General features: G+C 36.7%; 13 protein-coding genes across 18 annotated transcripts; 5 read left to right on the top strand and 8 right to left on the bottom strand.

Moving 5' to 3' along the window:
• Positions 1-2,111: 2,111 nt before the first annotated feature.
• Positions 2,112-3,194, bottom strand: LOC126619359 (endochitinase EP3-like). The gene is made up of 2 exons (XM_050287715.1): positions 2,838-3,194; positions 2,112-2,680 (listed from the first exon to the last, which is right to left on the bottom strand). The coding sequence occupies exons 1-2, from the start codon at positions 3,139-3,141 to the stop codon at positions 2,280-2,282; spliced, it is 705 nt and encodes a 234-aa protein (XP_050143672.1). The 5' UTR covers positions 3,142-3,194; the 3' UTR covers positions 2,112-2,279.
• A 7,070-nt stretch (positions 3,195-10,264) lies between these two features.
• LOC126619350 (transcription factor bHLH143-like) lies at positions 10,265-13,789 on the bottom strand. 2 transcript variants are annotated; one of them, XM_050287703.1, is made up of 4 exons: positions 13,544-13,789; positions 12,624-13,214; positions 12,240-12,402; positions 10,265-12,156 (listed from the first exon to the last, which is right to left on the bottom strand). In XM_050287703.1, the coding sequence occupies exon 4, from the start codon at positions 12,137-12,139 to the stop codon at positions 11,039-11,041; it is 1,101 nt and encodes a 366-aa protein (XP_050143660.1). In that variant the 5' UTR covers positions 12,140-12,156; positions 12,240-12,402; positions 12,624-13,214; positions 13,544-13,789; the 3' UTR covers positions 10,265-11,038. The 2 variants fall into 2 exon arrangements, with proteins under 2 accessions (XP_050143660.1, XP_050143662.1); XM_050287705.1 differs by having other exon boundaries at positions 12,624-13,203.
• Positions 13,790-15,449: 1,660 nt separating this feature from the next.
• LOC126619365 (peptidyl-prolyl cis-trans isomerase FKBP12) lies at positions 15,450-17,784 on the bottom strand. Its single transcript, XM_050287722.1, has 5 exons — positions 17,618-17,784; positions 17,449-17,482; positions 17,207-17,268; positions 16,433-16,485; positions 15,450-15,783 (listed from the first exon to the last, which is right to left on the bottom strand). Exons 1-5 carry the CDS (start codon positions 17,703-17,705, stop codon positions 15,682-15,684), a joined length of 339 nt encoding a protein of 112 aa, XP_050143679.1. The 5' UTR covers positions 17,706-17,784; the 3' UTR covers positions 15,450-15,681.
• LOC126619344 (transcription initiation factor TFIID subunit 1) lies at positions 17,617-40,568 on the bottom strand. The gene is made up of 24 exons (XM_050287690.1): positions 40,328-40,568; positions 39,592-39,789; positions 39,244-39,362; positions 36,448-36,505; positions 35,748-35,854; positions 35,500-35,562; positions 35,314-35,359; positions 34,203-34,454; positions 33,959-34,050; positions 32,678-32,825; positions 31,298-32,402; positions 30,465-30,667; positions 30,091-30,328; positions 29,469-29,805; positions 27,499-27,708; positions 27,277-27,369; positions 23,907-24,107; positions 23,528-23,734; positions 22,846-23,335; positions 22,348-22,532; positions 22,073-22,189; positions 21,578-21,637; positions 20,359-21,495; positions 17,617-19,389 (listed from the first exon to the last, which is right to left on the bottom strand). The coding sequence occupies exons 4-24, from the start codon at positions 36,491-36,493 to the stop codon at positions 19,027-19,029; spliced, it is 5,700 nt and encodes a 1,899-aa protein (XP_050143647.1). The 5' UTR covers positions 36,494-36,505; positions 39,244-39,362; positions 39,592-39,789; positions 40,328-40,568; the 3' UTR covers positions 17,617-19,026.
• A 19,070-nt stretch (positions 40,569-59,638) lies between these two features.
• Positions 59,639-64,523, top strand: LOC126619353 (peptidyl-prolyl cis-trans isomerase FKBP16-3, chloroplastic). Of its 2 annotated transcripts, XM_050287709.1 has the most exons (9): positions 59,639-59,752; positions 59,853-60,013; positions 60,414-60,697; positions 61,420-61,503; positions 61,925-61,974; positions 62,931-62,979; positions 63,444-63,518; positions 63,708-63,823; positions 64,035-64,523. In XM_050287709.1, exons 1-9 carry the CDS (start codon positions 59,730-59,732, stop codon positions 64,036-64,038), a joined length of 846 nt encoding a protein of 281 aa, XP_050143666.1. In that variant the 5' UTR covers positions 59,639-59,729; the 3' UTR covers positions 64,039-64,523. The 2 variants fall into 2 exon arrangements, with proteins under 2 accessions (XP_050143666.1, XP_050143665.1); XM_050287708.1 differs by lacking the exon at positions 64,035-64,523 and having other exon boundaries at positions 59,640-59,752; positions 63,708-63,933.
• A 3,390-nt stretch (positions 64,524-67,913) lies between these two features.
• LOC126619355 (peptide methionine sulfoxide reductase A5) lies at positions 67,914-71,667 on the top strand. Its single transcript, XM_050287711.1, has 5 exons — positions 67,914-68,226; positions 69,825-70,148; positions 70,530-70,642; positions 70,738-70,882; positions 71,183-71,667. Exons 2-5 carry the CDS (start codon positions 69,846-69,848, stop codon positions 71,378-71,380), a joined length of 759 nt encoding a protein of 252 aa, XP_050143668.1. The 5' UTR covers positions 67,914-68,226; positions 69,825-69,845; the 3' UTR covers positions 71,381-71,667.
• Positions 71,668-75,713: 4,046 nt separating this feature from the next.
• On the top strand, positions 75,714-78,571 carry LOC126619362 (peptidyl-prolyl cis-trans isomerase Pin1). 2 transcript variants are annotated; one of them, XM_050287720.1, is made up of 3 exons: positions 75,714-75,911; positions 76,575-76,977; positions 78,206-78,571. In XM_050287720.1, exons 2-3 carry the CDS (start codon positions 76,737-76,739, stop codon positions 78,328-78,330), a joined length of 366 nt encoding a protein of 121 aa, XP_050143677.1. In that variant the 5' UTR covers positions 75,714-75,911; positions 76,575-76,736; the 3' UTR covers positions 78,331-78,571. The 2 variants fall into 2 exon arrangements, with proteins under 2 accessions (XP_050143677.1, XP_050143676.1); XM_050287719.1 differs by having other exon boundaries at positions 75,714-75,919.
• Positions 78,572-81,346: 2,775 nt separating this feature from the next.
• On the bottom strand, positions 81,347-81,980 carry LOC126619361 (uncharacterized). Its single transcript, XM_050287718.1, has one exon. It carries the CDS (start codon positions 81,912-81,914, stop codon positions 81,414-81,416), a length of 501 nt encoding a protein of 166 aa, XP_050143675.1. The 5' UTR covers positions 81,915-81,980; the 3' UTR covers positions 81,347-81,413.
• Positions 81,981-82,561: 581 nt separating this feature from the next.
• LOC126619354 (pentatricopeptide repeat-containing protein At1g62350-like) lies at positions 82,562-85,604 on the top strand. The gene is made up of 3 exons (XM_050287710.1): positions 82,562-83,012; positions 84,202-84,588; positions 85,260-85,604. The coding sequence occupies exons 1-3, from the start codon at positions 82,650-82,652 to the stop codon at positions 85,284-85,286; spliced, it is 777 nt and encodes a 258-aa protein (XP_050143667.1). The 5' UTR covers positions 82,562-82,649; the 3' UTR covers positions 85,287-85,604.
• A 260-nt stretch (positions 85,605-85,864) lies between these two features.
• On the bottom strand, positions 85,865-92,987 carry LOC126619349 (GTPase-activating protein GYP1-like). Its single transcript, XM_050287702.1, has 10 exons — positions 92,822-92,987; positions 91,808-91,964; positions 91,521-91,704; positions 91,131-91,201; positions 90,292-90,429; positions 90,107-90,198; positions 88,846-89,117; positions 87,329-87,414; positions 87,034-87,135; positions 85,865-86,247 (listed from the first exon to the last, which is right to left on the bottom strand). Exons 1-10 carry the CDS (start codon positions 92,935-92,937, stop codon positions 86,086-86,088), a joined length of 1,380 nt encoding a protein of 459 aa, XP_050143659.1. The 5' UTR covers positions 92,938-92,987; the 3' UTR covers positions 85,865-86,085.
• Positions 92,988-94,910: 1,923 nt separating this feature from the next.
• On the top strand, positions 94,911-99,663 carry LOC126619347 (uncharacterized). 2 transcript variants are annotated; one of them, XR_007622032.1, is made up of 6 exons: positions 94,911-95,148; positions 95,351-95,456; positions 96,783-98,418; positions 98,682-98,775; positions 98,978-99,338; positions 99,397-99,663. XR_007622032.1 is itself a non-coding variant. In XM_050287696.1 (5 exons), exons 1-5 carry the CDS (start codon positions 95,057-95,059, stop codon positions 99,015-99,017), a joined length of 1,968 nt encoding a protein of 655 aa, XP_050143653.1. In that variant the 5' UTR covers positions 94,911-95,056; the 3' UTR covers positions 99,018-99,663. The 2 variants fall into 2 exon arrangements, 1 of the variants encoding a protein (XP_050143653.1); XM_050287696.1 differs by having other exon boundaries at positions 98,978-99,663.
• A 472-nt stretch (positions 99,664-100,135) lies between these two features.
• Positions 100,136-103,294, bottom strand: LOC126619352 (peroxisomal membrane protein 13-like). Its single transcript, XM_050287707.1, has 5 exons — positions 103,135-103,294; positions 101,872-102,108; positions 101,449-101,777; positions 101,052-101,144; positions 100,136-100,723 (listed from the first exon to the last, which is right to left on the bottom strand). Exons 1-5 carry the CDS (start codon positions 103,157-103,159, stop codon positions 100,490-100,492), a joined length of 918 nt encoding a protein of 305 aa, XP_050143664.1. The 5' UTR covers positions 103,160-103,294; the 3' UTR covers positions 100,136-100,489.
• Positions 103,295-105,869: 2,575 nt separating this feature from the next.
• On the bottom strand, positions 105,870-109,594 carry LOC126619367 (ubiquitin-related modifier 1 homolog 2). 2 transcript variants are annotated; one of them, XM_050287724.1, is made up of 5 exons: positions 109,079-109,594; positions 108,003-108,097; positions 106,767-106,842; positions 106,562-106,644; positions 105,870-106,394 (listed from the first exon to the last, which is right to left on the bottom strand). In XM_050287724.1, the coding sequence occupies exons 2-5, from the start codon at positions 108,023-108,025 to the stop codon at positions 106,277-106,279; spliced, it is 300 nt and encodes a 99-aa protein (XP_050143681.1). In that variant the 5' UTR covers positions 108,026-108,097; positions 109,079-109,594; the 3' UTR covers positions 105,870-106,276. The 2 variants fall into 2 exon arrangements, with proteins under 2 accessions (XP_050143681.1, XP_050143680.1); XM_050287723.1 differs by having other exon boundaries at positions 108,003-108,052.
• Between the last annotated feature and the right edge of the window lie 9,645 nt (positions 109,595-119,239).

The following is a 119,239-nucleotide window of genomic DNA, read 5'->3' as shown; positions in this document are numbered from 1 at the left end:
AATTTTTTTTTTTATTTTACATTTTAGTTAAAAATAATAATAATAATAACATGTTATAGGAGCTCTTTATAAACCACTTGAAGATGTCCTTGTATATCAGTCATTATTGTTAGGAGCTTTTAAGAATATCCATAATGCAAAACTTATATTCTTAGTGTCACATACCGGCCCGGATCCACCACATTCCGGGCCCGTTCCACCATTGTAGTACGATATTGTCCGCTTTGGGCTTTACCTTTCCCTCACGGTTTTATTTTTGGGAACTCACGACTTCCTAGTGGGTCACCCATCCTGGGAGTGCTCTGGCCTCCTTCTTGCTTAACTTCGGAGTTCCTACGGAACCCGAAGCCAGTGAGCTCCCAAAAGACCTCGTGCTAGGTAGGGATGGGAATATACATTTAAAGATCACTCCCCTAGGCGATGTGGGATGTCACAATCCACCCCCTTTAGGGGCCTGACGTCCTCGTCAGCACACTTCCGGCCAGGGATTGGCTCTGTTACCATTTCTCACATCCCGCCCCGGGTCCACCACATCTTGGGCCCGTTCCACCACCGTAGCACGATATTGTCCGCTTTGGGCTTACCATTCCCTCACGGTTTTGTTTTTGGGAATTCACGAGCAACTTCCCAGTGGGTCACCCATTCTGGGAGTGCTTTGGCCTCCTTCTCGCTTAACTTCAGAGTTCCTACGGAACCCGAAGCCAATGAACTCCCCAAAGGCCTCGTGCTAGGTAGGGATGGGAATATACATTTAAAGATCACTCCCCTGGGCGATGTGGGATGTCGCACTTAGAATATCCATATTGTCCTTTTATATTAGTCATTATTGTTATAGCCTCTCTGGACCCAAAATGGTAAATAATCATGGCTTACAACTAGTTGTCTCTCTTTTAAAAAAAAAATAAAAATACCACCAACCTAAGTTCGCTCCACCACATAATCTTAATTTTGTCTTAATGTTTCATTGTGTGAAAAGACAACATAGAACATATTATTTCAACTTTTCAACTTATCATAATATTTTTATTGAAAACTAGATTATAATCCTTAAATAAGATGAAATTTAGAAAAATGTCTTAAACAAGATTAAAAATTGATTTTAGTCCCTAGACTTTATTTAATGCCAGTATATGTGTTCAATGTCTCTCTTTTTTATTTATAATTTTATGGTGTTCAAATTAAATTTTATGAAAATATTATAAATTTTAATTCTTATTATGGTAAGTAACTTATACAAGAAAATATTTTTGTAGAGATTTTTCGGTACACTTATGTTTTTGCATATTTTCTTATGTGCCACTAATTCATTACAATATATTTAGGTACAAACGTTTTGGTACACTAGGCTAGTATAATATGTTTAGATACAGACATTTCGGTACACTAGTTTAGTATAATATATTTATGTATCGGCATTTCGGTACACTAGTTTAATATCATATATTTAGGTATGGAATTTTTCGGAACACTTATGTTTTTGCATATTTTCTTATGTGCCACTAATTCACTACAAGATACTTAGGTACAGACATTTCGATACACTAATTCCTGTGTTTTTTAGAATTGCATTCAACATGGATGCATTGTTGGGAGCAATAACTTTCTAGAAAGAAAAAAAAATACACTTAGAAAACGCTTGCTTGTAGTGTTGAATCAAATTTAAAACAATTAGATTTCAAGTTAAAGTTTAGGGTTTGTGGGTGTGGCGTGTTGGTGTTTAAGGGCATTTGGGTAACAAATGTGTTGTTCTTAGAAAAGTTAAAATTCAAAGTTTTTAAGTAAGTGTAAATAAAATTTGGGGCGAACTTAAGTAAATTATGGTGTTTAAATAGAAAAATTCAAAGGCGTGGTGGCTTTGACCATTTTGGTGTGATTCTTTGTATTGGAGAAAAAGTCAAAACTCGAATGTTGAGTTTTGACAATTTGTCATGTGCATTGGCTTGTTGGAGTAAACTCTCAAATCTTATTGTTGAATAACAGTTTATATAAAACAAAGAAATGGGGATGTTTATGATATGAATTAATTGCAATGGAATGGTTGATTCTCAGGCATAAAAAGAATTAATTATAGGATTACATTTCAATCAGATCATATCTGAAAGAGGCCAAGCTTCTGAGCACGATGATCTTTATTTTTGTAATTTATTTGGTGGACTACACAACAGGAGGTAGCCCTCTCCTTAATTATTTCACGGGGCTTGGAATTTATTCGTATGCTTTTAGGCTGCATTATTTATTCGTTCGAAGCATACAAGTAAGCTAATAATTATAATTATAATTTAGCAAGAGAGATTAGTGCCAGGATCAACACCAAACTGGGAGCAATAATCAGTGTAATAGTTGACGCGGGCTTGAACTAGGGCAGGCTGTTTACCATCACATTCCACAGCACCATTAATGGCTCGAATTGTGGCTCCAAATCCTTGACTTATAACAGGACGGACATTGGTTATCCAAAACCACAATGCAGTCTTGAATGCAAGGACGGGATCGGAGGCCACGGATTCAGGTGAGTTTAAGCCGTCAAAACCAATGCTGTTTCCAGCAGCTCCATAGTTGTAGTTCCATGTTAGTTGGAGAGGTCCACGTCCGTAGTACTGTTTGTTAGGGTTGCATGGATAATCTGTTCGACTTGTATCGCAGTATGTGTCACGATTTATCTCTTCTATGTAGCAGAAGTCTGATAATATTTAAAGAAGAATACAAAACAAAGATTTAGTATAATTGCACGTTAATTAGGACGTTAACTACTTAATTAATTCAACTGTATCTTTTTTGTTTTGCTTTTATAAATATTATATAGTTGGAGGTAAAAAGAATAAATAGGAATATCTTACGGCCAGTCTCATGGGTGACATGAGCAAAGAAAGCTGCAATTTCACGTTTGGAGTCATCCGCCGAACCGGTGCTGCCAAAGTCGGAATACGAGTTCACAGCATCAAGAAAAGATTGCCGTGTGTAGAAGCTCTTGCCAGCACAATCTGCAGCAGCCTGGTTGATGATCCCATCGAAGAATGCCTGAGTGACAATATCACCCACAGAAGTTTGCGCTGTTACACTTGTGGGCAACAGGGCTCCTGCTGCTACAAATGCCACTGCAATGAGGCTTGGGAGGTAATTTTTTCTAGAATAGATAGCCATTTTTTCTGTAAGGAACTAAGGACCAATGAAGAAGCGAGCGATGATATGATAAATGAAAGTTGAGATAGTTGGACATATTTATAGGCAATGAAATTTGCAGCTAGGGTTTCTAGAAATTCATATTGCACTATAAATGATTCTCTTGAGGACACGTATGGTTTGAAATTTCAATGGACCGCCATGGTCATGATTTCCAAATTGGCTGTTCTGATGGTCAATAGTAAACCACTATTATCTGGTTAGGTATTTTAATCCTAAGTTTTTTACTTTGTTAAAATGAATTAAAGACTATATGATGACAAAAAGGCTTTTTTAACCTTAATCTACCTACAAAGGCTACGATTATCTGGTACTATAGAAAGAAGTATAGAAATCTGTAGTAGATAATCGTGTACAATACAATATAATTATATCAAGAGTACTGTATTCAATGGTGGAGCCAACATGTGATCATTGGTTGTCTATGATCCACCAACAACTTCAAAAATCTACTAACTACAACCTCCTCCTCTTATTGTGCACATTAATTAAATGCTTGATGAAATTCCTCAATTGACAAGGCTTGACAATCTTTAACATTACCTTACTGTTTCCTGTAGCCACCCTTGAGAAATCTCGACATATAGCAAGAATTGGTATGTTCCTATATAATGTTCAACGAAATGGTCCAAAGAAGTTTTTTTAGTTGGAATTACGTGAGACTGAGCCCTTCTAGAATATACTTGGCTAACACCTTGGCAAACTGGACAACCCTTTGTCGAAAGCTGAGTTTGGCTTCAATTTCAATACTCATTAATACGTACTATGAGAGCCTTTGGATAAATCAAGAAGTTGAAAGCAGAGATTCGCTCCATAAGTAACGTATCATTGAGCAAAGTGCTTTTGGAGACAATCACACATCCCTTGGAAGTATCACATGAGCCATCAACAAACTTCCCAAGATCATGATCCCGGGTTTAATCTGACAAAGCTGGAGAAGATAGTTGGATTCAATAAGTTCGATAATGTTCAAATATAAAATTTAGAAGCAATTATGCATTTATGGGTGTAAGTTGGATTGGAATTTTCAATTAAGCCGTTTAAATTTTAACTCCAAATTGGATCATTTTCTGAAAAAATTGGATGCAATTTAGAATGCATTTTGAGATTTTGAATTTCGATCTGATTTTTTCTGAAATGTTCTAATTTTTTATAGTTATTTACTAAACTTATGTACCTTTGTATTTTTATCATGTTCATTTTTAGTTAATTTATAGGTTTTAGTCATTGTTTTTATATTGATTATACATTTGTATATTAAAAATGGTAAACATATTATTATACTAAAAATGAATTGGATTTACAAGTATATACCAAATGTTACGAAAGAACAGTAAATTACATATTTATCCCTATAATAGACAGTGAGTGAATAGGACTCACGCTTTGAATGTGTTAGAATGAAGATGTATAATAGTTCACTTTTTTTTATAAGCATATACAAAGTTCTTAATGCTCCACGTCTTGTTGTAGAGGAGTATAGGATTTTTTCTTTTTCAAATTCTCCTTCACTCTAACCTCTTCTTATTTGAACGATCATTATTAAGTCGCGTCAATATCTTATATTGATATATTTATAGAAAAAGAGGAAAGTAAAGAGTCCAAATGCCTTTTTTTGTTGCGTCCTAATGCCTTTTTTTTATAACCGTTAATCACGGAATACAGCTCCTTAAGCTATGTTTTTTTTTTTTTGACAAACTTCTTTAGCTATTAAACTAAACGAAACGGTGAAAAGTAGTTCCACATAATATTCTAGTAGTTAAAGGTATTGAACCGGCATATAATTATGAAAAGAGTGAGGATCCTCGCCGGATCCTTTTGTGAGGATCTTGGGGATCCTCAAATCACATTCATTTATCGTACATCGTGCGATCAGAAATCATTGTAAATTTTTTTATTTAAAATTGAATATAAACAATACCTAACAAAAACTGACCACAAGATACACAATAAACGGATGTAATTGGAGGATCCCCAAGATCCTCACAAAGAGGATTCGGCGAGGATCCTCTCTCTTATGAAAATGTCAAACAGGTGTAGTTTTATAATATTTAAAGGGTGGTGCTAACCACACCTTCCTTTTTATTAGTTCGGTCGGAAATTAAAAAATTGTGCGGGAAGTAAATAGAGTATTTAAATAGCACCGTCCAATTTAAATTATCTTTCTCTTATTAGATTTCAGAAAGTAACAAAAAAGTTTTTAAAAAATTCACGTAGTAAGAATGTTATACGCGATTATTTTTCAAAATATCTAAAATTAAAAAAATAATAAAACAAAGTAAATCGTCACACGGCTACGTGTATAGCAAGAGGCTAATTATTTTATAACATAACATGTTAAGTTAAGATTTGTTGTGTATCTATTAAGGTTCACGACCTAATAAATTTGGACATTTGTATTAAGCTTGGCGGCACCACTAATTAAGGAGCAAACAAGTTGTCCATATCAAGTGTATTCCATTGAGTGCCTAACTTTTAAAGTTATCAATGCATGCATTTTTCCCTTTCCTTCATGATGAAATCGGTCCATGTATCAAATACGTCGTGCCGTCGAGGAGAAGAAAGACAGCTTAGTGAAATGGTCAATCATCATAACCAGCACGGCATCACAGAATGTACCAAATTTTATAACTTAGGAAAGTAGAATTTATTAATGTTTGATTTATTTTCAGCTACGCTTTATTAGGTCTCACTTTATTTTATGTGTTTCTTTTTTGTATTTCTTTTTTTTCATTCCGTTAACTCAGTTACTGATGTGATGTGATATGTGGTCTGGATTTTTCAACAGTGAACATATATAGAAATAGGTGTTAGAGGATAAAACACCGCATCAGAAATAAAGCATAATCAGTGTATCAACTTATATGTGAGAGGTTCATTTCTCAATACATAGTCACTTACTTCTCATAACTGTCTCAAGTTCGTAATTTCCCTACTTTTTTTTAATTAAGCATCAGAGTCCTTTTGAGGACACCCTCCTCTTTTTTCAGTGTTCATGAATAGGTTAGCGGATGTTTCTGCTTAATGTAGGTAGAATTTTGTCAATTCAACTATGTACTTAATTTTCATCCACACTTATGTTTTAATATAACGAACAAAATTATTGTTTATTATTCTTTATTACTAACATGTGATAATAGATTTGGGAATGCAACTTAAGTAAGTTAGGTTGATTTTGTCAATTCAACTGCACACAAAACATTTAGTACTATAGTCTAATGGTATTCTTCTTAACTTTTACAGGAAAGATCTTAGGCTCGATTCTCACCAAAGACGAATTTGAACCACATTATTGTTAGCCCATAATGAGACTAAGTCTATCATCTCTTCCTTAGTGTAAATAATATTGTTTGTTCGAGAAAAAAAAATTGTGTACACTATTTGTATCGACACTTTTGTTTTAAGGGTTTTAATCACAAATGGTTCTTGAAATTGATTCCTTATTAAGACGTTCTCTGAAATTGAAAATCGATCAATGTGGTGCCAGTGTTGCAAATCAACGTGGTTTTTCTGATACAATTCTGTCAAAAATTCTGTTATGTCCTAATGTGATACAAAACTGAGTCTCACAAGTCCAATTAAATATTGCCCTATAAGTTAAAAAGATTTAATAATAAAAATAAATTTTAGCTTTGTATAATTAATAACTTTAAAAAAAAGAAAAAAAAAGAATATGAACAGTTCATCTTCTTCCTCCCGCTCCCATCCGAGCAACCGTTACAGCCCCAACTCCACCCCTCCCAGTCGCACATGTAACCGCAGCCAATAAGAAGGCATTTGGGCTTTCGAGAAAAGCACTTGTGGCAGAAGCTTAAGCTAAAAGCCGTCGTCTTTAAGTATCAGAAATCTCAGATTTCTACAGATAGTGGAAGGGGAAGCAGCTGCGTCTTTTTTTTGGTCGCTTTGATCTGAATTTCCTTGGAATCAAAATTCAAATATGTTGAATTTTTCTTATGGTCAATGACTCGAAAAAAAAAACAACTAATACTTGGAAATAATAATAATAATCCTGCGAATTGAAAACAAAATCGGCTGATTAGGAGATGACCAAATGGGAGACTTTTGAGGTTATCGTCGGTGGTGTTGGAGATGTTTTTAGGAAGGAGGACCAAGAAAGTTAAAAGATGTCGACAGAAGTTAGGATACGCCGTGTGCGTAGGACTTGAGTTGAGTTTGAGGGGCTGCGGAGAGGAGGAGGACTTTGTCAATGGATTTGACAAGGCTAGGATACGCAGTTGTTAGGTCGCATGGGAGGAGAAGAAGAAGATGAACAGATTATATATATATATATATATATATATATATATATATATATATATATATACATATATATTAAGTTTTTAATTAAACTTGTAGAACTCAGTTATGTGCCACATCAGTATATACAAAAATTTTGACAGATTGTGATGGAATGATCATATTGATTTTGCGACACTCATTTTTCGGAACCACATTGATCGATTTTCAATTTCAATTATCATCTCGATACGGTGAGTCAAATTCAAACCTTGTGTTAGTATAATGAACAAAATTATTGTTTATTATTCTTTAATACTAACATGTGATAAAAATTTGGGAATGCAACCTAAATAAGATAGGTTGATGAGATCATTTCCGAATAATACGTTATAAACGTTCTTAATTATAGAATCGTCGTCAATTGGGCATCAATTCTGCAAAAACTAGTATTTAATGTATTGTGTTTATAACGCCACGTCTCTAATCATTGTGTTAATAATTATTAGTTCATAGCTGCTAGAAGATAATTTATAGTCAGGCATTTTTGCTTTTTTAAATCGCAACTGCATTGCTGAGTCTTTCCTGACCGTTCCATGCCAAAATTGTGTCATTAGTGTAGAGTCATTGGTTGATGTTTGATTAAATTAAAGGGAACTTTAACGAAAAGCACCTGGTACTGTTCATTTTAACGAAAAATCACATTTTTACACTAAAAAGTCAATCCTAGTACTATTCACTTTACCCTTTATTTTGTCTTTATCATTAAAACTCAAAGTTTTCAAGCCCTTTTCATTAGTTTTCCTTAAATTAAATCAAAGTGTAAAGTCATTGGTTGATGTTTGATTAAATCAAACGTTTGTAACATCAAATAAATGGTATGCGTCGAAAATGATCCACTCCAATACACAGAAGCACTCAAACGACATAAACAACGATACTTGTACCTAATATCGACGTCATATTAACAACATTATATTGACATATTGGTACCAAATATCAAAGACATATCAACAATATCTATCAAATAACAACGACATGAAAACATCCATTGATTTGAAAAAAGTACACCAAACTTTAATCAGTTAACATAGGCATCTTTGATTGCTCAACGATAACCATCTAATATGGATGGTGAAGAAAATTGATGTTCCATCATAAATCAATTGATAATTTGAGGAGCAACCCACCTTATTTATAGGCCCATATAAGATCCCTTCTCCAATCAATGAGGGGTTCATTCTCAATACACTCCCTCATGTGTGGCAAGTTTTCAAGTCTAACATGTGGACCACACAAAGGGAGTAACGTGGAGAACATGCAACAGTTGGACTTCACACATGGGACAACTTACTTAAGGTCATGAAGAAAATTAGGGTTTCACCATAAAACCAATTGACAATGGAGCGGCTTACTTATTTAGAAGCCTATGCAAAGCTCCTCCTCCCATCAATGTGGGATTCATTCTCAACAGATGGTGAGAGAACCAACCCAATGTGTATCTGAAGAAAGTGAGGTTCTATAATAAAGCCAGTTGTTAAGATGAAGAGTAGTCTAACTACTTACAAACGCATGCAAGGCCTTCTTTCCCCAATGTAAGTTTTATAATTTGAACAATTTCTAGATTTGATTTAAGATAGCTCAAATTTTGAAAACATGAACAAATCAATTTCAAATGCAAAGTTGGTGTGATAGCTTGTTTTTTTTTTTTTTTTTTTTTTTTTTTGAGTTTTAATGAAACACCACATTTTTACTTTTACCTGGTACTATTTACTACACATCTATTTGTCATTTTTCATTCAAACTAAAGTTTTTTAGACTTTTTGTTAGTTTTCCTTTTCTTTTTTTTCTTTTTTTCTTTTTTTTTTTTTTTGCCAATGTTGTGAGAGCTTTACAACAATGGAAATTGTGTCTGACCAAGTAGAAACACATAAGAACAAATGTGCTCTGACAACGTCATGCACAACTCATTTACCCGGCACAAAATAACATGAGAAACATAAGATTTCAGATTTAGACTTACGAGCCGGGTTGTTATTGGGTCAACCTGTTAAACACCCGTTAAGATAACGAGTTGATTAAGATTTACTCACAGATAACCCATTTCGACCCGCGTTAAAAGAGAGGTTACTTTGGTAATTTGGAATACAAAAAAGGCCTCTAAATGAGCCGTCACCTTTCTTAGTCTCCACATCGTTCACAAGTCACAACTTTACACCACCACCAGGTGGATTCCCTCCCCACCGTTACCACACCATCTCTGTCCCCCAACCTTTTTATCCGCCTCTAAGCATCACCCATCTCCCACTCCACCGGTGTCACATCTGGAGGTCGTCGAGGTCCAAATCCACCTTTTTCTTGCCTCTCTAAGTAACATTTACGTGGCATGTAGATGTAGCGCTTAATGAATTGATGGTAATTGTATTGTTGAATCAAAAGAAACTTCAGCATTCAAATGTTCATGTTTAGAAATTTAATATGAATTATGAAGTTTTTTTCATTTGATTATTTATTGAGGTAATATGTTGTTCTTAATGGGCGCATCGGGTAACAAGTTAATTTTAATGGTCGGATTTGGATTTAATTTTTAAACCCATTAAGATAGTAAGTTTGTCACGATACGATCTCTTAAAATAACAGATTTAAACACAAACACGTTCCGTTTTCTAGGTCTACTCAAAAGGGAAAACTGAACTAGGCGTTGGGTTTGTACTATCAAGACAGTTATAGTATGCTTCTCTCTCTCGGCACACCTTCGTTAGTTAGACTTTTGAATTAAACAAATAAATAAGAATTATGAGAAAAATAAACAAAACAGGTGTAAAATGAAAAGAAAAAAAAATGAGCGTACATAAATCAGTTCCCTACGGAACCCATATCCATTCAACTCTTCCACACCATAGTTATTTACAGACACTTTGTCTACAAACTCAGAAAAGCATCACACACTCACTCCTTGCAGACTTGGACTCCTAGAACTCCTAGAAGAGTCTTCTTGTTAACCACACCCATCCCATAAATCCCACCGTACAAGTGCATTTACTTTGGGACTAAGATTCTCTCACCTCCTCTTTCCAGCATATGTAAAACAAACAAACCCAAACTTTTGCTGCATCATTCCAATTTCCATCACCGGAAAAAAAGTTTAAAGACAGGTGAAGATGGGACCCGATATCACCTAACCCTAGCGCGCATGCACTAAATCAACACTTTGATGAAAACAGGAGGGAACAGCAGTCCCCACCACTATCATCCCTCCTTCCCCACATGCCTTCAAATCAAATCTCTGGTGACTTATTTTATCTTTAATCGCACCCCATAAATAAAGCTTAAACATAATCATTCTTACTTTTTATTAGGCCCCACATTATCTTACTAAATACTAAGAGAAGGACCCCACCTCTAGTGATTTCAAATTCACCGAGTAATGCTACACTCATCGCATTGTATCAACTCTCTAACAGAAGTAGGATCCACCGACCCGTAGATCACATCTCTATTAGAGAAGTGGTGCAAACATAGTATGAAAAATGCGGTGAAAATAGCATTTTAGAATTCTGAGGCTTACCACGTTTACCACTCTGCTACAGCTACACATTAGTTATCCAAGGACCATAGTGGCTTAGTGGAAACTCACTCCCAGAGTTTCGGCTTTAAGCTTCATAGACTTCAAGTAGTCTATAGCTTCGTCGATGATCAAAACCGGGTCCTTGCCCTTAGCACCAGGAATTAAGCTCTCAAGAACTCGAACTGTCTCGCAAATCTTGTCTGTTTTCGACTTCATCTTACCCTTACTCCAACTTGCTTCCTCTCCTTGGCTCTGGCCAAGAGTGTTGCTTGACTCCGTATTGTTCCCGTACTCATGAGACTTATCGAGTTGTAACGAATTAATGACAGTCTTCACTGGTGATAATTGCACGTAGCCACCGTCAAGCAATTTGTGTCTTTTGTTTGGAGGATCAGATTCAGAACTAAACATCTTCTCTGCTACTTCCTCAACATCTTCGTTCTTTCCATAATTCTCTTGACGGCAGAATGGAGAGTGACCCGTGCTTTTTACTTCATCATCCTCCCCGCAATCATCATCATCATCATCATCATCAGAGTAGAGCAATGCATTGATTTCTTCTGTGTCTTCATGCATCTCACTCTCTTCAATTATATGATTCTCACCGGTCTCTTCAAATAAGAAGCACTTGGTTGGACCAATTTGGTCCATGCTGGTTGTTTGTCCCAGTTTATGTGAATCATAACCACACCCAAGCTTCGCGCTGGCCATAGGTGGATACTGGCTAGGAGGGCAAACAGAATTGTATATTAGCCTTGTTTCATTCCCAGACTGGTCGAAAATAAAGAACCCCTTCTGAGAAGAACCTGGATTTGCATTTGGTACAGCCATCCCACCACCAAATTCAAAAGAAAATGGTGACTGCTTTTCATGAAGATACGAGTTTGGAGGAGGAAGTAAGGTCTGCAAATGTGGCGGTAAGTATTGAAGCAACCCACGGTCTTTATTTGCTTCTTTAGCATTCAGACTCCGAATACCAGAAACTGTAGACGCTGGCAATGCCATATGTCCAGATACTGGCCAAGTCCCCTCGTTGGTAGATGATGGAAAACATTCATGTTGCACGTGCTCCAGCAACATGCTCGTACGATTCAGATAAGGCAGTTTCCGAGCAGAATGCTGTGTAAAAGGGAAAGAGTTGTTCGCCTTGACCATCCAACTAAAGGGATCACCTATACAAGACAGAACAAAGATGATCAGTTATGCATGACCCATGAATATCATAGCTACAATGACAAACAAGACATTACAATACCTGACAGGAGATAGATGGTTCTTTGATCAGCAACGTTCAATTACTTTCTGGGTCCTTCACAAACAAAAAGGAAAAAAATACTACAAATTCTGGCTTGGTAAACGACAGGAAATCTCGAACCAATTTACGTAATAGGCTTAAGCAGCTGTCGAAAGTACTCAGCCTGCGGAAAACCATCGAAAAACACAGTTTAACTACACAGTCTACACTTATAACAGAACTCTTACGGATATGAGAGTAAATAATTCCGAGCAAACCAGTAAGCATAATTCATTCTCAGAAAACGCATAGTTTAAAGGAAAATAGGCCAGCAACTGACCATGCCAACAGTTAACAAAAATTCGGGAACTGAGAGAAACTGAAAGTTGGTTACGCAATACTAACCTGGCAATCCTGCAAAGGTTGAAAGCAAGCAATAACTCTAACTATAATTGTTGGTCTTCCAGCCATCCCATTTTCATGTTTCAAAGCCCGAAATTTCGTCTGGCTTGCACCTTGACACACCATAACTACACTTGAACCTTGATGAAACCACTCAATCCAGAGGATTCCAGAGGGAAGAATAATAGAGGCCAAGCTAGATGAGAACCGAAGAGACCGATACAGTGAGGATTATATCAAACAAAACTAGAAGAGAAACTTAAAGGGGGTTTGAGATTGAAGACAAACACAGGTTTGGCTTTCTACCTTCAACTAATTCTATAGATATCGGGACACACAACGAAAAACTGATTCGACCCCATGAAAGCTTGAAGAAAAATCAACAAAAGGATGAACAACTTGAGGGTTGAGTTCAGTGAAATCAGAACGAGCAATTTACAGAATAACCCTCCAATACAAGTTCAAGTGCACAACTTTACGAAAGACGTCAACTGACAAACCCAACCAAGGCATATTGTTCTATCTGATTCTTCACTGGATGTCCAACGATTGTTTGCCTACGGATATTTCACCAATTAATTACCTGCACATAAACTACATATATATAATTGTATATGTAAGATCGGAGAATTATCAGAAAATCCTTTCTGTTCGGAAAGTAGAATAAAAGAAATCGATAACTTTCGGATGTTTATTTTCTTGAACAATTTCCTCATTTTTTGTACGGAAAGAAATCCAATTTTCATGGCTCCCAGAGAATCAAAATTTTAAGAAGCAATTATCCAAATTCCAAGTCCATGTCTTCAATTTTCTCAGCAACCAAACACAGGATATCGAAAACGAATACAAGAAAGAAAAAAAAAAGAAACCAAACACCACGATTAACAAGAAGAAAAACGAAACGGAAAGGATGGCAGACTTACAGTGCAAAGTGAAAGGACTTGGATGGATCTGAAATCTGATCTGAACTGAAGAATCTTACAGGCTCCCTCTGGTCACAGTAAGCACAGAAAAGTAGAGGAAAGTGAACTGTTTCGGAGTTGAAAAGAGTGAGATAGTGAGACTAAAAGGAGCGCATGCGTTGGACAGTTGGTAACATTATATCGACCTCTATATGACCCTTTTGCCCTTACCACTGAAATACAAAACCTAAAAGATCCAATTAAATTTGGGAGGACGATAATTTTTAATACGTAGGGTTACAATGTCACGTGACTTCCAGTCATTATTCATATAGACATCAAGTCAAGTTTTAATGGTAATTTTGACAAAAAGACTAACAATGGTAGGAAATTTTCATTTGGGAACCTCTTGTGATACTATCAGAAAGGAGATGCGTTGGATCCCTCCTCTCGAAGGTAAATACAAGCTCAATGCAGATGTGGTGCAATTTTACCTGTTGCTTTGCAGTCGTTAGAAATGATGAAGGGGAAGCGATGGCCGGAATGGCTCGCCTGGTTGTCTTATACAGGTCGCAAATGTCAGTTGAAGCTGAGTTCTCTCAAAATTTGAAGTTCATGAAAGCGCAATTTAGAAGGAAGGTTTCATTGGAGTGCTTATGGTCCAATATCACATGAGTCCCAGATTCAAAACTCCCCATTCCCCTAATTTACTGTAATAATTTCGAATTCTTCCCTTTGCCCTTAACAATAATAAATTTCAAAAAAAAAAAAAAAATTAACGATGAACATTGGCTCGAGGCATTTTCTGTGTCCTTTGAACGGATAAGCATCTTTTAGCTAACCTAGCCTACTCCTCCATCCCTCACCCCATCTTATTAACCTTTTGGATCTTATTAACCAAAGAGATACGACTTTGCACTCAATTAGCATTTACCATGCTTCACCACATAACATGCACCAAAGTAATGGAGGGCTGTATGTCCGGGCGAGAACCCATTGACAAGCAATCTGAGGAGAGAAGACCGAGGATCCAAGTGTATACCAAAAACAACGCTCCCAATCCAGACATGTCCTACTCTCATTACTAAACAAAAAGAGGTAAGTGCATCTCACGTTGAAATTAGCCATGTCATACCCAATATAAAACCTAATTTGGTACTAAGGTGATTCTGAAAAAAAAAATGAATATAAAAAAAAGTTGGGAGCTTTTTTGTGTTTGGTAAACATTCAATTTCAGCTTTTTTTCACAGTTTTAGATGAAAAAAAAGCCAAAAACACAAAGCTGCAAAACCTAGCTTTGAAAAACCGACTTTTTTTCACATATGTTTTACATAAAAGTTTACCAAACACTATAATACTGTTTTTTTTTTTTTTCAAAAGGACTCTTGCAAAAAAATTTACCAAACACTCTGCTGCTTTATTTCACAGCACAGCAGAAGCAGCTTTTTTTTCAAAACACATCAATACCAAACTAGCCCTAACTCCAATACCTAAGGTATCGTTTAGTATGCATACGAGACGGGACGGAACAGAACGGAATAGGACGGGACAGGATAGAACGGAGAATGAGCAAAGATGCTCTCGGATGGAAACAAGGAGGAAGAGGGAGAAGATGTTATAATTTTGTGTTCCACGGATGTGCAACGAGATGTTCCAAAGAGGTAATACGGAACGAAAATTTACCCAAAACTCGTCTCGTGAAACAACGCGTTCCATCCGTTTTAGGCGCACCAAACGTGGGACGAAACGCCTTGCTCACTCCGTTCCATCCCATCCCACGTACCAAACGGTACCTAAACGACAAGGTATAATTTTCGTAAAAGAAGCAGTAAGTAAACATGCCTAAACAGGAATGAGAATCACTGAAGCAACTAATCTAAGAACTAAAGAAATGACTCAGGGTTGAGCTTCCAAGCAACTACCATAATGATCATACCATGCTCCAAACAAAGGGCATTTCGTAACATTGCAATAGAACTAACCCTTAAAACATGTCTGATATAACAGGGCACAACGAGAATTTATTCGTAGGGTAACCATATGGATATATCCGCCAAATTTTAACAACGAAAGAGGTCACGAAGGTTATACGGATGTTCGTAATTATATCTGAGTATAACCATAAGGATATGCGGGATGGTCAACTCCATACCCGGATGTTACTGCGCACTCAGGACTTCAATCTCAAAAACCAGAACCGAGTGAGGTTGTATCCCCCATGCAGCAAATCCATCTTTGCCATATGCATAATCTGGAGAGCACTGCAAAGCCATCAACAAGGAGTGTGAGATGTGTTAATGTTTAGATCTCCTTCCAGATCCAGATTTTTTAAACGAATGCATACCAAATGAAAATAAGGGCACAACACATTCCTAGCTTCTTACATCTTAGATCACTAATTTAGAAATGCCATATTGCCCATGGAAACCAACAGATTTATGACACGGGGGTCTGAGACCATACGGTTACAAGAGGAATTCATATCAATCAGGGAATATAAAGAACTTTATGAAGCCACAAATTCAGTGTCTTAAAAGGTAAATCGGTCAAGAGGGAAATCAACTCTTTTACTTTAAAAACATCGGTCATAGAGTATTTTACTACTTAACATTGTATTAAAAGGTATATACAAAACAATGCAGGCCTATTAGTATTAGACGAGCGAAATAAATGAAACAAGAATTATGATAGCATGACATGTTTATAGAATTTTATTGCTAAAAAATGCAAAAGATCATTATGACACACATATGGGGCACTTCAAAGTTTTCCAAATGAGTCATTAACATCATGCCAAATGGTTCCTTCTCCGATTCAACTATAACAATTTACAAGAAACTTCAACGTAAATCAAAACTATTTGATAAGTCATAGAGCACAAATTTTTGGTAGCACAGAAGATGAACATACCCGCAGACGAGCAACTTCTCCCACTTGCATTTGAAGAACACCTTCATCCCATCCTACAAAGGAAGTGAAAAAGAAATAAACAACTTGAAAAGAATAAACACGCATACACGGATACACCCACATATATATATATATATAAACACACTTCTTATGGACTCTGTTGAGAATGATTCTCATCTAGTTCGCACCAACCATGAGCAATCCACCAATCCACGTGTGTGTGAACAATGAAAATTGTGTACCATAATCAGTAGCTAGATACGGATAAGGATGAGCCAGCCGATCCTAACATCATCTATGAGGAGCCCGACAACAAAGCCTCCTCTTCCTCATATATATATATATATATATATATATGCCCTTTATGTAAAGGGATTCCCATTTTTTTTCAAAAAATGAGAATTAGGTGCGGGGCCATTCCACATCGAACTTCAACAATCTGAACCGTCTATTTTGTAAGTCTCGATTTATAGATTATCTTTGTCAAAATTCAATTCAATCTGAAATTATTGTTTCTTATATAATAAATTATACCTTGATTTTTTTTAAACCCGAATATATATCTTAAATATTTCTGATTTGGCTAAAATTTTGCAAGGATGATTTATGAGGTGCAATTTGAAATATAGACGGTTCAGATCATTAAAGTTCGATGTGGTGTGAACCTCACAACTAATCCACAGTTTTATAGAAAAATGAAGATCCCTTCCCTTAAAGAATTCCTATATATATATATATAGACACACACACATATACACAAACGTAGTTAGTTACCTTTTATAACAGATCCCAGGCCTATTTTGAAGCTGAAAGGCTGCTGCCCAGGGTCCTTGGTGCTACAAAACGCAAACAAAAAATATAAATAACTAATTTTTTAGAAGAAAAAAATATATACAAGCCTCAAAAAAGAAGATTACCCATTTGTTCTTTCCACCAACAATAAATAAAATAAAATAAATAATAAAAAATAGGGAAAAAATTAAAAAAATAAGTAAAAACAAAAATAAAAGGCTTACCTCCAGAACTTCTGACTCAGATCGCCATTTTTTCCTGCGATGAGGACAGTAAAATTAATCATTCAATCATTAAGCAAATAAAAAAAATTATAAAATTAGAATTTTGATTTTATGGTTTTTAGTTGGATTAGTGGGGAAATTAGGAGAGAAAAAGAATGAAGGGACAAACCAAAGCCAGTGCAGTGAACGGTGACGTTCTGTCCGACGGACGGTTTGGCACCGCTTCCAGCCCTCACAACTTCCTTCTCCACTCCCATTTTCTTCTTTTCTCGCTGCTTCTCGATGCTTCTCTTTGCTTAGGGTTTTGTACGTCCAATCAATCTTACAATCAATCTAATCGGTGACCATTTGGGCCTGCTATCTGTTTTAGTGGGCCTTGTAACTATGTAAATCAACTTGTCCCTCCACAGCTTCTTGTATTACGGTTTTAAAATACTTCTGTCTTTTCGGCTTTTTGAAAAGAATGATAATCGCAGTTTGCTACCAGTTGTTTTCTTTTTTTAAGAAAAAATGGCAAGTTCAAATCTAATTATAATTGACTTAATGTGTGGCTAATAAAATATATGTTTTGTAGATATAATTAGAATAATTTCTCTAATAAAGGTGGTGCCCACCAATACAAGTAGATCTCATCTCAAATTTTTAAGAGGTGAGTTAAACCTCACAACGGATTAGCAATAATGTGATTCATATTCGCTTTTGATTAGAATCGAACTTAAAACCTCAAATTATAATCAATCTAAAAATTCTCGCTTATAAGTGAACCTAAAATCTGAAACCTAAAACCTCAAACCTCTCGATTCAAATACTCTTAAAGAAGGCTCTCTCTTCTTTTCCATTGGTCCACGTAGAGTGTCGAAGGCAAGGATTTGGAGATTCGGACTGTTGAAGAGAGAGAAAGAGAGATCAGACTCTTGATTTGTGTAAAGTAGGCTAGTGGAATGACAACACTTTTAAAGATCATGTTTTAAAGTTTCAAAAGCACTTCAAATGCATTTCCATGATTCATTTTTATTTTACTTAAGATAGATTCCGAAAACATTTTCATCAAAAGCGCTTTCAGCCATTTTAAAAACACTTCAATACAGCCATAACAATCTAAGGCAGAAATTTACTGCAGCCTGTTTGATGAAAATGCTCCTACCCAGTTTGCTGTACTTTTAGATTGTGATCCCATTACATTTCGACGATAATGCGATTGAAGTCGTCAAGTCAACAAGTGCAAAGAACGCCTCCGTGCAAATGTGCACAAGCCGGAATCCGGCACTCCGAAAACCGACATTTCAAAGGAAGTAGTGATACGTCATTGTAAATTTTAAGCATTGCACTGTACAACTAATACAATTTCGCAACCAAATGCTACTGAACAACATAAACACAGATTTCAAACGGCAATCACAATTTTACCGTGCACTCGGAGGGCGACTGTTTCTTTCTTCGATCCCTCCTGACGTGAGACGAACTCAAAGCCGTCACTTGATCCCCATTCCCCAACACCTAAAAAAAATGCTCCAGCAAAACTGGGGCATTTTTTCTCAGAAAATAAAGAAATGACCGATAAAATTAGAATCAATTTATCTAGATATCTACATATTCAATGCCCGCTTCGGCTTCAGTCAAGCTTTCGTCGTTCTCAACCAACATATAGTCACAAAGCTCTAAGAGCTGATCTGCAAGGGGAGGTATGCCTGGGTTGCGTCCATCGTTATATCTGTGGGCATTATAAGTAATCTGCCACACGTCGTGCCTGAATTGCTCCCTGCTCTTGTACTCCATTTTCCTCACCTTCTCCTTGATTGTAGACAGATCCATGGGGCGCTCTATGATGTCCAAGTAATCAGGAGCTTCCTTTTTGGATACAGGTTTTAGAAAAAGATATGATACTTCAATTCGATCTTTGAGGGTTTCTACAATACGCTCTAAGATGTTTGCCAGACCAACCTGTATAAAAAGTTAAGAACAAAATTACAACGGTTTGTACCAAAACAATTTCTAAATGTCACTGGTATGTAGACCGGCTAAGATAAAATAAAATTATAAAAAAAGGTGGTTTTATTGACACTCAGCACTCCACAATTTGTTAAATACACCCCTTGAAATTTTAATGTTGAATGACTTGTATGCCCCAACATGAAATGACTCTTTTGTCAAGGATTGGCTTGGCTTAGGTAACCACTAGATTCAATGAATGTTGAATAAAAAAATTGACGTCACTTGCATACTTTGTCCAAGTGAAGGTAGACGATGGAGAAGTCGTAAAGAAAACTTGTCCCTCTCAATCCAAACATTTTTGTGGGAATTATGAGGGGTCCATCTTCCACCTTCACTTGGACAAAATATGCAAGTTGGCATTCATATTTTTATTTAACTTTATCCGAATCTAGTGAATTGTCCAAATGAAGCCAATCCCAAACAACAAACGAGGCCTAAAAATGTTATACAAAACAATTTTGTTTTCTGAATACTCCCCCTTTTAGAAAAATTATTATGTTTTCTGAATACACCCCCCTTTACAAAATTATTTTGTTTCTAAATACACCCCATGTCCAATGTGAGATAACCTTGCACCCCAAAATCCTTTTTCTTCAAGGTCTCAAACCTACCTCCATTGCAGAACAAAGAGAATCCTAACCAGCAAAGGCACAAATAATCACGCGATCTAAAAATACTACACCAACTCAATTTAAAAGTTGGTGTAAAAGCTGAACCTACTGGAAAAGGATTCTAATTCTAAAAGAAAAAACAGTTGCAATTTATAGCTGGTGGACTGAGATTACTTATCTATTACTAAATTTCATCCAAGTGCAGGCAGAGTAGAATGAGTGCACAACCAGTGGTAATATGGGTGCTGTGTGCGAGGGAAAAATTTAATGAATTATAAGTACTTGAATGTAAGCATGAACATATTACCTCGCCCCCTCTACGGCGCTTTGTTGCTGGGGTAGATTCTCCACCATGCCTTCCCAATTCAACGACTGGCCTCCTTTTTGCACCCCGATCTCTTTCTGGCATCCTTTTGTCTAATCTTCGTGCACGTGAGTCCTCTAAATAATCATCTCTTATCTCAGACCTTTTCTTCTTCATTTTGTTCTTTGCTTTCTGGCGTTCTTCTTCCTCCCTCTCTTGTCTGATTAATGCTTCATATCTTCTAAGCTCTGCTATTCTTTCTCGCTCCTCTATCATCCTCATTTCCTCTTCATAAAGCCTCCTGGCCCTCTCTTCTCTCAATCTGTCTTCATTTATCCGTTTCTCTTGCTCCTCTCGTAATCTCCTTTCATCTCTAGCTTTCTTGTTTGCTGCTTCCTTAGCCAAATACACGTTCTCCTGCTTCCTGTGCTTTTCAGAACTTGTCAATTCAACAATTCTTTTAGTTTTCCTGTGTTCAACAGGAGTTCCCCCATCCTGACTGATCTGATCTATATCAATAATTTCTTTTGGACGTTTAATTATAATTTTCTTGTGATGTTGCTCTCTCTTTGCCTCCATTGACGACCGTTTAGCAACTGAGAGCTTTTGAGATTCCCCCTGGTCTCTATCAGTATTTGCTGGTGGCCGTATAACAATAGTTTGCTTTTGTGATTCGACATAACCCCTATCTGTATCTGTCAGAGGTCGCATCACAATAGGGGGCTTCTGAGGTTCAACAGGTACATTTTCAGGTTTCATCTTGTTCGAAATTATTATTTTGTGCACCTTCATAGTGGGCTTCCCATTTTCGGGATCAGATGTGACCCGCTCAGAACTCTCTGTCTCTCCAAGAGGCTGTTTATCAGGAAGCTTTTCAGTTGACCCACATTTGAATTTCAATGGAAGAACCTTTGTGCTCAGCCCAAGGTTTTCAACCTCCGAAGCTTCAACCACGGCAATTTTAGTTGCACTTTTAGGTACCAGCTTCTTTGTAGTAGTTTTCTGTTGAGACTGACTAGATGAATTCAGAGCCGTTGTCTTTCCAGATGATTTATCAGGGTCCGGAGTATCATTCTGTGTTTCCTGATCTTCTCCATATCCGTACTTGGGGCAGTGCTTGTTTGTCCTCATGTGTCCAAGCTGGCCATCGAAAAGGTGAGCAATCAGTATTTGATTTGGAGTCGCATTATTTAGCAGAATATTACCCAAACTCTACACTAACCTGACCACATGCTCCACAGATAAATTTCTCTCGTGCTGATTTCTTCTCCTTAAAAGTACTCTGAATCCAAAGAGGAAGTCAAAATTATTAGCACATACTCATGTTAAAGGCTAAAGTAGGACACATAAGAACAACAGTATAACACATTATCGCCTCCCAAAGTCACAGCCAGATTGAGTCTTGTATTGGTATAGAATAGAAGAAAATCTACAACTGCATATCAAAGTATGGGTTACAAACAAAAGCGAACAAGGTTTTTTAAACGTCTGACAATCAGACCTTCATAGTGCAGGAAGTTTACTTGTAAACGTAAATTAAAACATAAATCAGGGAAATGTATGTGTAAAAAGAAAGTTATGGCCAAATAAGTTAAAAAAAAAAAAAAACTAAATACAGAAGTCGGTAACAGCTTAAGTAATATAGAAGATTAGAAATACAAAGAAAAAGGAATAAGCTCAAAACACGAAGCAAGAAAAAAAATGTTAGAACACTTGCCTTGACACCGTCTCCTGATATTTTCAGTTTCTTGTTCATCAGACCCGTATGTGTAGTATCATTCTTTTTCATTCCTTTTAGTTTTCCAGTCTTGTTTCTTTTAAGAAAATTTTCCACCTGCAACGAAAACATAGAACATCACACACAGTTCAAGCAACATACATTGAGAATGAATATCTTCATGATCGGACATGACCTACATGTTGAAACAAGAGTGGAATTAAAAGAGAAAATAAATAAAGAATAAATATGACGAAAAGGTGAATCATTCTTACCACTTTCGCATCTCCGACTGAATTATCTTTTGGAGTATAGAATCCATCAGGTTGTACAGCAGCAATTATTTTTTTCCCCCTATCTGCATTTTCTACGATATAACTTGTTCGCAAGCCAGGAGCCAGCCCAACTTCCTCCCCCAAAACTCTTGTTTTCTTCTTCTTTTTCCTCTCAGTTTCATCATCTGTGTACAAGCTGTCATGGTCAACCATATATCACAAGTAGCAGCACCACAATGACATCCAGCAGATAGAACTCAATATCATACGACCATTAGAAATTCCAAGAACCCCATTTACCAGAAAAAAAGTGGTTGCCCAAATATTTAGAAGCACAAAAATTCCCACTTATGTACTGTGGTTTTGTTGCAAATTGCAACTACTTTTTTTTTTCCATTGTCCATTCTACACAACCTATACTGGGATAAGGAAATCTTCTAATTTAGTATTTTCTTCATATCACAAATGTAACTAGTTAATAAATAAAAATATCCTTACCATCCATGAGCAACCTGCATAACTCAGCTGCTTCAGCTGCTTCATCTTCAATTTCCTCTTCTGCCTGAGCCAAGGAAGGGCGCCTTCTCATTTTAAGCCCTTTAACACCATCTGATTTATCATGATTGGATTCATGAACACCACCTAGCCCTTCTTCACATTCTTCTGCATCAAGCAGATTTTCTAAATCCCCAGCAAAGGAATCTAGATCACTATTATTTCCTTCAGAGTCACTCTCATTTTCTTCCCCATCTATAGCTGAAAGACTCTGCACTTGCCGATCCCAAATTTCTTGGCACTTCTCCCGGTTCTGCTGCTGCAGCTGAAGGAAGGACATACGCTGGCCACGTGCATATTTACTGATAGTGTTTGCATCAACTTTAACCCCAGATGCAGCTTGCTCACTTGAAAGCTTGCGTATCATCGCAATACGATGCCATCTAGTCTGCCTTGCAATCAGCTCATCAGAAACGCCAAATTTAAGAAGAACCTGGGAATTAGAACACAATCCAAGATGCAAGACAACAAAAACAAATAAAGTTAGATTACACACAAAATTTTCAGAAGGGAACGGTGATGCATAAATATCCTATTCTACAAAAGAAGATAAATTTATGTTGAGAGGCCATAGACAAACACTCTAACAAAAGAACAATAAAAAATTAGAACAGATTTAATGCACCTCTCGTGCAGCCTCCATGCTTAATCTGCGTAGATCAGCATCTGTTCCAGTAACAGTGGAACCTCCTCGACCAGCAGCAGATTTTTTCTTCACGACTGCACTTGACATTGATGGTTTTGGAGCAGCACGAACATAACTGAAACCTAGGCCCCGGCCAGATGGATCACCAACACCAGATATTTCCAAACGCTCAATATTTTCTTTTCCCTTTGAAAGGAACAAAGAAACTCATGTAAATAAATATATAAATAGAAAGAAAGGTACTGATGGTTTCAGTAATTCCCAATTGAATACTAGAACAGAAAGAGCATATGATATAAAACAAATAAAAGAGAAAATGATGAAAATCAACTATCATAAAATCAAAGAGATAGGTTACCTGTGTACAGGTTACAAAGTTGCTACTCAAGTTCCATGGAGTGATCTGCAGTTCTCTTTCAATGTGAGATGCAGCAGCCAGAGTAATTGCTTCATCAGGGAGACGACTCATTGCAGAAGATATGGCAGACGGATGTGTTTCAGTAATTCCCAAATGTTTGAGCCGGTAAAGACCAGCTTGCATGCTTTCATAGGCACACACCTAAACTCAAAAGTAAAAACAACAAAGTGACATGAGCTACATATCTATTTGGTAATAAAACCATTTAACACACTGAGTTCATACATCAAACCAATAGCTTATTGCAAACTTGAAATACAAAGGACAGATATATGAGTTGTTTCCCTTATCTATCTTTGACAACAGCCATCAGGATAGAAATTATGGTGCATCCATTTATCTAATATTCAGAGGATTCAAACAAAAGATTTACGAGATAAAAGAAAAAACATTGTTACATATCAATCACAACACTGAACACTATTATGCGCATATGTAGCTACACAAAAAACTTTTAGTGACTCTAAACATTGATATTATCATCATCATCAACAAAATCTTTTGTGGGGAAAAAGTAGAGGAAAATGGAGCATGCAGTCCAAGACTCTATAACAAACTTCAGGCAAAAAATACGAGCTTATGGGGGGAGAGAGAGAGAAGGAGGGGAGAGAGAGAGAGAGAGAGAGAGTAAAGAAGAAATGTAAAAACATTGTAAATACACTCTCCAAATAGAGCAGAAAGAAGCCTATTTAAACAGAATAACAAAATATGGCTGCGACCCTTCCAACAGAAAAAGGAGAAGAGTTTCCAAACATGAATGCATCTTGAAGAATATGCAATCGTGGAATTATGGGGATCTATCAAGTCAAGTGCCAGAATCATTTTAATTTTTTTAATGTGGCCTATTAAAATAAAAAAAACCTTGGTTGACGAGGTAGAAATGGCACTGGCCCTTATACACTAATAAATTTGAGTCATAATTTTGGGTAACAATATTTCTTTAACAGATATGAAATCAGAACAACTACAGTTTTAGGGAGCTGATTTTCACACCCATTTTTTTTTTCTGGCCATGGGATTGAATAAATCAAACAGAAGCAATGGACGGGTTAAATAGGGGTATGTAGGAGGAGAAAAAGGGTGTGTTTTATTGTCCTTTAAAAAAAACGAGAGTTCTTTCTATTTTATTTAAGAGTAACAAAAACTTTCATTAAAGACAAAAGTACAATCATGTGAACAAGAAGTCCACCGGTACAAACAAGATATTACCGTACCAGCGTTGGGCTAAGGTCAGCTAAACTCCAAACAAATAAAATGAGAAAGGAAGACTTAAACTCTGATGCATTAGATGCATACAAGGAAGCCAAAGCATATCTACATGTAGGTGGTTTTATTGCCACCCCCAATCTACTGATGGCAATCGCTAAATTTTTCATATGAAAAATACATGTTCTCAACATGAAATGACTACTGAGGCCATTATAAGGCACCGTATTCAGTAGCAACAAACCCAAAAGTATGTAAAGGTTCAGTGGCCAGCAACCAAAAACCCAAAAATATGTGTTTGCTGTCCACTAAATACTAGAAGTTCATCATAACAATCAACCGAAAACTATGAAACTGTTCAGTAGCAAGAAACCGAAAATCCTCTTCAATTTATTTCTGCTGAATACTGGAAGTCCATCATGAGTCCCAGTATTTGGTCACAAATAACCAAAAACTCTGCAAATTTTCAGTAGTTCCCGACAAAATTCCTCCCCATATTTGGTACTTTTCTAATGAACACAAGCTCAATAGTAAGTATCACTGTTGCCGTAGACATTGCAATTTCCAGCAACAATGAGATCTTCAGTGTTTTCGTCATTCAAGATGAGAATTTAAGGGTTCTGGGAGGAGTTCACAAGTTAAGGCAATTGATGTGTTGGGTGGTGTAATCTATTTTTCAACAATTGGTGGATAACTACTAAGGGCATTTTGGTTAAGTTGGGTGGGTGATTTTAGTTAATACGTTAATTTAAAAGTATGTGGCGGGTATTTTCAGCACGGGATGTGACTTCAACAGATTGGGGGTGGCAATAAAACCACCCTATTTACATTTAGATAAGATTTTGGTGAAGAATGATCAGAAGTTCAAAACCAACAGCTTAAGGATTAAACAAATATTGTTGAGAATATCGCAGTTAAGAATGGGAAAAACAAAATGACTTCAGAAATCAAAAAACAAATAACCAAGATAAATAACACCAAGAATTTACATGGTTCGGCAATACGTGCCTACGTCCATGGGACAGCAACAACAATATTTCACTATATCAATAATGAGTACAACCAAAAATCTTGCCAAATCTCTAGAACTATGACTTGACGAAAAACCTGAAAGAACAAGAACAAGAAATACACTCTCTTTTCTTCTCTCTCACACACACTTTACAATATTCTCTCACTCTAATCCCTTGAGTGGTATACAATTTATTGTTTTGCTCCCTTAAATTCAAAACTAGTACAACAGCCCCTTTATATAGACATAATAAAGGTCTTCTTCAATAAGGATTATTAATCCTAATTGGAATCTAGTTATGAATCCTACTCCAATTGAGAAACTAACTCCAATTGGGAAAATAACTCCAATTGGGAAAACAATTTAATCCTCTAACACCAATTTTAAGGCACTTGGAAAAGGGAAAAAATCCAAAGCTTTGTGGGGTTGCCTGGTATCGGCAATTTTTTGGAATATATGGCTGGAACGCAACAGAAGGATTTTTGAAGACTATACTGGAGTGGGGGCAGAAGTACTTTGGGGGAGAGTAAAATATTGGGCATCTTTTTGGGCTTCGGTTACTAAAGAGTTTAATAATTGCTCTCTATCTCAAATACTGTGGGATTTGTTAGCAGCAGTTAAGTGAGCTAGGTCTAGAATTGGCTACTGTAGCCAAATCCTATTGGGATTTTCCTTTCTAATTTGTTGGTGGACTTCTTATCCACTTCTATGTTTTTCACTTTTCTTTAATAAAATTGTTTCTTCTCAAAAAAAATTTAATCCTCTAAGACTATAATTCCTTATAGACTTATGACAACTTATCACGGGCTGGAAAAACCTAACAAATATTAGGGGTCAACAAGAACATATTTAGGATTACCATTCAAGCGTAGAAGAAAACTTGATAGAAGGCTACTAGCAGGGCAATTAACAGGTCAAGAAACTGATAATTTGACCCCAGGACAAGGTCAGATAATGGAATACTCTTATCACATAACTTTGAAATAATTGAAATCAGTTTTTATATGTATTTTCCCCATCAAAAATCAACATTTAGCAAGTATAACTCACTTAGTAAAAACATAAAAGAAAACGATCTAAAGTGTAACTCACCTCTTCTGGTTTCACCAAATTCCTTAATTCATCCTCCGACAAAATCCGGAAGTTGCGTTTCTTAACCCACATACATTGTCCATTTGATGCTCTCTGGAAATGTGTTGTATATCCATTTATAATGTTCAGTTGAGTGAGGAAAATGGTAAAAACGAATAAAATAAAAATAATGAATCAAAAGAGAACATGTGGCATGAAAGAACTGAGCAAAATGAAAATCACCTGGAAATTTGCATGTTCCTTCAGCTTCTTCCGAAGAAAGGGTTCAGATAGATAAGGAAATTGTGAAGGTAACTCATCTGCGCGGATACAAGGAAGTAAATGGCGCTTTTCGGCAGCACGGAACTCTCGGCAGATGTAGACAAGAAGCCTATTGATCATATAATTTTGAAGATTCTTAGTTCCAGGAGACATTACATCCATGAGTGGTTCCTGCAAACAATGAATGCAGAGAGTTCAATTTTAAAGATATTTTGCTCTCGAAAGATTGTCTTGTATCACATATAGATATACTGATATTGTTATTGGCTGGCAGTGCACAATTAGACACAAATAAAATAATACTCGGACCATGCAATTATGATGAGGAAATTTTATTTTTTATATTTTGAAACAAAACCAATTTTACTAATCTCCTGGAGAAATTAGAAAACTGAGGACAAGGAGTCCATGTCAAATAAAAAACACAGCTCTACATTATAAAGACTTATGAACCAAATGAATACTAGAATAGAAAGCAACTGACGTAAAAGTAGCCTTCCTAGATAAAATAATAGAAGAAAACAATAAATCCATAAGTTTAACTAATAAGTAAGTTCAACTATTAAGGACCTATTGCCATTCACAGTTTCTCCGCCCGACCCTTCTGTAGTTTTATCACTATCACTATATAGTATATATGTATATTTTATCGCAAGGAAACAAGATATTGAATTTTAAAGAAAATATGTACAAAAAGTGGATAAGGAATACAGAGCGAAATGCAAAAGATTAAACTTCAATTTGATTGTCGATCAGAGATGAGCGTTCTCATTGGCAGAGAGTCGAGTCCGTTGTATTGTGGTGGTACTCGTCTGAACCCGTCGTATTGGGGAAGGTCGAGAAAGTTGGCGGAGTTAAAGAGAGGGAGTTCCAGAGTGTGCACTTTGGTCGGAAATTAACCACCCCTTCCCAAAGACAACCTATTGTGAGCCCACTCCCCACAATATTTATTTCAGTTTTTTTATTTTAATTTTAATGTTCCATTCAGCTTTAAGATTGTAGGATGAATTTCAAAATTTAACAGAAAACTGGACAGGGTTAACGGAAAAGAGTCTGTTTGACACCACAATCACACCCCATTACAAAAATTCCGGAGCAAAAATGAAACATGAGGAATAGTTCAGGGACCATTTATGCAACTAACATAGAAAAAATATTAGAAAACATGAGTGGAATTAAATATAAAAATGGCACCACACCAATCATAACATAAAGCCTGAAAATAAATATCCCTGCACTCTGCATATAGCAGCATCCAAAGGGAAGGACAAAAGCAAACTTTATCCCTCACTCCCTTAAATTATCTTTAATTCCGCTCCATCAACACCACCCAAAAAATTGACATCACAGTACATCTCCCCAACACTACCTAAAAAAACTTCACCAATTCACCTGGCCTCCCTGGAAAAACTTCACCATAAGGACATGTAATGGGAGCAACAAAACATTTCAGTAGCATTTTGCACATCCGGTACTAATGGGAAAAAAGGCTCCAATATCGCCATCTACTATGAAAAAAATCAAACCAAGCTAACTTTATAATTCGTCTACAACAATACCCCTCCCTGAAAAACTTCACCACAACGACATGTAATGAGGGCAACAAAGCATTTAGGTCATCCAAAGTTTCAGTACCATTTCTCACATCCAATGCCAATGAGAAAGAGGCTCCAATATAGCTGTCTACTCTAAACAAAATCAGATCAAGCTAACATTATAATTCGTTTACCACAACACCTCAGATTCACATGTCATCCAATTGGTTTGCATAACATCATACCCCATCGAAAAGCAAGATCAAGCAAGGGATTAAAATCCATCACCAATAAATCACCAACAGGAGAGTGAAGGGAAAAAACAATTCGGAAAACCCAAGAGGAAAAACAAAAATATTCAAGGGTTAAGCAATGAAGAGTTTCGCTAGAACAAACCTGTTGCCCAACAACATTTAGGCGGTCAATACGTCTAATTGAAAGCTTCCCCTTTGCAGAACGAACTAACAAATAATCAGTTGAGGGCACCTTATGAGAAAATACAGGTGCTCTATACATATTTGTTTCAAGAGATGACTGACTACAACCAGCTTTTGTATCTCCAAGAAAAGGTGATTTATCAGCTGGATTTAGTGAAATGACATGTCCCAAACTGTTGTTATCATTGCGTAACAAAGAAGCAGTTTGATCATCTGGGGCTGATTTTTGGTAATAAGTACATAATCTTGCACCCATACCAGCATTGCTCAAAAGTAAAGGTCTTTCTTCACAGTACCTGAAAAGATAATAAAAACAAGGGTTTAGGCACACCTTCATATTTGTACAGTTGAAAAAAGTTCATGCAAGGCAAAAGAACAACTTGCATGTTCACGAAATTTATATTGTATTTATGGTAGTAATGAAGTTTTGTTACCAAAGAAATGAAAAATGAAAACTAACATGACACTCTTCTATATGCAAGATGTAATTTTGAACAAATTAAGATGCAAGCAAACCATCTCGTACTGGAAATGAAGCAACCACATAAAAGATTGAAAACAGGTATTTCAAGGCTGCTTACTCCATTAGGAAGACATGACCATCTTTCACAGAAAGATCAGATTTCTTCTTAAATGCTCCAGGAGGCCGCAAAGATTTATTTTCACCAGGAATCTTTTGTGCTCTTGGCAACAAATATATTTTTGTGCGAACAAGATGAAGCAAAGAATTTGGTTGAACATTCTGGACAGTAAGAGATTTATCATCTTCAAGTTCCTTCCCTAAATAGAACATCTTCACTGTTTCGGATGGCTTAAAATCTACAAAATAAATAGGACTGAGTAAACTATATGACTTGTATACAAATTTCAATGCAGTAGATTCTTCATAAGATCTTCATCAATTATTAAACTTCAATATACATAGAACAAACACAGACAAAAAAGAAGTGACAACCTAACTTCTTTGAAGCTTTTGCTTTAACAGAAGATATTGTTTCCTCAGCATCCACATGAAGCTTACTTCCTTTGCCACCCAAGCTTTTAACTATAATTTTCATTGGTCCTTGCGTGGGGAGCTTTCCTCGTTCTTTTACAGCCACTTCATTGTCATGAGGATACCATAAAGATTTTGGTCGGTGAAAATTTGCCACATCCTTACTGAAAAATATATGTATATATAATTAAATTAAGAAAGGCAGCATAGCATGTAAGAGCAGGAGTCGGATGGAATACAATATTTAAGTACAAATTTAACAAATAAAAATCAACATGAAACCCATAGGATATCTATCAGGTACAAGTACAAGAAAGCTTATTCATTATTATAACCAGTTCCATTTGTGTGCTTCCCCAAATAAAAATGATTAGAATCCAGCATGCCCATTGTAAGATAACCTTTAGATGGACATATTTTCTGAAAGCGATAACCAGAACTACCTAAAGTCAATCATCAATTCAAAATCTCAAAGAACTTGCAAGACCTACTCTGTTTTTATACAACTAAAAGTAATTACAGATTAGCTGTAATTTATATTTCTTTGTGAAGGAACATGGCTTATACAGGACTACCAATATATCTACCCATATGGATATTTTCATGCTTGCTTATGAGCGACCTGGTATAGCTAACAGCAACTTGTGCAGAGAAGCCCCATTTACAAACAGAGTTGGGCCAAATGACTGTAAACCATGCCTACTGAAAATCAAGAATACAACAATTTAACAAGACAAAAAAGCATGGAGCGATACTAAACAAAAAGAATAAGTATTATAAAGAATACATCTTACTTGCTTAACCTCAGTTTCATTGTCTGTAACATCAGTGCAGGTTGTGAATGATAAATCTTTATGCCCTGCGCTGTGCGTTTTTTAGAATTTGATTTCAGTTGCTGAGAAGTTTTCCTATTTGAATAGTGTTTATCATTAGAAACATATCGCCACCCAGATTGACCTCCATGACCTGGAAACTCAAAAGAATCCCCATTACTTGACTTTATTGGGCGAGTCACAATCATGGCCCCGGAATGAAGCCTGAGATGTTCACTTTCCTTGTTATCCAAAATCTCAAAAAGCATTTGCTCATCTTGAAGATCAAGGATAAGCTTTGACTTCCCAGTAGGCATATCTGGGTCCCATATTATCTGGTCTAACCAAGATCCTTCCAGCATGTCTCTGTTCTGTGAAGTGAGTTTGCTAAATTGCCTCACAGCGTCACTCTGATGAAGCTTCTTACTGACACTCTCCATTGCACCATCAGCATGGTCATCCACTTCAAATCTAGATTCTAGCCTTAAAAGTTGGGGATGGCGTCTGCTTTCCGAGAAAGGAAGAGATGAAAATTCTGATGAATTTCTTGAGCCAAAAGGCTCCAATAGACATGAGCTACGCAGCATAACAGCGTGATCCTTCTCATCAGGTTCTTTTTGGGGCTTTAACTGAATATTTTGTGTCCCACTATAAGGTTCTGTTTCACTATTAAATGAAGCTTCATCAGGTCCCGAAATTTCACAACTCTCAACAGAATTGTCACTTGCTATAGGAGAATTTCCCCAAACAATTCCCTCTTCCCAGTCTTGTTGATCAAGAGGATAAAATTTTGAACACAAAGGTGATTGCCTTTCCACAGAAATGTCAACTATTTGATTCTCTTTCATTCGTTCCGCAATGTGACAAGAGTCCTTTATTGCCCTGTCATCCAGCAGATCCACTGAATTTGCCCCTTTTAGAACACGAAACTTTGCGAAGTCCGAGTCTTCATCATAGAGTGCTGAAAAAATGTCATGTTTGAGTGCATCTGCCTGTTTCAAAGATTGAAATCCTTGACCAGATCCTTTTAAGAATGACTCTTCATCCTCTTCAACAATCTCAGAAACATCCATGGATTTGTACCTATCTGAAAGGATTGCAGTTGTGAAAAAAAAATACTAAAGATATCTTGATAAAGCAAAATATAAAATAACTAAAACGTTTTTTTTCAAAACAAAACTACAAGGCCTACATGATAGGAAGATAACCTTAATTGCTACCAAAATTTTAACCAAAAAAGAAAAGAAGTACACATATTTCCTAGAATATGCTTTGAGATAGTAGTTTGCCGCCATAAAGATAAGTAACTTCTGCCTAGCAAAATTACGTTATTAAGGATGATTACATATATAAGCCCCATACCTTTAGGAACAGAGTACCTATGATCTCTTTTCTCCGCCTTCTTCAAGGGCACATGAATACCAAAGATTTCCGAGAACCGTAATATCACCTTTCCATCTTCTATGCATAGAACTGGCAGCGGTGTGGCACTTTTATCTGTAAGCACTTCCTGTAATATCCGAGAGAGATGTAAACATCAATGAGGACTAATAGAAACATGATAAGCACTGTTAATATACAATTAAGTTGAAGAGTGGGAAAAAAAAAAAGACACGTTCCCATGACAAAGAAAACACCTGCATTCACAAATTAGCTCCCCCCCCCCCCAACAACATTTGTTATAGCGTCTCAAACAAATTAGAGAAAATATAGCCATATCGCCCATATCACATAATGTAGTAGTATAATGTAGTTCGTATTGCCTGGCATCCTACCAATGAACGAAAACTATGTCGTAATATCCCCGATCATGCCCCAACTTGCCAGAACAGATGATTTTCTCAATACAAAACAGAATTAAAATATACCGGGACAGAACATTCAAGCTCCAACGCAACATCAGTGACATAAAAAGGCACTGGCACTAGGGGTGGCCATTTTCGTGGGTCTACCAACCAACCCACCCTTGGCAAAAACTCTCTCACAGGATCCCAAGAGCGTGTTTCCACCTAGAGAAAACCCCGAAAATTCATTGGCCAATATCCCACCACACATGCAAACCTACTACCAAGAGACTGCAGCTTGGCTCTTTTGGAAATTAATTTCTGCCATGATGCTTTCTAGTATTCACTTAGCCCAGAATGAGCACAAAAGATCTATCCTACATAATGTTAAGAAGACTCTACATCTACACAACATACGCCAGGAGTTCAGGACCAAGTGGGAAAACCTATTTTCTAAGATAATAATATAACTTCAACACCATGGGGAGCTGCAACAAGTGAAAGGAACCAATGCTATAAATCAGAGTGGCTAGGATGTGCTGTTAGATTTAAGATTTGCAAAGTGAAACTCCTGTGATCACCTTCAATTTTTTTTATTTCACTGCTTGAACCATTTAAGGTTTATACTGTAGTCCACCACTCTTTTTCATGCCTTACTAGAATTTAAATCATGTTTTGGTTTTATAATTACTGTCAAATATAATCTATCCATTTGATCAGCTTTAAACAAGCACCTAATACAAGAAAAGAAGCCTTACATGAATGAAGATAATCCTTTCTGTATATCTTAACATGTCAATTTAAATATTATCCAAAAGCCAGAAACAATATGGATTTTTTTCTACTCTCAAAATCTGACCTGAAACTCTTCTGCACGAGCAGCCAAATTTCCAGAGTCCAGACCCCCAATTTGACAATCATCCTCAGAATATTTTTCTCCAGTAGAAACCCCTGCAAGACAATCTATTGAATTATACAACTGCATCAACTTGTATCTTATCCATCACTAATATCTAGGTACACACTGACGAATGCACCATGAAAAAGTTGGCAAAAAACAAAAACCTTATTCAAATGAAAAAAAAAAAAAAAAAAAAAAAAACCTGGTAAAGAGATAGTTTGAACATCTATGTTGCTTTCAACCACCTCATGTTCCTGTCCAATTTCTTCATCATAATCTTCATCATCAAACATAGAATTTGTGGGCTCCAAAGTAGCAAATGAACCTTGAGCAGAAAAATATTCCTTTCTTGGCAACAAATGGTCCTCCTCAGTAGCAGCTTGAATCTCTGGTCCCTCAAAATCCTCATCAATATCAAAATAATTAACTGCATTTTCAGCCTTCTCTTCATAATCTGACACAAGAGAGCAAAATGAGAGCTTACTCAGAACATCAGAATGACAACATTGAATTTCTTTCCTATTCCCACATTGTTATGATACAACTATTCCCGCGTTGTTATGAGACAAACAGACTAGCTACGGTCGAATAAAAAGCAGAGAATATAAGAACCACCCTAACTTCATCCAGTGCAGAAGTTCAAATTGTACAATGTACAACCCTAAGGCACAGACAACACAAAAGTTATCTGAGGTTAAACATATCAGCAACACAGTAGAAACAAACTTATCTAATTTGCAGCAACAATTTTTACTTTTATGACCATTGTCGCAAAATCCATCTGCTAGGAGACACAAGCGGCCTCTCAAAGTGGATATTAGGAGATGAAGGATATAAATTAGACAGCCGGAAATAAAATATTTCATTAGCATAAAAATAGGGAGTGGAAAGGGAGAGAGAAAGGAGTGAACTAATGGTTGTGATCATAAAGTGGCATCCAAACTCATCTGGGTGTTGCAAGATTGGAAGGAGAAAAAGTCAGATTTATCACATCCGAATTAAATTAAATTTATCACAAAACTACCCCAGTGTATTCACAAATGAATTGAGAGTGAGAAATCATAGTGCACTCACAAGTAAACTGTGAGAGAGTAATCATATTGCATCACAAATAAAATTAGGGGGAGTAGTCATAGTGCATTCACTAGATACCTATTGTTCTCAAAATGATCTTACTTGATAGCCAATAGAAGAAAATGTCATGCACAAATATAACTTAAAAATATGAACCGGGGGAGGGGGGTGGATGGTGAGTTAATAGCAAAACATCACAAAATTGCATAAGATCATTTTTCCAGGCTCACAACACTCACCTTCTTCAACAGCATCAGTTGATGTTTGTGGTGATTTTACTGACAGCTAAAAATAAAATAAAAAATTTTGTATCAGGGACTAGAAGTAAAAAAGAAGAGATTACAAGTCATGACAACCGGACCCAAAATAATATGGAAGACTACAATTAAGAGAAAGTTCAAAATGGATGGATAAGGAATCCATACATTTATGCCTGTTAATGATGGACCCAGCTTGTCAGCAAGTGCAGCAAGATGTTCCTTTGCATCCTGTGGGTTAGCAACAAAGATTACATTACTAAATTAGAACCCAAAACACTCAATAAGAAAGATGGAAACACCAATGAATATCCACATGATTGATTATGTTATAGCTAACAAATTTCATTGCTTGCTCAAAACCACAAAAGTATAAAATATAAAGGAGAGAGAGAAATTAAGGGGGGTAAACTTACCTCATCAAGGTAATCAGCATCAAGCCCACCAGAGTCATTGACATTGCCAAACATAAATCCAAGAAATCGACTACCCCTACCAACGTCCTCATATTCTTCCTCATCATCTATCATATCAACAATTTCAGAACACACTCAATCAGTATGCAAGACGATAAATAACAGTAAATGAGTACTGAAATACAAAGGTCAAAACAATTAAAGTTGAGTTTCTGGCTGAAGATGGTTAACGAGATGGGTATCACTTGGGTAATCCTAAAGGATTGTTCCTCTTTGGTAAACCTCGTGCTTTGACTTGGTAGGGTAAGAAGGCCAAGGTCATGTGGGGTTGAATGTTTCATGCGGTCATTTGCGTAAAGAGAAACAGAAGGATCTTTCAAGATTTTGCTGGAGTTGGTTTAGCAGAGCTCTGGGTAGGATTCTGTTTCTGGCTGCTCCTCTTTGGGCTTCATTTTACTAAGAATTCAGGGGAATCTTCTTAGGCTACACTTGAAGGCGGATATCCTCTACTGTCTTTTAGGCCTTCTCAGCTGTTCATACTGGCTGTTTTCTTTGCTTTTTGTGCGGGGGAATTTCACTCTTTTGGCCAACCTCTTTGTTAATTTTCTCCTCTCTTAATACAATTGTCTCTTTAACAAAGAGCAAACAACTCATTGAACTGCAAAACACATTTATGAATGAGATAAACATCCAACTGTACCTTCATCCCTTCCATCTTGGGAACCATCATATGAATCACCACCCATGTTGTAACAGCACTGCAATAACCATTAAGAAATTTCAGAAGACTGAAATGAGAATATAAATATAGCTGCTCAGCACATAACAAAGATCCAAATGAAGAATCTAATAATTAGATCCAGGGCAAGCCCTGATGTTCTTGGGCCATAGGCAAGGTAATTAATTGGGGACCTTAATACAAACAAAAAAGACAAAATAAACCTCTAATTATAAAAAATCTCATAAAATATATAACTCTCAGCACAACAACATAGAAGTAGAAGTCATCAATGGAATAAGAACTAAGAATCAAAATTCCAAAACCAACAACACCAAGAAATAGAAGAAATCTCTCTAACAAATACTGGACAAATCTCATATACGGAATATAAGGAGAATCCATCAAAAAAATTAGAAACAACATAAATGTGCTAGGGCAAACAAAATAAGATCAAATCACAATAATAACCAGATAGAATTACAATCAATCAATCAGAAAGGAAAGAGGAAAGGAAAACTCAGAAGAATATTTGAATACCCAGTTGGGAAGAACTTGCCGCTTGTTTTACAAATAGATGCAGACAGGATAAACCTAAGTAGACAGCGTACTTTTGGCTTTCCCTATACCAGTACGAACAGTAGAGGATTCAAATGCAAATTTGGAGAAAGGGAGATTTTGCCTTTCATATGGGGGAGAAATATCCATATGGTGGTTCTCAAATTTTCATGAAGAAGCCAACAAAGGGGGAGTATGGGGAGAGAATCAGAGAGGCAGTGGAATAAGGAGAGGGAGATGGGAAGAAAGAGAGAGGAGAAGGAAACCCTAAGGGCCTGATTGGTATCCTACTCAAAAAACTTGAATTGTTCTTAAAACTAATTTTCAGGATCATCTCTTAGAAACAGTTTTTTTTAGGTTTCAAAAACTTGTTTGGCATTGAACTTAAAAACTACTTTTGAATCTAAAAATTTGAAAACTTGTTTGGTTTAACTCTTGAAAACAGTTTTTTTTCCCCAATTATGTATTTGTTTTAAGATATACAAAACATATCAAATTAAACCTTAAACATACTATTTTGATATCTATGTGCTAATACAACACATACATGCTCGATAATCAAATTAAACTTCAAGTCTTAGACAATAAATATTACATTAAAACATTCTAGAACCAATAAACTTTGAGACTAATTGTTATTGACGTAATCAAGCCACATTGATCCGGTTATATGGTCTCTAACATCATTCGTAACATTGTCGTCATTCAAATGCATAAGCTTATTCATAATCAAGCCATATTGAACTGGTTATATGGTCTCTACCACATCAACATCATTGTCTTCAAATTGTTGAAACAAAGTATCATTCCTTGATTGCATTCTAATGAAATTGTGCACGGCATAACATGCAACGGGAATGCATCTTTACTTCCTATTTGGATAATTTGCATCAACTTATGAATGTTAATGCTGAAGTATAATATTAAAATTTATGCTAAAGTATAATGTTAATGTTAATGCCATTAGATAAAATAAGAGAATGGTAAAAAGAAAGCAGCAGCAAAGAAAGGGATTTGAGAAGGAAAAAGACCACACACAAAAGAAAAAAAGAGGACATGGAGGAGATGTTCATAATGATGAGCACCAGTAGTACTACTACCACTCCTAGCCCTGAAAATACCAGAAATATTGAAATCACCACCTCCACTTTCCCAAACTGGAAACTTTACGAAAACCCTTTTTATAATTATCGAAAACTCCATCAAACTCCACCCCTCCAACAACAAACGGATCTATAGTTTTCTGATTATAATAAATAGTTACATACTATTTGTAGGTAAGTAGATGCTATTTGTACCAGAGAATCCAATGTATCTAATGAAAAAAACAAGATATTCACAAAGGCTCCTATTGAAATTTGTCAAGTTCGGTTAGATGGGAAGTGCTTCTACCACTGCACTCATCCTGTCTTTCCAGCCTTTGAACATGATGAATCAAATGGAGAATCAAAGCAAATCAAGGGTTCCAAAAAACAGAAGGGTACATGAGAACACAAGTGAAAATCACTACCCTTGTTGAATTCCAAGGGTTAAAATCCAAATTGCACAATTTTTGACACCAAAATGAAAATGAGACTTCTCTTATTAAATCCAAACTGGAACCATCGCTAAAAAACACAACGTAATTCAAACACCAAGTCTATCATTAAAGCATTCACAGAGAAAATATGAAAATTTCATTTTTGAACTCAAACATTTGACGTTTTGGCTACTCCAAAGACCCATCCAATGAAACAAGTATATCACATAATATTACTTGCTACATACATGTAGCAAATGTCAGAAATCCATTATATGAAACAAGCAACCATATGAATTTTGTAACCAACCACATATTTACCGTGTCAACATAAAAAAAGGATATGAACCCATCAGCTAATTCGTGCCATCTATCGATTCAAGATAGCAAAAATCCAGCTTAAACAGATGATTTTCAAGCTCTTAGCCATCGAATAAACAAACCCCACTTCCAAAAACTCCTCAAAAGTTGAGTTTGATTGGAAAAAGGGATAGCAAATAATGACCATCAGACTAACAAAGAATGGATTTTTAATACACTTTTCATGTAAATTAATCACAACCAGATGGTGGTTCCCAATCCTTTTCTGCAACTAACTAGGTAAAACGCGAGTGATGAACAATCAAAGCATTAAAGCATGGTTTTTTTTTCTTTTAATATATATATATATATCAAAGAACAGAGAAGATGAGGAGGAGGACCTTGTTCGATAATCGGATTCTTGAGATCGTAAGGCTTGTCCAGAATGCTCTTCACCGAGAATGAAAATGACCGAGTCCGATTCAATGTCCTTATGAACAAAAGCTTGTATTTGTTCTTCCTGGAACCGAAATTGATCAGTTTGGATTGCGATTTGCAATGCCACATTGTCGGTTAGGTTAATATATATATATATATATATACACACACAGTACATAAATGAATCACACCAATTAGACAGATAAACTCAATTTCTCACAACCCAACACATAAAACACATAAATCCAACTTTCTGATCATTTTCTCCATTCCGAGGGACCAAACAAAACAGTGAGAGAAAGACCCATTACCTTGATCGTTCCTGACAATGAAGAGAATGGCCCAGTCTCGTCCCCAATCAAGCACTCAGAGATTCGAAGCTTAAAGCTATTCGCGGGAACCTTCACCCTACTGGCCAGAATCTCTTGGTCGTTCGTGGTTGGTGAGGCAGAAGGCCTGTTCGTGGTCTGTGCGGCGCAGGTCACTCAGACGTCCATTGCAATCTGAATCTGTGAAGAAAAAAAAATACTAAAACCTGACTTTTGTTGTTTTCAAATTATAATAGGCTGTTCTTAAATTAAAATTTGTTTTTGAGTTAAAACTTTGTACTCAAATTCAATACCAAACAGGCCCTAATTTTCTGCGAAGACAATAAGAACTACCATACAAGAACATTGGGCAGCTTGGGCAGCTCGGCTTTGATTCAGTGAGAATAACGGCGCAAATTAGACGAATTTCCATCAATCTACGGCTGAAATTTTACAACTATTTATTGACTCCAGTAAAAGAACCATGGAAACACCAAGTTTTAAGGGCAATTGAGAATTCGACAACACATTCCAAAACATCTAAAATCGTTTCTTGGTCCGAGAGCAGGTTTGGGATAGCATTTCCATATACAAATCTCCAGAAACAGTAATAGCAGGGAGAGGAAATTGCCAGAAAACACGAAAACACCGCCTTCAAATTGCTGAATTTCTACAACAAAATGGTATTTCTCTGGATATTTCAAATAAATAAACTAGGGCTTGATGAACAGATACAGACCTTAATTTGAAACCTGGTCTTCTTCCGAGCATTCGATTTCTTGAATTCCAGATACGGCAGCAAGCCCTAAATTCTTTTCCTCAAAACCGGAGAGCAGCTTCGAAAATTCTCATTTCGGACACCATAAAAAGCAACGGGAGATGGAGATTGGATGTGGAGGCACGCGAATCAGAAGAACTGGGCAGAGGAAGCCTTTCGAGCTTCGACAGAGGGGACACAATTTTTCCTGTATTTTGCATTGCATTTGTTTTTATAAGAAAAATGTATTTGAATTGTACGAAACAATACCCCATTAATTAAAGTCCACGTCATGCACAAGGCTAGTTAAGTCATTCCACCTTTATTAACTCACTTGACGAAAATCATTTTACGTAAACGTGGCATAACCCTGAATTGTAGTTTACGATAAATTTTTAATTGTGACGGGTAGGGCTGGCATTTTGAACCCTATTCGTTAACTCGATCCAACCCGATCCGTTAAAACTAGTATTTGGGTAAGTGCTTAACGGGTTGGGTTGTTAACGGGTTAACCTGTTAGTCATCCGTTAAGTAACGGGTCATTTTGAGTCAATCCGCGAAACCAGTTAGCACCCGTTAAGAAGGACTTTTGTGTAATTTTATAGTTGGACTTTTGTGTACTTCAATCCCCACAAATATATATATATATATATATATATATATATATATATAATGTTTGTAATATTGGGTAAAAGATGTGTAATTTGTATTGGAATGCAAAATGTTAATAAAAAAAACAAAAAACAAAAAACAAAAAAAATTGTTAACGGGTGAAAACGGGTGACTTATTAGGCTTAACGGGTTGGGTTCGGATGACCCGTTAGCTTAACGGGTTAGGTTCGGATGACCCATTAAATTATCGGGTCGGGTTGAACCCGACCCAAACCCAATAAACCCGACCTGTTTACAGGTCTAGTGACAAGAACACAAGTGGTACATCACGTGTTTTGATAGAAATGGTGGGAAATTTTATTTTTTTAAGTTATTAACTTTTTAGCACACATATCTCATCATTTATATAGTAACATGTGGTGTACCATCCCATGTACCGGTCACACTGAAAAATCTCTCATAGTTTACCTATCGGTATCTGTCTCTGATATTTTGGGATCTTGTACAAATTTTAAAAATAAATAAATAAAATCTTCATATTTAAAAACATATTTATTGTTTGTTTTGGGGAACAACATATTTATTGTTTGGACAATATATTTATACAAAACTCAACAATTAATATTCGAACTTAAATATAATCAGTATCTCACTTTTACGAATTGAATATTGTCCAATTGTCATGAATCATGATTTAGGGTTCATCCATGAAAAGATAGATACGAAAATATGCTTGTATTTGTGAAATAAAGTAATACACAAGTTAATTTTATTACTAAAATAGAGTGAAGAAAGTCTAGAATGTTATCAGTATACTAAAGTCTCTATGAAGTCCTAAGGCGGATGTGGAAGTTGTGGCGATAAGTGGAGAGACAAATACACGCTTGGCTTTCTTGTTGTTGTCAAAATGTACGCATGACTTTATGGCAAGTAATACACAAGTTTTTTATATTGCTAGATAAAAGTGGAAAGTTAATATATTAAGTAGACCTGTAAACGGGTTAAGTTTATTGGGTTTGGGTCGAGTTCAACCTGACCCGTTAAGTTAACGGGTTAAATTTATAAGGCCCTGTTTGGCACACCGTATAAGGTACTAGATAGTACTAATAATACGGAGTACGGTGTTTGGTGCCCGTTTGGATTAAATAGGCACCGGATTATATAATCCGGCCCAACCTAATTAGTACTGCTGATACCCGCTTGGTTATACTTTCCAAAATGACGGTATTATTTAGTCGGGTAGAAGACACAGCCTCTCTCGCTCTCTCCGCCTCTCTTGCATTGCTTGCTCTCTCATCTGAACCCAGGTTCTCATCCTCCCTTCTGTTCCGCCCTCTTCCTTCTATTTTTCTTCTTCTTCTCTCTCCGTTCTGCCCTCATCCTATTTTTGTGCAATTTTCAGATCTCAAAAAAAAATTTGGTCTGTATATATATATTTTTTTTGCTTGTGCGCCCATCTCCCCTGCCAGAAGAACACTAACCACCTGGTTTGTTTGCCTGGTATGGGTCGAATCATTTGAAAATAAATCAATTTGGTTGGGTTTTTGCAAGAATTGCAAAGATCTTGAGTTAGGTATGTTGAAAATTTGAACCCAGTTGAACAAATTAGTTGGGCGATTTTTCCCAACTTCTTGAACTTTTTGAACTTTTTGGTGAATTGGGTTATTATCTCTGTTAATTTGCTAAATTGGTTTACTTTTTGGTTGGCATAGATTATTACCTCATGAATTTCTCTCCTGTTTTTTTTTATCCTCGAGCATTTTGGTGAATTGGGTTATTATCTCAGTTGAATCTTTTGAGTATGAGTACGGGAAACAAGTTCACGCTCAAGTCTGGAAGGCGTTGAATACTGTCCACTCTTCTTTGCGTTTATCCGATTATGGCTTGAAATGCTACACTCCTAGGTTGGATACTGTCTCATGGACATCTATGGTTGCAGGTTGTATTCAGGATCTGGATATGCTATAATAATATTTTTGTGTTTCTTATCCAATAGAGTACCAAACCAAACACAGTATAAATAATACAGTCATTAGTCCGATACTGCACCAAACGCCCGACTAATTTAGTCAACTCTGTCTGGTGGCTATTTATCCTATCCGACAGAAATAGTCAGTACAGTCCGAGCTGCCAAACGAGGCCTAAGAAAGTCTAGAATGTTATCAATATACTAAAGTTTCTTGTTGTTGTCAAAATGTACGCATGACTTTATGGCAAATAATACACAAGGTTTTTATATTGCTAGATAAAAGTGGAAAGTTAATATATTAAGTGGACCTGTAAACGGGTTAGGTTTATTAGGTTTGGGTCGGGTTCAACCCAACCCGTTAAAGCTAATAAATCACCAATTTCATCTGTTAACAAATTTTTTTGTTTTTGTTTTTTTTTACATTTTGCATTCCAATACAAATTACACATCTTTTACCCAAAATTACAAACATTAACTAACAATCTACATCTATTTATATATACATATATATATATATATATATAATACTACAATCTTCCAAATCACCATCGAACCCATGGTAGAACTAGAAACGGATAAATAGAAGAATAACGTATGTATGTGTGTGTGTATGAATCGAGTGTGTGCGGGATGGAGAAGTGGGAAGTTCTCTCTCTATCTAACTTGCGAATGAAGAGAACAAAAACACAATCACACACATAAAGCACCATTTGCACAACAAAAGCACAATTGCAATTGAAATCATCAAACACAAATCAACTAATTCCAAATTAATTCGAAGCTCAAGCAAAAACTGAGAAAAATAGACGAAAAATATAATCTGGAGAAACAAAAAGTAATCACCATGGAAGAAGAGCCGAAGAGGTGAAAGGGAATTGGAACTTACTAGAGAGAGGGTGGCAGAACTTAGTGAAACCTTGATTTTTGAGGAAGAAGATAAGGGAGAGAATGGCACCCCGGGAGAGGAACGTGCAATCCGAGTTCGAACGTGAGAGAACATTCAGAGAGCTAGGTTTTTTATTCCAACTATGAAATTACACAAAAGTCCTCCATAATGGGTGCTAATGGGTTTCGCGAGTTGACCCAAAATGATCCCTTATTTAACGGGTGACTAACGGGTTGATCTGTTAACAACCTAACCCATTAAACACCCACCCAAATACTAGTTTTAACGGGTCGGGTTCAAAATGTCAGCCCTAATATTAAGTATAAGCTCTACTAGATCAATTGTGATAAGATTTTTTTATCACAAATGGTCCTTAAATTTGACCATCACCATCAAGATGGTATCTAAAATTAAAACTCAATCAATATAGTCGGTGAAAATAGGTGTTAACAAATCAAGATGGTACCTAATTAAGTCATTCCACCTTTATTAACTCACTTGACGAAAATCATTTTACGTAAACGTGGCATAACCCTAAATTGTAGTTTACGAGAAATTTTTAGTTGTGACGGGAACATAAATGGTACATCACGTGTTTTAATTGTAATAATGGGAAATTTTATTTTTTAAGTTATTAATTTTTTAGCACATATATCTTATCGTTTATATAGTAACATATGATGTATCACCCCATGTACCGGTCACACTGAAAAATCTCTCAAAGTTTACCTATCGGTATCGGTCTTTGATATTTTGGGATCTTGTACAAATTTTAAAAATAAATAAATAAAGGGAGGGATCAAGGGACAAAGATTTTGACAAACATTTTTACATTCCTTTTAAGCCGTTAGATTACATAACATCTAAGGGTCTTCGATGAATCATTCAATGACTTGGATGCTTACGTGGATTATAATTAACATTGAAAAAGAATAAAAACTGATAAAGAATAAAAACTAGAAAATTAATTAAAATTTGAAAAGAGGAAGACAACCTTGCACACAAAGGCCTCCATTGATTTGTGCAAAATACCTTCAAGTCTTTTGAGTCTTCGTTCTCATCTTTGGGTAAAAACCCCATAAACCTCTTTGATTCTATTTCAAATCCACACTCAGATTTAATTGTATAAAAAAATTTTGAGGGGGGCAGTTAGAGTTGTTGATTTAGGGTTTAGTTTTGTCAATTTATTGAAAAAGCGAAGAACGAATACTTGAAGCAGATTGATACTTGATCTGCTTTTATATCATAATTTTGTATCGATCAATTGAAGGAACGATACTAAGTTTGACAGCGTGAGTGATAGGAATTTGAGGTGTTGGGGTTGGATGAAGCAATTCGATGGTCGTGCTTCTGCATTTTCATCCAAGACGGACATTTTTGCTTCTTCCTTACGTTTGCAAGATTATTCCCTCAGTTTTTATTCTTTTCTTAGTTTTAACTTTTATTAATTTCTTAATTATAAATTTATACCTCATTTAATGTTTAAAATCCTCTACATAACTCTTAATCAAGACCGTTGAATGTTACAAGATCTAAAGGTTGTAAAGGAGTGTAAAAATGTTTGTCAAAATCTTTGTCCCTTGAGCCTATCCCATAAATAAAATATTCATATTTAAAAACATATTTATTGTTTGTTTTGGGGAACAACATATTTATTGTTCGGACAATATATTTATACAAAACTCAACAATTAATATTCGAACTTAAATATATTCAGTATCTCACTTTTACGAATTGAATATTGTCCAATTGTCATGAATCATGATTTAGGGTTCATCCATGAAAAGATAGATACGAAAATATGCTTGTATTTGTGAAAGAAAGTAATACACAAGTTAAATTTTTATTACTAAAATAGAGTGAAGAAAGTCTAGAATGTTATCAGTATACTAAAGTCTCTATGAAGTCCTAAGGCGGATGTGGAAGTTGTGACGATAAGTGGAGAGACAAATACACGCTTGGCTTTCTTGTTGTTGTCAAAATGTACGCGTGACTTTATGGCAAGTAATACACAAGTTTTTTATATTGCTAGATAAAAGTGGAAAGTTAATATATTAAGTAGACCTGTAAACGGGTCAGGTTTATTGGGTTTGGATCGGGTTCAACTTGACCCGTTAAGCTAACGGGTCACCCGAACCCAACCCGTTAAGCCTAATAAATCACGCATTTCACCTATTAACAATTTTTTTTTTTTTTATTTACATTTTGCATTCCAATACAAATTACACATCTTTTACCCAAAATTACAAACATTAACAATCTACATATATATATATATATATAACTACAATCTTCCAAATCACCATCGAACCCATGGTAGAACTAGAAACGGATAAATAGAAAAATAACGTATGTATGTGTGTGTGTATGAATTGAGTGTGTGCGGGATGGAGAAGTGGGAAGATCTCTCTCTATCTAACTTGCGAAGGAAGAGAACAAAAACACAATCACACACATAAAGCACCATTTGCACAACAAAAGCACAATTGCAATTGAAATCATCAAACACAATCAACTAATTCCAAATTAATTCGAAGTTCAAGTAAAAACTGAGAAAAATAGACGAAAAATATAATCTGCAGAAACAAAAAGTAATCACCATTGAAGAAGAGCCGAAGAGGTGAAAGGGAATCGGAACTTACCGGAGAGAGGGTGGCAGAACTCAGTGAAACCTTGATTTTTTAGGAAGAAGATAAGGGAGAGAGCGGCAACCCGGGAGAAGAACGTGCAGTCCGGGTTCGAACGTGAGAGAACATTCAGAGAGCTAGGTTTTCTATTCCAACTATGAAATTACACAAAAGTCCTCCATAATGGGTGCTAACGGGTTTTGCGGGTTGACCCAAAATGACCTGTTATTTAACGGGTGACTAACGGGTTGATCCGTTAACAACCCAACCCGTTAAGCACCCACCTAAATACTAGTTTTAACGGGTCAGGTTCAAAATGCCAACCCTAATATTAAGTATAAGCTCCACTAGATCAATTGTGATAAGATTATTTTATCATAAATGGTCCTTAAATTTGACCATCACCATCAAGATGGTACCTAAAATTAAAAATCAATCAATATAGTCGGTGAAAATAGGTGTTACAAATCAATGTGGTCATTTCGTCACAATTATGTTTAAGTGCTGATGTGGCACATAAATGTGTCTCATAATATTTATGAGTTTTTATCACAAATGGTCCCTGAAATTAACTCACACCATCAAAATGATCCTTGAAATGACCCATATCATCAACATGGTCCCTGAAATTGAAAATTAATCAATGTAGTACTTGAAAATATGTGTCACAAATCAATATAATCATTCCGCCACAATTCTGTAAAAAAATTTGTTATATGCTGATGTGGGTTTAATAATTTTAAAAGTTGTCTAAATACATTTTTGCACAATGGAATTTTTTTTTCTTATAGTAGGACCTACTCCAAAGAAAGATCTCTTCCATAAATTCTCAAAGGCACAAGGTTTAACCAAGGCCTAAGAGGGGGTGTGGAAATAGTTTTCAACCAACAATAGACGCACCTCAGTCTCGTCGTTCATTGCATCACCAGACCACCAGGGAAGCGCCGAACAAGCTATCCAAGATTAAGGTTGTGCGGATGTTGATTGCCCAAATATTAACGGTTATACCCTAGAAGTTGTTGTCAATGAGCCAAGTCGTCATCAAAGGTGATCTCGATCCAGGTTCAATTTGGTGAGGGATGTCGAAGTGTGTAAAGATTGGTGTATTGAGATTTGTTTTAGAGAATAGAGAGCGAATGAGGTAGATAAATGTGGATTGCGATCGGAGGTGATTGCAGGACTGGATTGTTGGGTTGACAACTTTTTTATTAACTATTAAATTATTAAGCCTATTTGTAATTTTTTATAATTTAATTAGACTTGTGTGACCCATTAATGTGTCACATTAGCACATAACAAAATTTCTAACAGAATTGTAAAGAAATGACTACATTGATTTGAGACACTTATTTGCAGGATTACATTGATCAATTTTCAACTGTATGGACCATTTTGATATAGCGGGTCAATTTAAAAGACCATCTTGATGTCTCGGGTCAGTCTCAATGACCATTTTGATGTCGTGGGTCAATTTCAATGACCATTTGTGAGAAAAAAAATGACTTATGAGTAAACCAAAAAGAATCTAGAATATTTTGTTTAAAAAAAATCAATAATCTGATGTGGTAGGGAATACAAATGATACACCACGTGTTTTAATAGGAGTGGTGACAAATTTTATTTTTTAAGTTATTAACTTTTTAGCACACATATCTCACCATTTCTATAGTGACACGTGGTGTACTATCCTCTGTACCGGTCACACTGAAAAATCTCTTCGCAAAAAAATGAGTCGCTGAGAGTTCAGATCTGGTGTCGCAATATATCATCTGCCTACATTTTGACATTGACAACTGTCCCTTCATTTAACACAAAGTTAACAGGGTTAACTTATTCAACTAAATTTTTCGAAAACAAATTAGGGTTTGGGTTCCTCGAAATGATGAGATCTAGGGTTTGGGTTGCAACAAACATCGGTGACCAAGGTTTTTTATGATTTTGAGTGTGATCTCAATGATTTGTCAAGTATTTTGTAGCGCTGCTGTGATCTAACATAGGCTTCGGCTTAGTTGTGCGAGTGAGTGTTTGTTACGCAGTGTTAAGGAGTTGTGTTTGTACTAGGGGAAGATTAAGGTTTTGGTGGAGTGTGGTTAGCTTAGGAAGGGTAAGACTTTGAGAAGGGTGCATCATGAAGGAGTGTTCAGAGGGGGAAGATTTCGCTGACTTGGGAATGAGGTTTGGTGCTAACTTCTCCCTGTCAGAGAATGAGAGGGAAAGGGTTACTGTTGGCCGAAGGGAAGTCGATGAGGCTTTGTTGGGGTTCCACCACTGTTTGTTGGTGGAAGTCTTAACATACAAGGAGGTGAATAGAGATGCTTTCATTGATTGTTTTACTTTGTTATAGAGAGGAATGAAGGGTGTCTCTATTAGAGAACTCAGTGATCGAAAGTTTTTGGCGAGATTTGTGGGGAAGCAGGATTTGCATCTAGTGTTAGAGATTGATATTCCATGGACGTTTAAGGGTGATCTGGTCATGATTGTGGACTTCACGACAAAGGGAAATCATCGTTGGGATTCCATATCGTTAGGGATGTTTTGGGTGCAATTCCACAACGTTCCCCCGTTGTGCATGACGGAAGGGGTGACGTTAGTGATTGGTAGATGTATGGGAACTGTAATGAGAGTGGATAAATCTTCTAGTAGGGACTTGGGAGGTTCCTGATAGTTAAGATGCATTTCAATGTGAGGGAGCCATTGATGTGTAGGACGTTCGTGAATTTCCCGGATGATGGGAGAGTATGGGTGGAGTTTAAGTATGAACGTCTTTCGAGGTATTGCCTAATATGTGGATTATTAGGCCATGCAATGTGGGTGTGTGGGGACAAACATATAGGTGTGAATGAAGGAGGGAACCATGGTCGTAGGGACGAATTTTATGCTTTTAAAAATTTGGATGCTGTAATTGATCTTAAAGGCAAGCCTTTGGATGTGGCTACTCGTAGATACGGTTCATCAGGATCTAATGGGGTGCGTGGAAATACAGAAAGAGGCAGATTTGGCGGAGAGATGGAAAATAGTGTTATGGAGGGGAGGATGAGATGGACTCTGGAAATGCACGAGAATTTACTGATACTCGGAAAGAATGGCTATGTAAGGATGTGGATGGGCAAGTTTTAGTGGGGGTAGGAAAGCTCGAGGATACGGTGGTTTCGCCGAGCAAACCATGAGGCAAGTGGGTGAGGGAGCTGATTGTTGTGGTTCTTTCATTGAGAGACTCCGACTGTAGAAGGAGAGGGAAGAGAATGAACATCGAGCTCGAGATGTGGCTTTTGATGCGGGTTTGATCGGCCCAGGGGGTGTAGTTGCAAAAGGTGGGGAAAATAGAGTCTTAAAGGTGCATGTTGATGAGGAAGATGGAGGTAAACAGTCTGTGTATCACAAGAAAGTGGTGAGGCGATTGACTTAAACATTGCAGTGCCAGGAATGGATGAGACAATGTTACGGAATTGGGGGTTTGGGCAAGATAATGAACAAGATTCAGATCCATTTGATTTGGCTCCGATTATTAAAGCCATTTTGAAGGAAATGAAAAGGAAAAAACAGATGAACACGGAGATAGAATGCGAGATATGGGTGGTGGGAATAGCAGAAGTGGAGAAAGGACAAGTGCGCTCACGAAATCTGACTTTGCCTAATGAGGCAGAGGAGACCAGCCTAGAGGGGTCTCCCAGAGCATCATGAGAATTATATGCTGGAACTGTTAGGGGATTGAGGGTGACCTAACAGTTGACGATCTTCTGGAGCAAAATAGGATTCATACCCTTGACATAGTGGTACTCTTGGAGACGAAAAATAGGAGTCATCGCTATGCCTACTTGAAACGGGGAATTTGTATGGATTATATGCACGCGGTAGAGCCAAAGGGTATTGGAGGAGGATAGTACATATTTTGGAAACACTATAATCAGGTGTTATTAGTGAAATATTCAGATTTCTTTATTGAGGTGGGCATCCATGATGATAAGTTGAAGAAAAATTTGAGATTCTTTGCTGTTTATGCTAGTACAGACGATAAAAAATGAAAAGACCAGTGGCGTATATTACATCAACGTATTGAGGCGGCGGGGGATGATTGCTTGGTGATGGGGGATTTCAACAATATTTTGGATGACTCAGAGAAAAGTGGAGGGAACTATAGATCAGTTAATAATATGCAGGATTTTCAAGAGTTTGTGGCGATAAGTGGATTAATGGATTTGGGTTTTATGGGATACCCATTTACTTGGAGGAATAAACGTGACGAATGATCTATCCAACAACAGTTAGATAAAGGCTTGGCTTTCAATGGGTGGCTTGGGGTGTACCCTGAAGCTAAAATTCAACATGAGATTTTGGAAGGATTGGACCATGCGATGCTTGTTTTGTACACCGAAGACCGGATGCCATTTCAGAGAAATAAATTTATGTATGATCTTCAGTGGAGTAAGCAGGATGTAAGCAGGAGGTAAGCAGGTGGGCTACAGGGATATTATTAAAAAATCATGGGAAAGAAATTTCATTGGGTCCCGAGCGTTCCAAGTTGTGGAGAAACTGAAGCAAGTGAGACATGGCCTTCGCAAGTGGTACAGACAGTGTGGAAGGAATTCAAAGGGAATGATTGAAACTTTGAAAAAGGAACTCCGTGGTGCGTATAAGTCCGAGTGTTTTGCCTGTGCTGAGGTTACAGAAAAAGAAACGGAGTTGAAAAAATTAGTTAGGAGGAGGAACTCTATTGGAAGGCGAAATCACGAATTCAATGGTTGAAGGAAGGGGATAAAAATACCAAATTCTTTCATGCTCAAATGGTAAAGCAAATAAGAAGTAATCGTATTAGAGGTTTGGAGGATGATAATGAGGTATGGTGGGATGACTTGGCTAAGGTTGAGGATATGGCAAGGGAATGTTTTGTTAACTTATTCACTACAAGTAACCCACGACGGGTTCAGGAGGTGATGGAGTGGGTTGATCCAAGAGTTAGTATGGGGGATAATGAGGAGCTGATAATGCCTATATTAGATGAAGAAGTCCGAAGTGCAGCTTTTCAAATTCCGGCTTTTAAGTCGCCAGGTTCCGATAAGTTCTCGAGTGGTTTTTTTCAGGATCATTGGGAGGTGGTGGGGGTGAGATTATTTTGATGGTGCAGGCTTTCTGGCATTCAGGTATATTGTTGGAAAAAATCAATCATACGCATATAGTGCTAATCCCAAAGGTTGCGTGCCCAAGGAAGATGACACAATTACGACCGATCTCTTTATGTAATGTGTTATATAAAATCATTGCGAAGATTATCATGAATCGAATGAAGGTGGTTTTGCCAAGAATTATTAGTATGAATTAATCCGCATTTGTGGCGGGGAGGCAAATCCAAGACAATATCCTGGTTGTTCATGAGATTTTGCATTCTTTAAAGATGCAACCAGCTGGTGAAGATTAACATTTGGTTATGAAATTAGACATGGTGAAGGCGTATGATAAGGTGGAGTGGAATTTTTTGTTGGCAATGATGCGTAAACTGGGTTTCTGTGAAGAATTTTCCAAGAGAATTGAGGCATGCATTTCCACTGTTACTTATAGCATTTTGATTAATGGTTCGCCAAGCGGATACATTCAACCACAGAGGGGTCTTAGGCAATGAGTTCCAATGTCTCCGTTATTGTTTTTTATTTGTGCAGAAGGTTTATAGGCACTTTTACGTCGAAATGAAGAAATTGGGGTGCTTCACGGTATGCAGGTTGCCCCGGGGGTTGTGTCTATCTCACATCTATCTTTTGCGAATAATTCGGTGATTTTTTATCAAGCTTCGGTACAAGAGGTCCAGGGAGTAATAGAGGTGCTTGATTGTTATGCGGACGGTTCCAGGCAATTTATTAATCGGGAGAAAAGCTGCTTATTTTTTGGAGCTAATTTTTCTAAACGGCAAAGGAAGACAATTGGGCAATGGACTAATATTCAAGATAGGGATTGTTTTGGGAAGTACTTGGGTTTGCTAGTAGATTTTGGGCATTCCAAGCGTGTGGTGTTCGAAGAAGTCCGAAAGGGTATGGATGCACGATTTAATGGATGGGCGGAGCAATATTTGTCTCAAGCGGTAAAGAGGTGTTAATTAAGGCGGTTGCAATGGCTATGCCAAACTACGTGATGTCTTGTTTTAAGCTTTCGGTGAGTACGTGCAAAGAGATGGAGCGGGAAATAGCGAGATTCTGGTGGATGGGAAACAAAAAAAATTCTGGAATGCCTTGGATTGCATGGGAAAAATTGAAAAAGAGAAAGGCAGGGGGCGGATTGGGGTTTAAGGACTTACAATGCTTCAACCTTGTGTTCTTGGCTAGCGTTTAATGATGGCTCCGAACTCGCTATTGGCTTAGGTACTTAAAGATAAATACTTTCTGAACACAACTTTTTTGGATGCAAAGTTGAGGTGTAAATCATCATGGGGTTAGAAAGGTATTTTTCAGGGAAAAAAATTTCTTGAAAGGGGGTTGCGCTAGAGGGTGGGGGATGGAACGAATATCAAAGTCATTGGAGATCCTTGAATTCCTATACCTAACACTTTCAAACTTCAAACTCGAAATGCCTTAAGGCCGGAATGGGTGAGCGATTTGATTGATTTTGAGTTGGGTGGGTGGAATATGGAGATAGTACATGAGTTTTTTGATGAGGAAGGGTCAAAGTTAATCTTAGGAATATCATTGAGTTTGTTGGGCTGTAAGGACAGGTTTATTTGGCATCATACGAAACACGATTCGAACGGGGTATAAGGTGGCGATGGAGTTGCAAGCGAATGGGGAGTTTGGGAGAAGAGATACGAGCATGGCAAGTGGGAAGGATGAATGGGACTGGTTGTGGAAAGGAATTTGGGGGCTTCATGTTCCTAATAAACTTTATGTGGAGATGCTGCAACGGTTCACTGGCGATAAGAAGGAACTTGCTTCAGAGACGTATGAATGTGGATGGTAGGTGTGCGATGTGTGGCGCTGTGGAGGAAACGGAGGAACATCTTTTTTTTTGTGTATTTAGTAAAGTGTTCTGGTTTTGCTGCCCATTACAATTGATTCGTTGTCTCTGGTGGGACAAGACTTTAAGGAATGTTGGGAGGCTTTGCTGTCACGTATTAAAGGAATGGTAAGGCAGGAAGATGTGGTGTTTCAAGGGAAAACATGAAATCCAATTGAGGCAATTGAGGTATGGAGGAGACATGTGGGTGAGCATTGGGTATTTGAGAAGGAGGTGAGGGATTCTTTGGTTAACTAAAAGGAAATTGGGGCACGAGAGGACGGTGGAGCAACTGAAGGGTGGAGGAAACCAAAGTTTGGTACTTTGAAAGTAAATTATGATGGATCATGGAATTCGAAGATGCAGCTGGGGAGTTATGGGTGGGTGATTCAAGATTTTGCAGGGTGTTTGCGAAGAGCAGAAGGGGGAAAAAGGCCTTTTAATTCGGCAATCTTGGCGGAAGCGGATGCCATTCGTGCAACACTTGTGTTTTATAAAAACGAAAGATTTACGAAGGTGGAGATTGAATCGGATGCCCAGGTGCTATTGCGAATGATTAATAAGGAGATTGAAGTGGATGCTGATTTGGAATATCTTCTGTTTGATATTGACTCTTTTTGGTGAATCATATTGGAGATGTCAAAATAAGGTTTGTGCTGCGGGGAAGCAACCTGGCTGCTCACACGACTGCCTCGTTTATTGCCAAACATGGTGGTCCATTTGTTTGGGACGAGATAGGCCCTAAAATTTTATTTAATATTCTTACTATGGATGTAAACATTTCAATTAGATTAAAATTAAAGTCCCATGTTTTGACAAAAAAAAAAAAAAAAAAAAACTAAATTTTTCTTTTTTAACAGCAAAAAATTAGAAGAAAATGAAAAGCCCAAATCAGAGAACGGGCCTCCCATTTTTCGATCAAGTTCCCTAAAGATTCTGAAAGAGGGAGAGAGAGCACAAGATGAGGTTTAACTGGCGGCATAGATGAGCGGGTTTCGCGAGTTGACCCAAAATGACCTGTTATTTAACGGGTGACTAACGGGTTGATCTGTTAACAACCTAACCCGTTAAGCACCCACCCAAATACTAGTTTTAATGGGTCGGGTTCAAAATGTCAGCCCTAATATTAAGTATAAGCTCTACTAGATCAATTGTGATAAGATTTTTTTATCACAAATGGTCCTTAAATTTGACCATCACCATCAAGATGGTATCTAAAATTAAAACTCAATCAATATAGTCGGTGAAAATAGGTGTTAACAAGTCAAGATGGTACCTAATTAAGTCATTCCACCTTTATTAACTCACTTGATGAAAATCATTTTACGTAAACGTGGCATAACCCTAAATTGTAGTTTACGAGAAATTTTTAGTTGTGACAAGAACATAAATGGTACATCACGTGTTTTAATTGTAATGATGGGAAATTTTATTTTTTAAGTTATTAACTTTTTAGCACATATATCTTATCGTTTATATAGTAACATATGATGTATCACCCCATGTACCCGTCACACTGAAAAATCTCTTAAAGTTTACCTATCGGTATCGGTCTTTGATATTTTGGGATCTTGTACAAATTTTAAAAATAAATAAATAAAGGGAGGGATCAAGGGACAAAGATTTTGACAAACATTTTTACATTCCTTTTAAGCCGTTAGATTACATAACATCTAAGGGTCTTCGATGAATTCATTCAATGACTTGGATGCGTACGTGGATTATAATTAACATTGAAAAAGAATAAAAATTGATAAAGAATAAAAACTAGAAAATTAATTAAAATTTGAAAAGAGGAAGACAACCTTGCGCACAAAGGCCTCCATTGATTTGTGCAAAATACCTTCAAGTCTTTTGAGTCTTCGTTCTCATCTTTGGGTAAAAACCCCATATACCTCTTTGATTCTATTTCAAATCCACACTCAGATTTAATTGTATAAAAAAATTTGAGGGAGGCAGTTAGAGTTGTTGATTTAGGGTTTAGTTTTGTCAATTTATTGAAAAAGCGAAGACCGAATACTTGAAGCAGATTGATACTTGATCTGCTTTTATATCAGAATTTTGTATCGATCAATTGAAGGAACGATACTAAGTTTGACAGCGTGAGTGATAGGAATTTGAGGTGTTGGGGTTGGATGAAGCAATTCGATGGTCGTGCTTCTGCGTTTTCATCCAAGACGGCCATTTTTGCTTCTTCCTTACGTTTGCAGGATTATTCCCTCAGTTTTTATTCTTTTCTTAGTTTTAACTTTTATTAATTTCTTAATTATAAATTTATACCTCATTTAATGTTTAAAATCCTCTACATAACTCTTAATCAAGACCGTTGAATGTTACAAGATCTAAAGGTTGTAAAGGAGTGTAAAAATGTTTGTCAAAATCTTTGTCCCTTGAGCCTATCCCATAAATAAAATCTTCATATTTAAAAACATATTTATTGTTTGTTTTGGGGAACAACATATTTATTGTTCGGACAATATATTTATACAAAACTCAACAATTAATATTCGAACTTAAATATAATCAGTATCTCACTTTTACGAATTGAATATTGTCCAATTGTCATGAATCATGATTTAGGGTTCATCCATGAAAAGATAGATACGAAAATATGCTTGTATTTGTGAAATAAAGTAATACACAAGTTAATTTTTTATTACTAAAATAGAGTGAAGAAAGTCTAGAATGTTATCAGTATACTAAAGTCTCTATGAAGTCCTAAGGCGGATGTGGAAGTTGTGATGATAAGTGGAGAGACAAATACACGCTTGGCTTTCTTGTTGTTGTCAAAATGTACGCGTGACTTTATGGCAAGTAATACACAAGTTTTTTATATTGCTAGATAAAAGTGGAAAGTTAATATATTAAGTAGACCTGTAAACGGGTCAGGTTTATTGGGTTTGGATCGGGTTCAACTTGACCCGTTAAGCTAACGGGTCACCCGAACCCAACCCGTTAAGCCTAATAAATCACACATTTCACCTATTAACAATTTTTTTTGTTTTTTTATTTACATTTTGCATTCCAATACAAATTACACATCTTTTACCCAAAATTACAAACATTAACAGTCTACATATATATATATATATATATATATATATATATATATATATAACTACAATCTTCCAAATCACCATCGAACCCATGGTAGAACTAGAAACGGATAAATAGAAGAATAACGTATGTATGTGTGTGTGTATGAATTGAGTGTGTGCGGGATGGAGAAGTGGGAAGATCTCTCTCTATCTAACTTGCGAAGGAAGAGAACAAAAACACAATCACACACATAAAGCACCATTTGCACAACAAAAGCACAATTGCAATTGAAATCATCAAACACAATCAACTAATTCCAAATTAATTCGAAGCTCAAGCAAAAACTGAGAAAAATAGACGAAAAATATAATCTGCAGAAATAAAAAGTAATCACCATTGAAGAAGAGCCGAAGAGGTGAAAGGGAATCGGAACTTACCGGAGAGAGGGTGGCAGAACTCAGTGAAACCTTGATTTTTTAGGAAGAAGATAAGGGAGAGAGCGGCAACCCGGGAGAGGAATGTGCAGTCCGGGTTCGAAAGTGAGAGAACAGTCAGAGAGCTAGGTTTTCTATTCCAACTATGAAATTACACAAAAGTCCTCCATAATGGGTGCTAACGGGTTTTGCGGGTTGACCCAAAATGACCTGTTATTTAACGGGTGACTAACGGGTCGATCCGTTAACAACCCAACCCGTTAAGCACCCACCTAAATACTAGTTTTAACGGGTCAGGTTCAAAATGCCAACCCTAATATTAAGTATAAGCTCCACTAGATCAATTGTGATAAGATTTTTTTATCATAAATGGTCCTTAAATTTGACCATCACCATCAAGATGGTACCTAAAATTTTCCAAGAGAATTGAGGCATGCATTTCCACTATTACTTATAGCATTTTGATTAATGGTTCGCCAAGCGGATACATTCAACCACAGAGGGGTCTTAGGCAATGAGTTTCAATGTCTCCGTTATTGTTTTTTATTTGTGCAAAAGGTTTATAGGCACTTTTACGTCGAAATGAAGAAATTTGGGTGCTTCACAGTATGCAGGTTGCCCCGGGGGTTGTGTCTATCTCACATCTATTTTTTGCGAATGATTCGGTGATTTTTTATCAAGCTTCGGTACAAGAGGTCCCGGGAGTAATAGAGGTGCTTGATTGTTATGCGGACGGTTCCAGGCAATTTATTAATCAGGAGAAAAGCTGCTTATTTTTTGGAGCTAATTTTTCTAAACGGCAAAGGAAGACAATTGGGCAATGGACTAATATTCAAGATAGGGATTGTTTTGGGAAGTACTTGGGTTTGCTAGTAGATTTTGGGCATTCCAAGCGTGTGGTGTTCGAAGAAGTCCGAAAGGGTATGGATGCACGATTTAATGGATGGGCGGAGCAATATTTGTCTCAAGCAGTAAAGAGGTGTTAATTAAGGCGGTTGCAATGGCTATGCCAAACTACGTGATGTCTTGTTTTAAGCTTCCGGTGAGTACGTACAAAGAGATGGAGCGGGAAATAGCGAGATTCTAGTGGATGGGAAACAAAAAAAATTCTGGAATGCCTTGGATTGCATGGGAAAAATTGAAAAAGAGAGAGGCAGGGGGCGGATTGGGGTTTAAGGACTTACAATGCTTCAACCTTGTGTTCTTGGCTAGCGTTTAATGATGGCTCCGAACTCACTATTGGCTCAGGTACTTAAAGATAAATACTTTCCGAACACAACTTTTTTGGATGCAAAGTTGAGGTGTAAATCATCATGGGGTTAGAAAGGTATTTTTCAGGGAAAAAAATTTCTTGAAAGGGGGTTGCGCTAGAGGGTGGGGGATGGAACGAATATCAAAGTCACTGGAGATCCTTGAATTCCTATACCTAACACTTTCAAACTTCAAACTCGAAATGCCTTAAGGCCGGAATGGGTGAGCGATTTGATTGATTTTGAGTTGGGTGGGTGGAATATGGAGATGGTACATGAGTTTTTTGATAAGGAAGAGTCAAAGTTAATTTTAGGAATACCATTGAGTTTGTTGGGCTGTAAGGACAGGTTTATTTGGCATCATACGAAACATGAAAGGTATACGATTCGAACAGGGTATAAGGTGGCGATGGAGTTGCAAGCGAATGGGGAGTTTGGGAGAAGAGATACGAGCATGGCAAGTGGGAAGGATGAATAGGACTGGTTGTGGAAAGGAATTTGGGGGCTTCATGTTCCTAATAAACTTTATGTGGAGATGCTGCAACGGTTCGCTGGTGATAAGAAGGAACTTGCTTCAAAGACGTATGAATGTGGATGGTAGGTGTGCGATGTGTGGCGCTGTGGAGGAAACGGAGGAACATCTTTTTTTTTTTGTGTATTTAGTAAAGTGTTCTGGTTTTGCTGCCCATTACAATTGATTCGTTGTCTCTGGTGGGACAAGACTTTTAAGGAATGTTGGGAGGCTTTGCTGTCACGTATTAAAGGAATGGTAAGGCAGGAAGATGTGGTGTTTCAAGGGAAAACATGGAATCCAATGGAGGCAATTGAGGTATGGAGGAGACATGTGGGTGAGCATTGGGTATTTGAGAAGGAGGTGAGGGATTCTTTGGTTAACTAAAAGGAAATTGGGGCACGAGAGGACGGTGGAGCAACTGAAGGGTGGAGGAAACCAAAGTTTGGTACTTTGAAAGTAAATTGTGATGGATCATGGAATTCGAAGATGCAGCTAGGGAGTTATGGGTGGGTGATTCAAGATTTTCAGGGTGTTTGCGGAGAGCAGAAGGGGGGAAATAGGCCTTTTAATTCGGCAATCTTGGCGGAAGCGAATGCCATTCGTGCAACACTTGTGTTTTGTAAAAACGAAGGATTTACGAAGGTGGAGATTGAATCGGATGCCCAGGTGCTATTGCGAATGATTAATAAGGAGATTGAAGTGGATGCGGATTTGGAATATCTTCTGTTTGATATTGATTCTTTTTGGTGAATCATATTGGAGATGTCAAAATAAGGTTTGTGCTGCGGGGAAGCAACCTGGCTGCTCACACGGCTGCCTCGTTTATTGCCAAACATGGTGGTCCATTTGTTTGGGACGAGATAGGCCCTAAAATTTTATTTAATATTCTTACTATGAATGTAAACATTTCAATTAGATTAAAATTAAAGTCCCATGTTTTGACAAAAAAAAAAAAAAAACTAAATTTTTCTTTTTTAAAAGCAAAAAATTAGAAGAAAATGAAAAGCCCAAAACAGAGAACGGGCCTCCCATTTTTCGATCAAGTTCCCTGAAGATTCTGAAAGAGGGAGAGAGAGCATAGATGAGCGGTTGTCGGCGGCGGAGGTAGGCTGGGGGGGCTTTGGTGTTGTCCGGTTGTAGTGTCTTTTTCTAAGTTTTTTATTTTTTTATAGAGTTAACGGAGTTAAGTTGGTGTGAAATGCAGGCAGAGGGTGGGCAGAGGAAACCTTGGCACACCAGATCTGCGCCCAGGCTGGACCGACCATATTTATACAAACAACAAGATTTCGTTATCCGTTTGTGGACGTTACAAACTCTTCACTTCCAGCATGGCTTCGTCTTCCTCCACTCTGCTCTTTCCATTTGGTAATCACTTTTGTTCTTCATTTTTCTTATTAATTTATTTATTTACAATCCATGCATTACTTTACCATCTTCGTAGTTCTTATCAATCTCAGTGTGATTCATTACAAACCCTAAATTCGCAACTGTAACATTTGCCCCTCTGTTTGGAGGGAGAGACGAAAATGTTGAGACCAATCGAGAATGTAGTGAATTATCCATTCCAATTCAATCCTCGAGAGCAAACGAGGCCTAAAAATTTATACATCAAAAGGTGTTTTAAACGGCGTGTGGTCCAATCCAAGAAGCTTTGTGCTTGCTCGTGTGTGTGTGTGTCGCGGCTTTAGATATGCTGTTTCTCTTTTTAAGTTCTACCGAAATGCAATATCACAGTTTTAGTTCTGTTGCTTTTCCTACAAGTTAGGTTCATCTTCTGGAAAAAGGATGTCCGCAGATTACCAAGGCGTTTCCTGCGACAGGGTTCAAGGGATGCTTATCCGATGTTCTAATTCACAAGTTACTGTAAATGCTACAAGGTCAAGAGTATGTAAGGATGCGTTTAATGTGATCAAAAGAAGAGATATGATAGGGTTGCTTTTCGGAGTTTCAAGCGCTGTGACAGGCGCATTTGAAGCTGAGGGAGCTGGTCTGCCCCCAGAAGAGAAGCCTCGACTGTGTGATAATTCTTGCGAGAAGGAGCTTGAAAATGTATGGTGAGGTTGAATTGATCCCTTGGCTGCATTCTATATGTTATGGGAGTTCAGCTGTTAATTATTCACCTCAAAACTCTAGCAGGCTGTAAAACTTGGATTTTACTGATGTCTCGATTTATTCTCTTAAGTCCTTGAAATTAATATAAAGTTTAGGAAATAATATCTTGATTAAACTCTTAAGTCTTTAAAAATTAGCTCAAACTGGAATGAACGAAGTTACGTTTTAGGGGAAAGTTTTTTTCTGTAGCTCGCCCAAAGAAAAAGTTCTACTTAGGTCTTTTAGAATCAGCTATAAATGATATTTTCCAGGCATTAACGTTTAGGTTCAAAATAGATAGGGATTATCTCAAAGTTATTAACCAATCCAAGGTTATAAATCTAAGTTCTAAATTATGATTCTGCACCCTAAAACAATCAACCATGTCAATAAAATAGATACCAAGTTAAAGAAAATTGAGTAGAAGTGAGGTCTTCACAACGCTTCCCGCAGGAGCCATCTTAAGCTTGAGAAATACTTGCACAACTTTATAACAGCTCATATGAATGCACACTGTGGCCTTCATTTGGTAAGGACTGGATTGTTTTTTATTAAAGTGGTCATACCGATTCTTTTCTTTTGCAAGTTCAGTGGGTGTCTGTCAGTGGCAAATGCCTTTTGTTGATATGATCTATCAATTGTACTGGTAAATGATGTTTGAAATTGTCACTTTGTTGAAGGTGCCTATGGTAACTACAGAGTCTGGTTTGCAGTACAAGGATATTAAAGTTGGTCAAGGCCCCAGTCCACCAGTTGGTTTTCAGGTGTGTAAGATTTAAATCATCCTGGCTTGTGAGAACTAGATTTCACTACAATCTAGAAAAAAAATGGGATTTTCTGAAAGCGTTTGATGTTTGTGGGTTTCTTGATTATGTTGATTGATTGATTGATTCTCATACTTGGTTTGTGTTATGAGCATGCGCTTGATTATTAAAAAAATTGAATGAAATTTTCTTATCTGATATTGTCTCTGGCCCCCTCATCTCGGCTCTTTTGTGATTCCCTCTTTCTTACCAATAGACTTCTTACAGTCCTTTATAGAGTCACTGGTGGTTATTTCTTCTGAAGCCATAGCAGAGAGGATTGTGCATACTTAAATCTACCCTGTCGATTTATGGACATTTGTATTTTGTGTTTCTGACTCTTATTACATTGGCGCTGTTTGCATAATTTCTGTATTAACAGGTAGCAGCGAATTATGTAGCCATGGTTCCATCTGGACAAATATTTGACAGGTAAGCATATTATTATATCTTGATAGAAGTGGAAAATAGAAATGAAATGGCTTAATGTAGATCAGATGATCTTTTGGTAAGAAGCATAAGTTTATGAAAAATAAAGTATAGCTGCGGACAAGTTGTCCCTCTAAAGATCTGAAATTCTGAATCAACAAAGAGAACGTTCGAACCCTCGTTTCTATTTGTCATTATCGTCCTCTCTTTCAGCTTTGAGAGTGGCAGTTTGTGCCTTTGACCGGTAATGAGGAGCTACTCTCACCTAATCCTCTATTTATTTTTTTGTTTGAAAATTTTGGACACCAAATTCTGAGTTTGTCCCATGAAACCTCCAGCCCATTTCCCCCACATCCGAGTTTATACAGACTACTACTCCATAATACCTTTTGCCTTCTTACCATCACTAAACTTATTGTGCTTCTCACGAAAAAGGGTTATGCATGTAGTTGGGTTTACCCAACTCAATCAACTTCCCTGAACAGACTCAACCACCAGTATAATGCTATTGGACAGTGAAGAAACAAATGATCCGCATTTTCAATCTCTACATATGCACCATTGGGGAGAAAGACAAAACTGTGGGTCTTCTCCTTCTGATCAAATCACAGAGGACTTACGGTTCAGGGTTTCAGGGTGCTGATTACTGGTTGTATCGTGCGTAGACTAACTAGTGTAAAACCACAGTGCATAACTTTTGCTTGCTGCTTAATGATATTTATAAAAGGCTACTATTATCCAACAATAAGGTATCTGAGAGAGATAAAATTCATATTGGTAATGTATAACTGTATAGTCTTGTTATTTTCTAAAGGTTTGCTGCGCCGGGCTTAATTTGTGGAGCCGTCCTACATTTTTATCTTTTTTTCTGTGTAACGTGTCTTGTACTTGACAAGTTTTGATGGTGGGTAGGACTAGACTCAGTTTCTTACTCTTTTACTCTTTCTTCATTTGTACAGTTCATTGGAGAAGGGTCAAGTTTATATATTTCGTGTTGGCTCTGGTCAGGTAAGCTCTACAAATGTCTTCAAGCATTTATTTTTTATTCATTCTATTTTGTTTCCATCACCCCACCTCGTCACTTGAGAAGAGTAATTCGGGTTATGATATTGTGGTCTGTTTGTAGGTAGATTTCAAATTCAGTCTACTTAACATTGAGTCTTCTTGAAACAATTAACGCACCCCCAAACACGACACATTTGGTTTCCCAGTAATCAATGGAATAAGGGGTATTGATGTTGTTCTGGGATAGCATGTTATCATACAATAACGCAAGCAAAAAAATTAATAAAAAGAAGAAACCCTAAAGAATCAAATCATAGATGACTAAAGCGATGTCTCAAGGGTTCTTACTGCATCATTTGAAGTGCTTTATCACATTTTCAGTTTGTTATAGGAAATTCCAAAGCGGAACAACTTTCGTAGGGGAAATGAATGTTTGCTAATATTTGTAATTCAAATGAGTGGAACAGGTGATCAAGGGACTTGATGAAGGGATCTTGTCCATGAAAGTAGGTGGGAAGCGACGACTCTACATCCCAGGATCGGTAAGGCTTTTACTTGGCTTTCTTTGAAAACTAAAAAGGAAAAAGAAAGGTCTCGAAAAAAACCTAGGACCTTATTCCAAGCATTGTGCATTTGGAGTGCTTTATAGTTGAACTGTTGAAGTGCTTATTCTAAGAAATCACAGCAGGAGGGTTCTAACCTTTGTGCCTTTTTCCTCTGTTTTTTATTAGCTGGCGTTTCCCAAGGGTCTCAATTCAGCTCCAGGGAGACCAAGGGTGGCTCCAAGCAGTCCGGTTGTTTTCGACGTGAGCTTGGAATACGTACCAGGCCTTGACATTGAGGAAGAGTAAGAGAACAGATGCCTCTCTTCTTTTATATATTTTTTTCTTTGTAGTTTTTTATCTTTTCTGAACACAGGAGCAACAAAAAAGATCCATTAATTCAATTTTTTCTTCATATTTTTTTGCAAAAAAATATTAAATTGTCTTTCCTTAGATTGTTTCGTGAGATTTTAGAACATTATGCTGATCAAATCCATGTCAATTTGATTGTTTAAGATGAGGTAAGTCCAAATTCTCCACACTTTGGTGTTGCTGGTTTTCTTTTCAACCCTTAATAGAAGGACAAATCCGCACATGGATGTCTCATTACACAAACTAACAGAAATCAAAGAAGCACCATTAGACTAAGCGATAGTTGGTACTCAGAAGCCTCTGAAAGACAAAGATTCGTATCACTCTCAAGCAACTAGCTGTGGTTGCTGGTGGGAGGAGGGGTTCATTGTTGAGGCACAAACTGTTTGATTTTCCTAAATTAAGAGTTGAGTTTGCTGAATGATATATAGGAGGTTGCAGGAGCAGCATCTCTGTTGGGAGTAACATTTTAAGTACAAGCCCTTGTGTTTTGGAGATATGTAAATGTGGTTTGACCCACCTCTTCCATTTTATTGCTTTCCTTTTCTCTTCTGAGATGAAAAAGAAGATGCAAATTCATATAAATATTTACATTTTTCACCCAAAATTATTATTTTACATCATTTTACCCGACTTGAGATGGATTTAAATCATAAATAGCCTTATTTTTTTTAGCAAGGCGAATCAAACCTAAGATGCAAATTCACAAAAAAAAAAAAAAAAAAAAAAAAAAAAAAAACCATTTGCATTAAGAAACTTGGTACCATATACAACGATTTCGAACCAAGTAGTTATGGTTGACCCATTTTAGATTAGGAGTGGGCTTTCGGGTGGATTGGTCGAGTTAGGCTTTGGCTAACCCAATAGCCTTGGGTTGGCAATGTTAGAACACATTGCCATCCCAAGAAAATGGGCAAACCAACTCATCCAAACCATTCTTACGCAGGTTTGGGTGGGTGGGTGGGTTCTATGAGTTGGGATTAATTATTTTACTTTTTATTCCTAATGTGAGTATGGACATCACTACATGTTAGTTAATATTTAAACTTTATTATTAAAATAAAGTATAAATAGAAAAGTGCGTTTATTAACAATTGAATTTTATGTATTTGTCCATTTGATATGTATATACAAACCCTTTAAGGAAAGAGATTTCTATTTATTTATTTTTAAAATGGGGATTTCCACATCGAAATTTAACGATCTGAACCGTCTACTTTGTAAGTCTCAATTCATAGATCATTCTTGCAAAAATTAAATTCAATCCAAAATCGTTTGCCTACTTAATTATCACGAAGAAATTTTAATGTTTTTTAAATAACAAAGTGATCTTCAATTTGTTTAAACTCAATTAGATTTACTATGCCACATAGAAACAATGCAACTCAAACGAAAGTAGCAACCCAGTTAGCAAATTGATCACGGACATAGCCACCCACAAGGCTAAGGTGGGTTGTAGCCCAGGAAGGTTTATTGTAAGTGCAGTCCTCTCTACTCACCCATTTCTATTTCTCACACATCCCTCTCTAGTTTTCGACCTTCACATGGAATGAATTGATGAAGATCAATGACAAAAAATTAATAAGGATATGTGAATAGCACTACCCTTTCTTTTCAACACATGCTTTAATGACTTATGTTAAGGATGTAGCCTATATAGCTCACTCAATTCCAATACATATTATTATTTTATGTATATTTAGTAGAGGAGGTAATAAATAATATTTTTTTATGCTAAAAATAATAAATTAGTTCTATCGCCCCTCCCCCTTCTATCCTGTTCATTGAAGAAAAATACCATTTACTCTATGCGATTTAGCCTCTGTACTTCTTACTCAAGAATTTAGTTTACAATTAAATCCCTATCTCCGCAATTCCTTACGTTTCGTTACGATTTTCCAATGAATATAACCTTCGGTACATTCTTTTTTTAGTACATCAATATTTTTACATTAAGTGGAGGGGAAGTTTGGCAAAGCCACACAATGGGCCTAATTTGATATCGAATTCACCATCCACGAGATTCGAATATAAGACGTCTCACTTCCAAATAAAGAGGAATACTACCAGACCGTAGTACTGAGTGGCCCTTCGGTACATTCTTAATTGCTTTATTTACTTATTCTTGATTTATTTAGTAGGTTAATTCTTTATAGAGAGTTTTAACGAAAAGCTTGCGATATTGTTCACTTAAACGAAAAACCACATTTTTACATTAAAAAGTCAATCATGGTACTATTCACTTTACCCTTTATTTTGTCCTCATCGTTAAAACTCAAAGTTTTCAAGCCATTTTCATTAGTTTTCCTTTCTTTATATGGTCCTTGAAGTTGGATTTGGATCCCATTCGGATCTAAATTGTGAGGATCATAGGGATCCTCACATTATAATCATTTATCGTGCATCGTGCGGTCAGAAATCATTTGATTTTTTTTATTTAAAATTAAACACAAATAGTACCTGATGAAAACTAGTCGCACAATGTACGATGAACGGCTAGGATGTGAGGATTCCTAGGATCCCCACAAAGTGGATCCGGAAAGGATCCTCTTCCCTTGAGTTATTGGTTAGGACTATGATTTCAAGAATTGTTTATGTTGTATTGTTATTCTTTTATATTGATTACAAGCACATGCACGCATAAAATGGTTACGAGAGAGAGAGAGAGAGAGAGAGAGAGAGAGAGAGAGAGAGAGAGAGAGAGAGAGAGAGAGAGAGAGAGAGAGAGAGAGAGAGAGAGAGAGAGAGAGAGAGAGAGAGAGAGAGTATTTTTAATCAGAAATATGTTAAAACTATATGTAGGTGAGAGAGAGAGAGAGAGAGTATTTTTAATCAGAAATATGTTAAAACTATATGTAGGTGAGGCTTTCAAACAAACAACAAAATTTCAGTTGTATGCAATCACATTACTGCCCATATTTCTTATTTATGTTTAGTTTTAATTAGAACGATAATTTAATAGAATTTTGGTTGACAATGAAAGTTCTATTAATATTTAGTTTAGATTATATAATTTTATATAAGAAAAAAAATATATGATTTTAGGACACTAATTTCAACTAGCCCGCTCAAGAAAAAAATATTGGCTCCGCCCTTGAAATTGAAAAGTAGTTGTATACAAGATTAATTGCCACTTCAAGTTAGTAAATTAGGTCTTGCAATATTTAAAAAAAAATTATTTAGTAAAGAGTTTAAAAATAAAATTTAGGCTTCACAAGCTAAGATAAACTTATAATATTAATATTTTAAGGTGAAGAGTGAAACTTGAAGAGTTGGTCGAAGAGTGAGTTGGAATAACAAATTTTGAAGTTGCATAAAAATGCTAAATGAGTTAGCAAATGACATTATTAATGAAATTTTTTGCAATCGAGATGCTCTAAAACAAATGAGGATCCTATTTGAATCCTCAAATCGTGTCCGTTCATCGTATATTGTGCAGTCAGTTTTTGTTAGATACTATTCATATTTAATTTTAAATAAAAATATTTAAAATGATTTATGGCCGCACAATGTACAATGAACATACACGATTTAAGGATACTAGAGATAGTCACAAAGAGGATCTGAAGAGGATTCTCATTCCTCTAAAAACTTTAGCTGAGTTTGATATGACTAAGTTTTATAATATATATAGATTTAGAAAACGATAGATTAAGTCTCACAATAGGCTAGCAATAATATGGTTCAAATTTACTTTTTACGAGAATTAAACCTAAGACCTCTCACTTCAGGCCCGAAATGGTGGATAGTCGTAACTTGCCACTAATTGTCCCTTTTATAAAGAAAAAAATATCATTAAATCATAATACTAAGTCACGATTAAGTTTTATATTAAATACAAGACTTATCTACTTTTTTTTTTCTTTCTGTTTTATGAATTTCAGTGGTGATCTCTTTTATCTCTCCTTATTATTTACTGAACTCAAAAATAAAAAGCTAAAGTCAGATTTTCCGGCCGATTGACTCAGATTTTCAACCATTACCATTCCCGTCATTTTATTTACAAAATTTAGTTAACCTTCGACGCCAAACGTTACTAACAATATTTGATGAGGAAGCCCCACAATTTTCCCACTTCCCATCCGCCTCTAATTTTTTTTTTCCCCCAAAAATCCAGATTTTTTTTATGTGTAATTGCATTCGCTCCCTATCACGGCGCCGGTAGTGCTCTTTTCCTTCCCTTTCTCAGTCTTTCATACCATCCCTTTTCACCCATTAAACACATGTTTTGAAGCTCAATCATCCTTTCCCAGGTTCACCCGCTTCCCTCTCTCGTCCGACAGATCGGTCTTTCACTTTTCAATCGCCGTTGGATTCCTTCCTTGCCGGTTTGCAGGTAAGCCTCGGATTTCTTGAAAATTTAATGATTGCTGAAACTTTTGGGATCGATCAAGCTCGGAATTATTGAATCACGCATCTAAATCTCCTAAAATTGGTGCAATGCAATGCTTAATTTCAATTTGTAATGGGATTTGTTTAGATCTGATGATCATTGGTATGAATTGTGGTGGCACTCATACCGTTAACATAGCAATGGGCCACATTGGATTCATACCCATGAGATCGAGTGATTTCATATGAAATACATGTGTAATTATACAAATAGTTACATCAACTTGAATTTGGATTTCTGTTGGGAATTAGGGTTGGAACTAATAACCATTTTGAAGTGACGCGTCTGCTAGTTTTGAGTTCATGGTTTTCATTGAAAAGTAAATTTGAATAGGCAAGGTTGGATTATTGTTTTTGTTATAATCTTATTAGTTAGAAATTACAATGGGTTTGGATATGGTTGCATTTTCTATTCTTATGCGTGTTGGGGGTAGGCAATGTCTGATTACGGTTTAAATGATCAATGACACCGGTATAAAAACACGCCTCGGAAAAATTACACTAGAATAAGTCACAAGGTGTTAGATTCGAGGGTTGAAGATGCTTACTCGTCATTTGTTTAGATTGCCTCAATATACGGTGTGCTCATGGATTGAATTGAGGAAGATGCAGCAAGTTCGGCAATTGTCATGCTTGGATGAGTGGACTCAGAATAAAAGAGATGATGCCTAGAAGATCATAAGTATGTTTCGGTTATAGCCTTATAGGACTATGTGTGCTATCAGGAGTTTGCTTCTCCAGGCCAAGTATTTTAGATCAAAGACAGGCCCAGATTGTTACTTGGTCAGGTCGTGTTTGGCACATGCAATTCTCGTCACACGCCTAAATGTCCCATGCATGCTGATATAGGCACAAGCTAAAAAGCTGCTACATTGGAGTGCTGTGCATTGAGCGTTCTGCACACAAGCCTACTTCATAGCCCAAGCTCCTATTCAAGTGCATATTCTAGTTTCACATGACCGAGCTATAATTAGGAATACCATGCATGGGCTACATGTAGAAGATACATGTAGGACATGTTTAAGAACAAGGCCATTGTAAAATGGATGATGTATTAGCAAACTTTTTGGCATATAGTCCAACACTTGTCATGGTGACAACCATCCATAGACAATACGTATTCAATTTCTTTACTTTTAGGTTTTTCAAAGAACTATATGCGGTCATCTTGTCTAGTTTTGATAAAAGATTGGAGGCATCTGGTCAATGTCACGTTGGCATGCAGTCGTCATTTTCTTTTGATTCAGGTCATGTGAGTTTCAAAAGATGGTTGATCAAAAGTCTGGCATAATACCGTATTGTTTTCCAGATACAATCAGCTGAAATGAGAAGAGGATTGTTCTGGGTTGGGCCCTTGAACTTGATCAATTTTAGGAGCTAATTCAGTTATCCAATAAAAACATTGTAACTTGGAAAAATAGGGCATTATTGATATGACATCAATTCGCTATATTATGTTGTAATTCTCTTTATTTGCTTTCGTTTCATAACATCTCGGAAATTTTAACCAAACCGAGGAAGTCTAATGCCCTTTTCTTTCAGACCTTGTCTAAGACAAAGCCAATGGCTTTTCTTCACAGCAGCATTTCCCTTAGCCGTCTATTAACAACATTCGTGCTCCTGACAATTCTTACGGCCGAGAGACGCGTGTCCATCAGGATCCCAGATCGGATCACTGAACCCACAAGAGACCTACCTGACAACCAGTCCCTGAAAACAGCAGTTTTCGCTCTGGGAAGCTTTTGGAGATCTGAAGCTGTCTTTGGGTGCTTGAATGGAGTTGTACAGACGACTGTTGGTTATGCTGGCGGATCCAAAACCAACCCTGAGTACAGAAGCTTGGGTGATCATGCCGAGTCTATCCAGGTCGGTCTTCCATTTGTCTATTGGTTTTAGATTTACATGAATGATTTTTTTTTTCCTTTTTTTTTTTTTTGGCTCGATTCAAAGGTGGGTTTAATTAAGCTCAAATTGGAAAAAATTATCTATATGTGGTGTCTTGTTTCTTGTCAAGATTTGGACCAAATAGGATAATTATCGTTATTTGGCTTACTGGCGAAAAATTAGAGAAGGTGAATCCCTACAATTTGCTTTTCTTTTTTAGTATAGGAGTAGGCGAAAGTTTAGTTTGATTACAAATATGCAATTTTTACTAAGTCGGTTTCATATACTTCGTCATCTTTAACTCAAGCTGATTTGTTCTGTTTGAATGATTGTGACTTGTGTAATCCTTTAAATGCTATGTAGGTTGTATATGATCACAGGCGGATTAACTTCAAGCAACTTTTGGAGGTTTTCTGGTCCAGTCATGATTATAGGCAAGTATTTGGGCAAGGTCCTGATGTGGGTAACCAATACAGGTAAAACTTGGGACAGCAAACAACTCTTTCTTGCATAACATCTACTCATCACTTGCAGTCACTACTCATAGTGAGATTTCATCATATATAAACAGATCTATCATTTTTACGAATGGAACTGAAGAGTCCAGATTGGCCGCTACGAGCAAAGAGAGAGAGCAAACTAAGTCAAAAAGTAGCAGTGTAACTACTCAAATCCTACCTCTGGGATCGTTTTATCCTGCCGAGCCTGAACATCAGGTACAACTCAATATCCTTTTCTTCTTCTCCTCAATCTTTAACAGGACATTTTGGGGTTAGATCTTTGTATTGTAAAACTTTCTTGGTCCTCACTCCCATAATTCTGGAGTTTTAGAGCGTCTTTTGAACTGGAGCTCTTTCGAGCTGTGAAAAAAGAGATAATAGCATAGTAAGCCATAAATTAGAATTTGATATGGTATAAATGAACTCTGTGCTTGACTTGGATAAAACAGGGGTTGCTTAATCGCTTTTATACAAACAACTCAGATTCACCGTGGCTGACTTGATTTTAAAATGCAGAAGTTTGAGCTGAAACGTAGGCCATTTCTTCTCCAGTTAATTGGAAACTTGCGGGAAGAGGAACTCGAGAGGTCAAATTTGGCTGCAAAACTGAATGGATATGCTGCAGAGCTTTGCCCTCCGAAAATCCAGAGACAGATTGATGCAAAAATCAATGAAATTATTAAAAAGGGATGGCCCATTTTGAGAGACCTGTAGCTGGCCGTTGGATTAGAACTTTAGACAAACATGCCCTCCATTGATCTCTGCCCGTTCATGTTCAACCTTAGTTGCTGAGAATCCCAAGCTTTAGAATAGACAATCCAATTGAGTTCATTGATGTAATATGCTTCTGTCAATGTCATTATGTTAGGGTTGGTTATATCTAGTTTTTCAGGCTTGTTGGTCGCCAAGGGCAATGCATTTGAATTTTGAAGGGTAATATGCCAATATTCTTTGATGGCCTTGGGTTGTGAGACAACCAAATAAAAAAGACTTGTGAGATACATACTTATGTTATTCATTGTTCTAAAAATCCCCGCCTAGCGCCGCCTAGCCCCTAGGCCCCAACCCACCGTCCCGATTAATGCCTAAGCCCCAGCCCACAACCATAGATTTAAAAATCGATAATATCGCCGAAATATCGTCGATATGAACCTAAAAATATTTGAAAAATTCTGAAAAGTCTCAAACATGCACATAAAGGGGTTCGAACCCCTCCCATCTAACTCCAGCGACTTGACCACCATACCACTTACGTTTTTATGAAAACATGCTAAACTATTTATATATATGGTTTTGTTTTGAATTCTTTTTGCAAGAAACAAATTTGCACATATTCCAAATTTTTTGTGGTATTATATTTTAAATTGTGTCAATTAATTACTTAGTCAATGGCATGTGGTTTTTAATTTTTCTATTTTTTATTTGGTCACTTACATGTATGGTTGGAAAAAATTCCCGAAAATCCCAAACCAAACCGAAAAAGTCCCAAACCAAAACCATCCCGAACAATACCGAAATTTTCGATATGGGATTGGTTTCCAAATCCCATTTGTTTGGTAATCCTGAAATCCCGAAAAATACCGAAGTATTCGGTTTCCTATTGACTTTTGGGTTTCGGTTCTTGAAAGCCATTGCTATGGTTGCTGACTACTCTTCACAATACACTTACTCTACACATAGTGATGATGAAGATAGTGAAAATTTTGAACCTCATAGGAACTCTATGTGGTACTTAGTCACTCATGTATCTTACCATGCAATGTATAAAGTGTAAAATATTGTACTAATTCATTATATATAAACGATTATGGTGTGTTTAAACTTCTTTCATTAATTATTATATATTTTCTACACTCACAATGTTTGCCAGCTCGCTATATAATCAACTTAAATCAGTTAAATCCATCATGCAATGCATTTCCTTCCAATTTTTTATGATAAATTAATAGATAATTGACTAAATAAACATCCTGTAAAGTTTCAATAAAAATTTCCAAGTTTTTCTTACAATTTCCGTGGTTTCCATGTAATTTTTATCGATATCGATATTATCCCGATATTTCCATCGATATTTCCGTGTTTTCGGACTACAGATATTTCCGATATTACCGATATTTTCTTCCTTGCCCACAGCCTAGCCCGCCTAGGCACCCACCTAGCCCGCCTAGGCACCCGCCTAGACCCGCCTAGGTCGCAACTCACTTGGACAGAAAATACATAACTTTCATTTTGCATTTCGTTTTTTTCCAATAAATTGTAAGAGATTTGTTACATACTTGAATGAACAAACATTATATCCTTATTTCACATGTTTTCATTATGTTCCAATACTTCATGATATATATGCATTATATTTTGTAGTTTATGATGAAATTATATATATTTCAAGTAGAAGCAGACACTTATTTACCTGAAATATGATAGATTTACTTAAATCCGCCTAGTCCGCCTAGGCCCCACCTAGCCGCCTAGTTCGCCTAGGCCCCAGGCCCCAGCCCGCTGCCCGACTAGCACCTAGCGACTTTTAGAACCTTGATGTTATTAGGTTTTTCACATTGTCCACACATTTTGGCAGAATTAAGAGCATCTCCAATGCAAAGATTCAAATCCCAGACCTTTATATTTGGGTCCAAAAAATAATGGTGGGAGAATTTGGAGTTTTAAATTTCGAAGAGACCACCTCTTTGAGTGAGGGGCTTTCTCATTGGTGTGTGAGTGCTCCCAATTTCGTCAACTCTTTCAGTTCCCGGCCCTAGTAGTTGGCCAGGGTTGGTGACATCCATTTTTCTTCTCTTTTGCCTTTTTTCTCCCCTCTGTACACTTGGTTTTCTCCATGTTTTCCGACCCCGTAAGCCTTTCATCGGCCTCAATTGGAAAGCCTCAATGCCAACTTCATTTTTCTTCTCCTCCCTCCACGTTTTCCACCTCCATGACTCTAATCCATCCATTTTCTAACCATTCCGTTCACTTCTGTCCTCCATTGTTCTCACAAATCTTCGGATTTGCAACCATGTCTTCCACCCGCGTTTCATTGCTTTCTAGGAAGGTGTATAGAGCTACGATTCGAGTGTACACACCACCACCTTCCAAATGTACCGTTTTCGGCTTTGTTGCTAGGGGAAAGTATTTTCCCACTGGCTTCTTTTCTTTGGTGGTTATTCAATTTTTATGGTGTTTGGAGGAAGATGTAGTCTTCTTCTTTTTTGATTATGGGCCTGTGTTTGGTGAGTTCTCCAGCATGGGGTGCTGGTTTGTGGGCGGCAATAGGTGCTTCGGCAGCGGCAGAGGAAGCTAGTTTTTAAGGTGGTTTATTTTTTTTATTTTTTGGGCTCTTCGTTTGGGTTGGACTCTCGTGTTGTGCTGCCTTGAGGGTTTATTTTTTGTTTTGTGCTTTGAAATGTATTTGGGCCTCCATTTATGTACTCTTAAAATGAAATTTACCTTCCAACAAAAAAAAAAAAAAAAAAAACCCAAATTTAAGTTTTGAGAATTTAGGTAAGTGTTAGTTGGACTCAAAGCTCTAATCTTATTTCTTTGGTTGAATAACATTTTTCCTTGTTGGCATAGGCTTCACCTTGAACTAAATCTCATTTTGAAACTTAAACTTAGTCTCACTTCGGCTCAAAACCCAAATACCAGTCTCGTATGCTTAATGATGTTGTGTATTATATTTAAACTCAAATGTAAGATCCGAGTATTTGCATTAAAGATGCTCTAACTTGATGATTGTTTATACGATCTGAGTCTTTACAAAATGTGCCACTTTTATTTTTAAATTATGTATACTACTCCCACAAGAACAAATTTATGAATTTGCCAAAACCTAAAACAAAAGCAATAGAGCGGGGTCGGATTTGGATCTCATTCAATCTTCACATCTTATCTGTTCATCGTATATCGTACATTCAGAAATTATTTTAAACTTTTTATTTAAAATTAAACACAGATAATACTTAACAAAAATTAACAACTTACAATGAACACATAAAATATGAGGATCGAAGAAAAAATCTGAAGAGAGGATGTGAGGATCGGAAAGAGAATCCGGAAAAAAATCTAGGCCTAATTGGATAAATGGTCCCCGTGGTCATAAGGTATTCGGATGATAGCCCCTGTGGTAAAAAAATTCGGATTTAAACCCCTATGGTCTAAGTCTGTTAGGATTTATGCCTTTCTGTTAAATAATGTTGACGCGGCTGCCACATATATGCCACGTGGCTGCCAAATGTCTGCCACGTGGCAAAAATAATCATTTTTAATTTTTTTTTAAAAACCTGAATTTTTACCACAAAAAAAAAAAAAACCCAGAAGCTCCCTCCGCCCTCCGCCCGTTCCCCCCCCCCCGCCAGACTTCTTCTTCTTCTTCTTCCCGCCGGAGCCCTCTCCCCGCGCGACCCTCCTCCCTCTCCTTCTTCCTTCTTCTCGCCGGTCTCCCCGCGCGACTCCTCCCTCTCCCTCTTCCTTCTTCTTCTTCTTCTTCTTCTTCTTCTTCTTCTTCTTCTTCTTCTTCTTCTTCTTCTTCTTCTTCTTCTTCTTCTTCTTCTTCTTCTTCTTCTTCTTCTTCCTCCCGCTGGAGCCCAGCTCCCCCCTCACCGGAGCCCTCTCCCCGCGCTACCCTCCTCCCTCTCCCTTTTCCTTCTTCTTCTTCTTCTTCTTGCAGATCTGGGTTTTTTTTTATGTAAAAATTCATGTTTTTTAAAAAAAAAATTAAAAATTATTATTTTTGTCACGTGGCAGACATTTGGCAGCCACGTGACATATATGTGGCAGCCACGTGACATATATGTGGCAGCCACGTCAGCATTATTTAACAGAAGGGCATAAATCCTAACAGATTTAGACCATAGGGGTTTAAATCCGAATTTTTTTACCACAAGGGCTATCATCCGAATACCTTATGACCACGGGGACCATTTATCCGATTAGGCCAAAAATCTAATCCGAGCGGAGTGGGCTAAAAAGTCTCCACGAGCCCTGTAGATGGAGAAGTAAAAGAATTATACATATATATATATATTTTTTATATTTATTTATTTATTTATATATTGAGTTGCCCTCTCGCAGTCGCTCTCCCACACACCCACCCACCGATTCCATCTCTCCTTCTTCCGTCGCCGCCCTCTCTGTCTCTCAGTTTCTCACCTCGCATCTTTATCTCTTCTTCATCTGCCATCCCCTTCCCCACAGCCCGATCCCCCGCTCTCAGGCCTTTCACTACATCCGCCGTTGGATTGCTTCGTTGCAGGTCTGTCGGTAAGCTTTGGATTTCATGATGATTTTTTCCTTCTACTTTCTGTGACTGCTGAAATCTTTTAACAACTATGAACGTTTCCTGGTGTAATTTGGTTTCTGGGTTTATAGATTAATAGCTTTAATTTTTGCGGATAATTGTTGTTACTTTTGTGATTGTTTATTGTTAACTTTGGATTATGCATGTAAAAATCGAAAATTTACTGAATTTCTTGTTTGAACATGTATTTTTTTTATTGCTAGTATGATAGCAAGCAACAATGAAACTCGTATTTGAATTTTGAATGGTGGGCAAGGACTGATTGCAACAATGTTTTTTGTTCTGTGTATCCTTTAATTTTAGGGTTGATGTCCATGAGGTAATGTAGGTTTAAAGGGGAAGGATAGGGATGAATTCAAACATTGGTTTTTCGGTTTGCTGATATCTTTCGATTTAGAATTTTATGGGTGAAGTGCCTTTGCGCACTAGAAAGAATCAAAACTTTATTAGAGCTCTGGTATCGATAACTATTAACAACTGATTTGAATAGCTGCGGGGAAAATTGACATTATTAAACGCGGGACCTGTCAAACCCGTCAAACGTTGTTCGAGCTCTGCTTTCAATGTTGTTTCATACCAGTGAGAAAATATAATTCTCGGTAAAATGTCCTTGTGCAGACTACAGGCAAGAAAACATTATCAAAACTCGGTGTTTGAGCTGCAAAGATAGATTCGTCCGGGCATAAGCGTAAGAAAGCAGCTCCTTTGATCTGTGCATCAGATCACACGGACAAGGACAAAGAAAAAAGGCAGGCTGCTCGAAAGACCAAAAGGACAAAAATGTCCTCGTCAGCGGGGAATCAGGTGAGGGCGTCCCATATACTCATCAAGCATCAGGGGTCGAGAAGAAAGGCATCGTGGAAGGATCCTGAAGGGCAGATCATCAGGAACACCACCCGAGACTCTGCCGTCTCTCAACTCAAGGCTCTCCGCGATGACATCCTTTCTGGAAAGGCCAAGTTTGATGATCTTGCCGCTCGCTACTCTGATTGCAGCTCTGCCAAACGTGGTGGTGATCTCGGTTAGCACTTAACTTCACAAAGTTCATATTTAGGGTTTTATGTCCGCATTTGTGTTTTGACCTTAGAAACTACCCCAGATAAGGGTATCAACATATTGAAAGTCCAAAACAGAAAAATTGTAGCGTTTGGTATCTGAAATATGAGCTGCGTTTGTTTATTCGATTTTCTTATTTGGAAAGAAGCATAATTTGATTTGCCAAAGTAGTTACAATTGTTATTTAACAAGCATAATTTGATTGGCCACAAATAATTGCAATAAAAAGCTTTAGCTATCCAACAACTTATCTAGGTCCGAACAGCTTTCTAGCTTAAAATTGATCCGATACTCCGAAGAAACAAAGCCCTAAGTAACCGTCCAAAAACTTGTGTTACCCCATGAAACTTCTATGTCTCCACTTTAAAGTCATCACAAGTCCAAGTACTCTTTCCAACTGGAACACCCAAAAAAATTCCCATCCCTCTGGGTCCCATTGAATTTTTTCCTCCCCCAAAAGCCTTCTGCCTTCGCACCGATTTGTGCAAGCTTGTTAGAATTACCCAACATTTTAGTATATGTTTTTGTTAAATTATTTTTTTTTGAGAAGAATGTTTTTGTTAAATTATTTATTGTTTTAACTTCAACTTCAGCAAATATATGTCATTCACTTAATTAGAAATCGATTAAAAAAAAAAAAAAAAAGGTCGTACCCAGTGCACAAGGCTTCCGCTTTAAGCAGGGTCTGGGAGAGGTGAATGTCGGCTAGCCTTACCCCCATTTATAGAGAGGCTGCTCCCAAGTAAAATGTCGTACCCAGTGCACAAGGCTCCCGCTTTACGCAGGGTCTGGGAGAGGTGAATGTCGGCTAGCCTTACCCCCATTTATGGAGAGGCTGCTCCCAAGTCTCGAACCCGAGACCTACCGCTCATGGGCGAAGGCACTTGCCATCGTGCCTAATTAGAAATCGATTAAAAGTGAATTTTTTTTTTTCAAGTAACATATAAATGTGGGTTTGTACTAGTGATATTTCCTTTCTCTCCTAGGTAACTTGCTTAGAATGGAAGGAGATTAATTCCGAAAAATGTCTATATTTGCATGAGAAGTATGACTTTGATTCCTCAAATAAGCCTTGTTTTGTGAGTTTTTGTTAGTGAATATAACTTGACAATAACGCCTCATCATAAATAAGATTCCGTTAATAATTACATGGTACAGGCATTGTTGAAATGTATGTCAAATTGTGGTTGCAGGTCCCTTTGGTCGGAACCAGATGCAGAAGCCTTTTGAAGAAGCAACATTTGCTCTCAAGGTTGGTGAGATGAGTGACATTGTGGATACGGATAGTGGTGTCCATATCATCAAGAGAACTGGATGAGCACCGAAAGTGAAACTTGTTGATCTTTGGGTGAATCCAAGTATCTTTTGAAACACAATTTGTTCCTTGATATTATTAATGCCTATGGCTGGCACTCTTATTGTATGAAGTGATGTTGTCTCGTTGGCGTGTGAGTACCTAAAGACGGATTTAAGCACCGTTTCTGATACGGTTTATTCTGAGAATGTTATGGTTGTGCTTTGGATTTTCTGTTTAAGGTTTTATTTGCCTCTTCCTCTCACTTTGTGTGCTTTCGGAATTTTGATGTTATGCTTATGGACGAGTTGATAAGTTTGCCGTGATGTTATTGTTAGGTGTTATATGCACTCCTGAGTCCTGTCCTGCACCTGCACATGAATGCGGAAGTGCAAGATAGGAAAACAAATGATGCCCCTTTTATTAATACAAGTACTTCAACCTTTAGGTGGCTAAAGGAAGTGATTAGCAAGTTGGATTGTTTTGGTGATTAGGGTCAATCTGCTCAACCCAATGCGTTTTGGGTTAAAACCCTCCCATTTCCATAAGTTTAAAATAGAAATATCGCTTGTATTGAAATAAAAAATTAATCGAATAATTTCATAAGTGAATAATGCTCTTTTTAATTTTTAAGCTTAAAAACATCTAGGTTGGACTAAATGCTAGTTTGTGTGAGGTTTGGTGGTTAGGGCAGAGTGCTTGTCACTTTACACTTATAACACGTTTCTTAATTCGTAACTGAGAGGAATTGAATTGAGGAAGAGTTGGATTGAGAAGGAATTAGAATCAAAATTTTATGGAGGTTGTTTACTAAACTATTTAGAATCGGAGTAGGAATGATGCTGATTCCATTAAAGTTGTTCACCAAATATGTCTGAATTGGAATTAAAACTAGTATAATTACTAAACCGCCTATGCTCTAAATAAAGAAAAAACTAAAATTGTCCAGATGAGACAACTCGGGATGCATATTATGACACGTGATATACGATGCATTCGGGATGCACATAAAAATTTCTCTATTGGAATTTGGGGGCAAATGGAAACCAAGGTAGATACAGTATATGGAATATGGATGATGCATAAATAAGAAGGGTGCAATGCGATAAAGTCTCCCTCCCTCCCCCTAAATTGGATATTTTTCATGGACTGATCTTTAAGAACTTCAACTGGGAATGGGAAATCCAAGAGCTCAAACTAATTACAAATTTGCATAAAGTGGTAGCTAGACAGCAGTACTGCATCCGCAAACACACAAGTAATCACTGCCAGTGCACGAAACAAGAATGTATACCGGAAGAACTCTTAAGTGCGTAGTTAATGGATCGTGAGGAGGAGGCTAATGTGAAGAAGGAAGGAGTTACCGGTACAAGCTTCATCGGTTTGGTCTTCTCTTGGTCTCTTCGGGATGTTCTCAACAGTGAAGGGTTACATGAAATCGTTCATTCCTGCACTTATCGAAGAAACACATGCTGATTTACGTTCAAGCATGTCTCTGTCCCGGGCGCCTGCTTGTGAGATTTCGACTGCTGAAACGACTTAGGACCACAAGCCACCCAAAGACTTTTTTTATGAAATTACATTTAGGAAAATGAGAGAAGCTGAAACTAGTTACGTAGGATAATATGAGCCGGAGGCAGGAGATATCATTGCCTTGACCGATGCTAGACCAAATTGCGTTGATGATTTGAACAGGCCTAGAAATTTTTATCTGATTGCTTATGTTGTCGGGTCAAAAGATGACATTCCAAGGGGGCGCCTTATCCTGTCATCAAAACCAATCGGCGGAGAAGGATACAAGCAAATGAAGGGCAAGACGGAAACAATGTTTGCTGTCTATTTGATGAACATGGCAACAGATGTTCGTGTATGGAAAGCCCTTGAATTCAGATGACGCAAACAGAAATCTAATTAAGAATGTGTTGCAACTGCAACCCAGTCTTCTATCATTCCTTCGACACAATGCATTAAACCTTCTTATGCTAATGCATCTTACAGGGTTAGAGTTGAGATATTATGTGTACGTAATGGATCGATCAGTCTATACGTAACGTAATGGATCGTCAGGAGGAGACTAGCAAGTTGAACAATTATGAAGTTACAGCAGGTCGAGGCTTAATGAATGTCGTCTTCTCTTGGTCACTTGAGGATGTTCTCAATCCACATCTTCACCAAAATCAGGTTAATTTGTACTGTGTGTCCACCTGTTGAGGAACTCGGATGCTCTTTCAACTGTGACGAGTTACAAGTCTTTCATTCCTCCACCCGTTGAGGAACTCGGATGCACTTTCACCTTATCCGGAAACTATGGTAGGAACATATGCGGCACAGGTCGGAGATCGCATTGCCTTGACTGATACTAAACCAAAATGCGTTGATCGTTTCAACAGGCCCAGAAATTCGTATCTCTTGTTGCGTATGTTCATCGGAGTAGAGGCAATAATCTCTCAATACTCTCGTCAAAGCTTATCGATAGAGTTGGATACATGCAAATTACGAGCAAGAGAGATACGCCCTGTGCGGTCTATCTTGTGAACATGACAGCAACTGTTCGCGTGTGGAAGTCGTCTTCATGCTTTAACTTACTAATCCAGTTTGTCTTTGTTTCTTACAGGGTAGGAATTCTTGTTCCATTTACCTTGACGACGAAAAATGCTACCTGTCTGGTACATTTCCGGCAATGTGCTCCGATCTAAATGATTCCAATAAGCTGCCGTTTCAAACTGTATCAGTTTAAGTAAATGCAATCACCGTAACACCATAAAACAAAGACAGTGATCGGTATGTCACTCGTTGCCCCAGTTAAATTCAAGCGCAGAACATTAACATGCGCTCCAACCAATATTGCCGGGTTAGAAGTAACAACACGCGTGCTGAGATTATGGCAAGCAATATCGTGGGTGGAATCATCGGTTAGATTAACGATACATGCGCATTTTCGAGCTACACAGAAGGAATGAAACCGCTCGAGATATTGATGGTTGAAGAAGGTGCTCGGATTATACACAAATCATGCTAATAATTGCTCAAGAAACGAGAATTAGAAAGAATAATACTTAGCATCGACAATTCCATTGCATTCCATTATTTCAGTTTTACAAAGTACCCTATCCAGACAAACTCAGGAAGATCGAAGTCGCAACCCCGAGTGAGTAGACGCCAATCACGGCCCCAACTAAGTCTTTACCGGACCGAGTCGCAGCCCCAATCCCAGCAATCCCGGCGACGCCGATCGGAACTCGAAACATCACGGCCTTCCCAGCATTCTCGACGACAGCGCCGGCGAAGAGCTCTACTGCCCACTGCTTGAACTGGGCCGGCCCAAGAGTTTGGGCGTGGGCGGGACGAGTGACGGCCTTGAGGGCGGAGTCGACAAGGGAGCGAGTCGGGGGAGATGGGACCCAGTTGAGGATGAGAGGGTGCGGGTGGAGGGTGTGGAGGGTTTTGTGGAGGTGATCGGAGGCTGTGGGGAGCTGGTAGGGGAAGACGCCGTCGAAAGCGTGCTCGGTTAGGGAGAGGCAGTGAGTGAAGGCCGAGTCGCAGGCCGAGTCGAAGGCGGGCGAGTTGGATAGCGAGGATTTGACTCGCTTTGAGGCTGAGATTCCCATCCTCTTACACTCTCTTGTGTTCTGCGCGACTGTCTGTGCCTTTGATCCAACAAAACTTTGGATCGAATTTTTCGAAAAAGAAAGAGGTTTTTTTGTTTTTATTTTTAAATTTTTTTTTTTTTTTAAGAAATGATAAAGATTATCGCTTACCTTTAATTCAATTAAAATAATACTTTTTAATATTAATCTAATTGAAGTAATGATTCATCAATTGAAAATATGTGACTATTGATCATTTGACTCATCAAAACGTGTTCTTTTCATCAATTCTAACTTCCGTCAAAATGAGTCACGTGCGGAAAATATGAAAAGCCAAATGAGAAAAATTGTAGCAATGGTCCTAAACTTTAAACTAATTGAAGAAATGATTCCTTAACTTTAAACTAATTAGAGCAATAGTCTCTCAACTTTAACCTAATTAGAACCATGGTCCCTCAAATTTAATCTAATTAAAACAATGATCCCTCAATTTTAACTTAATTATGGCAATAGTTCTTCCAACATGATTTTTTTTTTACAGAATTCTAATTGAATTGACAAAAATGACCGTAGTACCTTTTTGATTAGTTAAACACCAATAATCATGAAATCTTAGTTGAAACTGTTCTAATTAGCTTAAAATTGATAAACCGTTTCTACATTTTTCTATTTTTTTTAATCTTCCAAAACTTGGGTGGCAAAAGAAAAACAAAGCTTCCAAAACCCTCACTCCACAATCCACATCCAACAGCATTCATGAAATCTGCTGTGATGGGTTCATTGGGTTGTTTGAAATTCCACGTTCCTCAACTGGGTTTGAAACAAGATCACCCAGAACTCAACCACCTGCGCTATTTATCCGCAACACCTTCTTCTTCTTCCCGAAAATTCACCACCGTCTGTGGCGGCCTAAGAGGGGGACCGAGAAAGCCTCTATGGAAGTCAAGGGTGCTCTCCACCGAGGCCATTCAGGCAGTTCAGTCTCTGAAGCTTGCCAAATCAACCCCATCGAAACTCGAGGAGGTTTTTGATGCAAGACTCTCCAGGCTCTTGAAAGCTGACTTGTTGGACGCCTTGGCCGAGTTGCACAGACAAAATGAAGTCCAATTAGCACTCAAGGTTTCTCATCTCTCTCTCTCTCTTCTTTTCTTTTCTTCTCTTGCATTACATTTACAAAATTTCGAGATGAAAATGGTAGGCCTAATTTTTCTTCAATATGGGTTCGTAATAGTGGTGGACGTGAACAAGTTTAGACTCTTTTGGGACTGTTTATTTAGAAAGCACTTATGCTCATAAGCACTTACTCTGGAAGTTATACAATTTGAAACACCTTGATCATTTTATTAAGAATCCAAAGTGTTTTTTGAAGAAGCATCTAAAGCATCTGGCAGGTGTTTGTTCAGAAGCTGCGTTTATCCAGTAGCACTTTCAGCTTTTTCTTCCATAAGCTGTTTTTGGTTGTTGGAACACTTCCAGAAGCAATTCCAAACAGACCCTGTATATAATAGCGTGATGCGTGAGAGTAGGTTCGATATTCTTTCTGCATAAATCTGGGAACTAAGTAATAAAGTTCTCTCTGCGGAAATGAAATGAAATTTGAGGAAATTAGGACCACAAATGGATTTGTTCACACTGATAAGTGTATTTTCAGTCTATGATTTCAATGAATTTTGTTCTTCTAATCAGATAGTAAGTAATGAAACACTTATTTTTGTGAGTATATTTTGTTAATACAAGTCTAATTATATGGATATGAATTATGTATAGTTTTGTTATCTAAGGATGCATCTTTGCAAGGAATTATGTCTACGATATTCTAAATGTAAGAGAGCTTCTCAATTGAGAAATACTTCACAAGTCCTTATTCGACAACTTTATTTGGGGTGAAATAAAGGAGAAAATTGGTAGACCTCAAGTGTTTCCGAGAGACAGTTTCCGATTTTCTTAGAAATAGCAGCCAAGAAGTCTTTTTCAAATATGAAATAGAAACAAGTCCTTAGCTGTCAACTCTGCCTTCTCATTCAACCAAGTAGGGAACTTTATTTATTTTGAAAGGGCATGTTGTTATCGGTTCATAGTTTGTACCTTTGCAATTAACCATCTGAATTTCTGGTGGTTCCTTGTTCTTTTGGTAATGGCTAGTTTGTCAGTTTCTGAACTTCGGACTCCAATTTGGAAGCTGTTTAACTAAGTTGTGACCTAGTTTGTTCATAATGCTCTTGTTCATAATGTTTAACTAAGTTGATAATATTTGAGCATTTTGTATTTTTCAATTATCTATGTTATCTCAACTGGATTCAGGTTTTAGGTCTTCAAATTTGTGCGGGAGGAAGTATGGTATAAGCCAGATCTCTCCTTATACTGTAGCATGATCCTACTGCTGGGGAAGAACAAACTGATTGAAATGGCGGAAGAGCTTTTTTCTGGATTGAAGGAAGACAGCTTAGAACCTGACACAAGGGCATTCACTGAGATGATTGGAGCTTATATACAAGTGGGCATGACGGAAAAGGCAATGAAGACCTATGAATTGATGAAGGCATCAGGCTGTGCCCCAGATAAATTAACGTTTACAATATTGATTAGAAACCTTGAGAAGGCTGGAGAGGAAGATTGGGCGGCTTCTGTCAAGCAAGATTGTGCTGAATATGTAGACTCTCCTGAGAAATTTTTTGAAGAAGTTGAACGGAAACATGTAAGTGTTCAAACTTTAGGGTCTCACCTTCACTATCATTTCATCAGCACCTTATTGAGTAATCTCTTAGGGTATCGCCTAAGGTCTGCATGCCTTATTGAACATAAAATGGCAAATAAGGATTTATACAGTATTATATATGCGATGATATCTTTGCTTTCCTCCTCTTTCATGGAATGCTCATCAACCCTCTCTATCGAGTAAACCTAGGCTCTCCGTGTAATATTCAATGCATGAATACCCTGGATCTGTATGAATTCCTAGAAATTCATTTCTGTTCTTAGGATCATGAGAGACTAACTCTGCAGTCTTCCCTCCATGGTCATACAGCCCTGCACCCAATAACCTGTACAACTCGGAAATTCGGGATGACATTTGTATCAATGGAGAATTTCTTTGTACATGATCCACCACCCCATACTCTCTCATAATCCAAATACTACGTCTGTTTTGATCATAGCGTTTCACAGCAATAGACTTTCCAGCAGCTGGAATGGCCATGTACTTGGTCGGCAACTCACAAGCTAAATCTTCGGGCAGCTCATTCTCCTTAAATTTCTCACCACTCACATCAAATGACAAATTCACATCAATTCGGATCATAATTTTATCGGGAAGGTATTTGTAGTTTTGACCTATTAAGAATCTGACTGCTCCTTTTATCATGGCAGGGGAGGAGATCACTCAATCTTGTTTAACAATTTTCACTCAGGGGACTGCAAATGTAGGGTTGTTTAACAGCAGTATAACCAGTTACCGAAAGCTGCCGGATACATCTGAGGAACAAAAGCAAATGGCTCAACATCGCAGTTTCTGTCTCTGTTCTACATGCGGGTGTTCGGTAATCCTTCTCTGGATTTGGGGCACTGTCCATACTTCTGATTAGGGATCTTGTTTAAAGAAAAGTGGAACTAGTACGGCTTGTGGCACATATCCTAGTAGTAAAGTTTGTGTTTACATATCTTGTTCACCATATATGGTTCTACAGCAATGTCAGATTTCCGACCTTTCCCTTCTCCCTCTCTGTCCGGTCTCCTTTGTATCGAGAAGAAAAATTACACCAAAACTTTGAAGCCATTTACGCTGGTTGGTTGAGAATTGGTCAGTTTTCGGATACAAGTTAGTCGAATTCCAGTTCATAACCTGGAGTTTCGGAGCCTGGATTCAGTTATTTCTACCCAAACTCTTTGAAGCCTGAGTTTTTAACAATTGTAGTTGAATTAGGCCACGAATTTCCTCACCTTCGTCTAAGAAATAAATAAGAAGTAAATAGAAATACATCAATTTTCTTTTTCCTCAATTGATCAAAAGGTGTATCGACAAAGAAATGCTTGAAAATACAAATATTAGAGACACCGGATGCATATACGAGCATGGTCCTCCACCATAAGAGACCAATTGTACAAAACGAACTAAAGCACAAAGAAAAGGAATTTAGAAAGAAAAGGAGACAAAACTCGAAAGCTGCCGATACAAAGTGAATATTACAAGTTGGTTTTAGCTGGCTAAATGGCTAGGGGAGCTGTTGAACATACTATGCCACACGAACGCTCTTGAAAGCACGATCTCTAGGTCTTGGTGAGTCCAGTTATCTGTCGGAAGGTGTTGAAGAAACATAACCAACTCTTGGAACTCCAGCTTCACAAGCTTATCTGACCACTGCATATCAAACAACAGTGGTCTGTAACTCATTGACCTCTACTTCATTTACGATATAATAAAAACTGAAAGCAATTTCGGTTGACATGCAATAAACGAAGGGCATTAAGTTTTCTTATGGAATCTACATAGCCAAAGAATACAGATATGGCCCTTTGGATTCTCTGCAGTCAAATTGACTCGACCACATGGTGTGTGCAGAAACACCCTCGAGAAATGGCAAATATGGACAAGGAAAAATTTAGCAGAAAAGCCAATACTACCTTGGCCTCCGCCTTCCGGTCATGACCAAAAAGATCATGCATGGCCTTACGCTTCTGCCCCATATGCAACCATTCCCAAATTCTAAACTACGACAGAAACTAAAAAGGAAAAAAAGAGCACAAAATGGCACTTAAATGAATGGAAAGAATGAAACCATTACTTCTGTCAATGGAAAGCGGTAGACAGTATAATTTTTCAGTTTCGAACTTGTTGTTTATCTCATAAATGCTAATCAGATCAGAATTTTCTTTAAAACCTCATGAAAGGAATAAAAAGTATCATAAGCAACGGGATTTCTTCCATAACCAAAGCTGGTAACATACTAGCCTCCCTTACCACACTAGCACTTAGCCAAAAGGCCGAAAATCAAAATGATAGCCTTAGACCTCTCCATTATTAACCTAATGCAAAGAAACCGCACTGCTAATTGACAATAAATCGATAGATGCATTTCTTTTTCACAGTGAATACATCCGGACAAGTAACCAAGGAAACTATCCTTGCAAAGGCAAGAAGTCTTACCGTTAAAAGAAAACTGGCAAATATATACACAAGAAAATCTGGCAATGAATCTCCTTCAGCAAGATAGGTATCCCACAGGCGGGTGACGAGATCAAAAGGAATCTAAGCAGAAAAATAAAAAATAAAAAATAAAATAAAATCGCCATTAGCTTTGCAATAAATGAAAAAAGCACCAAACTTCTGTTACTCTAGCAACCTCAAGATTAGTTAGAGTGACTTTGCCCATCATATGTGAACATCTTTAAAATAGGGAAAACTACAGAAAGGCATGGAGAAGAGATCTTTAGAATCATACCTCCCGTATTAAAAGACAGTTGAACCAGCGGAAAGCAAATTGAAGAAATTCTAGCCCTTGCTCCTCCATGTGTGTAGATACCGGTTCTAGCACAATAGAATTAATACTGAGTATAGTAGTATACACATGAAAGATGATAGCAGAACTTTTACATGTTTGTTGCATCACACAGCATGAGGTACTGGTATTTTTGGAATGCATTATATTAAAGCCCGTCATACAAGAAAAAGTTGTTCTTGCCTTCAAGAAAACAAACCCTAGAAATACACTATCAAGAATTCACATTCACCAATAAAAGAATTTTCCTTGGTACAATACAATATAAAATCGTGCACCATCATTTTATTGCATCACATGAAAAATTGGACAAACAGAAAGTGCAAAGAAAATCACCTCCATAGCTCTATAGCATATATTAAGTTATTAACACACCCCAACTTTAGCCTAATGTTTGCCTAAACTCTCAATGGTGCATAATGTTTAAGAAGGATTTGAAAGTGTGCCCTGTGACTTCAAATCTTTGGTTAAAACTGTCTAGAGAAATGAAAGTAAGCTGGGTTATTCCAAGGGACTTTTTTCCCTTCTTTTTGAGAAGGATAAGTAGCAGGTAGGGGAAAGAAGCCCAGAGTTATATGGGGTTCCATGCTCTTGACTGTGTTTTGGGTTGTTTGGTAGGAGAGGAACAGAAAGAGTTTGAAGCGTATGATGGCATTTGGGCTCTGAGACGTTATGGGACCAATTCAGTTTAAGTCCTTTCTTTGGGCAACTGTTTCTATTAAATTAAGGGATTATCTTCAAGATAATTGCTCATATTGGCAAGCAGCAGTGTATAATATGTTTGTGTTTTGGTAGGGTCTATTTTAGAAATAAATTGTTCTATTTCTTTTTGTTGGTTCCTGTCCTCTATAGTTTAATGGGCAATAAAATATAAGCTTATATTTTAGTATAATTTGGGTAAGTTTTAAACAAGTACTAAACAAGTACTATATGACCCTGCGTAAAGCGGGAGCCTTGTGCACTGGGTACGACCTTTTTTTTTTTTGGGTAAGTTTTAAACAAGTACTATATGTCCCTTCATTAATTCCTGCATGATTAGAACGCCCCATCTTTAGGCAGCCAAAGCCTCCATAAGTGAAGCAACACCTGCCATACTAATCTCAGATCATTCTGCCTTCCACACATCCTATTTATTCTCTTTGACAACATACGCAACATACACCCCAGAAACACCCAAAAAATTCTTATAAAGTACCCTACAGGAAATGGAGCATGTTGCTTTGGCTCCCTCATTCACCACTTGTAGTTACCCATAAGTCCTAATATGCATAACAAAAAGAAAAGAAAATTCCATTTTGAAAACCATGACAGAGGAAATGTTTCAATTCTTCAAAAAAATTGACAAAAATAATAAAACTAACCAAATGTAGCTTGTAAATTCATTATAAAAAAAAAGTATTGGGTCATGCAGGAAAAGAGGTGCAAGAAGGAGAAACTAGATACTGAAAGATGGGAGTTACCATCAATCCGCCTGACCAATTCCTTTAGCTTAAACACTAGCCTCTGGATTCCCGGCTGAGCAAATGTGTAATGATCTTGCATACCATCGAGTAACTTTGATAGGCACCAATAGCAATCAGCCTCAACGTAAGATATTTTATCGGGAGATAGATCGGAGATTGACCAATTATCCACACTCCCTTCTAAGTATTCTGACAAGAAAACTATTAGAAAGGGAGTAGCCAGATCATTTATTCCCTGAACATATCCACTTGCAGGATGTCTAATGGCCCTGAAAGAAAATAGGAAAAGTAAGTTGAAAACATGTCACTAGTGATCATAATAATAAAAAAATTCAAGAAACAAATAACTCAAAATGATCATAATAACCATGCTCCATATCTGACTCAAATTTTAAAATCTAAATTACAGAAACCCAAAAACTGCTCACCCAATTCGTAATGCTAGCAGAATAAGTAAACGCATAATCTTTTTCACTTCGATAAGTAAACGTTGTATAACATACTATCTGCGCACGCTCCACATTTACAAAAAGATGCTCCATGGAAAGCCAATGGAATAGACCTAGACCTTAAAACATCCTGATTATAAGGCTCACTAATAGTTGAGTGACAGTTTGGGTATGAGAATCAGGCCCTGTATTCCCATCCCTCTAAATAGACAGTCAATCCTACCCAAAAAAATAGCGCAGTTGAACAAGAAAATAAGAACTTAAACAAGTAGCTATCAAACTTGAAAGCACCATCCGCGAACCACAAAATTTGAAACTAATACTTTAGGAAATCCTTTAAGGCAAGTCAAAAATATCCAACTACGTCTCTTTATTAATAAGAAACCTCTAAAGTATAGACATGGACATGGGCTGGTTTTTAAACCCTACTCAAGATGGAAGACAACAATGTAGAGCCAAAATGATAAATGTTTCATACTGTAACTGCAGCGTAATTATCCGCATGTTTACTGAACCAAAGTCCTTTGCATGAACCCTAAACTAAGACAATTGGTCTGAACTTTCTAGATAAACCATATATCTGGGATCAGTATTTTACGCTTGTTGTTAGGCATAAGCGGTCCAATAGATACAGGTTATTGCAAAGGTTGAAGATAAAAATATAAAACAGAAAGGTCAAACATATTTGGGTTCATGAGCTGCTGAACATAGGTTGAAGAAGATATTCCATAAGCCATCATTTCTCCTTTTCTCACATGAACACATAAGATGTTAATAAAACCCAAAAAGGATCAGGAATAGTATTTAACCATGTGTAAAGGATCCGCTCCAAGGATTTCTGGACTTGTTCTTGCTGAAAAAAGGATACATCTGGCACTGTTCTTGGGCAATCAACCGCAATCTAAGATAACAATAAGTTATTGTTAAATTCACCAAAAAATGTATTACAAATTTAGAACTAAGCAGATGGGCATTTTGGTATATATCAAAGCACCTGGCGAAGCATGTTTATCTCATCATCTGAGCGCTCAGAATCCGGAATGTCATAGTACTGGGAAACACAATCAAGATACTCGAGGCGCTTCCTTTTCAGAACTCCCCCCCTTCTATCTGAATTAGGTGGTGCATATCCCTGTTGTCAGTTCATGTTTAATTTCATACAAGTAACAACTTACCAGATAAAGGTATCCCTGATTATTACAAGGGGATATAAAAAATGAACTCCCTTTCTAAGACATAATGTTATCTTAAACAAATTCTTTAAAACTTCCATTCCAATTATAAAAAACAAAGCAACAAAAAATTCATAAACAAGAAAAAGTTGATGATATGAAGTGAAAAATAACCACAAAAGGATCAAAAATGCATAAAACATCAATTTCAAAGCATGGGTAAAACAATGGCCACCCACAGGGTGCACTTGACAACCATGACCCAGCTGCAGATATGGTTTTAATGAACAAAACTGTACAATTAGAAAAGCCAATACAGTGGACCTTAAGGAGAACCTTGCATCCTCAATGTCCATAATGCTTCCTATCACAATGTTAGCGCAGAGTATACTATATGCAAGCCACACAAAGTATCCGGTCGTGACATTTACACATTACATGCTACTACCAAGAGGATTGCTGCCCAAAGGTATCTATCCAGCAGTAGATCCTTTAAATTCAACATCAACTATGCCCGCACAAAGTGAATACTTTTCATGCATAATGCTCTATGGGCAATATTTCAATATTTTCAGCATCCGTACAAGCTAATGCCCAATCAACCAATTATTAGCATCCAAAAAATTTCAAATTCTTAAAAGGATCCAAACCTCGAGCTTACCAAAAGAAGCCTCCATATGTCTGGTCGCATATATGGTGGTATGCCACTCCAAGACAACTCACGCAACTTCTCTACACAAACAATTAAAAACTAATTTTTAAAAGAAAAAGGAAAGAGGAATTAAAATAATACAGAGCTCGGTCATCTCAGCACGAACCAAAATTTGCGGAGTGATAGATATATCATAGAGAAAATAAAGGAAAATTCAGATTTCAAGTGATAAGGTTGTCCTTTAATCATGATGATATGCTTATACAAAAACGTAAAGAAACAGAATCGAGAGCATATTCTAACAGGTCAAAGGGCCACCCTGCTGCTATAATATTAATATTATCACCATATATGCAGGAGAAAATAACAGGGGAAAGACTGATGAGAAAGTCATTATACCTAGTATGACTGTTGTCCCTGAGAGAACCTTTGTGAACTTTGCAACTCTAGCAGAATCAGTACATCTAGCACCCGTGGTGGATTTCTGAGCTTCTTTGGAAGTATTCTCAGTATCGGAAGTGGATGAATTTAGGCTATTTGAATTTTCATTATTGTTTGCCTTGATTGAGCTCTGCACTTCTTCCTATTTTGGAAGTAAAATCCTAGCTTTTACCTTCTGAGTTAATCATTTAGTGCAAATACTATGATATAGAAATTTATTACACAAAAGATATATCAAAATATACCTCCAGTTCGTTGGCCATACGATCGCTTGTTTCAGATTCATTGTATGAGAAGCTCCCTTCATAATTTGGAGAGGGGTCTTGGATGTTTGACTGATCTAGCGGGTCTGATCTCCGACTCAGTAACACTTTACCAGGAATGCTACGCCCTTTGAGCAACCTAGATATCGAAAATAGAATCAGAACATAAATAAAATAAGATATTTAGGTAACTTTAAGACAAAACACAATCGGACATTTACCAAATGTAACTAATATCTAACTATGATGCTGATGGAAAGTAAAAGTCAGTACTAGTGCAGAACTGAATCGTTCTTCCGAACTTCAATATAACAAACCAAATTATCCTACACATGACCATTCTACCATAAATCAGTAAATCTGAGACACAGATGCTTCTTAGTCATTGAAACAAATCCAGTAAAAAACTGAATCTCCTATAACCAATTTTCAGCCACATGACATCAATTTACGGTTTTATCTATACAATAGGCGGACGGAAAACAAAGCACAATAAGCGGGATTAAAACTGCGAATCGCCCATTAACTCTAAATTCGAATAGTCTGATTGCATCTGTTGTCCCCATTTTCTCACCAACCAAACAGAAATGTGCATTAATGGATTCTTCAATCAAAGCACAAAGATCTCACAAATCACTAAACTCTTTCCGCTGATTTACATAACAAAAGGAAACCACCAAAACCCACATTCGTTCCTCGGCCAAATTGTAGAAATTGGGAGAAAAAAAATCTATAATTTACGTACTGGACCAATTCCATCATGGGTTTTCCCAAATGCAAGGAATCGAAATCATTTGTGGGTGTGAAATGGACAGTCGAATTAAGAATTCCCAATAGTTAATTGTAGTAAAAGAACAAGCCTTTTCCAAATGGGTTTTCAAATCTGAGGAAAATCATTACCAAAATTCACAAATAATGAGAAAACAAACTGTAAATTTAAAACGAAAAAAAGAAAAAGAAAAAGAAAGAGTAATTGTTGGGAAGAGGGAGAGGTACCCTCGAACATTTCGGAGCGTTTGGTTGAATGTTGAGTCGAGGGATGAGATAGAACCTTCATCCTTAGAGTGATTTTCTTCTTCTCTGTTGTTGTTTTGGTTGCTGTTGTTCTTCATGGTTGACTAGATCTTCTGTGCTCACTGATCCTTTGCTCGGACCTCTTTTCCAGTTACAACATTAGTTTGTTCGGCTTTATTTCATATTTGCCCCTAAATTTTAGAGTTTTTCTACTTTGGTCTTCCACATTTTTTTTCTTCTCCCAGGTTAGTTCTTAAGACCAACTCCAACCTTTGGAGTAAGTTTTAACCCCTTCTATTCCCCCCTTCCATTCCAACCCTTGTGTTAAAATGGGGTTAAGTGTTAGAACCAAAAAAAAATTCTCAAATTCCGGCCAAGATTTAGCCCAAAATTAGTGGTGGAGCCCACATTTGAGAGTGGAACAAGGGAAGTGAACTGGACTCGCCCAGGCCAGACGTGCGCACGGCCGCACGCGCTTGCCCGCCTTAGCTTCCCTGGCCCACCCACGTGGGGCTGTCGCCCCGTGACACGAGCCCTACGACTCTTTTTGCTTATCTAACGGCCAGAATTCAAATGGACCTTGGATATCGAACGGTCCCATTTAATTTATTTAATTTTTAGTTTTATATTTATATATTTATTGAATCCAATAGCTGAGATTGAATATAATCAAATCTAATGGTAAAAAAAAAGATCTAATGGTCCAAATTTAAATAACGGCTAAAATAAAAAATATATATATATTTAACTCAAAATTCACCCAAAAACTCTATAAATACATGTTCAAATATCCACACAAAAGTCACTTTTCTCCTACAATTCTTCCAATTTTTCTTTCTACCATCTTCCATCTTCCAAAACCATTTCTTCCAATTTCCAAATTTTTCAAGATGGCAAAAGATCATATTAGAGGTCATAATTGGTCCTTTGAGGAAGATGTTGCTTTATGCTTTACATGAGTTGCTATTATGCCATTGGCACGAATCAAAATAGAAAGGTTTTGTGGGCTAAAATCGTTGATAAGTTCAATGAAAATTCCAACTCCGGCTGAAGGGAAGTTGGTGGTGTTTACAATCAGTGGAAGGTTATCAACAAAGCGTGCACTGTATGGAAATGAAGCTTGAAGAAAGTCGTGGTTGACATGACTAGTGGAAGGAGCGCCGTATAAGTGGTGAGTTTCTTTGTTGATATTTTTTTTGTCATGTACATAATCTTATTTTGCAACTAATGGTATTTGTGTATTTCTTGCATAAGGTGACAAAGTAATGGCAATTTACAAGACAAGAACTACGCAAAAAAATCAAGCTTTTAAGTTGCATCATGCTTGGGACGTCCTCAAGGATTGTCGGAGGTGAGGAACCGATGTGGACCAACAATGGGGAAAATCATTTGGTAGTGAAGCCACAAAGACAAATGATGTCAATGAATGTGTCGATTCGTTGACCCCAACTTCTTCTTTTGCAAGGTCCGTGGGAAGAGATAAGCAAAAGGAAGCAAAGAAAAAAGGGAAGTTCCAAGATCCAATTAGTGCAACAATTTCTACCGGATTTGCAAAATTGGCCAAAAGCTATAGCTCTCGGGAGAAAGAAGCGGCCCGAATGCGCTTGGCCTTTATGAAGGAAGGGGAAATGAAGCGAGAAAGGTTCAAATGTGATTTGATAGGGGAGGACCTCAACAAATACACTCCATATAGGAATAAGTTCTTACGTGATAAGTAAAAGGAAATTTTGCGAAAGCATGCCACAAAGAGTATCTTTCAAGATGATGATTCATCTCAAGGCTATATTCCAAATCCACCACCAAGTCAAGCTGGTGGATATCATTATTAAGTTTATATAGTTTACTAATTATCGTTTGTATTAAGTTTATAAATTGCCGTTTGTATTAAGTTTACGTAGTTTGTTAATTATCATTTGTATTAGGTTTATGTAGTTTACTAATGGTCATTTGTATTAAGTCTATGTTTATTAATTGTCGTTTTATGACATCCTACAAAATTTCCCTGTCACACACCACTCATGCAACCCACCCCGGTTGCGGTGGGCTTGGGGATTTTGTCTTAAGGCCCGCACGGTTACGTGAGATGCGGGACTCAAGACTTTCTCCTCCCGCACCCTTCCCCCCTCAGAACCCCTCGCCTTCTAAAACCCTACAGAGAGTACAGACAGATACATTTTCTCCGTCTCTCAAACAAATATCAAAACGAAATCGCAGCTGATGGAGGAAGACTTTGAGATTTACAACACGGATAACGGTTCTATTTGGTCACAAATTAAACACCAAGAGAAGCAGATTCAACTCAAAAGGAGGTCATTCAAATTTTCTTTTCTTTTCACTTTTCCGATTTACCAATTTCCTTTCTTTCGATTCGGTCCCTGGTTGTGTGCGAATTGATAAATTTAAGCTCTTTCTTCTGTGCCCAGAATTTTTTTTTCTTAAAAGTTTTTTAATTGACCAATAGTTATGCTTATTGATTGATTGATTTTTTGAATTTTTGAATTTTCTGTGCAGGTGGTTGTTGGGGCTTCCTGCTTCCAATGCTGAGCAGAAGAAGTTTGAGAATCCTGAGCTTTTAGAAAACAAGGCGTTGCCCGAATCGTTTCTTAGGGAAGACGATGTGAGTTTATTTCTCTTGTCGATATATACGTGCTTTTACTGCGTTTGAAAGAAGAGTGCATACAATGTGTGCATTCATAGGCATAGATGTAGTGTCCAGTAGCAAATTATAACTCCGGAATATGAATAGTTTGTGTTTTCACGACATTTTAAGATTAAATGGCAGTGCCATTCTTATTGGTTCTTCTTATTTAATGTTGATTACAACATAGATAATCGGATTGCCGTGTGGGAGTGCATGTTAAGTAGACAAACGCTGGATATCAATGCATTGTAAATGGCAGTGCCATTCTTATAGGTTCTTCTTATGTAATGTAGATTACAACATAGATAATCGTATTGCCATGTGGGAGTGCGTGTTAAGTAGACAAACACTGGATACCAATGCATTGTTTTTCAATTTTATGGAGAGTGGATAAGCAAACTCTAGCAGTCACCTATGACACTATGCATACAGAGGTTTTATGCCTTATCTTCTTTATTTTTAACTGCTCTTATAAAAGCTGGAGCTTCTTATTCAGAAGCAAAAAGATTGGCAGTGACTTTTAGATCCTCCTCCTGTAAACGTGCACCATCAGCATAATAAAAGTGCTTATTGCTGTTATACAGAATTTAATATGCATCAGTATTAACCTTTTAGTCTTCCAAAATGCATGCTTAATATGATCGTCATTCTTCTTGTACCAGTATCGGTTCTACATAGTCAGCTGATTGCATTAAGGTGCTAGTGAGATTTAGTTCAAGCACTTCTGCATGAGTCCCTTTCCATTTAGGGATCCCTCAAATAAGCTTATTTGAGTGACCCCTTGTGGGGCACAATCCCCAGCGTATTTGAATAATCCAATAACCTGTTTTGGAGTCTTCAATCATAGATCTTCCTTGGAAAAAAGTTAAGACAAATTGTAAACCATTAAGACATCTAGTTGTGATCAAATGGTTATTTGTCTTCTGATTTGGGTAAATTTTTTGCAGAGTTTGGTCTTTGAGGGAAGACTTAAAAAATTGATGGTCGCATCATTAATCTACAATACATAGGGGGCCCTAAAAGATATCCTTCAAATAAACTTATTTGAGGGATCCCTCATCGAAGCTTCATCTCTCTCTCAGTCTCTCTATCAATATATACAAATGTGTGTGTATATTCTAAATTGTGATTCCAACAGAAGATCTGCTGGTTGGAAGTGCTTCATAAAGAAGCACTACCAGGCAGAACCTTAGTTTTGTTCTGTGTTTCTTCTACCTGGCTTGCGTTCCTCTAGCATTATTCCAAAGTTGTTTGATTACCTTTTTTCAATTATGCTTACGATCTACTCAATCTGTCTGTCAGATGTTCTATGAAGTTGCAAAGTCTTGTGTTGATGCAGCCTTGGGAGGATGTGAAGTTGGAGGGAATCGAGTATTTCAAGATGATATACAATTGTTTGACACACCAAATATATCCAGGGTCTTGTCATCGTGCCTTGATGACTTGACTAACAAGGGGCTTTACCTTTTTGCTTTGAAACTAACAGGAGGCTCAGCCAAGTTTGAGAAAACTCGTTGGAAGATGAAAAAGGTTATCAGAGAATCTTTGCCTAAAGTTTTTGGAAGCAAAGATAAAGTGGAAATTTCTCAATATCTTTCTCAACTTCTCAATGACCCACAATATTTCCGAGATAATTTTATCACAGTTCTATCCTCCAGATCACAATCTAATCGTGCTGCCGCTAGAAAGCTGTTGGATAGACTCCCGGACATGCCTCTTGAGACCCTAATTGCAATGAACAAAAAGCTTAGAGGGCGACAAAGTCTGCCTCAACTACGGTCTAAAAAAAGTGGATGGAATCGAGATAGACTAATTAATCAAGTGAGGGAAACAAGTGAGGAGATGCTCACAGAACTTGGCATAGGTGATGAACTGCAGCAGCCATTAGCCAGAGCCTTGGCAGTAGTAGGCTTATCAATGAAGCTAATACCAGGTTTTCATAATTCCACCGCAACAGAGTTTCACCAATTCTCGCCAGAAATAAAGATATTGCAGGATGAGATAGCTAGAGCTATTTGGTTAGTGAAGACAAAGATTACAATACCAGAGCTGAAAAACTTGAAGATTCTGCTGGACCCGAATGCTAAAGTATCCAACAGGAGTTTGCGGAGAGCAATTAGGAAAATGCTAACTGAGTTTCTTTTCGAGTGTGGTGATATGGATACCATTCCCAAGTCTTTATTAGAAGCACTTGTTTTTATCAATAGGAATTCCCAAAGTAAATCGGATAGACGCATCCTAAAGGATGAAATTGAAGAAGAGGTAGAATGCATATTGAATGTGAGTGCTCAGATAAAGCAGGTTATTTGGGATACGTTTCCTGATCATGAGTTGGATGTAGATTTCTCTGATGCGTATATGGAAGAAATGGAAGAAAGTGATGATAATGATGATGATGACGACGGCGACGATAATATCGACAACAAGGGTTGGCTTGAGGAAGATAGAATATCTGGAAGTGAGAGATCTCATTCTAATGATTCGTATGGTGAAGTTGAAAGTACTGGGGAGTCAATGCCATCTTTTTGCAAGCCACCTACTGCTAATACTACCCCTAATTGCAGTTATCCCCTCCTTACATCTCACAACAATGAGCGACTTGAACATATGCTCTCCACCCAAGCTGATTCTGTAGACTGCGGTGGTATCAGAACAGGGTTTGATGGAAATTTCAATGAGAGACATGAACCTGAATGTAATACTGGAATGGATACAGAAAACTCGCTGCATCTTGACCCAGAAGGGGCGCTTAATAAGCAAACTACTTGTAAGAATGAATACCTTGCCGTCCAAGAGGTATGTGATGAGACAAGCATGATTGCATATAATCTCATTGGTCATATGTTGGATGATTTTGCACAGAGAGAAGGATTGGGTTTAGACTGGGATGATTGTTTATATCTCAGAGGTAATTGTGCAGCTCAAGAAGATTATCAAGGTATCCAACTATTATTATTCGTTTTTCCTTCTCTCATGTCATATGGAGAGTGAACTAAAGAAAATTAAATCCTAATGAGAAAAATGAAACCCATCATTAGGATTTAATTTTTTTCATAACTACTTAAGACTTGATTGTATCCAAAAAAAAAAAAAAAAGGATTCCTAATAAAATGGTACATGATTTCCGTTTTAGTAACCCTTCTTCCCCCACTTTGTGGTAGAAAGTGAAAACATAAAGACTTCATTTTGTGCTCATGACAGAGGTAGAAGAAAAACGGACATTTGCTCAGGAAAACGATGATGGTACAGTAATTGTTCGAGTAATTGAGGATCTAATACCCTCTTTTCCAAAAAGGTATCAGTGCTTCGCTTTTCTGGATGATTGTAACTTTGCTTTACATTGAGATTTCTGCTTAGATCCGTGTAGCATTTGAAATTATTTTCTTAAAGAGATCCTGAATCTGTCAGACAGAAGACGATGTGTAGTGCCTTAAAACAAAAACTTGTTTAAAACGCTTGATGTCTGTATTCATATTGCACAACTTCTGTATATGCAGTGGAATAGAAGCATTAAAGAAGTTGATGGGCCTACTATAGCATCTTGTGAGGCTTTGGTTGTCCATTTTCAGAGATTCCAGAAGAATATGCTGAATTCTTTCACATTCATCCTCAAGCTTGTACTGCGGCTTTGTTTTTCTTCCCGCCAGGAGCCACTGTGCGAGTTGAAGGAGCTTGGTTATACAATGAGGTCAGGAACTTAATATGGACTTGCACATACTTATTCGTCATTGCCGCTTGTTAATCATTGAAGAAGACCAGCCACCAATCAAATCTTGGAAATTTGAGCTTTTAACTAAATGACTGGAGCTACATAGGTGCTTGCATGGCAGAGATCTGCAATTATTTATGAAACGGTTTGTCCCGTGACCCCTGTCCACAATATCATAAGTTCTGTATCTGCATGAGGAAACCATAGAAATGTATAGCTGTATGTATAGAAATTACACAAGAATTATTGATACCTGAGAACAAGAAATCATGTTAGTTGGTGACAATTTTAATTTCTGGTTCCAGCCGATTGAGTAATCTTACTCGTCGAGTTTAAGTCTTGTACCTCGGAACTCATACAAGGAAGTTTTTTGGTTGGACCTTGCAAGTGCGACTATGTGCTCTGTAGTTGTTTATGCAACTGTTCATGTTTTCCCCTGCAAATAATATGCAATACCAGTTTTAGTACTGTAAACAGTTTACCGTGCTGTAGTTATTTTTGTTTATGCAAAGATTCACAAACGTAAACGGGAAATTAAGAAATTGGAGAGCTTAGAAATATGGGAAGGAAAGAAAATCGGATCAACTAGCCCTACTAGTTGATTTAATTTCCAATTCCTAGTTATTTGATTATGGATTTCAAGGAAAACTTGGTACTTTTTTTTATGGGAATTTTAACGAAAAGCTCATCGAACTGTTCACTTTAACGAAAAACCACATTTTTACACTAAAAAGTCAATCATGGTACTATTCACTTTACCCTTTATTTTATCTTTATCGTTAAAATTCAAAATTTTCAAATTTTTTTCATTAATTTTTTTATTTTTTATTCCATGTGTGAGAATAAGAACACGAGAAAATTAAAAAATGAAATGATTCTCATGCAGGTCCGGTCAAGAATCAAATTATTCTAATTTCTATTCCTTTAAACGACGGAAACTCGAGAATCAAATAATTCTAATTTCTATTCCTTACAAGTAAACATGCCCTTAGTTGAATAATAATTTTCCAGATGAAACTAATGTTAAGAATGTAATCACAACTTATAATTAAACATAAACATTTCAAATTCAAAACGTCCACAATGCTTATATCTTATTTTGTCACACTTTTTTTTCACTGCCTCATCTAATGACCCACAAACAATTTGGTACCAGTAGCAAAGATACAGGACTCCACATCTACATTCGATTCTATTGGCACTCTTGTTCACTAAAGTGGGGGTTGAAGATATTCCTTTCTTCCTCCTTGTTTTCCTGGTTGCAAGCACGATTCACCGGGTGGGCAAATATCACTTCTCTTCATTTACCAGCATCATTTTCCCAAACATTGTCCCAACCACCACTAGGAGCAGGTCTCGGACCCTCAATGAAGTTCTGGTTTCCTCCGTAGGGTCCATGGGGTCCGTTGGGTCCATGCGGTCCATTAAACCCGTTCGGACCTGGAGGATGAACCTTGGATTTTGTTTTAACACCCAGTATCCTCAATACAAATCTAGCTAGCTCTCCGTACAATAATCCAGAACGATCAAAAAGCTGCATCAAAGTAATGTCAAACAGTTACATAATGCACAAACAAGCTCTAAGTCTTAAAATGGTCCCAAATCTGTCATTAGTCTGCCCTTCAACCCAAACGATATGAGGAATATGGCAACTTATAAACCGGAAATCCTACAGTTGACTTTTAATATCATGTACTAAAGGAATATGGCAAGGTATTGTAAACAACACATTAGAGTTCAGGTCATAAAATATGTGGATGTGCCGTGTGCAATTGAACAAGATGCAATTCTCTAAATATATGTGTACAACAGTTGATTCCACACTGAGGGCAGATAAAGAGATGTAATGACAGATGAAAAACCTGAAGAAGTGCAGACATGAACAAATGGAATGCCTGGGTGTTCTGGTCTATGAGAATTGCAATTCGACCAAAAAAGTTAACCACACCTTGCGTCTGCAATAATAATAAAATTTTGAATAAGTAATCACGCAGAAGTCATCAGAATTCTGAAATAACTACATCCCCTTCTTGTTCTATCAATTCGCATCCCAAAAGAGAATTGTAGATGACATGTGAGGTGGCTCCACAAAACAAGATAAATGAGAAATACATAGACTTCTCATTTTGCTGCATCTTTAGCCATTTAGAAAGCTTCATAGTTAATTAAGCCTACCTAATTTGTAAATGCACTCATGTTTATGCATTTTTCATCTGACCAATAGGAAACTATAAACAAGTAAAAACAGCAAATGCTTACCACCCGAAGTACTGAAATCCAAAACCCAGGATGAGATGGAGGAGGACCATATGGATCATTTGGATCTTGACCTCCATAAGGACCACCCATGCCCATTCCATAACCACCCATTGGGGCTCCTAAACTACTATTGTACATCCCACCTCCATACATTCCAGAAGAACCATAAAGCCCACCACCACCACCATACCCTCCCCTATACATGCTGTTGTTGCCATACATCCCCCCACCGTATAATCCTCCACTTCCACCATATGAACCATACATTCCAGACGTTCCAGATATTCCAGAACCGTAACCTGAGTTATAGTTCATAGTGGAACCATATCCTGGAATGGGTAAAACAGAAATTAATGTTAGAAAGCCAACAGAGTAATTTGGAAAGCCAAAATAAGGGGATGGAGAAGATCATGTTTCACTAACCTCCATAGTTGGTGCTGCTTCCATAGTTCTGCTCCCAAGGCCTTGAGGGAACCGGCCTAGCCAGAGCATTTCTATTAGCAGCGGTATTTCTATCAGAACTTGGAACAATTTCTCCAGGTTTAGCAGTTCCCGACGCCTCAACTACATCACTTGTGCTTCCAGCTGATGGGGGTTTAAAAGGTGCAGGACCAGATGAGGAACCTGCTCTCTCCCACGGTTTTGGGGGAGGACCATTAGCTGCAAAAATGAACACAATGTAACTCAATTTCCAAAGCAAAAAACAATACCATGACCACCACATGAACTTAACCACAATCTGCCAAGTTAGTAAAAGTTGAAGTTACACAAACAAATGTCTGATAAAAGCCAAACAATTTCATAGCAAAAATAAAAGAAATCATCCTAGTTTTCATCAGAATCTTGCTATCCCATAAATTTAAATCACAACTCATTGCCGATGAATATGGTATGTGCCATGAACGAATATATTGAAATTTTAGAACAAAATTGGCACAAAGAAGTGAGCGCCACAACGGAATAAGCGTTACATTTAACTGTGTGGTTATACGCAGCAAGGGGACAATGAGTCAAGGGGTTACCACCTAACATGAAAGACAGTCCACGAGTTTTGGATACTTGGTGAACACAACTTTTAACGATAGCTTTAGCGAGAAAGATAGTTATGCACAAGCAAAGCTACATAATTTTATGCTTGGATACAATCTAGTACTCTGCTTAACATATCAACCATGATATCAATCATTTAAATAGCTAAACCATCATTGATAACACCAAAATTCCAGTAATCAATCATCAATTTGTCAATACAATCGCTACGTCGGAAAATTAATTCACTACCACAATTAAAACCCTTAACACTAACCCAACGAGCAAAGCAGGGGAGTAATTTTCAGTCAATTACACAGAGCGATAAAATATGAACAACAGATTATCCCAAACTAGAACCCCTTCCATTTTCCTCACAATTTTTCTCGGGAAACAAACACACCCTAACCTCAAAAACAATTTCCAAACCCAGAAATTACAAATCCCTAATCAACAATCAAAAACCCCAAAACACCAATATTCCAAACAACCAATCAAAACTCCCAAAACCCTCCATACCAAACTATCAATCATACAAAAAAGCAAAAAAAAATCCAATTTTTGCTCAACCCAGAAATTAAACCGTGGAATTCAATAAGAAAAACAAGAAATTAAACCGATTAGCTGCAAAATTCATGAAAAATTAGGGATTGGAACCTGAGGGCTGGGGATTCGAGTCCATCCGGGAATGCAGAAAAACGTCAACCGATAGAGGAGGTCGTTCCACTTTTCAAGACACTCTATCCTTCTCTCATGTTTTTATTTTTTTTTCTTTTATTTTGTATATTTATCTTTTTTATATTTATTTATTTATTTTGGCCAGCGCGATTTGTCGGCTTCTGAATTCCGTTGGTTACTGTGAAGAAGGATCATATTGCAGTGTGGACCGTCCTTGCTGTTGGGCCCCACGTCTATGGCGGGCTTGACTCGGTCATTGTTATTGTTTGGTGGACTCTCTGATTTTTACTAGGGAATTTCCTAATTTAAGTTACGAATTTAAATTATTTCAAATTAAAATGAATTAAGTCAGTTGATTAAAATTACGTAGCCTTTATATTTCCATCTTACATATGAATTTGATTTTTTTTTTTTACGATTTTTTTAAAGTTCTTACCTGAATGTGTTGCCATGACTCGAATCTTACTCCGATGCTAAATTGATGCAGGAAACCTCAATTAAGAGAAGATCCCTGTCTAATTTGAGTCGTGTTGAATTTATGAGTTGACGAAAGAAGACATACCAAAAATTAGATTATTTTAAGAAGTAATTTATAAAGACTTAAACGTAATAAAATAGGAATAGGCTTTTTTTAAGAAGGGAATTAAACCTAATTCTTTTAAAACAAAGAAACTAAAAGACTACAGGACATGTCACTTAGTAGTATAATATAGTTTTTTTCATCTTCACTTGTAAGTGAGATGTCTTATATTTGATTTTCGCCAAATGCAAATTTGAATCACATTATTATGATTTGTCCATTGTGAGATTTAGCACACTCCCATGTAGATAATATTGTTTGTTCAAAAAACAAAAAAAGACTAACGTGCATATCCTGTTTTAAAAACTAAAAACGCAAGTGAATCCGAAAAAAACACTTTAAATTAGAGGTGGATTTTTTTGCCAAATTGCCGTGCCAATCGAATTACCAACCGTGTCATACCGATTTTATGCCAATCGATAATGGTACAGTATTATACCATACCGATAATATAATATAATATATAATTTATAAATTGTATAATATATAATTATGTAACACATATTTATAATATATGTATATATAATATTCCAAAATTTTGAAAATAAAACTCTACTTATATTAGCATTGTTATTGGTGACTTTGATCTCTTGAGTTGATGGAAATCAAACACAAAAAGTTCCTAATTCTTTCACAAATAGCCAATGATATCTTTAGAATCACCACTTCTACCGTTACTAGTGAAAATGCATTTAGCCTAGGGAGGAGGGTTGTGGACCCTTTTTTTAGGGCATTCTTAACTCCTAAAATGGTAGAGATATTAGTGTGTACTAGTGATTGACTTAGGGCGGATGAAATAAACTTCTACAATAAACCAACAGAAGATATGCTTCAATTTTACAAGGAAATGAAAAAAAGTAGAAACAAGTAAGATATGCTTTAATTTTTTATAGTAAATTTGTTATTAAATGGTTTTTAAACTTAATTCATCTTATTTTTCCTTTGTTTGTAATATAGGCTTGACACAAGCTCAATCTTCTATAAGTTTAATGTCTCCTCTAAAAGCTTCGACATCTCAAGTTTGAAGAATTGATTAATGAATTTCACTTTTTGAAGTTCAATTCCAATTTTTATTTGGTTTGAAACTTTAACTTCTATTTGGATTGTTAACTTCTATTTGTTTTGGTTCGTAACTTCTGTTTGGATTGTAAGCTTAATTTTCATCATGAATCTTGATGTATCATTTAAATCATTGTGTGTGTGAATTGTGAATGATGAATAATAAATGAATTTAAGCTACAATGTATGAGATAAAGTTACAAAAAAAAAAGGGATAATTTGAAAGAGGTTCAATTTTATAACCTATCTTTTGAAATAGATCCAATTTTTAATGACTTTTGACTTTTGAAATAGGTTCAATTTTTAGTCCAATTGGACCCATATCAAAAGACCCAAAAAAAAAAGTTTCACCCTTGAATTGAATTAAAAAACAAAAATAGATATTGTTCTAAAACAAAGTGGCAACTACCATTATCATACTATGCCAACCGAACTTCGGTATACTGAAAGTTTGGTATGGTAATAGTAATAGATTTTGTCAAACCGAAAGTTTGGTACGGTAACCGTACCGAACCCACCATACTTTAAATACTTTTAGAATCCATTTTTTTTTTTTCAAAAAACATTTTTAGTTATTTTAAAAGTTCCTCTAAACAAACCATACATTTCCAATATAAACTACATATTAATGAAACCCTCTTTGTCAACCAAAAGATGGTGAAAATACATTTTTGTCTTCTATCACAACAAAAAAAGTTAAGAATAGTAACATAATTTCACAGAACAAAATTTTGCTGTTTTTGTTTTCAAACCTCACCTACATATGATTTTCTCTATTAAAAAAAAAAAACCTCTCACTCTCTCCTCCCACATTCCTTCTCTCTTCCTCTCTCCTTCAATTTTAAAAACAAAGAAAAAAAAATTCACACTTTGTGTGTGAAAATATACTAGCACTCTATTAAAAAACCTTTGTTATTTGTCTTATGGCGTTATTGACTCGGAATTTGAATAAAATAAGCGTGTCCCACGTGGAAAATGTGTATCATTCCCTATTAACAAGATATTATTACTTGGAGGAATACTGTTTATCTCAGAGAGAGGGAGGGAGGGAGGGAGGGAGAGAGTGGGTAGCAAATGCACCAGCAAAAAAGCGTGTTGAAATCATCTCCCAACTAAAACATCAACGATCAATAACAATTTGAAGTTACCTCACTTTCAAGTTTTCGTTTTCACATATTTCCTTTCTCCCTCCTTCCTCCTACCACCCCTCTTCATTCTTCTCCATTCTCCAAGTTTCCCATGTACTTTCACTGTATCCCTATCACAAAAGAGGACAAAAACTAAAAACGAAATAGTAATCGAATAAGCCCCATCACAACCGGCATCACACCGTTTCTGTCCAGACATCAACAGAAAAGCTCACAGAGTATGATGTTTTGGTGAGACTCCGAAACCATTTGCCATTATCCTATATCGAAATAACAATCACATGCCATATATAGGCTTTAGTGAGAATCTAAAGTCAATACAACGATCCACATACTATCCACCGTGCAAGGTTGAAATGAAGACAACGACATCCTTCTCCTCTAGCGTCGTATCAAGTTGCCCACTCAGCTCCCAGTCACAATCGTTCACAAGGGCTAGAACACCGGGTCTCCTGCAAGACAACCGAAGCTTCATGTTATCACAAGAGTATTATAGCCCTGTGTCAAGTTATTTGTTTTTCCTATCAAAACCACTAACCGCATATTCATTACAAAATTATCAAAGCGACTGAGGAACACGTTCACTTTAAATTCAAGTCTGAAACAGATTTTAGCTTACACAGTATCCCCTTTCATAAACATTTCAGGCCTCTCCTTGATCAAATTAGTACGGATCCAAGAGAGCAAATCCTTCATGGTTAGCTGAGAAAAAAAAAAAAACGAAAATCGTGTTGACTAATAGAAACAAATAAAACCGCCAAAATGACAAATCCGCTTAAGATTTTTACTTGTTCTTCTTAGCCTTAACAAAAGCTGAAGTTCACCTTTTCTGCTCCGTTTTGCAATTCGACATTGACATTATGAATCTTTACAGAGTTGCATAGAAGCTCTAATCCTCCACTGCAGAAAGAAAATACAATTCCACGCCACATAAGGAAAGCAAACATAATTTCAATCAGGTTCAAAAGGCACAAGGTAGAAAAAAGATAAGTGTGCACACAGTTGAAACCGATTGCCATAAAAACACAAAAGACAATGTCCAAAAATCAAACTCTGAAAACCTTATAAAAGCATAAAAGTTAATAAATTTTTTATGTAAAAGTTCTCCCATGATAAGACTTTTCCCACGATAAAAAAGGGAGACTACCAAGCGCAATACAGAAACAAGTCCGGTCAACTTTAAGAATGTTTAATAGATAGCCATAAAACAAGTTCGGTCCTCTTTGTATTTTTGTGATGTGTCATGATATTAGAGTCTTTCATTTATGTAATCACATATTCCAATTCCCACAACAATTAAGGTCTACCAAAACTGGAAAAAGATTTCAAATCCCTTGGAACACAAAAGAGTTGCAAACTTCTACAACATAGTGTAAAAAGACCCAAAATGATATTGTGAATCTTGCTTTGGGTGTCATGTTTTATTAATGGAAGTTTTGAATTCCATCATAGTTATGTTTACTATATGTCCAAATCATCAAAAGTGGTCAATACCTAACCCTAAAAAGGAAAAGTACAATATAATTTTCATAGAAGATTGATCACCAAAGTGACATGCAAAGGAATCATAGAGAGAAAGTGTTAGAGTTCAAAAACGTACAAATCCATCCTAAGATAAATTCATCCCCAGACAAGATCCAATTCATTAGGAATACCAAATAAATTCTTTTCAGCGTTGTTCTTTAGAGCAGAACAAGAAAAATGGTGGAGCTAGGTTTCCCCATTCAACTGTAAATGCCAAAGCACCATGAGTTTTACAATATCAAAGTAGCCAACCTAGCTATGAATCAAAACCATTGACATCATAAACTCCTTCATATTCTAGTATTCTACACGAAAACTATACAGGAACCACCGCTGAAAATCTGAAGAACAAAACATATATATAACAATGTACAATAAAAATCAAATTTTAATAAATTTTTCAAAGCTAATTAGGATAACACTAGTATTAGCTAAAACAATCTTTGAAGCAAGAACCAAGACCAATAAACAGCTCAAGAACAATAAACCATTAATAAATTTTGGAAAATAGTACATAGGGAAGAGAAATTTATTACCCGAATTCAAGGGTCAGCTGCATATTGTAAAAGATGCAGAGTTTACAAACCTGGAGAACGAGAGAGTGAGAAGGAGGAATGAGAGCTCAATTTAACTGAAATATCATTCCCATGTAGGGTTAGCTTCATAAAAATCTTGTTATTCTCACAAATTTAAATCAAAATCAAGTGTTCATACACAATGTAAAAGTGCAGCTCATGATCAAAATTCCAAAGGAACTGAAGCATGTTCACAATATAACTTTAATACAATTGATTGCCATTGAATAGGGTATGTTCAATTAAAAAATATACTGAAACCACATTTGGAACATAGGAGTGAGCGCCACAATGGAATAAGCATTACATTTATAACACCCCTCAACTGTGTGGTTATATGCAGCAAGGGGATTGGTTACTACCTAGCATGAAAGACAGTCCATGAGTTCTGAATACTCCTGAACAAAACTTCTAATGATATCAGCGAGAAAGATAGCTATGCGCATACAAAACTAAATAATTTTATGCTGAGATTAAATCTAGTACTCGGTTATTAAAGGCCATCCACGCTGTCAATCATTCCAATAGCTAAATCATCACTTAACGCCAAAATTCCAGTAATCCATCATCATTTTGTTCATACAATAGCTGAGTTGGAAAATGACCTCACTACCGCAATTAAAACCCTTAGCACTAAGTCACTAACCCAACGAGCACAGCAGAAGAGTAATTGTTTCAAAAATTATAGATTTGTAATTTCATTTCTTCAAAAACATAATTCAATTTTCATTCTTTTTTTATAATTTCTAATTTCTATGAACTTTAAAAGGGAAAGAAAAAAAAAAAGAAAAAAGGGCTCAGTGCCGCAGTTTACAGACACCATCCTTCGTGCTTTCTTCTATGTTTATATTACAGCTCGTGCTCCCTCCCAATTTCCAAATTAGTGATCAGTTGTTAACCCACCCAATTTCAAATAAATTAAATAGCCACACCAAACAAACAATTTAACCCTAAACCATAAACCCTAAACCCCAAATTGGGAAAATAGGGATCGTTACATGCAACCAAACATAAAGTGAGAAAATTGAATTGTTTACCTTTTTCGGAAGGAAGGGCTGAGGCTGAGAGAGAGTTGGCGAGAAGAGAGTCAGAAGAACGAGTTCGCGACGGAATTGAAGAACGCGGGGAGCGAGAGGCGACAGCGTTTTTATTTCATATACAAATCTCCAGAAACAGTAATAGCAGGAAGAGGAAATTGCCAGAAAAGACCGCTTTTGAAATTGCCGAATTTCTACAACGAAATGGTATTTCTCTGGATATTTCAAATAAATAGACTAGGGCTTGATAAACAGATACAGACCTTAATTTGAAACCTGGTCTTCTTCCGAGCGCTCGATTTCTTGAATTCCAGATGCTGCAGCAAGCCCTAAATCCTCCACACTCTTTTCCTCAAAACCGGAGAGCAGCTTCGAAAATTCTCATTTCGGACACCATAAAAAGCAACGGGAGATGGAGTTTGGATGTGGAGGCGGCGAATCAGAAGAACCGGGCAGAGGAAGCCTTTCGAGTTTCGATAGAGGGGACACAATTTTTCCTGTATTTTGCATTGCATTTGTTTTTATAAGAAAAAAGTATTTCAATTGTACAAAACAATGTCACTCGACGAAAATCATTTTACGTAAACGTGGCATAACCTTGAATCGTAGTTAACTTAGTATATAACTTAGTATATCAGTATCAGTTTCGACTATAGAATATATCGTAGCAGGGTTGTCTATGATATTTTGGGGGTCTTTTGCAAATTAAAAAAAAAAAAAAATTCTTCATATTTTAAAACATATTTATTGTTTGGATAATATATTCATACAAAGCTCAACGATTAATATTTGAACATAACAAAATTAGTATCTCACTTTTACAAATTGAATAATGTCTAATTGCCATGAATTATGATTTAGGGTTCATTCATAAAAAGATAGAGCACGATATGCATGTATTTGTGAAAAAAAGTAATACATAAGTTAATTGTTTATTACTAAAAAAGAGTGAAGAAAGTCTAGAATGTTATCAGTCTACTCAAGTCTCCATGGAGTCCTAAAGTGGATGTGGAAGTTGTGGCGATAAGTGGAGAGACAAATACACGCTTGGCTTTCTTGTTGTTGCCATAATGTACGCATGACTTTATGGCAAGTAATACACAAGTTTATTCTATTGCTAGATAAAAGTGGAAAGTTAATATGGTAAGTATAAGCTCAACTTAATCAATTGTGATAAGATTTTTTTTTTTTATCACAAATGGTCATTGAAATTGACCATAATCATCAAGATGGTCCCTGAAATTAAAAATCAATCAGTGTAGCCTCTGAAAATATGTGTCGCAAATCAATGTGGTCCTTTCGTCATAATTTTGTTAAAAATTTCGTTAAGTACTAATGTGGCACATAAATGGGCCCCACAAGATTTACATGTTTTTATCACAAATGGTTCATGAAATTGACTCATACCATCAAGATGATCCCCGAAATTGACTCACATCATCAATATGATCCCTAAAATTAAAAATCAATCAATATAGTACTTGAAAATAGGTGTTGCAAATCAATATAATCATTCTGTCACAATTATGTAAAAAAAATTATTATGTGCGGATGTGGGTTTAATAATTAAAAAATTTGTCTAAATACCTTTTTGCACAATGGAAATTTTTTTTTCTTATAGTAGGGCCTACTTCGAAGAGAGATCCCTTCCATAAATTCTCAAATGTACGAGGCTTAACCAAGGCCTAAGAGGGGGTGTGAAAATAGTTTTCAACCAACAATAGACGCACCTCGGTTATAACCTCATTTTCTCAGGACAAGCCTCGTCATTATTTGCATCACTAGACCACCACGGAAGTGTCGAACAAGCTCTCCAAGATTAAGGTTGTGCAAATGTTGATCGCCCAAATGTTAACTGTTATGTCCCAGAAGTCGTTGCCAATGGGCCAAGCTGTCACCAAAGGTGATATCGATCCAGGTTCAATTCGGTGAAGGATGTCGAAGTGTGTAAAGATGAGTGTATTGAGATTTTTTTTTGAGAGAATAGAGAACGAAGGAGGTAGAGAAATGTGGTTTGGGATCGGAGGTGATTGCAGGACTGGATTTTTTGGTTGACATTATTAATATTATTGGTAATTTTTTTATTTAATTAGACTTGTGTGGCCCATTTATGTGTCACATCAGCACATAACATAATTTTTGACAGAATTGTGATGGAATGACTACATTCATTTGAGACACTTACTTGCAGGACTACATTGATCAATTTTGAATTTCAAGGACCATTTTGATGTCGTATGTCAATTTCAATGACCATTTGTGAGAAAAAAAAAATGACTTATGGGGCCCATTTATGTGTCACATAAGCACTTAACATAATTTTTAATAGAATTGTGACATAATGACCACATTGATTTGCGACACCTATTTTCAAGGACTATATTGATTGATTTTCAATTTCAGGAACCATCTTGATGGTAAGGGTCAATTTCAAAAACTATTTGTGATAAAAACCCAAATTAAATTGATGGTGATTTTTTTTTTCAGTTTTAAATTTTTTATTAGAAAATTTATATGCATATGTAATATATAGAAAGATAAAAGGGCCCCTCAGAAATTTGGGAGTCCTATGCTAGATAGGTAGAAATGTCAATATGAATATTTGTGGAAATATCGATATCAATATCAGTTGCTTTCGATAAAAATTTAAAATAAAATTTTAGGTTGTTTCACTCAGGTTCAAAAGGCACAAGGTGGAAAAAGGATAAGAGTGCACACACACACAGTTGAAACGGATTGACATAAAAACACAAAAGATATTGTCAAAAACTCAAACTCAAACTCTGAATACCTTATAAAAGGCATAAAAGTTAATAAAAAAAAATTGTTGTAAAAGTTCTCCCATGATAAGAGTTTGCCCACGATAGAAAAGGGAAACTATCAAGTGCAATACAGAAACAAGTCTGGTCAACTTTAAGAATCTACCAAGCGTAATACTGAAACAAGTTCGGTCAACTTTAAGAATGGCTCGTAGATAGCCATAAAGCTAATGGTGCTATACTATCATGCTATCCTCTTTTTATTTTTGTGATGTGTCATGATATTAGAATATTTCATTTATGTAATGACATATGTCAATTCCCACTACAATTAAGATCTGAGAAAACCGGAAAAAAAGAATTCAAATCTCCTGGAACACAAAAGAGTTGCAAACTTCTACAACAGAGTTTAAAGAGACCCAAAATGATATCGTGAATCTTGCTCTGGATGTCATGTTTTATTAATGGAAGTTTTGAATTTCATCATAATCATGTTTACTATATGTCCAAAGCAACAAAAGACAATACCTAACCCTAAAAAGGAAACGCACGAAATAATTTTCAAAGAAGATTGACCACCAAAGTGACATGCAAAGATATTGTTAGAAAGAAAGTGTTAAAAGTAAAAAAAAGTACAATATTCATCATGAGATAAATGCATCACCAGAAAATATCCAATTCAATGGAATACCAACATAAATCTTTTCACCATTGTTCTTTAGAACAGAAAAAGGAAAATGGTGGAGCTAGGTTTTTATTTTCCCCATTCAAGTGTAAATGCAAAAGCACCTTTACAATATCAAAGTAGCCAACCTAGCAATTCAAAATCATTGACATCATAAGCTCCTGCACATTCTAGTATTCGACATGAAAACAATACAGGAACCATCGCTGAAAATCTGAAGAACACAACATATATATAACAATGTACAATAAAAATCAAATTTTAATAAATTTTTCAAAGCTAATTAGGATAATGCTCATATTAGGTAAAACAATCTTTGAAGCAAGAACCACGACCGATCAACAGCTCAAGAACAATGAACCATTAATAAATTTTGCAAAATAGTACACAAGGAAAATAAATTTATTACCTGAATTCAAGGGTCATCTGCATATTGTAAAAGCTGCAGAGTTTACAGACCTATAGAACAAGAAAGTGAGAAGAAGGAATGAGAGCTCAATTTAACTGAAATATCATTCCCATGTAGGGTCAGCTTCATAAAAATCTTGTTATTCTCAGAAATTTAAATCAAAATCAATTGTTCATATACAATGTAAGAGTGCAGCTCATGAGCAAAATTCCAAAGGAACTGTAGCATGTTCACGCTATAACTTAATACAATGAAATGCCGATGAATATGACATGCTCAATAAACAAATATAATGAGACCACATTTGGAACAAATGAGTGAGTGCCACAATGGAATAAGCATTACATTTATAACACCCCCTCAATTGTATATGCAATAAGGGGATTGGACCTGAGTCAATGGGTTACTACCTAGCATGAAAGACAATCCACAAGTTCTGAATACTCGGTGAACAAAACTTTTAATGATATTAGCAAGTAAGATAGTTATGCATTCAAACATAGCTAATAACTTTATGCTTGGATAAAATCTAGTTCTCTGTTACTAAAGGTCATTCATGCTGTCAATCATTCAAATAGCTAAATCATCATTCATAACACCAAAATTCCAGTAATTCATCATCATTTTGTTCATACACTAGCTGGGAAAATGACCTCACTATCACAATTAAAACCCACAACACTAACCCAACGAGCAAGGAAGTTGTGCCTCTTTATGTAAGGCCATAAAAAAATAAACAAAAAATTATCCCAAACTAGAACCCCTTCAATTTTCCTCACAATTTTTCTCAGGAAACAAAAAAAATGGGCTTAATGCCGCAGTTTACAGACACCATCCTTTGTGATTTCTTATATGTTTATATAACAGCTTGTGCTCCCTCCCAATTTCCAAATTAATGATTAGTTGTTAACCCACCCTATGTCAAATAAATTAAATAGCCACGCCAAGCAAACAATTTAAACCCAAACTTTAAACCCTAAACTGGGGAAATGGGGATCCTTACATGCAACCAAACATAAAGTGAGAAAATTGAGTTGTTACCTTTTCAAGAAGGACTGAGGCGCAGAGAGTTAGCGAGGTGAGAGTTAGAAGAACAAGTTCGCGACAGAATTGAAGAATGCAGAGAGAGGTGACACCGTTTTCTTTCCTCTTACTTTCTTTGGCGCCTTTCCTTTGCAACATTGGGAAGCAGAAGGCTTAACCTATTTGGGCTAATCAATCAAAACGGCCCAAATAGTTCGGGCTTAGAATATGGAAAGAAAGAACGGAGGCCGAGAAACGGTTCCTTGCTCACCTGTTTTATCTTTTAATTAAGTGATTGTGTTTACACTTTGAATTTGATTTCTAATAAAATGATTAAATGGTCGAGCAAGGAACCTTTTCTCGTCCTAGGTTCTTTTTTCCACCTTGAAGGCAAGACTTTGAATGAACAATTAAATGGTGAAGGTGAAGGTAAAGATCATGTGAGAAAGTGAAAGGAGTTGAAAATAAACAAAGATTAAAATTAATCTAGTTACAAGAAAATAAATTAAATTAAAGGTGACCATGTAAGAATAAGGTGCTTCATTGTAAAAGAAATTAAAAAGATGATGGCAAGAATGAAGGTGTATCAGAGCTTGAATTCAATCCCCAAAATTTCATTTCTCTCTAACAGCAAATCCCAGCGATCACTCTATGTATATCCAGAGTAAAGCTCTGATACCAATTGAAATTACTACCAGGTGGAATAACTTGTTTATAAAAATTATAATTTGTTGGATTGACTAGTCAAGCCAGTTGGTCAAAAAAGATAGATTTGTTAGTCAATAAATCTTAGATTCAAATACCAATTTCAGTTTCCAAAAACTATCCTAGTCCACAAGGCTGCACGTTATCAATGTGTTAAGTGAGCATAACAGTAAACATATACCATTTAGCAAGGCCAGTCCTAAGTTTTTGGGTGCCCAGTGCGAAAGCTCAAAATGTGCCTTTTTTAATACGAAAACATATGTTAAAAAAATATTTAACAAGGGCTGGAACCCAGTCGAAGCTGGGGGACTAGGCCCTCACGCCTAAATTATATTACTTGAGAAAATATACAACCGCGGGCAGGGGGTCATAGTTCCTAAACCCTGACAATCAAAAGTACAATCATATACAACAATTCCTAACAAATCTCCTTCAAATTTCAACCTTTAAGAAGTTGTCTTCTGGCATTTTTTTAAGCAAAATCATCAATTATATCATCATACTCCAAGTCTTCAATCTCATCATTTTCAATGCATAAGATTGCTAATCCATTTAGCCTATCTTGAGTCATAGTGGTCTACAAGTAAGATTTTAATAATTTCATTTTTGAAAAACTTCTTTCTGCAGATGTCACGGTCACAGGTATAGTCAATAGTACACAATAAGCAATCAAGACAATAGGACACATGTCATTTTCTTTTACAAAGTTTGCTATTTCCATGGATATCCAAGGGTTATTAGAGAGAAATGCTTCTGCAAGTAACATCATTTGCAAAACCTGTAATTCGAAACATAAGTTGGCTCCATCTACATCCATGGTATTTCCATGTTCAAATGTGCTTCAAGATTCATACAATTTTCTTTTAGCTCTTGATCATCCAATGAAATTAACTTCGGTGCATCAAACAAGAAGCCAAAGATAGATTCAAAAGCCTTTAACTGTTCAAACATGTGTTTCAGTTGAGAAATAGCAATATCCACTATAACAAGAAAATAATCTGTTCTAAATGATTCTTCAGCAAATTGTTGTTCCCTCTCATTACCATCAACTTCATCATGATGTCTTTTTCTCGGTCTATGACTTTTAGTTTAAAAAACAGGGTCAATTTCCGAATTAAGTGTAATTTCTTTAGCATCACTCATGGCAGAAGCAAAACCAGTTTCTCTGTAGTTTTTGAAAAACGTAACAAGTGTTTCCAATGCCTTTACAGCAACATCAAGACGCATGTCTTCAGATTGTAATTTTGTGCTCACCATGTTAATCTTCAACAAAATATCATACCAAATAACCAAACTTAATACAAAATCAAAACTTGAAAGTTCTCCTGATGCTAAACATCCTTCATCCCTACTCAATTGGGGATTTTCAGTAATTACCACCAACTTTAACAAAATATTTCTAACTTGGGCTACTTGGGACTTAATTGCTTTAACACTTTCAATGTGGCTTTCCCATCGAGTAGTTGACAATGACGTCAAAGTTAAACCATCAATATGTTCAAGCAAAATATTTCAATGCTTTGTAGAGTTGGAAAACACCGTATATATGTATTGACACACTCCAAAAAAAGATTTTTCTTTAAGACATGAACTTCTTATATCACAAACTATTAAATTAAGACAATAAGAACCACATGACATGTAAAAGGCTATGAGATTTATGTCTAACAATATTTTTTGGACACCTTGGTGTTTCCCTCTCATGTTAGATCAATTATCATAACATTGTCCCCTCACATTATCAATATCAAGATCAAGAGACTTTAGGACATCTTGCAACTCATTAAAAAGTCATTGTCCTGATGTATCTTCCACACTTAAAAACTTCATGAAATACTTCCTTATATTTATTGACCTACTTAACAAGTCAACACATCTCAACATTAAAGTCATATGTTCCACATGACTTGCATCAAGAGTACAATCAAGAATGACAACAAAAAAAAAATTGACTTCTTTTATTTTTTTAATGATTGCGGTTTTGACTTTTGAAGCTAAAGTAGCTATCAACTCATTTTAGATTTTAGGCTCAAATAGTGATGATGAATCTCTTTATTCTCAATGAGTTGAAAATGCTCTTGCATTATTGAATCAAACTCCGCAATCATTTCAAGTAAACCTAAGAAGTTGCCATTAGAGTCTTCATAAGGTCTTTCATTTGTTCCACGATATGCTAAATTACGTATGGTAAGACATTTCACAACAATAATAATTCTAAGCATCACTTGTTTCCAATGATTTGTCTCTTTCTTGATTCGCATTTGAAATTATTTGTCAATTGTCTGATTTTTTGTCAATCTACTTTTCAACTCAACCCAAGTTCTTGAATTAATGAGATGCTCTTTACTATTTTCATGTTGGTCAAACTTTTCACTCAGATGTCTCTAATCACTAATTTCATCTTTTGCTAACTCATTTTTTGAGGCAATTGTTTTAAACAATTACAACAAAAGCAAAAGACTTTATCCAACTCTTTTGAGTACACGAGTCATTTCCTATCATAAATTTCAACCGTTCATAATTTTCGATTATAGTAAAATTTTCTAGAGAGTTTGTCCTATGATAAGTGAGATTAGTTTATTGAATTTGTCCATTTTCTACAAGTGTCTCATTTCTGCATAAAGATCATCCCAAACTCTTGGGTCATAAATGTTTAAATGGAAAATAGGTTCAGGAGATTCAATATTTTCCTCTACACTAATATGATCATCATCAACATTTAAATCCATATCACCACCAATTCATGATCTTGAGACTCATCACCAACATTTTCCTCTAAATCACCACCATTTTCTTGGTCATGAGACTCGTTATTAACATATTTCTCCACATAACCACCAATTTCATGATCACGAGACTCCCCAACAACATTTTGTGACTCTTCACCAACATCATTTTCTCTCAAATTTTCAACCGACTTATTCTTTGTAGAATTTTTTTTTATTAAGAGATCCTCTTAAACTTTCGGCAATTTCATTATCCTTTGCATTTTTTTCTTCATTTTCATATTACCATATAATTGTTTCCTAAAAGATATGACTTTGATAATTTGTTTGCAAAAATTACCTACACATGATATAACAAAAATTTCCTATTAAAATTATCATTCCAACATATATTATATATTATAAAAACACTAACATTTATTATATATTATAAAAGCACTAACACATATAGTCTAACATATTATAAAAATTGATAAATTGAACCAAAAAATTGGGTTTGCAATGAAATCAAATAATTCAATTCATCAACAACAACAATTCTATACATCAATTATCATATAATTCTATGTCACTTGCAAAATTTATATTAAATTATGAATTAATAATTCAAATTTTAAAAATTAATTTACTTCAAAACTCAAAAGGGTTGGTGAATGCACATAATGAGAAGGACCTGTGGGCCTGTGGCTGTCAGGTTTGGAAGCTACATCTCAACAAATTATCAGACGGCAAGGGCCAGGGCAGTAGGGAAACAATGGGGTAGGGAAAAGAATAGACGACAGGAAGTGAGGAAACAATAGGATGAGGAATCGGGAAAAAAGGGAACTTAGGGTTAATTGTGGGGGAGGGGGGGGACGAGTGGTCCCCTTATGTTGTTGTTATTATATTTTTAATGCCCAAAACCTGGGCCGTTCCTCCATTGTCAAACTTGGGCCTCTTGCCTTTCAGTCCCTATTTTGGGCTCTGAACAATTTTTTTTAAATTTTTTTATACCTAATTATTTAGACTTATTTTTTTGGTGCCCTATTCAATTTTGGGCCCTGGACAATCGCCCTGGTGGCACCAGGCATGGCCAGGGCCTGCCATTTAGATGTTCAAAAGATATATGTACCATGTATGTGTGTGTGAGATGTGTGACACAATAAGCATAACTTGAACTCAATAAACGTAACTTGAACACAAAATATTTTTTGTCGGAAAAACCCACCTTTAGATTAAAAAATTGGGAACTCTCCACTGAGTCCAATCCACTAGTGTAAACAAAGGTTCATACAAAGATTACACAAGCTCAATTCCTAGATCTCTATCTATGGAGCGGTTTTACCTTTGTATAACCTTTGCCTTGCACAAGATGGATTCCTTCGGTCTTCATGAAGTGGCAGCTCCTTCTGAACTCATCACCTTGTGGCACCGAGATCAACACGATCAATGATGTGATATGATTTTATTATATGCATATGAAATCTAGATTCAAATGACCAGTTAGATTTTCCAGTCAAATTGTTGAAGGAAGAATCTAACTTGAATCCAAAAGCTTGGTCTAAAAACGAATTTAAAGCTTAAAATTAGACCAAGACATAAATGTGAAACCTTAAAACAATGCAACCCTAATAGACAATGATTGAGTATTTAATGCATGATGAAGGTTTGCCAGTTAGGTTCATATATGGAGAAGATGCAAGCTTCAAGCTTTTAAAGCAACTCTCACTCTAAAACTAAGTTCTAAACCCCCAAGAACAAATCTGAAACCCTAGGGAACAATCATATCCTAGGAAATCAGAATTTCCATCAGCCAACTTGTCCCAATGACACAAATAAAGATATGAAATGCACATGCATGAACAAACTTTTGAG

This window comes from Malus sylvestris, chromosome 4 (assembly GCF_916048215.2).
Source record: "Malus sylvestris chromosome 4, drMalSylv7.2, whole genome shotgun sequence".
In the NCBI taxonomy this organism is placed as follows: domain Eukaryota; kingdom Viridiplantae; phylum Streptophyta; class Magnoliopsida; order Rosales; family Rosaceae; genus Malus; species Malus sylvestris.
Note: the sequence above shows the minus strand (reverse complement) of the source record. Positions and strands in the feature narration are given on the sequence as shown.

Coding starts and splice junctions, on each gene's coding strand:
- LOC126619347 (XM_050287696.1), top strand. CDS start 95,057: ATGGAGGAAGACTTTGAGATTTACAACACGGATAACGGTTCTATTTGG. Junction 95,149..95,350: donor CAGATTCAACTCAAAAGGAG/GTCATTCAAATT, acceptor TTTTCTGTGCAG/GTGGTTGTTGGGGCTTCCTG. Junction 98,776..98,977: donor ATACCCTCTTTTCCAAAAAG/GTATCAGTGCTT, acceptor CTGTATATGCAG/TGGAATAGAAGCATTAAAGA.
- LOC126619350 (XM_050287703.1), bottom strand. CDS start 12,139: ATGGTCAAGGCGAACAACTCTTTCCCTTTTACACAGCATTCTGCTCGG.
- LOC126619359 (XM_050287715.1), bottom strand. CDS start 3,141: ATGGCTATCTATTCTAGAAAAAATTACCTCCCAAGCCTCATTGCAGTG. Junction 2,681..2,837: donor TGTCACCCATGAGACTGGCC/GTAAGATATTCC, acceptor AAATATTATCAG/ACTTCTGCTACATAGAAGAG.
- LOC126619367 (XM_050287724.1), bottom strand. CDS start 108,025: ATGCAGCTGACCCTTGAATTCGG. Junction 106,843..108,002: donor CAGCTGACCCTTGAATTCGG/GTAATAAATTTC, acceptor TTCTTTCTGCAG/TGGAGGATTAGAGCTTCTAT. Junction 106,395..106,561: donor TTTATGAAAGGGGATACTGT/GTAAGCTAAAAT, acceptor GTTGTCTTGCAG/GAGACCCGGTGTTCTAGCCC.
- LOC126619353 (XM_050287709.1), top strand. CDS start 59,730: ATGAGCGGTTGTCGGCGGCGGAG. Junction 60,014..60,413: donor CACTCTGCTCTTTCCATTTG/GTAATCACTTTT, acceptor CCTACAAGTTAG/GTTCATCTTCTGGAAAAAGG. Junction 60,698..61,419: donor GCGAGAAGGAGCTTGAAAAT/GTATGGTGAGGT, acceptor ACTTTGTTGAAG/GTGCCTATGGTAACTACAGA.
- LOC126619362 (XM_050287720.1), top strand. CDS start 76,737: ATGTCCTCGTCAGCGGGGAATCAGGTGAGGGCGTCCCATATACTCATC. Junction 76,978..78,205: donor CAAACGTGGTGGTGATCTCG/GTTAGCACTTAA, acceptor TTGTGGTTGCAG/GTCCCTTTGGTCGGAACCAG.
- LOC126619365 (XM_050287722.1), bottom strand. CDS start 17,705: ATGGGAGTGGAGAAGGAAGTTGTGAGGGCTGGAAGCGGTGCCAAACCG. Junction 17,483..17,617: donor CGTTCACTGCACTGGCTTTG/GTTTGTCCCTTC, acceptor TCCTCATCGCAG/GAAAAAATGGCGATCTGAGT. Junction 15,784..16,432: donor GAGAAGTTGCTCGTCTGCGG/GTATGTTCATCT, acceptor ATGGCTTTGCAG/TGCTCTCCAGATTATGCATA.
- LOC126619355 (XM_050287711.1), top strand. CDS start 69,846: ATGGCTTTTCTTCACAGCAGCATTTCCCTTAGCCGTCTATTAACAACA. Junction 70,643..70,737: donor GATGTGGGTAACCAATACAG/GTAAAACTTGGG, acceptor ATATATAAACAG/ATCTATCATTTTTACGAATG. Junction 70,883..71,182: donor CTGCCGAGCCTGAACATCAG/GTACAACTCAAT, acceptor TTTAAAATGCAG/AAGTTTGAGCTGAAACGTAG.
- LOC126619361 (XM_050287718.1), bottom strand. CDS start 81,914: ATGGGAATCTCAGCCTCAAAGCGAGTCAAATCCTCGCTATCCAACTCG.
- LOC126619349 (XM_050287702.1), bottom strand. CDS start 92,937: ATGAAGAACAACAGCAACCAAAACAACAACAGAGAAGAAGAAAATCAC. Junction 90,430..91,130: donor ACATATGGAGGCTTCTTTTG/GTAAGCTCGAGG, acceptor AACTGACAACAG/GGATATGCACCACCTAATTC. Junction 86,248..87,033: donor TTGCCAGTTTTCTTTTAACG/GTAAGACTTCTT, acceptor TTTGATATGCAG/TGGTCAGATAAGCTTGTGAA.
- LOC126619344 (XM_050287690.1), bottom strand. CDS start 36,493: ATGGGTGGTGATTCATATGATGGTTCCCAAGATGGAAGGGATGAAG. Junction 30,668..31,297: donor ATGAAACTGAGGTTAAGCAA/GTAAGATGTATT, acceptor TATATTTTTCAG/TAAGGATGTGGCAAATTTTC. Junction 27,709..29,468: donor TAAATGTTGTTGGGCAACAG/GTTTGTTCTAGC, acceptor CATTGTTTGCAG/GAACCACTCATGGATGTAAT.
- LOC126619354 (XM_050287710.1), top strand. CDS start 82,650: ATGAAATCTGCTGTGATGGGTTCATTGGGTTGTTTGAAATTCCACGTT. Junction 83,013..84,201: donor AAGTCCAATTAGCACTCAAG/GTTTCTCATCTC, acceptor TTCAGGTTTTAG/GTCTTCAAATTTGTGCGGGA. Junction 84,589..85,259: donor AAGAAGTTGAACGGAAACAT/GTAAGTGTTCAA, acceptor TTATCATGGCAG/GGGAGGAGATCACTCAATCT.
- LOC126619352 (XM_050287707.1), bottom strand. CDS start 103,159: ATGGACTCGAATCCCCAGCCCTCAG. Junction 101,145..101,448: donor GGATTTCAGTACTTCGGGTG/GTAAGCATTTGC, acceptor TTATTATTGCAG/ACGCAAGGTGTGGTTAACTT. Junction 100,724..101,051: donor TCATGTCTGCACTTCTTCAG/GTTTTTCATCTG, acceptor ACTTTGATGCAG/CTTTTTGATCGTTCTGGATT.